General features: G+C 38.8%; 1 protein-coding gene and 1 long non-coding RNA gene across 3 annotated transcripts; both read left to right on the top strand.

Moving 5' to 3' along the window:
• The first annotated feature begins 27,517 nt into the window (after window positions 1–27,517).
• On the top strand, window positions 27,518–55,999 carry LOC109492952. Its single transcript, XR_002146967.3, has 3 exons — window positions 27,518–27,787; window positions 48,451–48,627; window positions 55,860–55,999. It is a non-coding gene; the product is annotated as an uncharacterized LOC109492952 (long non-coding RNA).
• Window positions 56,000–66,310: 10,311 nt separating this feature from the next.
• Window positions 66,311–121,592, top strand: FAM81B (family with sequence similarity 81 member B). 2 transcript variants are annotated; one of them, XM_003981156.6, is made up of 10 exons: window positions 66,311–66,457; window positions 67,122–67,219; window positions 70,552–70,616; window positions 83,707–83,950; window positions 89,864–89,982; window positions 99,631–99,760; window positions 108,886–108,992; window positions 116,947–117,082; window positions 119,391–119,586; window positions 121,293–121,592. In XM_003981156.6, exons 1-10 carry the CDS (start codon window positions 66,448–66,450, stop codon window positions 121,424–121,426), a joined length of 1,239 nt encoding a protein of 412 aa, XP_003981205.3. In that variant the 5' UTR covers window positions 66,311–66,447; the 3' UTR covers window positions 121,427–121,592. The 2 variants fall into 2 exon arrangements, with proteins under 2 accessions (XP_003981205.3, XP_011282961.1); XM_011284659.4 differs by lacking the exon at window positions 67,122–67,219 and having other exon boundaries at window positions 66,339–66,457.
• The last annotated feature ends 3,703 nt before the right edge of the window (window positions 121,593–125,295 follow it).

The raw sequence follows: 125,295 nt of genomic DNA on the forward strand, positions 1-125,295 counted from the left end.
CCTATTAGTCTCCTTTCTTTGGCTCTTCTCTTCTCAAACTTATAATGTCATAGTGCCTTGGGGATCAGTTCTTGGTCCTTTTGTCTTTTCCATCCATGCTCATCCTTGTGGTGATCTCATCCAGCCATGACTTTAAATACCATCTATCTGGCACCAACAGTCACATTCATATTTCCAGCCCAATGTCACTCCAGAATCCCAGAATCCTATAATCCAACATCCTGTCCAACATCTCCACGTGAACGTCAAATGGATGCCTCAAATTTATCATGTCCAAATGTGATCTCCTGATCCTCCCCATCAAACCTGTTTTACCTGCCAACTTTCCAATCTCAATTGATCGCAACTCCATTCTTCTAGTTTTTCAGGCTAAATAAATCTAATACATCAGGAAATTCTAATGGCTCTTAATTCAAAATATATCCACAAGCTTTCCGTCTCCCATCGACTCTACTTCCAATGTGGTACACTATAACACTGTGCCCAGATTAGAAAATAGCGGTATAATTGGTCTCTCAGAGCTACCCTTATTACCCTACACTTTGTTCTAAGCACAGTAGCTAGAATAATCCATTAAACCTGTAAAATACCTCATGTCATTCCTCTGATCAAAACTCTCCAATAGTTTCTCATTTCACAAAGGATAAAAGCCAAATTCCTTACAAGACCTGCCAAGACCCTAAACCTTCTCATTTTCTCTCTGACCTTCCCTCCTACCACCACTATTCTTTGAATATACCAGACACATTTGAGCTTTGCAATGGCTATTCCTTTGCCTAAAATGCATTACCCCTGAATATTTTCAAACTTAACTCCCTCACTTTCTTTGAGACATTTACAAATGTTTTCATCTGAGCCAGGGCAGTGCTGACCACCCTATAGAAGAGCACAACCAATACTCCTATCACCACCCCTGCTAACTACACTCCTGATTCTCTTTATCCTGTTTTTTTTTCTCTTCTTTTTCGTAATGCTTCTCACATACAATCTACTTTTCATATTTTTTATGCTTAAGGTTTCTTGTCTGTCTTCTGCCACTAAAAAGTAAGCACCATGAGGGAGGGTAACTTTGTTTTATTCACTGATATATCCCAAGCATCTAGAATATTACCTGCTACCTAGTAGGCACCAGTAAATGTTTCTTGAATAAATGAGATGGTTAGCAAATGGAAATTTAATTCAAGTACTATTTAGTGAGTCTTTACTGTGTTCAATATTCTGAAACTGATCTGGAGCTCAGGGGAAAAGTTAGAGATACATTTGAGAGACATCAGAACAATTCTAATAACTGAAATTGTGGAAGTGTATATATTTCCAACTAGAAATCCATGAAGCCAAAGGAAAGGCAATTACACACAAATCTTGAGTGTAGAAGGATAAAGAGCCAGTGAAGCATGGATGGAGAGCTCAGAATCACGCACATGCCACTTCATAGAAAGAAATTTTCCAGAAGAAAGGGGATGTTCAACAGTGTGAAGTGTTGTGAAGAGGAGAAGGGGACAAGGATGGGGAAATGGTAACTGGATTTAGTAACTATACTTCAAAAGTTTCTATGAGCTTCAGGGGCGCCTGGGTGGCTCAGCCAGTTGAGTGTCCGACTTTGGCTCAGGTAGTGATCTTGCATTCTGTGAGTTCAAGCCCTGCATCAGGCTCTGTGCTGACAGCTCAGAGCCTGGAGCCTGCTTCGGATTCTGTGTCTCCCTCTCTCTGCCCCTCCACCACTCATGCTCTGTCTCTCTCTCTCTCTGTCAAAAATAAATAAACTTTAAAAGTTACTATGAGCTTCAAAACAACAGTTATTAAAACAATTATTTCACAAGAAGTTTTATAATGCTCAGTTACAAAAATAGGACAATGGAATCAAGAAAAGATTTTGTTACACCAGTGAGAAAGCCAAACATATATAAGAAACATTTTATGATATAAGCATTAATTATTAAATGTTAAGCAATCAAAAACCAAAAATTATTCATACTTCATTGGCACTTCTTCATCTGTTGGTCATTTGAGTAGTAGTAAAACTTAGACAGCTGGCAGCACTTGGACTTGAAAAACCAGAGTTTGAGTCCTGGTTCTGCCACTTTCTAGCTTATGACTTTGGGCAAATTACTTCAACCCTCTGAGTCTCAGTTTGTTCCTCTGCCAAAAAGATTTAATAATATTTGCCTTATCTACCTCACAGGTTGATGGGGAGAATAAATGAAATGATGTAAGAGAAGGAGTAAACTATAAATCTCACCATTCCAAGCCAATATTATTCACAGGCAGCATGCTGTGTTAAGAGTTTTTCAGCTCTGCTATGGTTTGACCAAGACATTGGGCATGACAAATAACCATTGTCCCCACTTGTAAAATTAAAATATCAATACCTGCCTTGTTTATCTCATTTGATTCTTCGAGGGATCTAATGAGTGACTGTATAAAAGTGCTTTGCAAACTTGAATGTACCATATGTTTGAAGAAAATATCTACAGGTTCTCTGTGTTTAAGACTCTTGAAACAGCGGTTCTCATACTTCAGTGTATATAGAATCACTTGGGGAGCTTAGTAAAATTGTAGAATCCAGGGACCCCACCCCAGAAATTCCCAGTCAGTGCTCTTACCGGGACCTGGGATCTACATTTGGTATAAGCCCCCTAGGTAATTCTGTTGTACAGTCTACCTGCAGAAAGTGGCAAGATTGGGAGTACTGAGGAGATATGAAAAGAAGGGTAGAGGGGCGCCTGGGTGGCTCAGTCGGTTAAGTGTCAGACTCAGGTCATGATCTCACGGCTCTTGAGTTCCATCCCCACGTCAGTCTCTGTACTGATAGCTCAGAGCCTGGAGTCTGCTTCAGAGTCTGTGTGTGTCTCTCTCTCTCTGCTCCTACCCTGCTCTCCCTCTGTCTCTCTCTCTCTAAAAAAAAATAAACATTTAAGAAAAAAGAAAAATAAAAAGAAGGGTAGAAAGGGTGGTAGAAAGAAGGTGAGGCCCCTTCTTCATTCCTGCTGACGGAGGCCTGGAGGTATAGGAAGGGGTGAGCTTATTCTGACATCTGGGTCTCACTCTTGATGCCTACTGAGGAGGGATGGTCTTTCCTCCAAACAGTCAAGAAAGTTCTAGAAGCTCTTTATCTAACTGCAAAGAATTTGATCAGAAAGTGAACAAATAACACCACTGATCATTTTATTAGTTTGAAATTGGAATAGATGCTTGAACATTGAGAACACATTAATATAATGGGATATGGAATATTTTTATACCAAAATGTTAGACTTTCTCATCCTTGATACCAAAACCACTAGGCATGAAAACTGATGATCAGTATGGAAACAAGCACATAATTCTCTCCTACTGGCCACAAAGGTAATCCTCCCAAGTCTCCCTGTGATTGCATCTCAGTGTTTTGATTCATAGGATGCCCAATACCTTACTTGAATAGGAGCTTAGCCATCCTGGTCCTTCACTGATTTCACACAGCTGAAACTTGCCCTGGAAATAATTGCTATTTTCCCACAAAAATCCCCTTTCTGCCATTAAGGGTTATCATTTGTTTAAGTGTGGGATAGTACATTTCCCACAATTAACCTGGAATAATGTTATAGTTCTCCATAGCAACACAAAGATACCATAGATGGTTGCTAAAATAAAAACAGTTAATGAAACAAATCCATGTGTAATTTAAAAAGTAAATCCATACTCCCTTGCAATGAAGTATTTCTCAATGATAAAAAGCTTCTGCACAGCAAAAGAAACAATAAAACTAAAAGGCAACCTATGAAATGAGAGAAAATATTTGCAAATAACATATCTAATAAGGGTTAGTATCTAAAACCCATAAAGAACTTGTCAAACTCAACACCTAAAAAATGAATAATCCATTTAATACATGAATAGACACTCAGAATACATGAATAGAGATTTTTCCAAAAAAGACATATAGATGGCCAACAGACACATAAAATGCTCAGGATCACTCACCATCAGAGAAATACAAATCAAAACCATGATAAGATATCATCTCACACCTGTCAGAATGGCTAAAATTAACACAAAAAACAACAGGTGTTGGCAAGGATGAGAAGAAAAGGGAACCTTCTCACTGTTGGTGGAAATGCAAACTGGTGGGGCCACTCTGGAAAACAGTACAGAGGTTCCTCAAAAAGTTTAAAATAAAACTATATTACAATCTAGCAATTGCACGGCTAGGTATTTACCCAAAGGATACAAAAATACTAATTCAAAGAGATACATGCCCCTCAATGTTTATAGCTACATTATAATAGCCAAATTATGGAAGCAGTGCAAGTGTCCATCAATAGAGAAACGGATAAAGAAGAGTTGGTGTGTCTATATGTGTATACACACACACATACACACATATACACGATGTAATATTACTTAGCCATAAAAAAAGATAATGAAATCTTGCCATTTGCAATGATGTGGATGGAGCTAGAGAGTATTATGCTAATCGAAATCAGCCAGTTAGAGAAAGACAAATACCATATGATTTCACTCGTAGAATTTAAGAAACAAAACAAATGAGCAAGAGAGGGAAAAGAGAGAGAAAGGAGGCAAACCAAGTCACAGACTCTTACACAGAACAAAGTCATGGTTACCTGAGGGGAGATGGGTGTGGGGATGGGTTAAATAAGTGGTGGGGATTGTTGCGATGAGCACTGGGTGTTGTATGGAGGTGGTGAGTTGTTATGCTGTACGCTTGAAACTGATATTGCACTGTGTGTTAACTAACTAGAATTTAAATAAAAAGTTAAATTTGTTTTTCAAATAATTTTCATCTCCTTTAAAACATTTCCTGTGTGTATTTACCATAGATCATCAAGACATTTGAAATAAATTCCAGGGAAGTTAAAAACAAAAATCGTCTGTCTCTGAAGGGTGTATACGTTCCACAAACACTAACTCAGAAACGTTCAGGTTCTCTGGTTCAATGTGACAAGTGTCTGTAGTTCCCCTTGGGAAACAGTCCCAAGAGTCTTATTTTACTTTTATCTTTCACTTTTTTCCATGCAATACTATTATGCCACTCTATGTCCAAGTTTTATCATTTGAAACATAGGAGCACATACAAGCATTTTATTTTCCCTTGCTGAAGATCTATACACGGTGACTTTGCTTCTAGGACATCATGAAAAAAGTCTTTTAGCACATGATTCGAGATTAAATGTGCCAGATAATATGTTTAACGGTGATGATCATTCTCTTCATTAAACGTGTGTACTACAGCCATGCTTTACAAGGAGATAAAGAAATATGGTTTAAAAAAATTTTTTTAACGTTTATTTATTTTTGAGACAGAGAGAGACAGAGCATGAACGGGGGAGGGGCAGAGAGAGAGGGAGACACAGAATCGGAAGCAGGCTCCAGGCTCTGAGCCAACAGCCCAGAGCCTGACGCGGGGCTCGAACTCACTGACCGCGAGATCGTGACCTGAGCTGAAGTCGGACGCTTAACCGACTGAGCCACCCAGGCGCCCCGAAATATGGTTTAAACAAATTATGATACATCTACCAGTACAATAGAGTATTTTCATTAAAATTACAAATAGGTAAACTATGTTAATATCACAAATATAAACATGTATGTAAAATGGTGTTCATTTAAATGTATTACAATATTTATAATATTATAAATACAAACATGTATGTAAAATGGTGTTCATTTTAAAAGTAACTACAAAATACAATGTGCATACTGTTTAAAATTATTACAGTTTATTTATTTAAACTGCCTTATTCAAAAAATATTTGGTCACTTTGAAGGCTTATGGCACACAACAAGATGATAAAAATTAGAAGAAAGTTTAAAAAAGTAAAAAGATATAAAGTACAACTATGTGAACATTTATATCAAAACGAATAAAGTCCTGAAGATAATTTAGTGAAATATAAAGTTTTATGTTCCATGAATTGTTTTTTCTGTAGAGTCAAGTGCATAATAAAATATTTTTCAGCCACAGATCATGGAAAATGCCCAAAACAGCTTCATGAAGGAAGTTGTCTCACTGAGACAGAAGACAGGTTCTGAGTTTGTAAGACTCGTGTTCCTAGGGTATATTATCTGAATATTAGAATATTAAGGACCTTGGTCTAATTCTTGGGCTTCTAGTTCCTTCTTTTGGAATGTAAATTCCACTAATCTAAGTCAACAAACATGAGAGCCCATTATATGTAAGACCCTGTTTCAGTCTCCTTCTCTGTAAAAAAAAGTCGTTAGTAATGATTAATGTCTGCTTCACACTTTGAGGGTAATTATTCCCCCTTTGCTGAAACAAGCTTTTCCTGATTCCAACAAAGCACAGCACATTTAGAGGTCAATTACAATCGCCTGAGCAAATCTCATTGTGTGCTACATTTATCTGAATAATCTAAAACAACTAACGGGAAATACACGTTTCTAGCTCTTAAGAACTAGGATTCTCAATACCTCAGAAAAGTATTTTAACACAATGAAAGGGTTCCAGAGAAGGGAGACTAAAACACATCACCACAATCTTGGCATTTATTCTATACTAATTACATTTTCGTCAAATTAAGTATGAGAGGAAAATGACTCAAAGCTTCTAATATATTTAACTGTGTACAAGATCACTAAGTGCCCCTGGGTGTGTTTCTTGCCTTTAATAAATTAGCATCATTTTCCTTTGAAGAAGACAGTTTGGCATGTGGGAAACCTGAGAGGACAAAGTCCTGTGAGAAAGTTCCGCATCTTCCCATATACCTCTGTCTGAATTCTGACGGCAGGGAAGCAACAGAAAAGGAGAGAAAGCAGTGGCTGAGGATCAAAACAAAGACTTCAGACAGGATTCCAGCAGGAGAGACAGGATAGGTTTGGTCCCATTCAGCCAGAGGTCAAGTGGTCTCACTTAAGGTGGTCCAATGTGCCTGATGACACAATCCCCAGGCAGCATCCCTTGTGATTCGTTTCTCGATCACGCACGCGCTGCAGGGGAACTCCAGGTAACTCCCTGAATACACACATGTTCACTAGATATATCTGCTTGAATTCTCTGGCCTTTTTCAATTGCTGAATATTCCTTTTTTATTTTTATTTTTCCTTGAATTTTGAGTGGTTTTGTTGGTCCTTTGACATCAGGGTTAACATACATCCTTCGAAATACAAAATATACAGCTCCACTATACTTAATATGAAAAATGCTTGCAAGAAATTCATGGTTTAATTTCTAGTCTGTCTTAAAGGGGAGGTCACATTCAGTATTATTGCTCTGATTTTTACAGTTTAAAAAACAACAACAACAAAAAAAAACATAAAAAACTGTTAGACTTCAAGCTCTGGGAGAGAAGGGACCATGGTATAGACATCAGCATGGTCATAGAACGGTGGTTCCACATTTAGATTCTTGAGTAAGCCTGCCTGGTTCAAATACTAACTTTATGAGCTATGCAATCTTTGGAGAAGCTAGATCAGGTCTCTTGGGCTTAGCTATCTCATCGATAAATTGGAATAATAATGATAATAATATCTATCTCAAAGATAGGTTGAATATATTGAATGCAATAATCTATACAAAACATTTATCACAATGCCTGTGACAAATACATAAAAAATGTTTAATAAATGTAATAAATACCCATGACATGTTGGCTAGTAACTAAGCATTTTAAAGGATTTGAACAGAGCTACTTGATCTCCTTTGTTGCAAATAAACTAAGTTGATATTGTAGATATACCTCAAATATTTTCAAGTCTGCTTCATATTGGGTTTTGGTACATATAGTTCAATTCTCTTTTCATTTATCTTTATTAAATTGAGGAAGTACAAAACATTGACCTGCGATATTCTTCCCTGGTTACTGTTTCACTATTTTCTTTGGTTGCATAATGCATGATGTGTCAGAAAGATAAAGTTTATACTCAAGACACTGATTCATAAGTTCTTATTTTTACTTTGAGTAATTTTCTATTTCTTTGGGACTATTTTAAGTGTTTCCTCTGTTAAAGTTGAGTTTCTCCTCTTGAGTAAAATTGAATTCACATTTTAGAGTATTTTTACATCTTAAAATATTGCATCTTATGGTTTTCTTTTTCCTTTTTTTTTTTTTAAATTCACTTCTATGACAAATGATCTTATGGGTGATGGTGAGAAAATTCCTCGTTCTTTGGCCTTTTTCTTACTAGATTTGGTCAGGAGGGCTGGTTCCTTTGTCCTGTGCTCACAGTGTCCTGGCCTCTTTCTAGCTATTTTCTGATTTTTTTCCTAATGTTTTCTGAGTCACTTCAACATATGTAGTAATAAGGAATAGTTGTCACTATCTCCTCTACATTTGAAAAATGAAAGTATTTTCATGACAGGAAGAACAAATTTGTTAATATTGTTGCCAGCACACTAGATCACAAGGCATTTGGTTCTCCTGGCTTTTCATGATCTTTCCTGTTGTTGTTAATCTTGTTTTTATATTCTTCTCTATATCATATTTTATGCAGAACTTAGAGAACGTGCGTTACGTTTCAATAAATTCTTACTTTCAATTTTCTGGAGGAAATAATGATAGGATAAAAGGGACTCTAGCAATCGCACCTACACCAAAATCTAAGTATGTCTTATGTCTTATTTGGGTGTCACAGTCCTAGCACGGATCCCCATTCCGTCTCGATCTCTCCAAGGTTGAGCACATAAATCTCAACCTTCCTGGGCCTTGATTTTCTTTACTGCGTTCTGTTTTGTTTCTGTAAGAAGAGGTTGAATAAATGAGTTGTAAGTTTCCCTGCAGATACAAAATTTGTCCTCAGATGAACACATGCTAAAAAAAATACAACCATTGATACTACTGTGGCTCTTAAAAGGAATTAGAAGAAGCAGCACAGAGTAATACAACAAAATACACTTTAGTAAGTTATCATTCTTTTTTCTGGAAAAAAAAAAGCCAAGTGTAAAATGTACTTCCTTAAAAGAAACATTCCTGTCCCTTCAATATTAGATGGTATTTAAATATACTTTTTTCAGGGGCACCTGGGTGACTCAGTTGGTTAAGCATCTGGCTCTTGATTTCAGCTCAGGTCATGATCTCATGGTTTGTGAGCTCGAGCCCCATGTTAGGCTCTGTGTGGACAGCACGAAGCCTGCTTGGGATTCTCTCTCCCTCTCTCACTGCCCCAACCCCACTCGCACTCTAAATCTCTCTCAATATAAATAAATAAACACTTGAAAAAGTAAACTTTTTTTAGACTTGACATTTTAAAACTTAAAGATGTATGAGTGCTTTAATAATAATAACAACACTTCTTGACCATTAATGAGGGTTCAGATGTTATAAAACATTAAACTTCAACCGCATATCTGTATCTGTAACAACTCAGAAAATTTTGCTATATAAAACTGCACCTTGGATATGTGTTTGTCGTCATCCTTGCTCCTGGTTCTCTTTTCCGTGTTAGTGCAGAATGATACCTCGTCCAGTACATCTTATTGGAAAGACAAGCACCCAAAGGGGTTACTGTCTCCAGGAAGAGTTGGCCTTCCCCCTAGCCCTGGGAGGAGGCGGAGGAACTAAAGAATAGAGCCATTTGGTATCACTATCACAAGGACTAAATCATCCTGCTCACAGCAATGACTGTGAAATGGGCAGTCTCCCATTTCACCTGGAGTGGGAGGATGTCACTCATCTGGGGGGAAAAAAAGCATTAGCAAGAATAGAATCTCTGTTATTACAGAGGGAGATGGAAATATGTACGTAAATAAACTGACTTTATTATTTCACTCGAACATGAAGGTCTACTGAACTACAGGGTGTGTTCAGCTGTTTTTTATTTTAATGAGATTCTGTACAATGGTTTCTACTTTTATCATCCCCAGAAGAGGCTTCAGAAAAACATTCTCAAATTTTCACTCTTCAAAGCAGTCCCACAGCTTTTGCTTTCAATATTTTACTCCTTATTTTAAGGTCTAAATCAAAATTGAAGTAACTGTGAAATGATCCCTACCCCCTCTTTGAGGATTCAAGTAAGAGCAAAAAGAGAGGAAATTCTACCAGAAAACCTGGGTCTTCACCTTAATCCTCAAAACAACCAACTGTGTGTTTATGGGCAAGTCGCTTGACTTCTCTGTGCCTCAGTTTCCACCTCTGCAAAATGAGAGCATTGGACTTGATCTTTAAGCGCCTCCCCTGTAGCTATAAAAATCCATAGCTCTGAAACAAAAATAATTTTTGAGAGCCAGTTCAGTGAAAAAAACCCCATTTGCAGATTCAGTCAAGTCATTCTCTGGTTTTGATGTTAGGAAGAATTTACCTGATCAGCGTTGGGGGAGAGAGTATGAGACTGGAGACCTAAGAGAGAAGATTATTTCAGTGCATATGTTGACCCTCAAGCAAGTATGTTAATATTGGGCTCTAGAACTAGTCGAGATGGACAAGATGCACTGATTAGTGGTCCTTCTCTATCACTGATAGTGGGTTTGAATGCTGGGACACTGACCAAGTTTAGATACCATCACTGGCCTCATGATGCTTTAGATGCTTTAGGTTAGAAGGTTAGACATAAAGCTTCAGTCTAGGAGGCCCTAGTCTTGTCCCCTCAGCCACTGCATCATTTCCTGAGTCTTGCCACTGTTACATTCACTGAACAATGGTTGCAGGTTGTTTCAATAACTTAATACAATCTTTCCTGTCCAAACATAAACATCCCAATGTGAGATTATATTCAGTTTTTTCTTCACTGCACATAAATTTTTAGACTCTTTCCCCAGATAAGATTTTGATGAGAAAAGATAAAAAAGGAGAGAGTACTGCACCATCAGGGGTTAAAAAGTGAGTAACCAAGAATGTAGAATGCAAAGGCAAACTGGCTGGGAACACAGACTTTCAGTTTACAACAAATCTGCCAGGGTGCCATGGTGCTCCCTAGGTCCTGTTTAGCAAGGATAAGAACAGCTTAAAACCCAGATTGGAGAATGGTGGGAATCTACATTTAAGCAAAGAAAGTTGGTAATGAGTCTGAGCAAGAAAAGTATTGACAAACGAAAATCTTATTATCTGCCATTATCAACGGATAAGGGGTGGGAGTTTACCAAATAACTCAACTCTCATTTAAATTCCAATACAACTCATGATTTTAACATTTTTTTTAAGTTTATATTATTTATTTTGGGAGAGAGAGAGTGAGACAGAGCGCTTGTGCATGTAAGCAGGGGGAGGGTAAAGAGAGACGGAGAGAATCCCAAACAGGCTCAGCACTGTCAGCACACAACCCAATAAGGGACTCCATCTCATGAACCATGGGATCATGACCTGAGCCGAAGTCAAGAGTCAGACGCTTATCTCACTGAGCCACCCAGGAACCCCTTGATTTTCACAATTTTGGCTGTAATCTTTCCAAGCTATTAATAGAGTACTATATAATTTATCAACCAAATGGGGATACTTTCAAGAATAAAGGAAATACTATTTTTAACTCGATGATATATTTATACCAGGACTGTTCCAGGAAAACCAGATGTATGGTCACCCTTGGTAACTATCATATCTTCTTGGGTAAGGTATTCTGTATAAAAAAACTTTACACTATGATCCAAGTCATGAACACTCATGCAGTGTTCATGCAGTGGTGCCCTCTGGATTTAGAGAGCTCTGTGCAGTGGACTTCACACCGTACTGGACACCAGAATTACTGGAGGATCTGTTAGACTGCTGAGCTCCACTCTCAAAGTTTCTGACTGGGTAGGTCTGGGGTGGGATCGGAGTATTTGCTTTCTAAACTTCCAAGCGATCCTGATGCTGGTCCAGAGACCACACGTTGAGAAATATGTATCGTATACTTAGTGGTGATCTCACGTAGCTGTGCCTTGCTTTGTTCTTGTGTCTTCATTTTGTCGTCCTTCAGTATCGCCGTATCAAACCCACTGTCAGTGACAGAGAAGGACCACTATCAGTATTCAGGGAACTCAGCTGTCATCCCTCCCCCCACCTTTTTTGTTGAGCTCTCCGTACACCTATCCCAAACAATCCTAGTTTTCTAATTCTTTCAGTTCCTTACAAAGTGCTTCTCATTTCCTTCTGACTAGGAAAATCAATATGCAAGCTTATTACAACTCTCTTTAAAATAAGTACACACATATCCTTATTCATGCATTTATTCACTCAGCCAACATGTATTTGTGTTTTCCTTTGGACCATCACTAAGATCTACTTGGAGAATATGTAATTTAAAAGATATCTATTCAATTTTGTTAATTTTGATTTGTTTTGAGAGAGAGTGAACAGAGAGGAAGAGAGAGGGAGAGAGAGAATACCAAGCAGGATCCTCACTGTCAGTGCAGAGCCTGATGGAGGACTCGATCTCACAAACGATGAGATCACAACCTGAGCTAAAACAAGAGTTGGTTGCTTAACCAACTGAGCCACCCAGGTTCCCCAAAATTTATTCGATTTTTGAAAGGACATTGCTATAGAGACATTGCTATATAATACTCCTTTATAGAGAGAATGACTAACATTTTTACCAAGACTTTTTTATAAAATCTTATAAAAATATTCCATTAATTCATAATGTCCATCCCATATTTGTCGTCAATACTGCTCTTGCAAAATTATTTGTTTCCTTACAATACCATCACCAGGTTATCCTTATCCTCTTGGCCCATCCATGCATATTGCCAGTGTCACTTCATATTTAACTGAGATATACAGATTCTGCTAGAAGTATAATGGAACAAACTCAGCTTTGAAGGAGGCCTTTCTGGAGCACTGGGGTGGCTCAGTCAGTGAAGCATCTGACTTCGGCTCAGGTCACGATCTCACGGTTTGTGAGTTCAAGCCCTGTGTTGGGCTCTGTGCTGACAGCTCAGAGCCTGCAGCCTGCTTCAGATTCTGTGTCTCCCTCTCTCTTCCCCTCCCATGCTCATGCTCTGTCTCCTTCTGTCTCTAATAAATAAATGTTATAAATAAATAAGTAAATAAATAAAGGAGGCCTTTCTCACAGACAGTAAATCCTCATTTAGCCAAGAAATCTACTTTAGCTAACCTCAGAACTTTGTGGCTTGTTAAGCTATGACTATTCCTTTGTTTTTCATTGCCATCTAATAGATACTCCTTGACACCAGAAAGTTGTTCTAATTAAAATTGGCATTGGAGTGGTGGGTGAAAAAACAAGAACTCTCATGAGCTGAGAGGAAAAAGAGAAGCCCCGGTAGTAGGTCCAGTCCAGCGTGGACTTCAGGACAACGTACGAGACTGTGCAACTGAATCGCCTGCACTTCATCCTGTGCTGATGCTGTCCACACAGGGCAGGACAGTGATCAACTAGGAAGGAACTGGGCTTTACCCTCAAGATTCTTCTCCATCACCTACTAATATGATTAAAGAGCCCCAAGACTCCTACTGTCTGGGATTCTCCTTCTTTTTATTATCTAAACAAAATGATTCACACTCTGAGACAAGTTCAGCCACCACCACCACCACCCCCCCAATATTTCTGAAGATTTTAGGAGAGACCTTCATGTTTCCATTCCTTCTTGCTCCAAGTTTGACTCTCACCCCCACTCATATCTTCTGTCTTGTAAACTACTTTCCTTTCTCCTCCTTACTTCACCCTACATGTGAGCCACACAACCAAAATGCTATCAAAGCAAGACTCCAACGTGTAACAAAGTTTTACTAAGCTTTGACTAGAACTGAGAGTAATTGCACACAGTGCAGAGGTGGGGGGGGGGGGGAGGGAAGCTTTGAATTCAATGCAGATCTCACTATCCCCCAAAATACATCCACCATTTCCAGTCAGATGGCCTTTTTCTTTCACAGTTATAGGTTGCTACTTACTAGATGACTGGCCATACTAGGTCTCCATGTACTCTCCATTCTGTTCACTCCTCTGTCTTCCAGAAATCCTGCCCTCCTCTCAGAGCACTAGTGTGTAATCTAAAAACTTCTGTTACTTTATTATGCAGAGCCATTTCATTTCTCAAACTCCACTCTAGACTGATTGTTGGTTCCTTCACATAACCCAAACAAGCTCTTCTCCCCTGAAACTAACTTTATTGCTATCTTATAATGGTAATCAGTGTCTCTAGTCATCTTTTTGAATTGCATTTTTTCCTGTCCATGACCATGGCTGCATGAATGTGTGTGAGCCAATTAGTCCTTTATTTAAGCCTCAGTTTACTCATCCACTTCATATGGTTGTTACCAAGATTAAATGTAAAAGCCTAGCATAACACTTTCCAAAAGGTAACTGATAACCATGAGGAATTACCACTGGAAAGGATAATTAATAATGGCATCACTTGGGTAATATTAGCTAATACCCACAGCCAGTAGCTCATGTGCCAGGCTCAAGCTCAAGCTGAGGGTGTCACCCTCTGGCACCAGGGACGACATTTCCTGATGCCTTTCATCCTACATTTTTGGCAAATACATAGTTAGAAATATTAGGCAAATCATCATACCCAAGTGCTAAATATATCACCACTACCCTCCAACAGCAAGGGATGGTGTTCTCTCTTGCTTATGTTGTTTACGTCTTTCTCTCAGAGAGGAGAACAGAGCTGGACAGAGGCCCAGCTATGTGCTACACGCTTCTGCGATCCATTGCCTGCCATCATATATCTGCTCTGAGAATAAACTGCACGCACAGTTTTACAGGGATTTAATTTCCCAATGAGATCAAAGTTGGTCTATAGATAATCTGCAAATCATTTAAACTGACAGATGAGTTAATGTCAGTTAATGTCAATGAAATGAGTTAATGTCAATGAAAAAGGAGCCAAGTTTAAGGTGAATACCAGGGGGGAGACTTGAATCAGGTCCCACCAGCCTGCATCTTGTTCCCAGGTTCCTTCAAATCAAAATGACCCAAGGCTTTCCCTGAGGAAAGAGACCCTCACCCCCTGTCTCTTATCCTTTTTACATTTCCAAGATGATGCTTCCTATTCCTACAGATCTTTCCCAGAGCTGTAACTCAAGCACTCATCTAAAAAGGAGGTGCAACCCGAGTATCTTTGGCTTTTTGTGGTACATGGCCTGTACAGCAGCTGTGTGTCAGGCGTCTGCTATGTGGCTTCCATCAGATGATTTCTACTTAGACTCAAAGAATTCTAGAAGTCTTAGCTCAAAAGAACATTTAGGCTCATAGCCTAAAATATTTCCAAATATGTTTATCTCCACCCAACTGGTGACAGTGAGGCATTCCTGTGGGATTCAGGAATAGTCCACCATTTCTAGCTAATCTCATAAAGTGCCAGGTGCTGTCTCATAATACATGGGTGATTAATATAGTTAGAGTCTTAGAACCACCTTGACAATGGAGTACTCATTCCCAGCCTTTGTTCTTCCCAGTAAAGCCTATGTCATGATACAATCTACTGTTCTGTTTCCCAGCTCCCATTAAGGCATTTCTTTCCTTAAAAACTACCTTTCACCTTCTGATGTGCCTCTATTTAGTGTTCAAGGCCCTGTTCTTCCTGACTCTAATGTAATATTTCAGCTTCATCTTTCATTGGCCCTGACATTTAGATGTCCCTCCTGTCAAGTGAAACCACTCAAGGTCCCACTCATATGCCTTGAACCTTTGTTCTACAGTGCAAAATGCCCTAGTTCAGGGTAGAAGTTGAGAGTAATTTCCTCTGCAATAAGAAATAACAGAAACTTACCACAAAGAGATACCACTTCATACTTACTATGGGATTGGCTATGTAGGACAGCTATAATCAAAAAAGTAGAAAATAGCAAGTATTGATGACGATGTGGAAAAATTGGAACCCTCATGCATTGCTAGGGAATGTAAAATGGTACAGCTACTGTGGAAACAGTTTGGTGGTTTCTGAAACAGTTAAACATAGATCTGCCATATTACCCAGTAATTCCATGCCTAGGTATATATACCAAAAAATGAAAGAAAGGACTTGAACAGGTATGTGTGCATCAATGTTCATGGCAGCATTATTCACAATAGCCAAAAGGTAGAAACAACCTAAATGTTCATCAATAGATGTGTGCATAAGCAAAATGTGGTGTGTGTGTGTATGTGTGTGCGTGCGTGTGTGTTTGTGTGTGTGTATGCAATGGAATATTATTCAGCTTTAACAAGGAATTAAATTTGGAAATATGTTACATCATAGATGGACTTCGAAATCATGTTCAGCGAAGTGGCCAGATATAAAGGCCACATATTGTATGATTTCATCTATATGAAATATCCAGAATAGGGAAATCCATGGAGACAATAGAGAAGTAGAGGTTGCCAAGGGCTGGGATGAGGGGAAATGGAGAGTGACTGCTTAATGGGGATGGAGTTTCTTTTTCGGGTGACAATAATGTTCTGGAACTAGATAGTGCTGATAGTTGCATACTGTAAATGTACTAAATGCCACTGAATTTTAAACTTTAAAATAGTTAAAATAATCAATTTTGTTATGTGCATTTTATCAAAATAAAAAGTACAAAGTCTATAGAATTGGCATAAAAACTGTTCTATCATATTTATTCAATAACTCATACCCAAGGATGCTTGCCTTAAGGAGAAGTGAGATTCCAATTCTAATGCAATAAATGTTTATTTGGAATTGTTAAAAACAAAAATGTACCTTAAATCAGAGGTCAAAGTGAAAGAACTGGGCCCCTTTTTTTTGTTATTAAAGCTCTAGGCATGATGACTGACACAGTATGTGGATATGAACTGGATAGTATTAATATTTTGAGAAGTTTATCAAGTTGGTCAAGGCATACTGGATTCAAGTCAATTCTGAAAATAATCATCCCTGAGAAATAGCAAAAAGGATTTTTAAATTTTTATATCTATATTCCTGAGACGCTCCCTGACAGAGAATCTGGAGCCCAATCTAACCACTAAAACTTGCATTTCAGGCATTCATCCATTGGCACCAATTATCTGTTAACCTATTAATCAGCAGTAAAGACTGAAAAACACTCTGCAATCTATGCAAACCCAAAGGGAAGGACAGCCTTGGTAAATCCTCACCTTTCAGGACTGGTAACCAACTAGAAAAATTGTTCAGTGTATCAAACCTAATACAGCCGTTAGTTTCTATAAAAATGCACCTTCCTTCCAGACAACTTAAATGGACAAATACCATTGAAGGAGAAAATGTGCATTCCTCCTACCATTTGGGGCAATGCTTTACATAAAATTTGCAGTAATTTCAACTTTAGCCATTTATTAGGAAATACGATATTATTCCTGGAGTCATTACAATCAGTTGGAACAGAGTTGCCAGGAAAAAACACTGTACAATTTAATATCTGGCACTCTTCCGTCTTTTCTTCTTACAGCTATTGCTTTTGAATAGCAGTTCTGACTCCAGGACCTTTCAAATTTATTGATTCATATATTATTATCTGACGTCCTGGGGCTAGTGAAGATAGAGCATATATTGCATGGGAGAGATAGCAATGACTTTTGAAGCTAGAAGATTTAAATTGAAACCTCTTCTCTGCTTCTTTCTAGTTGAAGGAGTGAGTCCCTTAAACTTGGTCCCTCTTGATCTCTGTCTGTAAAATGGGAATGATAATCTGTCCTACCTACTTCACCATGTCGCTCTGAAGATTACAAAGGGTTGGTGATTGCGAAAGTCAATTGTAAGGGGCGATGTTGAAAAACAGCGATTAGCAATCATAGCTCTTTATAACCTGGTCATTACTTACAACTAATCAACTGCCTGCGCTCTTCATACTCTCTTCTCTTATAGTTGTTGAACTGACCTGCCTGGAGATTGTGAAAGAAAAACTGCACAAGACGAGCAGGCTTGTTTTTATTTTGATACTACTGCCAGCAATAGGGGAGAAAGCACAGACCAAGTGGAGATACCTAGCCCCACAGAGAAAAGGGCTGGAGAGACTTATTTAAGAGATAGCATGGTAGATCATAGGCCACCTATGTTTGCTAATTGGCCTCATCCATAGGAAAAGTAAACTTTCTCATATCTTCAGGACAAAAGTAGTTTTACAACTTGGAGCGAGGAGGCAGAGGAAGTGAGGCTCCTCCCTTTCCAAGAACTGGAAGACAGGAGCGCTATCTCCTTAAATAATTGTATTTCAAAGGGTGGCTTTCAGGTCCTTGAGAAAGACATTTCTAGGTGGCAAAACGGGCAAGAGGTTGACTGAAAGATTTACATCTCGGAACGCCTGGGTGACTCAATCAGTTAAGTGTCTGACTTTGGCTCAGGTCATGATCTCATGGCTCCTGAGTTCGAGCCCTGTGTTGGGCTCTGTGCTGACAGCTCAGAGCCTGGAGACTGCTTCAGATTCTGTGTCTCCCTCTCATTCTCTCACTTGCTCGCTTTCACTTTCTCAAAAATAAATAAACATTTTAAAAGATGTTTACATCTCAAAGGAGCAGAATAAAGGATATACAATAACAGGTTTTAGTTTCTAAATTTTTTTTTTTACATTTTATTTATTTTTGATAGAGAGAGTCCGAGCACAAGTGAGGGAGGGACAGAAAGAGATGGAGACACAGAATCTGAAGCAGGCTCCAGGCTCTGAGCTGTCAGCACAGAGCCCGATGCAGGGCTTGAACTCACAGACTGTGAGATCATGACCTGAGCCAAAGTCGGACGCTTAACCGACTGAGCCACCCAGGTGCCCCTAACAGTTTCTAAATGTTTTCTAACATTTTCTAAAAAATGCTCTAGGAAAAGGGAGGTCAGGGGCTTAGAGTCAGGAGAACCCTGTCTAAAGTTAGTCAAGCTAAAGGGTACTTTAAAGCCATTTTGGTTGGGGTGCCTGGGTGGCTCAGGTCATGATCTCAGGGCTTGTGAGCTTGTACTGTTTCAGATCCTCTGCCTCCCTCTGTCTCTGTCCCTTCCCCATTCCCTCTCTCTCTCTCTTTCTGTGTGTGTGTGTGTCTCTCTCTCAAAAATACATACACATCAAAAAAAAAAAGCCATCTTGTTCAAGAACTGTGAGATAATGGCAGCAAACTGATTTTTTTTTACAATTCAGAAAACATGTGCCAAAGTGTTCTGTTTTCACCGGATTTCCTCATCAGAGTGGTCACAATTTTATTCATTCAGGAAAAAGATTGTGAATTAATGTCCAGCAGTAAAATTTGGGTTCCCCTGTGTGATGCCCCCTAGTGTTCTCAGGACACAGTGCGGTCAGTACTAGCAGAGCACAAAGTTTTATCCTACAAGATCTGCCACAGAAATTACCCAAGAGTTCACACGCTGGCCACTATAACCTGAATACAATTTTGGGATGTTATCAACAAAGGGGCAAAGAGTCAGTAATGGAAGTCAAAGTCCCTTTACTGCAGCCTTTTAGAAACTTCAAAGGGGAAGCGAATGAAACATAAAAGCCATATCAAAAAGGAAGTAGAGTTAAGTTAAAGAAAAATCTCATTCCTCTCAAGCTACCAAATCCCCTCCGGGTTTCCTTCCCTCCCTCCCAGGCCCCTTGATCAATCAACTCAATAACATCTACCAGCTTCTTTCATTCACTTACCTTCTTGTCCTTATACCTTAATCCTAGTCTACCAATCCCTCAAAGTATCAATTCAACAATTTACTTTCTCTACCACTGCTGCTATGAAGTCGAGTACTATTGGAGAAATCTTGAAATTTATCTATTGGCAGTATTACATATATAAAGTTTCTGTAGACAGAATAATGGCCTCCAGCAAAGATGCTCATGTCCCTTCCCCCAGATCTGGGAATATGTGACCTTAGGTGGAAAAAGGAACTTTGCAGATATGATTAAGGTAAGGCTTGATATTGGGAGATTATCCTGGATTATCCAAGTGAGCCCAAAGGTCGGGATCAAAGGCAAAGATGCGAACAACAGAGGTAGAGAGATGGAGCGATGGATGAGCTTTAAAGATGGAAGAAGGAGCATAAAGTCAAACAATACAGGTGCCTTCTAAAAGCTGGAAATCCTCCCCTGGATCCTCCAGAAGAAGCACAGCTCTGCAGAAACCTTGAATCCCGTCCCACAAGACTCATTTTGGATGTCGGACCCCAAAACTGTAAGACAATAAATATGTGGCTTTCCCAGGGGCTGCCAACAATGATTGGTGGGGGCGGGGGGTGGGGAGGAGAGGTGCAAGGCCTAGTGCTCAGTGGCCAATGACGTCTCCTGGCCACCTGCAGACATCATAACCAAGGAGGCACTGTTGGGCTGGAAGGTGGTATTCCTGCACTAAGAGGGCATCAACATTTCTGGCAATTTCTACAGAAACAAGGGCAGACCATTTGAGGTGTGCTATCCCACAAGACCAATGGAAGCCAAGGCTGCCCTGGACCACCTCTAGGAGTTTGATGAGATCCTATCACCTCATGACAAGTAAAAGTGGACAGTAGGTTCTGCTGCTCTTGAGGTTGTGTCTCTGAAGCCTATGTGAAAGTGTGCCTACCTATATGGGGCCACAAAGTTGGCTGGACATATCAGGTGGTGATAGCCACACTAAAAGAGGAAGGAGAAAGCCAAGATTCATTACTGGGAGGAAAAAACTCAGCTCATGAGCCTAGAGAAACAGGACAAAACACACACACGCACACACACACACACACACACACACACAGGGAGCACCTGGGTGGCTCAGTCAGTTAAGCACCCAACTCTCGATTTCGCCTTGGGTTGTGATCTCACAGTTTATGAGTTTTAGTCCCAAGTCAGGCTGTGTGCTGACAGTGCAGAGCCTGCTTGGGATTCTCTCTCTCTCTCTCTCTCTCTCTCTCTCTCTCTCTCTCTCTCTGTCTCTCTCTCTCTCTCTCTCTCTCTCTCTCTCTCTCTTTTTCTCTCTACTCCTCCCCTGCCCTCACACACTCTATCAAAATAAACAAATAAACTTAAAAAAAAAAACATGAAGAAGAAAATTGATAAATACATGGAGGTATTTATCAAGACTCATGGACTCTTGGCCTGAGCACAATAAAGACTGTTTATTCCCCATGCTTGGCCTGGCTTGCCCTTTCTCCATCACTTCCCTGGATGTGGGTGGATCCAGAGGCAGCCATCCAGGTGCAAGACAGCTTGGGGCCTAGAAAGCTAGAACACAGAAGCCGCTTTGGTCACCACTCCTATTTTAAAAAGAACTGTTTTCTGGGGCACCTGGGTGGCTCAGTCAGTTAAGTGTCTGACTTTGGCTCAGGTCATGATCTCACAGCTCATGCATTCGAGCACCACATCGGGGTCTGTGCTGACAGCTCAGAGTCTGGAGCCAGCTTCTAATTCTGTGTCTCGTTCTCTCTCCTTGCCCCTCCCCGGCTTGCACTCTGTCTCTCTCTCAAAAAACAAAAAGTAAAAAGAATGTCTTCTAAAAATATGTTTTAAACAGCTCTAACAGTTACGTAACAAAATTTGTCTATAATTTACGAGTTCCTAGAGAATTTTAGAAAATTGACAGTAGGGACAACCAGTTACATATTTCTTTCGATATTTGTACAAGTAAGCTGGAAAACTAATCAGAACAAGGCATCATGAATGAGGCATCTGTTTAAATTTGCTGCGTGTCGCGTACTATACCCTGTAGCCATCAGCATCAGAGTGCTAGTGGGGCAGTGTGAGCCTGGGCTTGCACAAAGGCATTCATAGTTGCAGACCTGGAAGATGTGCAACCCACATTACAGGCATTGCCCCTGCCGCTTTTCTGTATTTTGTGATCAGAAATGAATACATTATTTCAAAATAAATATACATTGTGTTATGTTAAGCCACCTAAGTTTGTATTCATAAGTCCCAGTGGCAGTAGAAAACTGCTACAGTTTGCAACCTCCCATGAGTCTTCAAACTCTCAGAAATTCTAGGGGAGAGACTTCAAAGACGACTGTTTTCAGTTCCTCCCTTCCCTGCCTGCGCACGCCGCACGTTACTTCAACAGGTGCCATCTATTTGCCTTCCTCTTAAATCTGGGCTGGCTTCATCACTTGCTTTGACCAATAGAGCCAGATAGAAGTGACTCTGTGCCAGCTGCTTTCAGCAGCTTCTTGCTTCCCCCCTCTGGGTGACCAGCCACCATGGAGGAAGTCTGACCGTCCTGAGACCATTATGCAGTGGGGAAGCCCAAGCTGTTCCAAGCATCCCAGCTGAGACACGACATGTGAGTGCAGAAACCATCCTGGATAGTGCAGCTGACACCACGGGAAGAACTGCCCACCTATGCCTAGCCCAGATTTCAGAATCATAAATAATAAATGGCTGTTTAGTAAGCCACTAAGTTTTGGGTTGTTCGTTACCAAGCAATAACTAACTGAAACAAAAATAATTTCCGCTTGCCATTAGTCAACTTCTTCCCCCTTTCCTTTACCTATCCCTCTCTACAGATGATCTTCCCCTTTATTTCAAAGAAATTCTGGTCCTTCCAGCATATTTTCCCTATTTTCAACCCTAATCTCCCCTACCCTATCTGTAGCCATATCAATCTTCTGGTCTTTCTTAGAATTACCCTTCTGCTTTAAGCCCTTCCTGCATCTCTAAGTTTCAAACTTTCTGCATACTCCGTCACTGTCAGTCTCCACTGGCTCCTTTCTTCAGGTGGTACACACACCCAGGCTGACCCCAATCCCTTTAATTATAGCTTCAAGTGGTTACCCTATCTCCTTTTTCGGTTTGATCTTTCTGAAAAGAGTCTGCACATGTCATGTCCACGTTCAATGTTCAGCCAGCCAGGTAGTGAGCTAAACCAGCTGAAGGACCTAAAAGGGTTTATTGGAAAACAAAATGTACCTGGGAGTGGGGCAGGAGGTCTATTATTTAAACAGAATCTAGATGCCAAGACCACTAAGGGTAGATGGGTTGGTGGCAAGTAGTGGCAGAGTCAGAAAGAGGACAAGTCTGTGGGGTTAAATGCACCGTGCAGGCTGGGTGCAAGTCCCAGGGAAGACGTAGGGAGGGGACTCTGTCCAGCCAAACCAGGAGAAGGCCGAGGGTTGGAGCCTCTATTATCCAGCTGTGCATGGTTGCTCTTGCTGGGGGGGGACAACCAGGCCCCTCCCTTACAGATGAACTTGCCTGCCCAGACTTTTCTGTTCAGTGGTGAGGGCTCCAACCCTATACTTAATGGACGATACTCAGAAAATAATTGGGGTGCCCCAGTAGCTCAGTAGGTTAAGCATCTGACTCTTGATTTTGGTTCAGGTCATGGTCTCACAGTCTGTGAGATCGAGCCCCGTGTTGGGCTCTATGCTGGCAGCACAGAGCCTGCTTAGGATTTTCTCTCCCTCTCCCTCTCTCTCTCTGCCCCTCCCCCACTTGTTTTCTCTCTGTTTCAAAATAAATAAACATTAAATTTTTTTTAAAAAAGAAAACAGTTAACACTTAGATGCCTACAATAAATCAACATTTCTTTTTTTTTTTTTAACAAATCAACATTTCTAAATAAAGTAACATTGAGGTGAAATAACCAAATTAATTCTTTCAAATTATTTTTTCCCTGAAGATATATTCCCTTTGGACTATATATAACTAAAAATCTGCAAACCTACTTTCCAAAAATAATAAATGCCAACACTTTCGCATTCCACTAGGAGGGTGAAACTGTTAAGAGCATGCTCTCGGGAATCAGACTGTGATATACAGAAGAGTACACGCACACCCACAGACATACATCAAAACAAAAGTCTGCATCTTAATGCTGGAAACTGTGACGATCTTATCTTACGTAGCAAGGGGAAATTAAAGTTGCAGATAGAATTGAGATTGCTAATTGGATGGCCTTAAAATGGGGAGAGTATCCTGGTTTATGCAGGGAAGCAATGTTATCAAAGGCTGTTAAAGTATCTGAGAGAAGCAAAGGAGCAGGGGAGAGTGACGCAGTGTGACGACTCAACACCTTTACTGGCTTTGAAGTTGGAGAAAGGTGGCCAGGAGCCAAGGAAGGCAGGAAGCCTCTAGAAGCTGGAGAAGGCACAGGAAACATTCTCCCCTAGATCCTCTAGAAAGGAGCTCAGCCCCACTGACACCTTCATTTTAGTCCAGTGAGACCTTCATCAGACTCGTGACCTATAGAAATGTAAGGTAATAAACTTGTGCCGTTTAAGCTGCTAAATTTGTGACAATTTGTGAATGGCAGCAGTAGAAAATTAATAGTGACTACATGATTCACATCCTGTCATTTACCGCCTGTGGACTTAAGGAACATTACTTAATTTTTCTATTCCTGTTTATCTGAAAATAAGACTAATAATACTATCTGCTTGAGGATGAAATGAGATGAGATAATATATAAACTATTTTGAATAATGACAGACACACAGTAAGTGCTCAATGTTAAATGTGGCTATTGTTATTTCATTGTTGCTTTGAATTTACCCTTCTCTTTGATTTTTATCCCAAGATTTTACCCAAGAACCATACTTCAAATACCTTTATCCTATATCCACTTAAACAGCACAAGACAAATACCTACTAAAAGATTAATACCCTCGAAGTTATGAATTGCCTGAAAACCTTCTTAGAGTGTTTTGTTTCTAGCTTTGAACATGTAACTCATCTTGCTTGTTCCTAACTTGCTGGAACAAGCCGTGGGAACACCATTTTTTAAAAAGAACTTTGCTACTTCTTGAGGACTTAATTACAGAGCTGCTGGTTGATGAGTCTGCATTTTAAACCAAGACCTTGAAATAAACACAGTCATTTCAGCTCTTGATAAAACCCAGTGAAAGTGCATTCACTGATTAGCCTGTCGCCCTAGGACTCCACCATGACAATGGGATAAAATTAGCCACACTTGCCAAAGACCTGATACCCATTACAGATTTCGGCAGTTTCTGAACTCTTAATTCTTTCTGAAGTATACTGCATTTGATATATTTAGTGTGTTTACAGGATATCTAGGCATTTTATTTGAAAAGTGTAATAAGTGTTTGCAATATGTGACTTAAATAATTTATGTTTTCACAAGACAGAAGTTTTTTTACACACCTAAAACATAAAGTCCTTTTATTTTTACTAAGTCCTGGGATCCACTAAGAGGTCACAATCCTATACAACATCCTTCTTCATGCCTACAAATCATGAAAAAGATCTGGCCTTGCATTGGTCTGAAGAGTCCCACGCTCCTACTCTTTATGGTTAACAACAGGAGACCCTTTTATTACGATTGACAAAAATATATATAAAAAATATCAAATAACATTGTTCGGACAAAGATGTGATGTACCATACCTTTGGTAATTTCAATGGCTGGTGAAAGAGAATGGATTGAGCTTCCTTGTTTGCCATTAATTCATTCTTTCAACAAGTGTTTATTATGTTTATACAATGTCTCAGGAATTATGAAACTCTCTCAAAAGCTAAATCATGTATTGTTTAGGAATATACATATACATGTGATTAAATGGATTTTAAAACCCACAAAATTCAGAATAGTACCGCCTCCAGGGGAGATAAAGAGATGGGAAGGGTGAGGAATATACAGGTAGTCCCCAAGGGTATGGGTGTGCTGGAGTTCTGGAATAGGTGGTGGGTCCTCAGGTGTGTGTATATACATATATATATATGTATATATATGTGTATATATATGTGTATATATATATATATACATATGTATATATATATATACATATATATATATATACACACACATACATATATATATATATATGCTTTACTTATGTTCTTTTGCTGTATCAAATACTCATTTTTAAAAAGAATAACCAATTCTTATTTTAAGGAGCTTATAGTCTTGTATAGTCTCCAGAGCTTGACTGTTTCTCATATCTTACACCATAACCATAGCCTCTCTCAACCCCGCCACCCCATATTTAAAAGTCTGTCACCATTTTTTAGGGGGAAAAAAAACTACAAGAACCCACATTTTAAAAACCCTAAATTAAAAAGCATCATAAATTCATATGTGCTTCCCTATCCTGAGTTCAAAGGCCCCAAATCATCACTGTCTAATGAGAAAAGCAATAATGCATTTTTTTGTTTCTTACCTGTTTCCTGCTACTGGAGCTCAAGGCAGGGTCAGCCCCTGACATACCTTGTGTTTAACATAGTGTTAAATAGTTGAAAGACAGGTTTGTACACCAAGTTCTACCCTTAGCTCAGGGTGTGAACTTATGTAAGTAATTAAATATTCTGTGGGTTTTTAAAAAACTTTATCGCTGTCAAAATGCCCATATATATAACCTATCTCCCTGGGTCTATCAAATATAATTACAAATATGAAAGCATTTTGAAAAGTTAAGTGGTTTATTGAAGTTGAATACTATTATAAGTATTCTTATTACAAATATATGAATTTAATAAACATTTATAAAGAAATGTGTTGCCTGTAATTCAACACAAATAAAAAGATAAAAAGAGCATAGTGGGGCCAAAAGAAGGTAGATTTACAATCAGAGAAGCTTTGGTTCAAACCGTGGCTGTGTTTATTATTAGCTGTGTCATCTTTATCAAGTACATTTATTCTTTTGAACCTCTATTTCTCCACCTGTAAAGTGGGATAATAACACTAGCCTTATGGGGGGGGGGGCACCTTGGTGGCTCAGCCAGTTAAGCATCTGAGTCTTGAATTCAGCTCAGGTCATGATCTCATGGTTCCTGAGACCGAGCACCAAGTTCGGCTCTGCATGGACAGCACGAGCCTGCTTGGGATTCTCTGTCTCCCTCTCTCTCTGCCCCTCCCCTTCTTGTGCTCACTCCTCTCTCTCAAAATAAATAAATAAACTTAAAAAAAATAATAGCCTTAAGGGATTGTTGAAAAGATTATCTAAAATATAACAGTAAATCCTACTACTCATCCAGTGGAAACGGAAACTGGTACAGCATCTGAAGAGAGATACATGGCAACATCCACCTCATCAAGTTGACATAGCCTTTGAACAAGCACTCCTAATTCAACAAGCCTATCTCACAGTCTCACACAACTATGAAATGACAATACATGCAGGGGCGCTTATTATAGGATTATAACAGAGGTCTAGGAATCATCTAAATACACAAGAATAAAACCCATCCATACAATAGGAACTTATAAAACTATTAAAAAACCTGAGGAAGTTCTTTGTATATTTATATGGAATGACCGTCAGGAGAACTTGCTCAGGGAAAACCAAGTCACAAAGGGAAAAGTAGGTAATATACCACAATCTGTGCTTTTTTTAAAAAAATAGAAAAAATATAAGCTTAGTATGCATGAAATATTTCTCTGAGGACACACAAGGATGGTATCACTTTGAGGAGGGAGGAGAGAGGTTGGAGGCACCCTGTGTACCCTTCTTGACCTTTCAAATTTGGAACCAACAAGTTTACCACCTATATGATAAAGTTGAATGGATATATGGATGGATGGATGGATGAATCACAATATCTGGCATAAAGTAAGTGCTCAAAAACTCTTAGCTTTCACTCCCCACTCCTCTCCACCTAAATTATTTTAAAACTAAATGTATAAATTTTAACCCTTTACTAATTTTCCCTCCAATAATTGCACATATTCAATTATTTAAATAAAACAGTAAATCTGTCAGTTTAAAAAAATCCATATTTGCCTATGGCATCAGTTGCAGAAAATGAAATAGAACTCTATCTTTCGGCAGATTCTGACTCTTTGGCAAAAAGAAAAAAAGCAAAACAAAAGCCCATTTCAAACCCAACGCAAACTCAAGGACATTGGCAATGAGAGAACAAGCTCAAACATCTCTGTACCTCCCTCCCCAAAGGGAACAAGATGAACTCTCTTCCTGCAGCGCCTGAGCCACGTCATCATGTGAATTCAGCCTCCTTTCCCACCTGACCTTTACAGCCACTTTCCAGCAGCAGAATGAAATTTCCTGATTGAAGCGCCAATGAAGAAGGAAATGTTCCAGGAAAGGGAAGAGGCCAACAGAGCTACAAACTCAATAACGCAAGTAGTTGGGAGGACAGACAAAGTAATTTGACTTTATTAACTTTTCCATTCTTCTATGATTAAAGTGATCTCCCTTTACCTACAACCTACTATCCTTCTGCTCTCTATTTCTAGGACCATTTTTAGAATGCTTTTGGAGTCCTAAGATACTAAAACAGGCTGGAGTTCGGTTGGTATTTCCTATTTCAGTTCTCAGACTCCCTGCCTTTTCAGTACCTTCCCTTTCTTCTGACTTCATTTACTATATCCATCATGCTTTTGCAGCTCATTATGTGTTTAATCTTGAAAACATGCTTAAGGATATAGAACTGTACATGATATAGGACACTGAAAAGGTAAATAATAACCCCAGACAAGAACGTTGAAAGTAAAACAGTGCATCCTGCCATAAAAGTCAAATGCATGAGAACAGTAGATGCTATGGGCCCCTAAAGGAGGAAGTTGCTGTGGTCTTAGGGAACTGGAAAGGTTTTATGAAGGAAGAAATACTATTGGGCACCAGAGAACTTGGATAACGGAATGAAGAGGTGAGGACATCCCAGGTGGGAGAAACAGTGTGAGTGGAGGTATGGAGAATGGAAAACCTGAACCACATTAGGCCAGGAGTTGTCAGTTTGGGGCGGTATTTCCCAAAGTGTGTTTACGAAGAAGCACTTTGAAGATCAAAGGGAAAATGAATAATAATCAAGGAGACACAGATTTCCAAAAAAATGGGTTATTTTCCATATGAAGATAGATGTAGATGCCAAATTCTTAGACTTAGGCAGGCTCATTAATTTAAAATGAGAGTTTTGTTTTTCGTTTGGAGCATAAGAACAAATAAGATAAATTTGGGATAATTAAAAACTTGGTTTTTCCACTATCATAATATTTTTATATGCTATTAGTATCATTCCATCTGTGAGAAAAGACTAAAAATAAAGACATCCAGCAATTAGTATTATCAAGGCCACATAATTTCTTTCCTTCCTCAATCTAGTGCCCTCCCTCCTTAAGTTGGTGATTCTTAGTATCATCAAATGTGCATTTACTTTACCCAGATTAGTACAAAGTTTCAGGCTTTCAGTACAAGTCCTTTCTAATTTAATATCTCTCCAAATCCTTTGAAAGACCTGTGCTGTCATTTTGGTTTTTGTTCTAATTATCCACGAATGCTGGATTTATGTTCCTATTTTTCAACAATCTAGCATAGTCTTATAAAATGTAGCCCAGCATATAGCTCCAGAAATAGTCAGACAATGAAGAATTTTCAAACCTAGGGCAGATAAAAACTACAATATTACTCTCCATTCCATGATTTTTTTTTTCATCTCTGTTGTCATCAATTTGTCAAGAGTCCTTCAGTATGAATTCTCAACATAGCAGTAAATTTGTTTCTGTTCTTTCTATCCATACTCATGTCTCTGGGGCAAATGTGAAGGCCAACTTTTGCCTTTATTACTTCAAGGGTGGTTCTGCCCTGAATCACCATGTACCATTGTACTTTCATTTTTTTCCCTCAACAAGAGGAAAAAAATCTATAGCCTCACATAGTTACTCGCTGTTTCTAAGGTATCATAACATGTGAGGTCAACTTCTGTTTTTGAAATACTGGAAATTTTGGAAACATTCACAATTATTAAGATGAAAAGCAAATGTATGGCTAAAATGTAGAGATTTTTTAAAAAGATATTTAATACTTTTAAAGTTTTGTCAAACATCAAGGGGTATCCAGTCGTTTATTCTTTTAACAAATATTTATTGATTCCTTGAATGTGCCAGTCAATATGGACTAGGAGCTGAGGACACAGCACTGAACCAAATACTAGCACTTGTCCTCATGGAAATTATATTCCAAAGAAGAAGCAGGTAATAAATACAAACAACACATGTCATATTGTAAGAAAAACTGACTCAAAAGGTAGAGAGTGCCTGAGGAGAACACAAGGAAGTTCTCTCTCAGGACATAGCATCTGAGCTGAGACTGGGGGATGAGAAAAAGACATTCATGTTATGGGGTTGGATCAGGACAAACTTCCAGGCAGAAGGAACACAAATGCAAAAGCCTGGAGGCTGGAAAAAGTTCCTCAAAGTCAGGAGTTAGAAAGGAGGCCACTGGGGTTAGATTGCTATTTTCACTCATCTCTATAATCACACATATGCCCAGTTCAGAGACATTATTTCTTTTTTTCACTTAATGCACCATTTTAGTTTCATGTTAAGTAACTGACTTCTTCACTGTAATTATGACTGTGTTTTTCTTATGCATTTGGGTCTTTGGAATTCTCTGAATGAATCTGTCTTTAACAATAGAGAAGCCTTCTGAGAGCCAATATATTAAAAAGCATCAGCTACCATTCCAGTGGTCAGGAAGAGTTAATAGACCTCCCAAAATGTCCAGTTCACTGCCAAGAAATCCTGTATACCCTGAGAGAATCTGGCTGGGTATTTGCAGCCAGCTGGTATTGAAAACTAAAACCCATTGTGTAGAACTGGCCAGTATGTTTTAAATATAATACAACTAATCTAGGTTTTAAACGCATACACACATTGAATTAGACTATGCTAATCTTTGCCTTTGAGTGCCCTGGTTTTAATCACATTTCAAACTAACAAAATGTCATGTAAAAATGGAAGGAGCAGGGCTTGATTGTCCCTTTTGAGCTCAGCAGGATCCTGGTGTCTGCTCCATCTGCTTCCTGTAAGCACTGGGCCAATCAGAAATCAGTCAGTCTGAAGATAACAAAATGCTGACTGCTTCCCCAGCCCTGCTCCAGTTCTCTGGCAAGTGGGAGAAGAGCTTCCTTGGCAAGGAATGGGGTAATCATTGAGAGGATGGACTTTGATGCCTGGAAGACTTACGTACAAATTCTAGGCTACCATTCACTGGCATTAAGACCTCAGTTCCTAGGTAACTGACCTGACCTCTCCAAGCTTCACTTTTAGTAACTGTAAAAGAAGTATGATAACTATGCACTTGATTCATTGTGAGAATTAAGTATGAGACTGTGCCACACATTCTTATGTGGCATAATAAAGTCTATGTAGCACACAAATACGTGGCGTAAACTATGTGGCACACAGTAGGTGTTCAACAGTGGCAGATATCATCTTTATTAGTCTTAATAAATTCCATTCTTCGGGTGAGTAGAGAAACACCTCCTAAGCAATTCCCAATCCATAGAGATGTGGCAGGTACTGAAGGCATATAAGATAAGCAACCTACCAAGGCCATCTTGTACCATCAAGATGGTACAAGATCCAATTTATTCCCCTTATCTATGTAGGGACCTCAGTAAGACCATTGACCTAGGGACCCTCACTCTTTTTTTTTTTTAATTTTTTTTAACGTTTATTTATTTTTGAGACAGAGAGAGACAGAGCATGAACGGGGGACGGTCAGAGAGAGGGAGACACAAAATCTGAAACAGGTTCCAGGCTCTGAGCTGTCAGCACAGAGCCCGACAGGGGGCTCGAACTCACGGACCGCGGGGCCCGAACTCACGGACCGTGGGGCTCGAACTCACGGACTCACGGACTCACGGACCCCGTGGGGCTCGAACTCACGGACCGCGAGATCATGACCTGAGCCGAACTCGGCCCCTTAACCAACTGAGCCACCCAGGCGCCCCCTGGGGACCCTCATTCTTAAGGGAGGTGATTCCAACATGATCTATCTACTGTCCTGTGCTTTCTTTCCAAAGGTATTTTGGTCTTTTTTGGATTCCCATGTGGGAAAAAGAGTAACTGGCAGCAACTTCACTTCCCCTACCAATTCTAAGACAGCTCTGTTAAACCTCTGTCCCCTGGGTACTCGGTGACCTCAAAGTTATAGAGAAAAAAAAAAATACCTGCTTCTAATACAATAAAAAAAGCCTAGAATGTCCTGCCAAGAAAACACTACAAACACTTGAAACTTACAAATGATTTCAGGTACTCATCACCTGATGGCGTTATTTGCTGTTTGTAACTTAGTAACAGTCAGCCAATTTTATAAATGCCTCTTACTCTTCCCATCAAAGTAGATTCTGTTAAAATGCCAGATTTTCTACAACAAAATAATACAGGACTTGAAATATTACTTTAAAGCAAGAACAGAGAGAAAAACATTTCCTAGGCATTTTGAACATCCCTCTACTCGATGTACACACCTTCTTGAAGCCTTGATGATAGGCTTCTGCAGGCTAGATCTCAGCAACGGCAACAGTGGGCTCTACCTCTGGATCCAGCTGCCTTAGGCCTGGACATGAGAACAGCAACGGGAAGCCTCGAATAGTTGGCTGTCTTCCAACACCTTGTAACCCCTTGTTGGCCTCTGTCCCAAGGCTTTAGCCCCAGTTTGGTGATGGGTTATTTGAAAGTCACCCTCCAGGATAACTTCTCAACAGAGTGGTCCCTGGGCCAGTGGAAACACTTGAGTTTATGGCAGTGGTGGAGTCACTGCCAGAGATTCTGCCTCTCCCTGACCTCACTTCCGGCCATTCAGCTCCTTACTCCTTCTTGGCTTTCTTTCAGTTCTTCTCATACAACTTGCTCTTCCCTGACTTAATTCTTAGCACATGCAGTCTTTTCTAATTTGAATGCTTTTCCCCAGATCAGCTACACTCTTTGCAGGGCCCACAGCTAAGTTAAAAAAAACAGGCATTCTTATTCAAATTTCATTAAGAATTTCAAGATGGTGACAGCAGAGCTTTACATTAAGTATGGGACCCTTCTAAGCATGGGGACCTAAGCAAATGCATAGGACTTACACTCACAAAAACTGGTCCCGTGTTTCTTCTGCTCTTTACATAGTTGGCTCATCATCACTGATGTCATTATTTCTAGTTATTCTTTCTCAGTTTTTTTTTTTTTCTTTAGAGCATTTGTCACAATTTTAGATGTTAAATAATTAGCTTACTTTTTTTGGGTTTAGCTCCTGCCCACCCAACCCATTTTAGGCTGTAAGCTGCATAAGGGCAGAGGTGCTATTCAGTCTTAGTCACATGGATCTCCAGTGCCTGGAATATGTCTGGCATAGTAGACACTTAATGAATATATCCTGCATAGATGGATTAATTTATGCGTTGTTGGGTTTTTGTTGTTGTTGTTTTGCTTTAAGCTTCAAATTCTTTTAATAATTGAAATCTTCAGTGCATGAAATAGCTTTCGACTTGTCAGAGAGAAAGCAAGAACCTGTAAGAGTAATTGTGCCTGAGTTGAGTTAGTGTCATAGAGTTCTCTTCTCATCTGAGAAATGGTCTCTTATTTCCCCAGAGATAGCTTGCTTTCTAGTATGACGTCATTGCTTTTATGATTTCTGATCTACCCAAATTTCCAGATTTTTCTTGTATAAAGAAAACATCCCAGTCATTCTATGAGGTGTATTTAGAAAAGTAAGAGATGGATATTATGATGTCTCTGTGGGAGAAGTGAATGAGGAATTATTCTGACACCAACTGGTGTGCTGTGGACTGGGGTACAATTCTGACAGTAACCACCCAGAATTAGCACAGATCCCACAGATTAAAGAGCCCAGTACCCAAAAAGACACTTCAAATACCAGCTGTAAGTGGAGTCCCCAGGCCACCCACACTTTTGACCAAGTGAGATGGTCGTGAGTTCTCTGTGGGAGAGAAGGACAGGCCTCTCAAGCAGTGGCTTGAGAGAGTAAAGAAAGAAAACTGGCATGGGTTTTTATTGCAGTTAGGGGATTGAATCTCCTGTAAATGTCAAAGGAGGAAACACAGGACTTTCTTCTCAACTAGTGCAGATGTAGGGCGCAATGGGAAGGGGGAAGGTGACACTTAAAAGTGGTTGGCAGTCAAACATCAAAATATGGAGTCAGATTTGTCATTACACACACTAAAGTAGACAGAATGTTCTCTGCGTCCCCATTGACACATCACATAGTTTCAAAATTTGTCATGCAATTTCTTGTTTCTTCTAAACTTCTTCCCACTTCCCCACCCCCATCAGATTATTTTGAGGTAAATCCTAAGAATCAGACCATTTTACTTATAAATATTTCACTATGAAGTAAAAAATACAGACTTTCCTTTAAAATTATACCTAGAATTCCATCATTAAACCCAAACAAATTGACAATAATTCCTTAACATTATCAAATATTCATTCTGTGTTCATATTTCCACAACTAGCCTATATTTTTTTAAGTTTATTTTATCAGAATTTGAATCCAAAGAACATAATTACGTTTAGTTAATATGACTCTTAAGTCTTTAATTTAGGTTCCTACTATATCTAATTATTTTTTTCCTTGCAAATTTGTTGCTAAAGAAACTAGGTTGTCTTATGGTCTTCTGTCTCTTTTAAACTGATAGTAATATCTAGAAGCTTGATCACATTCAAGTTTAATTTTTTTTTTCCTTTTTTGCAAGCCACTTTTCTGAGGTTGCTATAAACTTCTACAAGGAAGTACATGATATCCAAATGCCTTTTTTAAGTGATGCTAAGAACCACTGATGGTTGGTTCACAGATCCATTAATTCATTAAGGGCTGTAAAATGATGAATTCTTAATTCTATCATTTATTTTGCTTACTTAAAATACTTATGTAAGAAGGAACTTCTCTTTGCCAACCACTTGGTTACTTGTGGTATGGTTCTATAGGAAAATTAGAAGAACTGCTTGAGTTTTTCCCTATATTTATCATTATTTATAATGAGTTGGTGACCTTGTGTCCTCAAAAGGCAATCTCTGAGTCTGTTGGAAGATTCATTAATTAATGGTTTTGAATATATGGGTTTGAATATGTTTGCTTTTATTATTCTCATTATCAAATTTTACAACCTTAAACTAGTGAGAATCAGTTCAAGTTGGTTTTTGAGTTCATTTGACATGATCCCAGTGGTCTTTGATAACTCTCTTATTTGTTGTGACAAAGCAAATCTTCAATGTTTCCTTGGACTGGACATTTCTGTAAGACATTCTCGTGCCTTTAGTTGGAAATGGTATTTAGAGATCAGTATCTGAAAGCTAAAATTACTTGTAGCTATTGGGTTGATATTATAGAATTGTTTACGTTTCTATTTTTGTATTTCCATTCTTATTTCAGATTGATTTTTTAAATTCTGCTCCCACTCACTAATTTGGTAGTTTTACAGTATTTTAATGTTCTTAAGGTGGTTATACCAGAGGTTGCAACAATCATCTTTAACTTACGTAAGTTTAACTTAAAAGAATATTTTATCTCCTTTCAGATAATGAAAGGTTTTGATCCCATTCACTTCTTCTGTAAAAATATATACTATTGTTGTCTTATATAACTTTAAAGTATATGTATTTTGTTTATATGTTTATATAGTATTATTGTTTCATACTATCAATACTCATTTAGATTTACCTTTTTCAGTGCTTGTCATTTCTGCCTGCACCTTTAAGCTTTCATCTGGGATGTTTTTCTACCTGAAAACCTAGTATTTCCTTTAGTGCAGATCTTCTGGTTATGAATTCTGCCAGTTTTTATTTGTCTGAAAAAGCATTTATTTTATCTTCATTTTCTTTAGGCTGGAAATTATTTTATTTCAGTAATTTGGAAAATACTGCCCAACTGTGTTCTAGAGTCAATTGTTTTTCTAAACTTTGTCTTTTTACTCTGCTTACTTTTTTTTGTTTTGTTTGCAGTTTCAAGTTTTTATTTAAATTCCAATTACTTAATATATAGTACAATATTAATTTCAGGAGTAGAATTTAGTGATTCATTACTTACATATAACACCCAGTGCTCATCACAAGTGCCCTCCTTAATCCCCGTCACCTATTTAACCCATCGCCCCAAGAACCACCACCCCCTTAGCAACTCTCAGTTTGTTCTCAGCTAAGGGTCTGTTTTATGGTTTGCCTCTTTTTCCCCCATGTTCATCTGTTTTGTTTCTTAAATTCCAAATATGGATGAATATGCCATCATCTGTTGTTTCCTGTGTTGTTAATTTTAACTATTCTGACAGATGTGAGGTGATATCTTATTGTAGTTTTGATTTGTATTTCCCTCCTGATGAGTGATGTTAAGCATATTCTCATGTACCTGTTAGCCATCTGTATGTCTTCTTTGAAAAAATGTCTATTCATGTCTTCTGCCATTTCTTGACTGGATTATTTGTTTTTTGGGTGTTGAGTTTGGCAAGATCTTTATAGATTTTGGATACTAACCCTTTCTCTGATATGTCATTTGCAAGTATCTTCTCCCATTCCATAAGTTGCCTTTTAGTTTTGCTAATTGTTTCCTTTGCTGTGCAGGAGGTTTTTATCTTGATGAGGTCGCAGTAGTTCATTTTTGCTTTTGTTTCCCTTGCCTCTAGAGAGGTGTCTGGTAAGAAGTTGCTACAGCCAAAGTCAAAGAGGTTGCTGCCTGTGATCTCCTACAGAATTTTGATGGTTTCCTGTCTCACAGTTAGGTCTCTCATCCATTTTGAGTTTATTTTTGTGTATGGTGTAGGAAAGTGATCCAGTTTCATTCTTCTGCATGTCACCATCCAGTTTTCCCAATACCATTTGTTGAAAAGACCATCTTTTTTCAATTGGATTTTCTATACTGCTTTGTAAAACATTAGTTGGCCATATACTTGTGGGTCCATTTCTGGGTTTTGCATTCTGTTACATTGATCTATGTGTCCATTTTTGTGCTAGTACCATACTGTCTTGACGACTACAGCTTTGCAACATAGCTTGAAGTCTGAAGTCTGGAATTACAATGTCTTCAGCCTTGCTTTTCTTTTCCAAGATTGCTTTGGCTATTCAGGGACTTCTGTGGAACCATACAAATTTTAGGATTTTTGGTTCTAGTTCTGTGAAAACTGCTGGTGGTATTTTGATAGGGATTGTATTAAATCTGCAGATTGCTTTGGGTAGCACAAACATTTTAACAATATTTGTTCTTCCAATCCATGAGCATGGAAGATTTTTCCATTTCTTAGCATCATCTTCAATTTCTTCCATAAGTGTTCTATAGTTTTTCAGAGTACAGATTTTTACCTCTTTGGTTAGGTTTGTTCCTAGCTTTCTTATGGATTTTGATGCAATTGTAAATGGGATCGACTCCCTGATTTCTCTTTCTGCTGCTTCATTATTAATGTATAGAAATGCAACAGACTTCTGCATGTTGATTTTTTATCCTGTGATTTTACTGAATTCATGTATCAGTTCCAGCAATTTTTTGGTGGAATCGTTCTGGTTCTCTAGAGTATCATGTCCTCTGTGAATAGTGAAAGTGACTTCTTTCTTGCCAATTTGGATGCCTTTTATTTCATTTTGTTATCCAATTACTGAGGCTAGGACTTCCAGTACTATGTTAAATAACAATGGTGAAATTGGACACCCTTTCTTGTTCCTGACTGTAAAGGAAAATCTCTCAGTTTTCCCCCATTAAGAATATTAGCAATGGGTCTTTCATATATGGCCTTTATGTAGTTGAGGTATGTTCCTTCTATCCCTACTTTGTTGAGAGTTTTTATCAAGAATGGGTGCTGTGCTTTGTAAAATGCTTTTTGTGCATCTATTGCAAGGATCATACAGTTCTAATCCTTTCTTTTTATTAATGTGGTGTATCATGTTGATTTGTAAATATTTAACCCCCCATGCAGCCCAAAAATAAATCCTACTTAATGGTGGTGAATGACTCTTTTAATGGACTGTTGGATTCAATCGGCTAGTATTTTGTTGAGAATTTTTGCATCCATGTTCATCAGGGATATTAGTCTATAATTCTCTTTTTTAGTCAGGTCTTTGTCTGGTTTTGGAATCAAGGTAATGCTGGTCTTGTAGAATGAGTTTGGAAGTTTTCCTTTCATTTCTGTTTTCTGGAACAGTTTGAGAAGAATAGGTATTAATTCTTTAAATGGCTGGTAGAATTCCTTTGGGAAGCCATCCGTTCCTGGAATTTTGCTTGTTGGGATATTTTTGATTAATGGTTCAATTTCTTTGCTGGTTAAGGGTCTGTTCAAATTTTTGATTTCTTCCAATTTCCATTTTGATAGTTTCTGTTTCTAGAAATTAATCAATTTCTTCCATATACATGGAGGTTAAACAATATCCTATTAAAGAATGAATGGTCAACTAACCATGAAATTAAAGAAGAAATTTTAAAAATACATAGAAACAAATGAAAATGAAAACATGATGGTCCAAAAACCTTTGGAATGCAGCAAAAGTGATCATAAGAGGGAAGTATATAGTAATACAGGACTACCTCAAGAAGAAAGACAAATTTAAAAAACACAACCTAACCTTACACTGAAAGGAGCTAGAAAAGGAACAACAAATGAAACCTAAATGCGCAGCAGAAGAAGGGAAATAATAAGGATTAGAGCAGAAATAAATGATACAGAAACAAACAAAAACAGTAGAACATAGCAATAAAACCAGGAGCTGGTTTAATAAAATTTATAAACCCCTAGCCAGACCTATCAAAAAAAGAGAGAGAGAGAAAGAACCCAAATAAATAAAATCATGAATGAGAGAGATTACAACCAACATCTGAGAAATACAAAAAATTGTAAGAGAATATTATGAAAAATTATATGCCAACAAATTAGGCAATACTCTGCTTTGTAAGAGATTTTTATCTTTGACATTTCTTTTCAGCAGTTTTAGTATCATGTGTCTAGCTGTGATTTTCTTTGAATTTACTTTGCCTGAGGCTTGTATTGCTTGTCAAATCTATGGCTTGATGTCTTTCATCAGTTTGGGAAATTTTTTCAGCCATTATCTCTTGAAATATTTCTTCTGCCCCTTTCAATTTTTCTCCTTCTTCTGAGATTTCAATGAAACATATGTGACTTTTTTCTATATCTTTTTTTACATCTTTCTCTTGTTTTAGAATTCCCAACCTCTTGTCCCTTCATTCTAGATGTTTTCTCTTACCTGCTGCTCTGTTTATTAATTCTCTCCTGGGTAGCACATGATCTTCTAAGTCAAACCCTTGTGTCATTAATTTTAGATACCATATTTCTCATTTCTTTTCATTGAACTTCCCATTCTTTGCAAAAGTTATTGATCTTGTCTTTTATCTCTTTAATCAAATTATACACATAGTTTTGAATTCTATTATCTAGATTCTCTGTGAATCTGTTTCTGTTTGTAGTTTTTAATTATACTGTCTAGTTTCCTGATACACCTTTTATTTTTTATTGAGTGCCGGATATTGCACATTAAAAATAATAGATGCAACTTGAGCCCTATAAGAATACAATCTTTTTTCCCCCAAGAGAATTCACTTTTACTTCTGGTAGGGACCATGAAAACTGCAATTTTGGATTTGCTTAACACACAAAGGGATTAAAATTATTTGAATCACCTGGGCTTTAGTACCTGAGAACATTGGTCTAACGTCTATACACTCTTACTTGGGTAATGGATGCATCTACGGGGTGCCAACCCAGTGCCTAGGAGTTTGTCAGGGACCTTCTTGTTTTCATTCTCCTCGCCACCCAGTCACATGATTTTGTTAAAATATTGCTCAGCTTTTCAGGTCCTCAACCCATGTTTCTGAACATGGCAGGCAAAGCTGTGGCAAAAACAGCTCAAAAATTCTGAGCTCATCCCTCTGGATTTACTATCCTGGATCTTAGTCCCATAATTCTTTGCAGCCTTGGTGGTTCTCTGATACTTTCAAAAAGGTTATTTTCATATTTTTGCACCCATTTTAGTTGTTCTTAATGGCAATATTAGTCCAAATTATCCTTTCAGTCTCTATTGGAAGCCAAAGGCTGATGTCTATGCTTTTAGATTGCTAGTACAGCTATGGTAAAAGTTAATTAAAGCTGTTCTGTAAACTAAAACAGTACTCAAAAATCTTAAATCTGAAAAACTGATGGCACATTAAATGATTTGAGGTGATGGACTTTCATATTTTCACAATTATATATTAAGTGCTAAAAATTTCTTTGTGATAAGTTAAAAATGAGTTGATTTGAAGAAAAACATTAATGAGAGAGAAGTCAGTGCCTTAATGTGGCAAAAATCATTGATATCTTTCACATATAACTGCAGTTTGACAGTCTGAATTTTAAAAATTGATCATTGGCAAATAAAGAAACGGGAGAGAGACTCCTTTCCTGGCTTTATTCAAAATATAAATTAATTATTCATTTTAGTTCCTAGCTTCAAGCCAGCTACATTTTCAAACTACCTTAAATAAACGTTCCAAGACATACAAACAGCAAAAACTTTGCATAGGAAATGAATACTTTAGGAATAGCTAAATCTATAAGTTTATAGATATTTGCCTTAGAAGTATAGTATAACTGATACTTTCTTGCAAGGGTATGTATTACTGATTCCTCCAAGAAGTCCACTAAAATAATGCAGCCCATTCCAGAAGATCCTCCTTCCCAGAGGAAGACAGGAGAAAAATATGGACAAAGACTAGACAGAACAAGCTCTGCAGGAGCTTTAGAAATGCTTTCTATTAATTTTATTTGAAAAGGTCCCAGCTCCTTTTTTCTTCTACCAACTACACTTCTGGAATTCTTTCTCCAACTTCCAGATTGCTCAGCATCAAATTTCGCTTGACTAATGTGATATACATGTTGTTTTTGCCCTCCAGTATCCCTCTGGAAAAGTCACCTCTCCCCCACCCTTCATGTGCTCCTAGTTGGGCTATCAATCATTGTGTTCCTGTAACCCTAGTGGGTTGGGCACACACTGGGTATATTAGTTTCCTACTGCTGCTATAACAAATGATTACAAATTTACTGGCTCAAACAATACACATTTATTCTCTTACAGTTCTAGAGAGCAGAAGATCTAAAGTCAAGGTGTCACCAGGCTGCATTCCTTCCAGAGGCTTCGGGGAGAAAATCCATTTCCCTGCTTTTTCTAACTTCTAGAGGCAGCCTGAACTCGTTGCCCCATGGCCACATCCTCCACCTTCAAAGCCAGAAGCATAGCCTCTTCCAATCAGGCTCTCTCTGACCTTGGATTCCACTCTGCCATTTCCTTCTCTATGATTCTGCCCCTCTTACCTCCCCTTTATAAGGAACCCTGTGACTACACTGAGCCTATCAAAATAACACAGGGTAATTTCCCCAGCTCAAAATCCTTAATCACATCTGCAACGTCCCTTTTGCTTAATATGGTAACACATTCATAAATTCCAGGAATTCAGCCTGCCACATTGGGTCAGTTTGGGTCAGTTTGAATACCAATAGCTCAGGCCACAGAGATTTTTGAAGAATGAACTCACAGCCCAATCAGAGACAATTGAGAGAATTTTCAAAGGTTGATATGTGGATGTTGAGAAATTCATCTCTTCCTACCACTGTTGTTTATCAAAACTGCTGTGAATGTCCATCTTGCCTGACACACGGAAAGAGATTAAAGCAGACTCCAGTCAGTCTGGAACAATCAGAAGCAAGGAATGGACAGGTGCAGGGGAGAGACTGGGGAAGGCCACACCCCTAGAAATGTCCTTAAACTTCCCTTACCAAGTAGATTCTGAAATAGTGTCTCCACCCACAAACATCTCAGTACCATGGTTCAATTCATTCTCTTATTGGTTAGGCAAGTTTGAATGTTTTTTTTTCCCCCTTACTCATTTAATTGCTTATCTACAAACTGATCTCTAAATTCTAGGTCAAAAACCCCTGGTCAGTATATTACTCTGGCTTAAAAGATCAAACTAATCATAGGGAAGACCTTATTTTGTACTCAGGCTTTTTGTGGTTAGAATTTCTGCTGCTTTTCTCCACATGAGAAAGAAAGGAAAAGAAAAGGATACATGCAGCATCTTTCCAATGGAAATATAACAGTAACTTTCCTCCTATGCTAAAGTTCTCCTCAGTAGCAGACTTCTTTACCAATTACCTTTGTTTTTTTAGCTTTAATTTTCTTTGCAGAAGGACTCATTTGTTTAATTATCCACTAACACTCATTTCTGCATGAGTGGAGATACTGGCTATAAGGAGTCCTAAGTCATTTCCTAAAAGAGATGTATTCTTTGTAGAAATTCTAAACATTCTAAACAATTCTAAACAACATTTAAGTATGGTTTTTTGGTGGGTTTTTTTTTTTTTGTAGAAACATTAAAATTGCTTTCATCATAAGATGCAATACTATTTTTCGCCATGTAGGGATCTTCTTCATAGACTAGCTTACTCCATGGAGAAATAAATGTATTAAGTTTGGATCAATTATCAGCTACACAGATCTATGCGCCTCTCCCCACTCCAACACACACACACACACACACACACACACACACACACACACACACACGACTGTAAATTTTCAGCCTTCCATATTCTTAGTAACATTTCTAAGTCAAGATTACTTTCCACTTGTGATTTATAAGGTTTTTTACATAACCAGCTTCATATATCTACTTCAAAATTTAAACAACCTGGGACTGCCGAGAGGTCTAGTCTGCTTTCCGTGGTGACCCTGGAAACCACTCAGACCAGACAACCAGTCACTGCCACCAATGAATCTGGCTCCATTGCCAGCATGTTTGCTGTTAGTTGACAACATTTTTATCTGACTTCTGCTAAAATTAACCTCACTTGGAATACAGTCTTTCTGTTTCATCAGTATAATTACTGGCCCTCGAGTGCCTTCCCAAAGCTGTTGTTTATAATGAATCATGTAGCAGAAAATATACAACTTTGTTCTTGAGAGCCAAGCAATGACAATTCAATCCTATGGCAGAGAAAAATGCAAAAGCAATCAGTATAAAAACCCAATGGTAAAGGCAATTTCTTCCTCTTTAAATGAATCATTTTTTGGTGAAGGAAACACACGCACAATACACACACACAAGCCTGCACTTTAAAACATCTCTCATTCTAAAAATCAGTGACCAACATCTATTTGGTAGCTCATCTCATCCAGGTTAGTTATAAACTGGGTATATGTCATGGCACCATGACCATGACCATGAAACCATATGTCAGGACAAAATGAGGAACTAGAGCTAATACTGTACCAGGAGTCATGAGGAGGGCTGATGTTTCTCCAAATGCTTTCTTTGTACTGGTAAATGACTGACATGTCACCATTAGTGCTTCATTCTTTCAATATAACAGCTGGATGTGGCTAAAGTGCAACACCCTTGGGGCAGGTTAGCATTCAAACTTCTTCTTCTTCTGTGTGGAGGATGGACAGGTTCTTCCCAGCATCAAGTTTAGTTTGGAGCAGCAGCCCTCAACCCTGCCTGCACATTAAAATCACCTAGGAAGCTTTTACAAAACATGATTGAAAGGGTTCTACTTTAGACAAAGTGGATCAAAATCTCTGGGGGTGGGGCTTGGGCACCAGTACTTTTTAAAGTTAAAGTGTTCCATGTAACTTCCAATGTGGGGCTACGATTGTGAAGCTAGAGGGTTTTGATGAGAAAGGAATGGAGAAGATAGAGCTAAGCATACAGTGTGAAGGCACAATGTGTGCACACTGACAAACCTCACCCAGGAAGAAAGGAATAAAAGAGGGAAAGACCTGAGAAGGCTGTCCACATGTGAAGGAGGGCTTGTCTGTACTCCAAACACGCCCTCCACCCCCAAATCTGCCCATTTGCACTTTAGGTCTATCTGTTGGTGGGGAAGGGAGATGTGACCCAGGCCTTACCAGCTGTAGCCGTGAAACCCTCTGAAAAAGTGATTGCTTTGAGGAACCCAAACTGGACCAATCTAAACCCAAAATACTTTAGATACAGAACTTTTACTGGAACTGTTGGGAAAGAAGCTCTTTTTCCAGTGAGAATGCTAAACTGCCAAGTCTAGATCTGCTAAGGCTTGCTACTATACTGAGGGGAGAAGCTGCCTGAGAAGGAAGCCAATGTGGAAGGCTTTCCAGAAGGAAGAGAACCAATCCTAATGGCATTCTGTGAACACTGGATCTTACCTCACATATTATATAGACCACAGTGGTGGGAACCAATGAACTCTTAATGCTTGAGTCATTTTGAGTTGAATTATCTATAAATTACAACAAAAAGAATTCTGAGTAACAGACAAGTGGCAAAGCCCAAATGAGTCAATGAAATTGTCTAGGTTGCACTGTCAGATCTGTTACTGTCCCTACTCTTGGGGGAGACCTGGTTTAGTCAAAAGCGGTAAAGGTTACCCTAAGCTATAGAAAAGAAATTGAGATTTTCAGTGTTTCAAAGTAACTATGTTAGACTTTTCCTTTTATTTGAAAACAAATGTCAAAAAGAAGAATTGGTGCCTTTAACTAGGTCCCTAATTTTAAGAAAATCTAAACTTTTTTTGCTAATTGAGTTAAACTGAGCGAGATTAATTATAGCATCAGTTAATTTCTAGCAACACTTAACCTTCTATGGTGAATCAATCTCTGATAAAAACTTAGTTTACAACTTTAAGTGGAAAAAAACCCATAGTTTTCTGCAACAAACATTACAATAAATTGGGTTTCTACGTACATTAGTAGTCTAGTCTGGAATTTACGAGTTAACAATCCTTGAACTACTCAAATCAGCATTACAATATTTTAGTAAAGCTGAATGTCCTTCATAGCAAACAGAGACAAATATACAATTTTATGGTAAGATATGGAATAAATTTATATGTAACTTACATTTTACAGTCACTGTTTTGAAAATATTTGTCACCTTCACCTTATCCATTTACCATGTAATGAATGGATGATTCAAGTCTGGTCATCTCAGATCTCATGGGTCAACAGACTCCCTTCTTTCCCAGCTCTTTATAAACAATTTCTAGTTGGAACTAGAAATCCATAACATTCAGTTACACTTTTTAACCAAAACTGATTTAAGTAAGGAATTATAATCATCTAATTTTACAGGTCTGTACTTGAAATGCCCCAATCTTGTGTTTCCCCGTGAAGCAAGTAGATGTTAGTAGACTTTGATAAAGTTTTAGGGACAAGACTCCACAAGGGTGAAGGAATACACTTAGGAACAAACCATATGAGTCAACAGGTCTCAGGAACAAGGCTAAGCCACCACAGGTAGATGTGGGTGTGACAGGCCAAACCAATCATCTGCCCCCCCTCCTAATTGACACTCCTTACATTTGTTCAACATTTAATGATGTGTGATCTGGCAGCAGGCAGTTTTTGTTTATGTGTTGTTTGGTTCCATGTTGTGAATGCTGCTGTTTTAATTTCCACTTGAGGTCATTGCTTTCTGTAGCAGGAATGGGACTAATTAACGTGTCTGTCAGTAGGTAAGACGTTGCATATGGAAACCCGAAGTAACTGGTGCCATAATTCTGACTTATCCCAACTGTATCTTAACATGCCTTAAAAACTAGTGACCTGACTAACCTGCTCTCTGATCCTGCCTTTGGCCCATCATTCCCGGTTTGGAGCAGGCCACCGCTTAGACTAAATCCTAATACTGGGGTAACTGTTGTCCTTGAGCCTCGAAATGTTTTCTCTGGCATTTCACTTCCTGAGGTATGTGCATTCAGCCACTAATCCAAAGGGAGCTCGCAGAGCTGTACCTCCAGTTCATCTTCACTGCCTCTCATCCTGGCCTGTGCCTTTTATCCCATCCCATAGGCTCAGTAGGACCACAGCACATAGTCAGCCCATCTCTCACTCTGAACATTTCCCAGGTAGGAGTCACACACCTGTCCACTGTGTGCTTCTCACTTAAGGGGAAACATATCAAATTCTCCAAGTGAAACCCCTTTCTCCCTCTTTTCTTAAGAGTGAAGCAGTCTAGTTTATTGTTTTTTTCATGTTTATTTTCTCAGAGAGACAGAGTGCAAGAGGGGGAGGGGCAGAGACAGAAGGGGACAGAGGATCCAAAGCAGGCTCTGCAATGATAGCAGAGAGCCTGATGCGGGGCTCGAACCCACCAATGGTGAGATCATGACCTGAGCCGAAGGCAGAAGCTTAACTGACTGAGCCACCCAGGTGCCCCGAAGCCCCTTTCTTTTGAACCTAAGCACATATAACTTTTCTCCCCTTGGGGGGTAGGTCTCTAAGGATATTCTCACACATTCTCCTTGATCCCCAAAAAACTCTTTTTTATCCTAGAGGTGGATGAGGTATAGAATCCTGTAACTGATGTATGTGTAACTACATTTCAGACACTTAACTTGGAAATCTGTCTCACAGATCATATTGTTATCTATCACCTGAGGGTTCCTCCAAAACTTCCCTTTTAATCTCCTGTTTTGGCAAGGACTGCTCTAGCTGGCCTACAGCACCTTTAGAAAACCTCGTAAAATCATCCAGATAAAAAATGAAGATTCTTTGCCGAGAATATTTAGAACACCTACCCTTCATCATGTCTCACGTGGAGAACAATTGGATGACGACCACCTTGTGCTCTATTTCTCATCTCTGAGGTTCCACGCCATTTTTAAAAAAACTTGGCAAACAGTGTTGCTTTAACTTGTAGCAAAGGCAGAACCACCTTGACTGCCTGAAATAACACCCTCCTTGATCTACCTGTAACAGTGTCCGATTCATTCCCTGAAGAGTGTTCGGTGTACTGCAGACTGAAAAGACACACAATTCAGCTCAGCAAGATTTCAAGAGTCAAAACTGCTATAAATAAATACAAATCACCTATCTACTCTGGGGTGTGATAACTTGAGTCAACGAACCTTTACAATTGTGTCTTCTAAGTAACAAGACAGATAAATCCATGGTTGACATTAGAAGAGGCATAGGATCTTCTCAATACTTAGAGAGGCAGAACTTTTTGGGATAGCAATTGTAAAAGTAATACATCCTGATAGTTTTTTGTTTTTTTCTTTATTTTTTTAATGTGTATTTATTATTGAGAGACACAGAGACACAGAGCATGAGCAGGGAAGGGGTAGAGAAAGAGAGGAAGACACAGAATCTGAAGCAGGTTCCAGGCCCTTAGCTGTTAGCACAGAGCCTGACAAGGGGCTCGAACTCACGAACTGTGACATCATGACCTGAGCTGAAGTCGGTCACCCAACCAACTGAGCCACCCAGGTGCCCCAACACATCCTCATAGTTTTAAGAATCAGTACTGACCATCAGAGAAAAACAAATATCATGTGATTTCATTCACATGTGGAATTTAAGAAACAAAACACATGAACATAGGGGAAGGGAAAGAAAAATAAGATAAAAGCAGAGAGGGAGGTAAACCCTGAGAGACTCTTGAATACAGAGAACAAACTGAGGGTTGCTGGAGGGGTGGTGGGTGGGGGTATGGGCTAAATGGGTAATGGGCATTAGGGAGGGCACTTACTGGGACAAGCACTGGGTGTTATATGTAAGTGATGAATCACTGGGTTCTACTCCTGAAACCAATACTACACTGTATGTAACTAAACTGAATTTAAGTAAATAATGTACTCCCTCCCCCCCAAAAAAAGATTTAGTAATGACTAGATCTTCTATCTAAACTATCCGTGATTAACAACACGTAAATACCATGTAAATACTTTTTAAAATAGTTTTCCATACATATATAGAAATATAAGGATAGCTTGCTAGCTTAAATAGCTAGATAGGTAAATGGAGAGTAAGACCTTTTCTTTTAAAAGGAAGCATAACATCTAACATAGCATCAAATGCCTCCACATTTCTTTCAAATCACCGAGTATTTTATCTTCCATTTTATTTGTTTGTGAAAATACTGGGGCTCTGTTTTATCGCTAAGAAGGGAGAAAAAAACAAACCAAAACAGAAACCCCCTTCAGAGATTGCCAGAGAGAAAGCAGGACGTAAATGTGGAATCCAAGGTGGATTCCTGGAGCAGACAGAGGCTATGACAGGCTGGGAGCTGAGAGTGCGTGGAGAGCAAAGGAAGTGTGCTGGTTTGTTATGTTGAACATGAAGAAAATTCAAAGATATTTGATCTTTCACACTTTGTTTGCCTTCTTTTGAGTTTTATTTTATTGATCCTTTTACTTATATTAAAGATAAAAATTTATCTGGGAATATCCATGGATCTGTTTTCAACACGAAACATTTGGCAAATGATCTGATCGGTGCTGGAGATACAGAGACGAACCCAAGGTCAACTGTGTACCCAAGATATTTCCAGTTCCATGGAGAAAGCAGCATTAATGCACGATGACAGTAAGATGTGGTAAATCCGAGAGTGGAGTCACTTACAGAGGGCCATTGGAACAACAACCCCCCCCCCCCTAAGAAGTAGCTTAGTCTAAAGCACTCTAGGCATAGAGAGTGGTGTGTGCAAAAGATACAAGAAGTGACAATACAGGATTTATTTCTGGAATGCAGACTAGTTCCACAGGCAGGGCAGCCTGCCCGGTCAGCGCCTCTGTCTGGTTTGCTGCAGTCTGATGTACACACCTACTGGCTCCCATGGATTTGATAAGCTAAGTAACAAGAAAGGGAAAATGTCTGTGAGGGCTTACCCATGTACCAAGCCAGTAACAGACATCCTGAGATCACCTTGGTATTTAAGTTAAATGTACTCCACAGAGAAGCCATCTCACTACGTTGTCTAATTTAGGAATGAAAATGCATGTGTGCTACGTGCAGTAGACTCTGGTCAACCGAAATAATACACTTTCTCTTCCCTGTCCCACCCTTAGACCCAAGCCTCCCGTTAATCTCCTCATTTGTTCCTACTTGGAGCATCTGGTGGAATAATGTTTTCATTGTTTTTAAATAAATGTATTTTAAAATTAAAAGTGACTTGAAGGTATCCTTCAGTGACCTTCAGGACACTTTTCTAAGAATTTTGGAAAGGGGGGAAAAAAGTAATTCAAAACACTTACAGGTATTGGAAATGCCTTCTCCTAACTGGGATATTTTCTTTAGGTAGGTTTCTTCCAGATGACCAGCAGCACCTGCAACTTGTTAGAAATGCAATTTCTCCAGCCCCAGCCCAGACATACCCAATCGGAAACTCATGCTGGGGCCCAGCCGCCTATATTCTAACAAGGCTCCAGGTGATTCTGATGCAGGCTCAAGTTTGAGAACCGTCGTTCTAAAGTAGTAAGTAAGGGCCTGGAAAACCCCACAAATATTCCTATACAAGACTGCCAGTTATGTTATAAAAGTGTTTATCATTAAAATGTATTTCTTGCGATTAATGCACAAACCCCTTAAAGTGATCATATCTTACTTGGGGAAGTCACAGCCACAAACTCACCAGAGGTACTTGAGGCATCTTTCTCCTCCAAACCCCTTCTTTTGTTGATGAAAACACTGAGGCTCAGAAAGGCCAAGGAACTTGTCCAAGATCACAGAGCTGATCAGCGGAGGGCAAGAGCTAGTCTTTAGACTTCTTAACACAAATTCAAGATCTGGGCAACAAATACAAACCAACTACACAAATAAATTCAGTTCCTCTAGCGAAAAACAGGGATTCAAAAACATGGACTATAGTGAAAATAGTTGTGTTTCTAAGCAGGTTTTTTTGTATTAGGAAACTAATATACATTCATGTAGGGAAACTGGAATTAATAAAACTCCTAAAAAAGACAAAAAATACCAAGAAAAGTGTTTTTAAGCTTTAGTGTGTGCACATATATGTGCAAATATGTGCACAAAAATATTTTGTAGAATAATATATACATATACATATATATGTACATATACATATATGTATATTCCACTACATATATATGTATATATAGCAGAATAATGTTTTCATATACACATATATATGTACATACACATATACATATATACATATACTCAACTATATATATATATTATGTGTGTGTATATAGATAGATAGATAGATAGATAGATAGATAGATAGATATAGCAGAATAATGTTTTCATTGTTTTCAATGAAAGGGAAGGGAAACAAAAAAAGGTAAGGGAGACAAGGGAAACAAAAGCAAAAATGAACTATTGGGACTTCATCAAGATAAAAAGCTTCTGCACAGCAAAGGAAACAACCAACAGAACTAAAAAGCAACTTACAGAAAGGGAGAAGATATTTGCAAATGATATATCCAACAAAGGGTTAGTATCCAAAATCTATAAAGAACTTATCAAACTCAACACCCAAAAAACAAATAACCCTGTTAAGAAATGGGCAGAAGACATGAATAGACATTTTTTTCAAAGAAAACATACAATACAAATGGGTAACAGACACATAAAAAGATGCTTAACATCACTCATCAGCAGGGAAATACAAACCAAAGCCATGATAAGATACCACCTCACACCTGTCAGAATGGGTAAAATTAACACAAGAAGCAACAGATGTTGGTGAGAATGAGGAGAAAGGGAAACCTTCTTGCACTGTTGGTGGGAATGCAAACTGGTGCAGCCACTCTGGAGAACACTATGGAGGTTCCTCAAAAAATTGAAAATAGATCTACCCTACAACCCCCCAATTACACTAATAGGTATTTACCTAAAGGATACAAAAGTACAGATTCAAAGGGGTACATGTACCTGATGTTTATAGCAGTATTATCAACAATAGCCTAACTATGGAAGGACCCCAAATGTCCATTAACTGATGAATGGATAAAGAAGATGTGCTGTGTGATGTGGTGTGTGTGTGTGTGTGTGTGTGTGTGTGTGTAATATTACTCAGCCATCAAAAGGAATGAAATCTTGCCATTTGCAATGACATGGATGGAGATAGAGTGTATTATGCTAAGCAAAGTAGGTCAGGCAGAGAAAGACATATCGTATGATGTCACCCATGTCTGGAATTTAAGAAACAAAACAGATGAACATAAGGGATTGGGGGTGAAAAAGAGAGAGAGGGAAACAAACCATTTTAATGATTGATTTGTATTTCATTAGAATCTATTTTTTACATTTTCTTATTTTTTTACATTTACATTGTTTCCAACATTTTGCTCTAGGAATAGGAAAGAGAGTAAGATATGAAATGTCAGTAACATGCAGGAAAGGTGCATTACATAAGCAGGCCACAATTCAGTACCAAAGAAGGGACCCTTGCGAGCTGGAGAATTGAAAGACCAGGCCCCCATGGAGATATTAAAATGGGGAGGAGGAATATTTCAGGAAATGTGGAAATCCCCAAGTAAAAATGACCAGTCACAATGTTCCCAGACATGGTACGTGTACAGATGTGGCAACCCCAGAAAGCGCACAAAGGTTCACCCGAGGCTAATACATCCACTCACCTCTGTGTCCCATAACTCTTAGAAGTTACTTTTCTAGAAAGACTTCAGTCAAGTAATAATAAACCTCTTCAGTGTTTCATTTATCATAGAAAGGACAATTCATCAAAACAAATCTTCAGAAGAATTCTTGAAAGCTAATATAATACACGCTTTTTCTTTCTTAATCAATGCCTGTTGTTTCCTCCCATCAGAATAAAATTCCATCTTTTTTTTTAAACTCAGTGCAAAAACAATGTTCTCTAATAATGATGGATGACCTATTTATATCATATGAAAGTGAGAGTATATTGCTTCTAACCTAAAAGGCTATGTTTAGGTTGCTCAGCTAAAATGTTCTCTAGTTATAAAATATTTATAAAGTAATTTTCCTATGTTTTGTCCTTTCAACAGGTTTGAGATTATAAGCATAGTGTTTGGGTAGGAATTACATTCATATCTTACCAGTTCAACAATTTTTCCAAACAAATAACATTCTTTTCCCAATTGGGTCCTTACTCAACACAGTCATAGTCTTTATTTTTAATTCTATCTAAATTTTAGAAAGAATTTCAACACCTGTGTTGAGTGATAAATTTTTTAATTGAAATATTCTGATCTTCAAATGGCCACTTACATTTTCACACTTTCCTTTTTAACTCTTTGGCAGCATTTCTAAAGGGCTGGTCTTTTTTGGATTTTAAATGTCTGTTCAAAGAGAAGATTCACAGAGATTTAATCATGCAGAGCTCCAAATGAAATAAAACAAAACTTCTTTTCTGAAAGGCCAAGTATTCCAATGTTGACCTTGAGTTTTAGTGGAAGAACCCATCTCCTGAGCAGTTGGTAGTGACGCTGACTCTGTACCATTGTTGGGGGAGGGGACTCCACTATGGAAGTCCACCAAGGAAGATACCATTCACCTCTAAAAGAATTTCAAGGAAATTCCTTCCTGAGCTTTTTATGGGGACTAGTCTCAAAAACAAACTTTCTGAGGCAGTATTTCTGAAAGTGTGTTCTGTGATTCACAATTACCCTAGGATGATAATAACTGTTTCTCAGTTTAAAATAAAACAAGATTACCTAATTATACAGCTTTTGGAAATGGTTAAGCAAATGTGAGCCGTTCAACATGCTAAATTACCTGCTGAAGAAGGGAAGGGGTAGAGAGGCAAATGGTGGTTCCCAAAGCTTATCTGACCATGAACTCTTCCAAAAAAAAAAAAATAAATAAATAAAATAATAATAAAATAAAAACTATTAAATGTCCCAGTGAAGAATTTGAAGCCACCAAGGCAGCATCAAAGGTCAATTGTCTCTTCTTTTATGTCCTGCCCTAACATTACCTCCACAGTTTTACTGACAATTCTGTAGATACTTCTACCCTTTCAGCTCTGTTCTTTATGAATTTACATCAGCCTATATTTACCCCATGTGTTGGAAAGGCTTTTCTGTCATGAAAGCGTGTAATTGCCTTATTTTCTAATTCCTGCAAAGGGACAGGTAGCTGTTCCTAACGTGTGCCATGGCACTACTTTATCTCTTTAGACTTTTCCCCTGGTGTCTTTCCCTCGTGTACACATATTTTGAATTGAAATCAGTGGAATTTTTTTAAACATAATTCAATTGCCTCTCCCATATTTGTTTTCAAAAAGTGATGGCTTCTTCCATCAGGAAATAAGGAATGTGCTTTGCTTCCTGTCAGAATAAAGTAAATAGCCAGCTTCCTACTGTGGCAGAGGTGGGGGGTAGAAGAAACCTACTCCATAGCCAGGCCTCTATTGCCAACCCCCTGCACCTCATATTTCTAATCCCTTTATCCCTGTCCCCTGAACAAGAATTCAGGTCTGTTGGCCTCCTGATATCTAAGTGGCCCTCCTGATTGGGAACCTTAGTAGTAACAGCTCTGTCCTTTCTCTGGATCAAGGAATCCTGGAATCCAAATTGAAATGAGAAAAAAGTAAATCTCTTATATGAAACATGCTTTCCAAACTGGCTTCCACTGCTCTGACTTTGTCCTGCCCTGGTACTAATATTGAGTCCAAGAGAGCACCACTTCCTGCAAGGTCCCTAACCTCTAGCCCCACCTCAAATTCCACAGGATTCTAGGGTGACCAACCACTGAGGGGTTTTCCAAAATTTGGGACTTTCAGGATAAAAGCTGGGAAAGTCCTGGACAAATTGGGATTGGTCACTCTGTTCTTAAAGCACCTTTGACAGCAGTCCTTCCTGATAGGAGCACAGAGTCAGGGTAGCAGAACCTCCTCTCTAGTGATTCCCACTCTTGTCTCTAGGAAGCTAGTAAGCAGCTGAAGCCAGGATAAAGACCCAGTGAGGAGTCTGGCTCCTCTCCTCTCCCTGTCCTCCCTTTTAGCACCTCCCAGCAGTTCCCAGAGCCTCCTCTTTCTATCCTTTTGTCCTTCAAGTCTTGGTCACAGAATGTCCTACTTTATTATTTCCTTACTAATAATATGACTTATTAGTAAGTCATTCTAATAAGGGGAATCACCTGGAGACTTTATCTCCCTTGAGTCTGGGCATAAAGTCAGCACAATCAAATGGCCCCTGGGATGGATGGCAAGTTCATTAAAGGAATACTTATGTTCTTTCTACCTAGTTGTTATTTGTGACCAGTGGGGTTGATAAACTCTTCTGGTCTGATACGGTTCCTTCTAGAACTATTTGGCTGAGTCACAGTTTCCTGACCTAAGACCTAAAGAGTATGATCTACACATAAGGTAGTAATACTCTTTTTATTACTTATATTAGTTAGGATGTATCTACTTTAAGTAACAGAAAACCCTATTCCAGCTGATTTATAAAATAAAGGGATTGTATTGTTTCAAAAAACTTGAAAGTTTAAAATAGGGAAGTTTTCAAAAGAGGCTTGACAGCACTCTATGAAGTCATCCAGGATCTAATGTTTGCATTGTCTGCCCTACTTTTCATGGTTTTGCTTCATCGTAAGACTGGATTCATTACCCACAACAAAGGTTTGTTTTTTGTCACAAATTGGATCAAGTGAAATCTGCAGGTCTTATTTCTCACTTCCAGCTCCAGTGTCAGTGCTTGGATTTCTGTTACACTAGTGTAAACCAGTCACAAATCCCTGACTGATCACTGGCTTCCAAAAACAAACAACCAAAAACACCATTCTCACCCAGCATTTAAAGAATCAGAAAGGGCTAAAGATTTGCAGACAAAGGAGAGGTCACCCCAAGCCCAAAATGGTCCACACCTGGATACTCTCTCAATCTCCCACACATCCCAGCGATTCTCCTCCCTCAGGAGCAAACCAGTCCTCACTGGCTTTTCCTCTCCTGTCCAAAGCCAGGGCACTGGTAGGCATGCTCCCCAGGAGATGATGGAGGCATTTCCCTTTAAAAACTGGTTTGCTCTACCTAGAGGCATACTCACCACACTCAGCTAATAGGGGAAGGGCCTGTGCAGGGACTGAAACATAGTCTGGGGCCATATTGTCCCCTATTCCTCCCACCAAGTGTGGGATCAGACTCCGGGTCCTTCCACTTGTGTGTGCCACCTCGAGAGATGTTAAGGACAAACTCCTATTGGGTATTTGGATGACTTTCTGCAGTTTTCATCATTTATTCAGTTCCATTATTACATATTTATTTATTTATTTATTTATTTATATTTTGAAAGAGAGCGTGCGTGTGCACACAAGTGGGGGAGGGGCAGAGAGAGAGAGAGAAAGAGAGAGAGTGAATCCCAAGGGGGCTTCATGCTGTCAGCACAGAGCCTGACACAGAGCTCTAACTCACCAACCATGAGATCCTGACCAGAGGATCCTGACCAAAACCAAGAGTTGGATGCTTAACCACCCGAGCCACCCAGGCACTCCATTATTACACGTGTTAATGTTATAATGTGAACATCTTTTGTTCTCCTTCTTTCAATTCGAATACATTCAAACTACCTTATTGAATTTGTAGGTTTATTCGTAATTCAATACACTTGTATTTATGTATTATTTATTTATTACTTAAACAAACTAGGCTAACAAAGAATTATCCAGTAGAATTCCCAAGGGCTTTTTGAAGAGATTTTAAAATAAATAAGCAAATAAGTACATGTACATACATACACACATACCAGACATACTTATGTAAATCCATTCTTCTGACTTTCTTCAAAGTAGTGAGGTTTTCCCTCATAAGTATCTTCAATTTCCCTCTTCAACTTTATTTATACCATTAGCATTTAGACTCTTGAGCTTTTTAAAAGGAGTTTACTAAAAAAAGTTATCAAAAACTTCAACCCTCATAAGATATCCCAGATTCTATACAATAAATTTGAATTTAGTCCAGTTATACTCAGTGTTATTTGCATAAGTTTACTTATTCAATGTCAGAAACCTAATATTAGATTACATTTGTATTGTTTCTTAAAAGTTGCATTTTTAAACTGAATTTGCAAATACAAAAAGTAAGTACGAAACATGGTTTAAAGGTAGAGACAGAGGTGACTGGAGACATTTTGGTAGAGAGCGTGCTTTCGCATACAGGTCACAGGTTCACCCAGACACTTCCGTCCCACTGACTTACCCAGCTGGCTCCCCATCAGACCCTCTCGCTGCCACACTTCCACTACCTTCTGCCTTTTCCAGCCCCATATGATCTCCCCGGTGAACACTACTCTGCGCCCGCCTCAGCTGTGGGTGAAGCCAGAATGAATAGACCCTCTGTGGGATTTAGTAATACAAATGAAGAGTGCACATGAACACCAGCTCTGTAGCGTATAATATGAAGCAAGATGCAGATGGAAGGCTGGGTCTCCCCAGCAACAGACAACTTCAAGAGCAGTGTCCATTATAAGGCCAAATGTTGCTGGGGGGGTGGTGGTGGTAAGGAAATAATCTGCTTTGCCCATTTCATAATCTAAATTTTACTCTTTCTAACCAAGGGTATTTTAGCCATTTCTTATAGTCGAGTTTAGTCATCACCATGATTAAAGTAAACAATAGAATAAAAAGCATAATTAAGTTTAGCCCAAAACTGCCTTAAGAGATACTCCAACAAGCAGTTGGAGAGACGCTTGGCTCAGAAATAATACTGTTTGTCTTATTAACGTGTACCTATCACTCTTCCTGAACTGTGTTTGATGCAGTAATGAAAGAGAAAGAAGTACTGACACAGAGAGTTGGACTCTGTCTCCATGACACCAAATCAAGAACTGCCTCCTTCTCCATCTTTCGCCACCACCTGGGAGACTCTGTTGGCAGAAGACAGAGCAGAGCAGTTTCTGTGGCAGACTGAGGTTGTGACGCAAACAGCTCTGATGACATTTCCTTGAGTGGTGCCCTGTCACCTGAAAAGCCACTTCTGCTTCTCGATCACGCCCCAGTCCTAAAATGGTCACAGAGAATTAATCATCTGAAACCCACAAGTCATCACAGAGGGGGGAGGGAGGAGGCCTGTAGCGATAAATGACAATGTCTTCAAAGCAAGTTCTAAAACCACAGCTTCAGTGAATAGAAATGCTTTTGTCTAATAAACTTTATTTATGTGGAGTTTACCCATAACGGACATATTTTAAACATATAGCTCAATAGAGTTTGACAAATGCTACACACTTCTGTAATCACCACCACAGTCAAGATTATAGAACATTTCTATCACTCCAGAAAGTTCCCTTGTGCCCTTCCCCAGAAATGGCCACAGGAAATATTTTTTATTTTATAAGCCATAGAACATTTATTTGAACATTTTTAAAATTGGAGTAGCATAAAGAAGAATCTGTTCACTTGCCAGAAAAAAACATTTAGATCTTAAATCCTTAACATAAAATCAGATAACACTTCCCTCAGCATAGTTTTAGCATGAACTAACTACTAATGAGAAGACATTGCCATAGTACTTTCAAACATGGCTAACATTTGAAGTGTAACATTCACCCAAAAATCTGAGTGGGAAAGGAATGTTTTAGCTTACCTGATATATCCTGAAGTTGTAAAGGTCGTGCTAAGGCTACATGGTAGGTAGCTCACATTGGCAAGAAGACTGGAAGAGGGAGGAAGCAAAAATGGAAAGAAAAAAGACCACGTAAAATACATATCATTCATGTACTTATGTAAAATTATACATATGTATGTACATATGTGGAAGTTGAATTTAAAATACAAAAAAAAAGTTACAGAGACCTCAATTCTTGCAAAATTTTAAAAGTCTCCTAGTGAACTCCCTTCAAAACATTTCCAGTTTTATGTCACATCAAATAACTTTCTCGTCCATCTTAAAAAATAAAAACAAACTACAATCTAGAAGAGATTATTGACTGATGGAAATAGAGTCTGAGATTTGGAGTGAAAAGTGCTTTCTCAGCCTGCAGCTGAACATTCTGCTCCGAAAGTGCTTCCCTGCCTGCTTCTCCACAAATCAATAATAGATCAGACAAGAACTTTTGTTGTTGCTACTTTCTAAGAGATGCAGAAAACTGGGCAAGTCGGGAACCCAACGAGAATTCTTGACTGTAAACCCCATATCCATCTCTGTCAAGTGCAGTCGGTGGAAGCATTTCGGAAGGAGAGCCACTTTCAGCCTGCTCTCTTCAAAGCAGTCTGCAGCTAGGAAGCTCCAGTGATTTCTAGTGTGACTTCTTAAGCAAACCTTAAAATTGGTTTATGCCATTAGAAAATGAAATTATAGCTGAAATTTTATCCAAAAACTGACATTGGTAAGGAAATCTAGGAGGGAAAAAACCCACAATTGCACAACAAAAGATTTACCTTACTTTTTAAAATATAAAAACAATTCACTAATAAAAATATGGTAAGGAAACAAAACAGATGAATGTTGGGGGGAAGGGAAGGAAACATAAGATAAAAACAGAGAGGGAGGCAATGCATAAGGGACTCTTAAATACAGAGAATAAGCTGAGGGTTGCTGGAGGGGAGGTGGGAGGGGAATGGCCTAATGGGTGATTGGTATTAAGGAGGACACTTGGGATGAGCCCTGGGTGTTATATGCAAGTGATGAATTACTAAGTTCTACTCCTGAAACCAATACTATACACTCTCTGTTAAGTAACTTGAATTTAAATAAATAAGTTTAAAGCTATGCCTGGGTGACTCAGTCAGTTGAACATCCGACTCCTGATTTCAGCTCAGGTCATAATCTCACTGTGAGTTCAAGCCCCACGTTGGGCTCCACGCTGACAGTGCAGAACCTGCTTGGGATTCTCACTCTCTCAAAATAAATAAATAAACTAAAAAAAAAAGTTTAAATAAATAAATTTAAAAACAAAATAAAAATATGGTAAACTAGAAAAAAATTATCCATAATTCTTCCTCCCAAAAAGCTTTGATAAAATTTAGTCTCGAATATTTCTTAACATCGTGGAAATCAAACCATATATAACATTTTGCATCTCAGTTTTCCACTTAACTATTGTAATGTATATGTTTTACAAATCATAAATAATTGTTAATAAACGTTTTTATGGTTGTCATAATTAAATCCAACAAAAGTAATACTCTTGCATCCCCAGAGCTGGACAATTCAGCTGGTTCCAATATTTTGTTATCACTGTGGCTAATGTATTTATGTGTGAGTCTTCTTCTGTATTTTGGAATATTTCCCTAGAATATATTTTAAGATGGGCAGTCTCTGCATTTGGGTGTAAAAACTTTACATCTCTTGTGACATATTTCCAGTTTGCTTTACAAAGCATAATAGTCTCTTTTTAGGGCAATTTGGCAGTGTGTATCAAGATCCTCACAAATATTCCATTATTTTCCTAGAGAACAATCAGGGATGCATAAAATGGTTTTGTTTACAGTATTATTGCAGTACTACTTCCATTAAAAAAAGTTAGCCACAATCTAAATGTCAAAACTAAAAAAGCAGTTAGAAGAAAATTATGGTAGCCATAGAATATACTTATACACCCTTAAAATCCTTTTTTCAAAAAATATGTAAAAACATGCAACATGTCAAAATATACATATAATTAAGACTGAATGAAAAAACTAGAATATAAAATTATACATATATGCCAATTATATACCTAATTATATACATATACACATATAATTATACATATGTGTTCACAGAAAAATGTCCACAAAGAAACACATCAAAATGTATACAAGATTGTTTTCAATGATTATTTCATAAAGGATGATTATAAGTGTTCCTTGTTGTATACCTTAATATGTATATTTTACATATTCAGACTATTAATCCTTTATTGCATTTCCATGTTCTATCACATTTATGTAAAAGTATATACGTGTATATTAAAGAACAGATTGAATAGACTGTTTAAAACAAAAAAATAGAGACACTCCAATTCTTACAAAATAAATTTTTAAGGTTTATTTTTGGTCTATTTTGTTTGAATAGAAAAACTGATTAATTTTTCAGGCTGAGTTCTTATATTTAAACACATCCAAAGTCCTCAAGTAAATACTATGTGACCACTCAGCTCTCTGTCTACAGGGTACATTCCAAACTCCTCAAATGCCCACACAGATCCAAGATCCCTCAGAATCTGGCTTCTACTCACCTACACAGCCTCCTGATTATCAACCCTCCCAGTTCACAACACTCTGCCCTCCTGGCCATGGGAATGGACATTCGCCAAGCAGAAACATACTTCATCCATTCAATAGAGGCAACTCCTACAGGGCCACAAGACTCTCCTGAGATGTCACTTCTGAGAAGTCTTCTGTTCCCTCCTTCCCCGCAGGCTGCTGCGTGTCCTTCCTTTGAACTGTCAGCATGCCTTCACTTTTGCAATTCTTGATAATTGTACTCATCACACTTCATCTTGAATGCCTGTGTACTTACTATACCCTCCCTTTTAAAAAGTCAGCAAGGGCAGATTTTTTTTTCTTGTTTTGCTCACTGCTACATGCCCAGTGTCCAGAAAAGTACTTAGAGGTACCCAATCAATGTTTGAATGTTTCTATGACTGACTTACAGAATCAACGAGTCAATGAATGATTGAATGGATTCAGCAGAAAACTTCAGTGTCTAAAATACAAGGTATCCAGCAAGGGGCAGAAGTAATGCCAAAAAGGAGGCAGAAAAGGAAGAAGATATAGAGAGACTTCAAAGATAAGTAGATTGGCAATGTGGAAAAAGCATAGACTCTCACCAGAAACACTGCTATATGACTTTGAGAAAGTTCCTCAATTTGCACTTGTAAAATGGGATATAATACTCATTTGGTTGAGAATTAACTGAACCATATTTATAAATGCACACACAGTGCCTTGCATGTAGTAAGCATTCAGTGATTTTTTTAAAAATTTTCTTGGGGCGCCTGGGTGGCGCAGTCGGTTGGGCGTCCGACTTCAGCCAGGTCACGATCTCGCGGTCCGTGAGTTCGAGCCCCGCGTCAGGCTCTGGGCTGATGGCTCAGAGCCTGGAGCCTGTTTCCCATTCTGTGTCTCCCTCTCTCTCTGCCCCTCCCCCGTTCATGCTCTGTCTCTCTCTGTCCCAAAAATAAATAAATGTTGAAAAAAAATTTTTTTTTTAATTTTCTTAATGTTTCTTTTATTTTTGAGAGAGAAAAAGTATGAGCAGGGGAGAGGCAGAGAGAAAGGGAGGTACCAAATCCATGAAGCAAGTTCCAGGCTGTGGGCTGTCGGCACAGAGCCCACAGCAGCACTCAAACTCATGAACCATGAGATCATGACCTGAGCTAAACTGGAAGCTTAACCTACTGAGCCACCCAGATGCTCCAGCATTCAGTGAATGTTTGACCTTTTCCCTATCCCCTTCCAGTTTGATCTAGTTGTTTAGATACCTATGAAAAACTGGTCACAAATTCATAAGAAAAAATGCACTGGATAAAATTATGTTTACTATAATTTTTTCAAGATAAGTCATTCTTACAAGGTTAGGCATCACAACCACAAGGAGATGCTTTTAATGTGACCCATACTGAAGGAGGGGGCCCCAGAGGTCGCTCAGGGGTGAGTCTTGTACAGAACTCACCTTATATACTTTAATGACGGGGCAAAGAAGTATTCCCAGAACACAGGAAAACTACTCTCTTATGGGTTTCGTTACCCTTTCTGTTGATGAGACAAACACATGCAATATTAAATTCTGTCCTAGAGCCATTTGGCTAAATGTGTGGATGTCTAGAACCAAAAATACATTCATCGATTTGGGGATTAGACTCTATTAATATGCTTTTCAAACAGATATTTCTGTTCACCTTGAAGCACTGGTGCTCATGTTAGGCTGGATGGTTGGGAACACTGGTCTTACTAGACAATAAAAATCAGCTCTTTGAGGTCATTAGAGTCACACATGGGAGGGCGGCCCACCACAGCCTGTTCCTGGTGAGCTGGCACCATCAGGGACGTCAAGGTGAGTTTTCTAGAGCAGAATGCTGCATCCACAAGCCTCACTCGGGGCCTCCCTGGCAGAGCAAGAAAATTTGCCACAGCAAAAGAGTTTTTTGCTGAGAAAAAAGGAAAATAAGCCATGGGATTAGAGCAGCAAGAATAAACATTCCTGCTGCCAGTATCATAAAGATTCTTTAATTTAACAATGAGCACAAGCCTTTATTGCTTCCACCAAAATTTATGGCTCCCATATCTGGCAGCAACACAATGTTCACTCACATTGTCATAGCCTTTTTTATTTAGAACTTTTCATGCTTTTATTTTATTGTTTTAGTTTACAGGGAGAGAGTGCAAGAGAGAGAGCAGGGGTGGAGCAGAGGAAGAGAGAGAGAATCTTAAGCAGGCTCCATGCTCAGCACAGAGCCCAGCACAGCGCTTGATCCCACAAACTGTGAGATCATGATGTGAGCCGAAATCAAGAGTCAGAAGCTTAACCAACTGAGCCGCCCAGGTGCCCTCACTTGTCATTGCCTTTGAAGTATTAGTTTACCTACCTTGGTTCTGCATTATGAGCCACGTGGGATTTTGTCAGTATTCTTAGGTGTTGTGTTTTGCTTCTTTGTTAGTTTGAAACTCTATTTATACGTATGAATATGTGTGCTAGACTGATACAAAGATGAGTCCCCTTCTCCTGAGTATATATTTTCCCTTGCCATTTTATGTCATTGTAATCCTCAAACTTCCTACATTTGAATGTCGAGCACTTCTTAATTTGACTAGTCAACTCATTTGGCTGATATCAGCCAAAGTCAGACAAAGGGCAGAGGGAATTGTAGGCAGGAAACATAGTTAAGCAAGGTGGGAATTCACCATAGAGCTTGGCTACAATTAGGTGTCTGGGGAGAAGCTGTTTGTTCAAAGGTAGGGGAGACAGAAGGGGTAACGAGAAACCGAAGAAGGAAGAACGGCGCCTTGCCGGCAAGTGGAAGGAGGAGGAGCAGACGGATAAAAATGGCAAGGTAGGAATGATAGCAAATTCATGGGTGGCACCTGAGGACAGACTTCCTAGTAGGATGTGGTGTGGCCTTGGGGGAGGTGCCGATGGTAATTAGGAGCTGAGGCAGTTGTCTCCAGAGAAGAAAGCTCCCCTAGCACTGCTACAGTGCAGGAAAATTCATGTAGACACAAGATCTAAACACAGGTTTCATCCGTTATGAGATGGAAAACTATTGAAGGACTCTGAGCAGATGAATTCCATGATTGGTCTTAACTTTGAAAACATCACTGGCTATTTCATTGAGAATAATTAACGGGTGGCAAGTTTGATTGACAGAAGGGAGATTGGTTTTAGAAAGCCATTGGCATAGTCCAAAGGAGAAACAATAATAACTTGGACCAGTGTGGCAGCAGAGGAGGCAGCGAGAAGTGACCCATTCCGGATATATTTTTAAGGTGCAACAAACATAGGGGATGAAAGAAAAGGAGAAGTAAAGGAGAATTCAAAGGTTTGAGGCCTGAGCAATTAGAAAAAGCCTGGTGCCATTTTACTGCAATAGGGACGGCTGTATGGGGAGCAACTTTGGGAGGGGGAAGAGATTTGAGGAATCACCAGCTTACAGCCATGAGACTGGCTGAGCTCATTAAGGTGGTGAGTGTGGGAGTGCAAGGACTGAACTCTGTGGCACAACACTCACAGGAAGGGTGACCAGCTATTCTGGTTTTCCCAAGGCTGAGGATTCCCAGAACATGGGACCTTCAGGAAGCCTCTGAGAAAACTGAAATTATTGATCACCTGTTCAGAGGTCAGGGAGATGAATGAGAAACCCATGGGAAGGAATAGCAGGGCAAAGAGAGACATGTTGCCCGGGGAGCCAAGTAAGGAACACACAGCCCTCAACTCTGTTAAATGCTGCCGATGGGACAAATGACAGGAAGACTGACAGCTGACCACTGGACAGACAACAGAGAATCACAGGGGACCCTGACAAGGGCAGTTTTAGTGGAAGTCGCCTGGGACAGAAAGCCTGATTCTGGTTATATGAGAGGATCTTAATCTGTTTAGGCTGCTATAGAAAAATATCATAATCTGTGTGGCATAAATGACAGAAATTAATTTCTCATAGTTCTGGAAGCTGGGAAGTCCGAGATCAAGGTGTTAACAGATTCAGTTCCTGGTGGGGACCCCCTCTACCTAGCTTGCAGACAGCTACCTTCTCATTGGGTTCTCACTTTCCTGTGTGTGTATGTGTGTGTGTTTACACCCGCAAAGACAGATAGAGACAGAGAAGTTGAGATTCCTTTCTATTCCTATAAGGCCATCAATCCTATTAGGTTAGGACCTTACCCTTATGACTTCATTTAACCTTAAAGTCCTTATCTCCACATAGGGTCACATTTGAGGTTAGGGCATCAACATATGAAGGGGATGGAAGAAGTAGGGGACACACAATTTAGACCACATCAAAGAGAGAAATTAGAATGAGAAAAATAAAAACACTTTCAGGGAGTTTTCCTGTCCACAAAAGGTAGGGGGAGTGGTAGTTGATATATAGGATTGAAAGAAGGTTGTTTGTTTGTTTTAAGGTAGATAGAAGGGGGGAAATGTGTTTGTATCCTGATGGAAATGATCTAGCAAAATGGGAAGCCGGTCCTTGAATAGTTGAGAGGGAATAGGACCTAAGGACAACTGGGGGATAGGCCTGAACAAGGAACACAGATGGCTCATTTGCTGGAAGAGGAGCGAGGGCAAAATTTTTGGACACAGATGCACGTGGGTCTGTAGATGTAGCATGTGGGCTCATCAAAATTCTGTTCCGATAACTTCTGTTTTCTTGATTACATATAAAGGAAAGGTCATGAGCCGAGAGTGAGGATGGCAGCAGCCGATGGCAGTTTGAGCACAGAGGGAAGTTAAGAGAGTCATCTAGGAGAGTAGGAGAGTCCTGTGGAGAGGAAATCCAATATAATTGTGAAAGAGCATTAAGGACTCCCTTTGCATTGAGCACCCTTTACAATGGAAGTCCAACACTTACAGCTTAGCAGAATCCAGTATGATCATCGCAGGGGTCTGTACACAAGGCTAAGGGTTAGCCGCCCTGGTCAGTCAGGGTTTCACCATCCACTTATGTGAGTCAATCTCTCTGAACCTCCTTGTGTTTTAATCTGTAAAACTGGGATATTCATGTCTGCACTGCCTTCCTCAGAGGATTCAAGAGATGGCACCTGAGGAACATCTTCTAAACTGTGAAATGTTCAACACAACAGAGATTACTAGAAAATGGTCCTGATATACTGAGCTTGTTAGAATAAGATATTTTCTTTAAATTTTTTTAATGTTTATTTTTTGAGAAGGAGACAAAGCGTGAGTGGGGGAGGGGCAGAGAGAGAGGGAGACACAGAATCCGAAGCAGGCTCCAGGCTCTGAGCTGTCAGCACAGAACCGAACGCGGACATTGAACTCACAAACCGCGAGACCATGACCTCAGCCAAAATCGGACACTTAACTGACTGAGCACCCAGGTACCCTGAGAAGAAGACATTTTCTTTACATATGTGTGAAAACTTGTAAAAAATAGGAAATCTAGTTTTATCGCGTGAAAGATGCCCCTAGGGTTGTGTCGTGCACAGCACACAGTGGTTGTCTCCACTGACCCTCAACACTCACCAACCCCTTTAACTGCCCACCACATCACAATTATTTCTTTATGCCTATATTTAGAGTTATATCAGAATATAATGTCATTTTTAAGTTTTAAGATCTAAACTGAACGTTACTGGTTTTTGTGCTTTTGGGCTCTACTCTCGGCAGGCCTGGATTAGAATAGATCTTAGAAGATTACTGCCTTCTAGGAAGGATTTTACGTACACATTGGTCAGGTGGGAATCCAGTGGTACAAATACCCTATTGCACTGCTATGTTAATAACCAAGCAACCATTTAGAGAACAAACAAATTAGATTCTTATTTCATTGGAGTCCATTTTTCTAGCCAAGTGCTATCGACTAAAAGCTGAATTTAAGGAGGGAGAGAACCACAAAAAGTTTCTTAGCAAGGTCAAATCCAGTTTTCCTTTCTCACACAGAGCCTGTATCTATTTCTTGGATAATTGCCAACTTGAGAGATAATCACTAATAATAGCTACCTTTTAGTGAATTCCCAGTCTGGCACTCAGCTGAGTACTTTAAGTGTATCATTGCGTTTAATCCTCAACCACCTTATGAGATCAATGTTATTAACTCACTTCACAGATGAGAAAACTGAGTCTTGAAAAAGCGAAGTCATTTTGCCCAAGAAGCCAGTTGGTTGAGGAGTCAGGGTTCTAACCCACTCTCTTGGTATCCATAGCCATTGGCTCTCACTCATGGTGTGCCATTTCCCTTGGTGCTTGATAAAATGGTGATTAGGATGGTGTAATGAGCTGTTTGGACAGCTTACAAACCATGAAATACTGTATTTCTAAGTGTTAAGGGCTAAGCACTAGAAGACATACCCCTGAAGCAAAAAATCATAGGCAGTATTTATCTGTGGGATCTAAGTTTGTCATTTGGCATCCTGAACATTATGTGTCCTCAGAACAAGGCAAATCTGCCACCATAATTTGAAAAGTAACTCAACCAATAATATAATTTCTGTTTATGAGGGCCAAGTAGTATTACCAAAATGTACACATTCCAATTTTAGAACTCAGGAGAATATTTCAGAGCTGAAACAATCAACATCTTGTTGACCAAGTACCCAAGCAAGATTTTCTCTACAGACCCAAAGTTCAAGATTTTATTTATTAAAAAAACAAAAACAAAAAAAACAAAAAGCAAAAAACAAAAAAACTCAAGATTTTAATTTGTTTAAAGCCAGGACCTACCACTCCCGTCATTATTGCTGCATTTTTTGTGAGACTCCCCCTAGTGGCCTACAAGAGTTAGCTTCCTGAATGAGTACACTTGGAAGAAGACTGGGGAGTATGGCAGCAGTTCATTCTCTTTGTCTATCTAATTTGATGGAAACTGGTCTTCCATCAAATGGGAAGGTGAAATCAGGGGAAGGTGTGAATGTCAGCCTAAAAATAACCACTTCCCATCCAATGAGACCAAGAGGTGAAGGACCTAGTGATTTTATGACAATGAGCACTAACTGAAAACCCTTGAAGCTCTGAATCCCTGGGGGCTTGACTTAAAGTGTGGGGGTCAACCCCATTGACATCACAGATCCTTCCTGCAGTCACAATGCTACTGAGCCACACCGGGAAGATGCCCTGGAAACATAAAGACATTAGTCAGATTGTAATCCAGTTTCCTTAGTGCTCTGGCTTTCTGAAAGACAAAACAAAAAGTTCTGCTCCCTTTAAAAAAAAAAATCAAATCAGCAAAAAATAAAGCCAGGAAATCAAGCATCATGAGTGCAGGTATTTAACCCATGATTACCCAAGGTCTCTAAATTCTCATTCTTTACTACCTTACTTGTATTTCTTATTACATATAAGCAAGGTAATAAATCCCAAGGAAGATCCTTGGGTGGCTTGGGCACAATAGTGTGAGAAATCTTTTCCCATTATTTCATAACAGTTTGATCTAAATGAGTGTGTCTCAACAAAATTTCCTAAATGTCTAATGGAAGTACCTGGGATGATAAATTTTTGTAGCTGACTATGGGTGTGATGGGGGCCTGGTGAAGAAATGATGTAGGGGAGGACAGAAGAGGAGGGTGTAAAACCAATAAGAAGAGTCCCTTGGGGCACCAGGGTGGCTCAGTTGGTTAAGCTGCCGACTTCAGTTCAGGTCACGATCTCACCGTTAGTGGGTTTAAGCCCTGCGTCAGGCTGTGTGCTGACAGCTCAGAGCCTAAGCCTATTTCAAATTCTGTGTCTCCCCCTCTCTCTCTGCTCCTCCCTGGCTAGAGCTCTGTCTCTTTGTGTCTCAAAAATAAATAAACATTAAAAAAAAAAGAAGCCTCCCTGAACTTTTGCCATAGGTACAGAAACTGCCCTTAATTGTAAAGAGAAGATTAATACCACTGCAAAGATTCACTTGCCTTAGTTCCTGATCTAATTCAGCATTCTGGTTGCCTAGATACAGATGTAAACAAAAATGCCTCTCCGACTGCAGAGGAACAGCGGAATGAACCTGATGGCCACCTTCCTGGCTCAGTCAGTGACCAAGAAAAGAAAGCAAGTACTTTTAGACATTCATAGTAAAAATAGAATATTTTGTTCAGCTTCTTTAAAGCTTAGCGTTATTCAGAGAGTTCTAAGGGGTCCTAGAAGAGTTGTTTTTCTTTTCACTCTACCTATATTTCTTATTTGTTCTGCTTTTACAAAGTGACTGATGACAGCACAAGCTGAAAAGAAAAGGGGCCTCAATTTGTGGATACATTCATTGGACTGACTTTTAACAGGCAGGGCTAGGTGTTAACAAAATTGACAATTATTTTTTTATAAAGATTCAAAAGAAACTATGATAAATTCGAGATACAGACTTTATCTCTAGCATGAAAAAGAGAAGAGCTAAATAGGTTTCTTTTATTGGTACTTGTCATTAATGAAAAAGAACATTCAAAGAAGCAGTAGTTTTAGCCCTCATCAGTGGATGAAGCCTCTTGTGATAGAAAGAGCACTGGAAAGCTAGCACAATATCAATATCAAGCATTGATTTTTGGTATCTGATGGCTGTACCATACCCAGGCTGTGTGACTTTTAGCAGTTACTTAACTTCTCTGTTTCCTCTTCTACAAAATGGGCTAATTAGGCCTAACATACAAAGATGTGAGATTTGAATGAGCCCTAAGAAAAAGGGCTTAGCAAGTAAAAGGGACTCCATCAATAGCTGTAATATAATTATTATCATCATCTATAGGATCTTGAGCAAGTCCACTATTTCTCTAATCCTCACATTCCTCACCTATAAAAATAATCATCTTAGAGGTGCCTGGGTAGCTCAGTTGTTCAAGGGTCCGACTCTTGGTTTGGGCTCAGGTCATGATCTCATGGGTTTGTGAGTTTGAGACCTATGTGGGGCTCCTTGTGGAGCCTGCTTGAGATTATCAGTCTCTCCTTCCTTCTCTCCCTGCCCCTCCCCCACTCACACTCTCACACTGTCTCTCTCTCTCTCTCAAAATAAATAAACTTAAAAAAACAATAATCATCTTAAATTTTTCTGTGATGAAGTAGGATCTCAATAACTACGATTCCCACCTTATAGGACATCATATATGTGAAAGGTTTTTTTTTTTAATTTTTTAATCTTTATTTATTTTTGAGAGAGAGACAGAGTGTGAGCAGGGGAGTAGCAGAGAGAGAGGGAGACACAGAATCCGAAGCAGGCTCCAGGCCCTGAGCTGTCGGCACAGAGCCTGACGTGGGGCCTGAACCCACGAACCGTGAGATCATGACCTGAGCCGAAGTCGGATGCTCAGCCCACTGAACCACCCAGGCACCCCTATGTGAAAATATTTTATAGGCCATTAAGCCATAAAGGATCATAGCATTTTAAGGTATTCTTATAAAGCCGATGAAAACTGACACACATAAAAAATCCCATGTTGTTCCTGAGAATTGTTAATATAATTACATTCTTGCTTGTAGAAATAGGGATGAAACAGAGCTGACTCTTATATTCAATTACCAAAGATACAGAAATTTACATATTACCTTAGATACATCAAAAATTGCAGAGAAGAAAGAGGAAACAGATATGTCACAATGTTAATGACTTTTGCTCTATGTAAGTAGTACAATTACAATAAGATTTCTTTTTTCTGTAACTTTTACTTTTCTATATTTTCCCAAATTCTCCTCCATTATCAGGTTTAACATTTATTACTTTAAAAGTATGTGAGTTGTGTTTTTAAGAGGATGCTATTTACAGTTTTCAAAATAAGACTTAAAAATTAATAATATAAAAGTAAAAGATATATATCCAATTGTTTCACTTGAGAAGGGGGAAGGAAACAATAGACCAGTAATTTAGTGTCCTTGGACACAATAGTCACAGACTCTTTCATCCCACAAAAGGGAATGAAAGAACTCCTAGGTGCCAAACATGTAAGGCCCAGGACCAGCCAGTTGCTGAGGAAATACCACAGACTCCCTCACACAGGCCAGGACAGCCATGGCAAGGTGAGAAAGGAAGAGCTGGCACAGGTCGGGAGCCCAGGACCCAGCGCTGTTCCAGCTCAAAACTGGAGTCAAAACACAAACCAGGGCAGAAGGCCAGTCATGTTCTCTAGGGAGTTAGGATGGTTTCCATAACATGGATACCTGAGTGCCCTGTGGATCAGTGTATATACATCCTCTAGGGGAAGACTCAGCTTCAGGCCATCAGACCCATTGCAGACTCCATTCAGCAAAGGGGAGGCAGGGCCTACAGCACTATCATGGCTATCACTGGCTCCATTCTGAGCATCCTCGAGCCTGTGCTGGTTGACCAATATCAAGTCAGCAGGGTCAGGAGAGCCTATCGTCAGGATTCTTTATTAGCTTCCTTGATAATACATTTCTTTCTTTTTTTTTTTTTTTTAAGTTTTATTGGAGGGGAGAGCTTTCCAATTAAGTCTCTTAGGCCCTACATCAAGAAGTAAGACGTGGTAATTCCTTAGGCATTTGCAAAACGAATGATTCCTGTGTGTAGGTCTTAAATTTTACTCTGCTCACCATTACAGTATACAATAATATAAACCAAGACAAAATATCCCAGGAAAATATTTTGTTTAAGTTTTAAGCAGAGGTGGAATACTACTCATACTCTCCCTATTGAATTCAGTTCAGTGACGGGCTATCAAAATGAACATAAATCTGTGTCCTGTTTTTAATCTTAAAAATAAAGAACATTAGAGTTTAAAACAGTTTTAGCATATTCCAAACAATGAGTACATTTGATGAACTCTTTCCTCCCAGAAATGCTGCAATATTATGAACTTTGATGCAGTGGAACTTTCTTTCTAGTAGCACCGTGTTATTGAATTAGGTCAGTGTTCATACAGTCAGCTCTACTTAATACTAGTAAGTAATGTACATAACTGTGCTCTACTTTTATTTCTCATTGACTATAATAATCTGACATCCAGGTTTCCTAGAAAACAAAGTTATCTGGATAGACCAGATTTCTAGTTTGGGAGTTTGTTTTTGAAAATTAGCTGATTCCCCGCAGAAATTAGTATGATGGAATAATTCACTCCGTGAGAACTTCTTTAGTAACTCAGCCAATAATCACTGGATATTTCACTTTAAAAATTTTCTAAGAATAATCCATGGTTTGACTTGTCTAAAAAGTTTTTCTGACTGTGATACCAATCTATGAAATGCAGCTCTCTAGTATCTTTCCAGAACTTGACTTTGGTTTTAGTCTCCAGAAACACAGATGGGGCATGTGCAAGTTTAACTGGGCTGATAGTCTATGGTATATATTTTGTTTAAAACTAAAATATTTATATAAAAATAATATGGATAAGACTTCCATATAAAGTAGATGATGATACATTTTAAACCCGTGACCTTTATTTTAGGTAAGATTATCTCCAGCCACAATGTCAGCTAAGAATTCTACGGATCTAGTTGAATATGTTGACAGGTAAGTTGGTAAATTACAACGTGTTTTAACTCCTTACTCTATTTAATGATTCAGCTAGAGATTCAAGTGCCTGAATGAGATGTTTGAGTTCATCTAAACTAGTTCTCTGCTTTCAGAAGAGACGCATTAAATCATGTCAGAAGATGAACCTCTCTATGCTATTCCTTTCTGATTCAGAAAACAAGCCAGTTTTATTTTATTAATTTATTTAAAGCCTCCTCTTTAAATAACTTCCATAGGTTCCTATAGATTATGAATAATGCCACACGAGTGACATGAAAAGATTGATACAGGTACCTATGACTTTCAAAGTAAACCAATAAATCTATTAACAATTTCATGATTAAAACTCAGAGAATTTGTAAGTATGTTAAATTAATCATCAGAAAATTTTGTTTCTGCTGTCCAGTGCCACACCTGGAGCTCATCCAGGGAAGGACTGCAGAAGAGGGTCTACTCTGGGGACTTGGAAATAGGACATATTATTAATGAAAGTGCAATGTCCAAAAGATCCTAGAACTCTAGTTTGTAAAGGTGGGATCACAGAGGCAACGCATATTTGTTTGAATTGTTTTCTATTTTGTATGTCAGGAGATTTGGTCTGATGCAACAATTAATGCTTTTAGGACACTTGGGATTTAGTTTCGGGACTTGCACTAATTGTCTGTATGACCTCAGTCAGGCCCATCACGTGTCTTGGCTTTGGTTCTTTCATTTGCCAAATGAAGAGGTTTGATTAGAAGTTCTTAGGACCCACTATAGTGTTTAAAAAATTCTGGTCATAAAATATACATTATGACAAACAAGAAAAATTATCAAACAAAAGAAATGATCAAACAACATGAGAAAAGTCTAAATACTGAATTTTCATTTTTTAAAATTACCTTTAACAATGAAGATGATAAACAATTTTTGAAGATGACAAACATTTTAAATTCACTGACTTTTTATCACAGTCTGTTCACATGAAGGATTTCCCTGATCCTTTGCCGATCGAATGAACACACCACACAGAGTTCAACCACAATATTTCAGCCCCTTTTTTCATGCTGCCCATAACTTGTACTTGTTTATGTGACAATAAGGTCATAATCAAGGGAAAATGAAACCAAACAAGGGAAAAGGATTTTTTTAATGTTTAAAAATACAGTATTTGGAAAGGTGACATTTTTTCTGAGCTAAGGACAAAGATTGTGGTGTGCATAAAAATAATTATTTTACAGGGACATATTAGCTACACTTGCCATCCAAGGAAGAATGGGAGACTTATTCTTACTTGAATCTACACATGACAAATAGAAAATAGAAATCATTCTTCTGATCTGTCAAATTCCAGTATGAACCCAAGTGGATTTCTTTAGCCCAGGCTGCTGACCTACATACCAGGAGATGACAGAACGAATTCCTGGAAGACCATGACAAACCTACAAAGAAATTCAAGGAAATTTTTGCCCTTTCTTGGATTCCAGAGAAACTAAAATTAAGACAAAAGGGGAGAAATATTATGTAATTCAAAGCAAAAGTATAATGAAGATTATCTGGTACCAACATTCATTTCTCCCTTGATCTCCTTCAAAACCCCTCTCTTGCGGTCTAAGCCATATATCTATAACTCCTAGGTACCACCTAAGATGGTTGGGGTTTTTTGTTTTGTTTTGTTTTGTTTTGATCTTTCCGCTCTAATCTCCCAGAGCAGGCTGCAAACTCCCGAAACGCAGGGACTATAGGATATTATGCTTTCTGATCTCCCCCACCTACATTCGTAGCCTATCACGGAGTATTGAATATTGATTCCTGCAGAACCATAGTGGACAGACTGAATGGAGAGTCTAGTGGAACAGCTGAGTCTTTAAGACTCTGCCTCATGCAGTAGACTCCTGGGTAGCTGATTAACTGGAAAAGCAAGGTGGCACACAGGCATTTCAATAATCAGTGAAGGTACTTCGAACTGACATGCTAACTCCAAAAACATAAACATAAAAAACAATTTAAAAAATAGCTTCATCCATCAAGTCATAGTATTCATTGAGTGACAACAGATTTATTGATATGCAGAGAGGGCAATAACAGAAGCAAAAGTCATTATGAACTTAAGCTACCAGAATCTATATTACATATTCTCAGAGGTTCTGCCTTATAAATCTATATGGGAATATTTATAGGAAATACTGAAAAAAAAAAAAAAACAAAACCAATAATAACAGCTCCAAAAAAGTGAGAATGAGCAATAAAATGGGTAATACATACCCTAAGAAAAAGGTTTGTCTAGAGACATGCACATTAAAAGACCTGGCAGACCAAGCACTGACAAGGCTCTTCCCAGCCTCAAGCAGTTGGAACAACACCCACACATTATAGTACTTGTTAAATATTAGGTCATATTAATAATCCATGGAACAGGGGGAGGCAGAATGCTTGCAATCATTTATAGGACAAGTACGGTGACATTATATTAAAGGCAGTAAATAATTCTGATTTCCACAATGTGTTCGTGGATTCACAGTGGCAGTGTGGCCAATGCTCATTTAAGCTTCACTGAACAGAAAAGCACCAAAGCCTTTTTTTTCTTTTTCTTATTTTTGTCCCTGTTGGTGGAAGGATCACCGCATTGAGGCCAGGCGCCTCAGGTCCGCTCTTGAATCTGCCTCTAATTAATTAGCTATGGGACCTTGAGAAAAAGGAAATGCCTTTTCTTTGTGGGCAATCTCTGCCTCTTCTCTAAAATGGGGTGGAGTTTTAAGTGATGATGAGCAGCCTGAGTCCCAAGGGCTCTCTGTGTTCAAAATCAAATCCAGATTTCACTTCCGGGATGCAGCTCAGAAAGCTGCCTCTATGTGCTACTTTCTCAACTCTGGCCATAATTTCTCATAAGCATTCTTTTATGTAATAAGGCAAATGGCTAAGATTTAAGAACATGGACTATTACCCCTTGGGATTTAATTTTGAATAAAAAACAAATTCTGCCTATAAATCTCTTTTTATTTTTCTTCAACTGACTGCTGGAAAAAAATTCTTAACACTGAACCAACAATTTCTAAGGTCTCTTCCATCCCTCAAATTCTTTGGTCTTCTAAAACTGGTTATTACCTTTTATTCACTTAACAAATACTTACTGAGCATTTATTATGTGCTGGGCATTATGTTAGGCACTTAGACAGTCATTAGCAAAAAAACAGACAAAGATCCCTGCCCTCACGGGGATTCCATTCTAGCAGGAGGAAGGGACACACATTGTTAGATAGCCTGTCAGGGCAGGCCTCACTGAGACATCAGATGTGAGCAAAAACTAGGAGATGAGGGAGTTGGCCACGTGGAAATGTGTGGGAAGAGTAACGTTTCCAAGGCAGGAACCTTCCCGAGGTGCGGCTGAAAAGGCAAGGGGGCAAAGACGGCTGGAATAAAAAAAAGAGGGAAGTATAAACTTGAACCACCATGCCCCCTGGGCCAGGGAAATGAAGTTGTTTGTTATGGAGGAGTTGTCCAGTACATATCTCAGAAATTCTCTCAGGAGTACAGTTTGGGAAGATGAGGGGTCTGGCTGACAACCAAAGAATGGTATTTAAAATTGGGATACATAAAACTCTAAGTGAAATAGGCAAAAGCATACATGATTGATGATTTCTCCTTGTGAGTAGGATATGGCATTCAGGGCCTGTGAAGTATTTATTTTCAAGGTTTTCTCTTACTACCATGGCAGACATTTCATTGTATTGTGATGCATTGCTTTTCTTGGTACAAGATGATGATAGATATTTCACATTACAGTACATAAGAAAGGAAGACAAAACACTGTTGGTTGAGCTTTCTATGGGATAGGTCATGTTAGGTTGGAGGACTTTCTGGTTTTGTTTTGCAACATCATATCCATCATTGAGGGCAACCAGCTCCCAGGTGAGAAAGCTCAAAACAGTCTGGGCAGCTTGGGAAGGAAGGGATACATGGGGCACTCTGGGTTCATTAGCAAGGTTTTTTATGATCTGGCAAACCCTCCTGCACCATGCACAACTCCCTGGTCTCACTGACCATATTTGTTGTTAAAGAGTCCAGTTCTTAGTCCATGTTAATCTTCTCATTTAATCCTCTCAATAACCCTAACAGCGGCATAGTGTCACTATTTTAAATATGAAGACCCTGGGGTTCAAAGGAGTCAAATATTTGTCCAAGTGCACATAATACTATGACAGAACCAAGATTCTAATCCAGAAATCTATGTCTAAGTTATTCCAAAGCCTATTTTCTTAACCACCCCTCTATCCACATTCCCTGCCAGCTATCCTCTCAAGACACACACACACACACACACACACACACACACACACACAGACGTTTCACCTCCAGCCCATCCCTGGACCATAGATGTGATTCAACCATAGATTTCTGATCTTCCTCCACTAGGGCCCCTCTGGGAGGAGTGGCCAACCTGGACTCACAGCATCCTATCTGTGCCTGGGAGGTGCTGCTATCAGCCACAGTGCAGTCTTTTATTCCTCTCTAGCATCTTCTCACTGCCTGCCCCGCAACCTGTGATGGGCAAGACTCTGGCTGTGGGTGGACACAGCTACAGGAATTAGGCACAACCCACAACACCCACATATTGCTCAAGGCAGGGCCTGCCCAGATGAAGTTCAGTGCCTCCCACCCCAGGAGGCCCCCTGGATTCCCGCCACACCTATGAGCTTCTGCTCAAGTCTGAAAAATGCACTGAGGTCAGGTTGAGCCAGACTCAGTTCTCTGGAGCAGAGAGGGAGCCCCTCCAGCCTCTGGGCTTCAGTGAGGATCCTTAGGATTCCACAGTGAGATGTGAGCCAAGCAGAGGAAAGGTAACTGGTAATTACATAATGTATTCTGAGGTAACACAATATAACAGGAAGAGCTACTAAGTAGTCTAAGCAAAGCTGCTGTGATGTAAGAAAGAGTCAAAGAAGCAAATTAAAATATTTCCCAGCTGAGTGACTGACAATCTCCAAGTCTCAGTTTCCATCTGAATTGAGAAAAATTTTACCTATGCCATGGGGGTAGTTGTGGGGATGAAATGAAATGATGTATATAACAATGACACGTCAGGGGCACCTGAGTGGCACAGTCTGTTAAGCATCCAACTCTTGATCTCAGCTCAGGTCATGATCTCACAGTTCGTGAGAGCAAGCCCCCCATCGGGCTCTGTGCTGATGGTGCGGAAACTGCTTGGGATTGTGTCTCTCCTTCTCTCTGCCCCTCCCCAACTTGTCCTCTCTATCTCTCTCTCAAAAATAAATAAATAAACTTTAAAAAAATTTTTTTTTCACCGTTTATTTATTTTTGGGACAGAGAGAGACAGAGCATGAACGGGGGAGGGGCAGGGAGAGAGGGAGACACAGAATCGTAAGCAGGCTCCAGGCTCTGAGCCATCAGCCCAGAGCCTGACGCGGGGCTCGAACTCCCGGACCGCGAGATCGTGACCTGGCTGAAGTCAGACGCTTAACCGACTGCGCCACCCAGGCGCCCCAAAAATAAATAAATAAACTTAAAAAAATTGTTTAAATGACATGTAAACTATGAGCATTATATAAAAATAAGACTGTGTAATAATAAATTCCTTACATTTCTCCATGGCTAGGAACTCCCCTTAAATAACTTACCATCTGTATTAGTTTCCTAGGGCTTCCATAACACAGTATCATAAACTGGGAAGGTTAAAACAACAGATATTTATTGCCTCACATTGCTAGAGGTTAGAAGTCTAAAACCAAGGTGTTATCAGGGTTGGTTTTTTTTTTCTGAGGACTCTGAGGAAGAATCTTTTTCATTCCTCTCTCTTAGCTTCTGGTGACAGCTGGTGATTGCTGGTGTTCCTTGACTTCTAGATACATCACTTCAATTTCTACCACCATTTTTACATGGTATTCTCCATATGTCTCCATTTTTACATAGCCATTTTCTTATAAGGGCATCAGTCATATTGGATTATGGCCCCACGCTCCCCCCTATGGCCTCATCTTAACTAATTACATCTGCAATGACCTTACTTCCAAATAAGATCACATTTTGAGGTACTAAAAATTAGGACTTCAACATATCTCCTTGTGGGGATACAATTCAGCCCATGATTCCATCTAATAATTACTAATAATTATAGTAAGAACATTTGTATGTGACACTTATAGACGTTGCAAAACACTTCAAGTACATTAAGTAAATTGATATCCTTCAGTCAATTGGTAGGGCAGGAGTCATGATCTCCACAGGACACAAAGATCTCTCCTCTGAACAACCTAAGAAAGGTTAAAGATAATAAGTGGCAGAGACAGCCCTTGAACCCTGGTCTTCTGACTCCAAATACGGTATTCTTTACCCGGGAGACTGACATAAATAACACGTACATCCCCAAAATAGCAAGGCAATATGGAAAAGTGTCACAAAATAACTACAAAATGCTGTAAGAACTCCAAATATCATCAAAACTACTTGCTAGAGCAGTTTACATACACTTTGCCTATAAGTATAACTCATCATGCCCTCATTCACACAGAGACTCTGGAACACTTGCCAACTGAATGTCTCCCACAAGGAAGCCAATCACAACAGGTGCATCATTAATTCTGTAACTTTAATGAAAATTTTACTAACAAAGTGTTTGCCTCATATAGCATATAACTATTTTGCTAGAAATTATCTACAACCAGTCTCCTTCTCCAGTCTCTCTTGGCCATGTCCTTATTTAGAGTCCTCTCCTCCAGGCTCCTTTAGGCAGACCTCATGCTGGCACAACCCTCTTGGCTTTGGTCTGCCTCTTCCCCACCTGTACCCACGAACCTGGAGTTGCCTCCCTCTCAATCCTAAAGCATTCAGTCTTGTGTAAAACCCAGCAATGGAGGCTTGTCTAGATGCCAAAATCCATTCGCCAGGGTGGTTAGAAATAAGCAACAGAGAAACTACGGAAAATATTTTTTTCAATTTCATTGTTCCATAAACTTACAGGTTATTTTTGTGAGGCATCAAAATGTTCTCTAAAATTTCACTTCACGTGTGTGTGTGTTGTGTGTGTTGCAGGACTGTATGCACTGAGAATGGAACTAGGCATAGAAGATCTCCCAAAAATGAAAATTTTTTTCAGTTATACTCTTCATTGTTCTAGAAAAGAACTCAAATTTTCAAATTTCTGCATCTTGAGTATTACAGGCTGACAAAATAGTTATCAGAATCTCCTAAGTAAATTTAGTGCTCGATTCACAAGAACAGAACAGGCAGAGAAGTGAGAGGCTCTAGGTACGGATGCCTCTGCCAGCAACAGCACAGCTGGTACAAGTCACACCGAATCACAGAGAAACAGAACTCAGAGTTTGTGGAAAATCTGTTCAGATTCAGTTGTCAGCTACATAATCAATGATTTATGTAAAGCCCAAATATCTCTCTGAAAAGGCCCCCTGGGAATTCTTTCTCCTGTGCTTAGTAACTCCATCTGGACTAGCCTGGAATATTCAGTCATTTCTTTCCCTTCACAGTTAAATTTAGATGTAAGTCCCACTGATACAATACACTAATAAAACAGTGCTTTCTTTTTTTTTTTAAATTTACTGAAAATTAGAGTGACCACATCTTGTTACTCAGTTTTTAACCATTTGGATGATCTTTGAAAAATGGTATCAGGAAACTCTCTTAGAAGACTGAGACTGTTCATACGTGTGTCTTTCCAGTTGTTGATTTAGAAAGTCAATTGCAAAATAACATTCTCTTTTTTTAAGTTATTTTTGAGAGAGAGAGTGCACACACACACACACACACACACACACACACATGCGCATGGGAGAGGGGCAGAGAGAGAGAGAGAGAGAGAGAGAGAGAGACAAAGAGAGAATCCCAAGCAGGCTCCACACCGTGGAGCCCAATGTGGGGCTCAAACTCACAAACTGAGAGATCATGACCTGAGCCAAAATCAAGAGTTGGACACTTAACCGACTGATTCACCCAGGCACCCCCATGATATTCTCTTTTGTTATGGTAATGGAATGGAAAAATATATAAGCTCTGTGTTTATCTTGCAGGAATCGTGTAAATAGAATGAAACAGCATTATTTTGTGCTTCCTTAAGCATCATTAAGCTTCATCTTTAATGCTTCATTAAGCATTTTTTATTAATAAAAAATAATAAAACTCCCAATTTATAGTAAACCTTAGGCACAAAAAGGAATGCTTTCCACTTAAATATAAAATCACTTCTAAAAATAAATTTTACAAACTAAAGGAAACTATAGATCTATCACTTATATAGGTCACTTAATGTCCCTATTGTTGCAGGAAAATACATTTGCATAACACTAGGTGCTGCCCTCCTTACTGGGTTCCTTCCATGAGCCAAATAGCAACATCATTGAGGCCAATCATGGCAAATGGGACCACAGACTGGCATCTGAGCAGAGGTGGCAGCTTTGTTCCACTGGTCTCTCTGCCACCTTAGGTCTGATTCCTCAAGTTCTTTCTGGACACAATCTTGACACCAGCCAATAAATAGCACACCCAAAGAGTGAGTGAACGGGGGCTCCCCATAACCCTGGGCTGCATTGGTTTTGCCGCCCCTACCACATGCTTCTCACATGTTATCTCTGTATTTACAACCACACAGTGAAGTAGGCCTGTTAGCCCCATTCAAGGATGAATTAATTGAAACACTTGGTTGGTCAGTGGTGGAACCTGTGTTCTGCCATCAGTCTATCTTGCCTACCACCTTGCTAAATTGCTTCTGACTCTCCATATAACTTGAGAGCTCATATTCTCTATTTCACACCTCAGCACTTTATATATTCTGCCTTATCACTCACTGATCACAAACTGAGAATCACTCACTGATTCACATGACCAGTTTTAAATAAATAAATGGGTTTCAATATCTAGAAGACATAGAATCATCTAAGTGCTTACTTAAAATGTTTATTCTTGCTCTGTCCCCCTCAACACCCAAGATTGTGATCTAACAAATCTATGACAGAGCTAAGGAATCTGCATTGTAACAACTTCCCTCCCTTCTCCACCCCCCATGATATTAATTCAATTTTCTTTATGAGAAACCCTGAATTAAACTAAGTTCCTTGAGGGACAGACCATTATCTATTATGCATGGACTAGAGTAGACATTTAGTAAATACTAATATAGTTTTATTTTAACTGACATTTTTATCGGTAGATTGTTAGATATAGATACAGTGCTTTCAGCTACACAGAACAAAGACTACAACCAAAATGATTAGTTCACATTTTTAAAAATCTAGAGTTTAGTTAATTTAGAGGCTTAGCATCATCAAGCAAGTGTTTTCTATCCTTTTTTTTCCGCTATCTTCTTTTCCCTCATGGTCACAAGATGGCTTCAGAAGTTCCAGACATCACACACAGGCATGACAACATCCAGCAAACAAGAGAGAAGTTTCTTCTTAGGTGTTTTTTCTTGAAAGCAAAGAAACATTATCCAGAAACCCCACAATAGGTTTTTCCTTTCACCTGACTGGCCAGGTCAGTCCTACCTAAACCAGCTTCATCTCAACCCAGAAGAATTAGACCACCATGATTGATTTGCCCCCCTCCCAAATGACATGGGGGGTGGGAGGATGAACCAAATCAGGCAGTGGTGGTGTGGGTTGGGGGGTTAACTATTAGGAAGTTAACCAACAATGCCTGACACACTGGGAACACCTAAGAGAACACAAATACTAAATTTTGAGAAGAATGTAGCATAATTTATAAGTATCTGTACAGGACTGATGACTAAGGACCAACTTCTCTTTCCCTGGCACATCCAGACTGCAGACTGTGGAGAGGTCAGAAAGCAGCACTAGCTCAAGGAAGGTAACAAGTAAATCTGCCGTCTGCCACTAGGCTATGTGTCACCATCAGCAGGGCCTGACATCCTCTTCCCTTCTGCCTGTGACTCATACATCCAATCGACAGAGCACTGTCAGCATGCTGGGGTTTTAGAGAAATGGAATATATATATATATATATATATATATATATATATATATATATATATATCTCCCCATATCCATTTGGTAATATTCCAGAAGAACATTTTTAAGCCAAATGAGTGGTAGAGGGAATCTAATGAAACCCTTAACAAAGCCTTCTTTGTTCCTAAAATGTGCAGGTGACAAGAAAGGGGAACTTCACCCAGACTGAGGCTATTTTGTACTGCTCAAGAGAAGAAACTGTAAACCTTGAAGCTCAAACAGTAGTCTTCATTGTACCTTCCTCCACCCCCAATTTCGAACAACAGAGCCTTAAGGGAACAAACAGTACAGCCAGAAAAATCAGTCAGTCAATAAACATTTACTGATGACCTACTATGTGTCAGGCACTCTTCTCAGTGTTGGAGGCATTGTGAAGAACAACTTAGATAAAGCACCTGTCCACGGGGAGCTTCCATTCTAGTGATGGAGGGCAGAAAATAAACACAATTAAGATCATTTTAGATAATGACAAATGCTGGGGAGAAGAAGAAATGGGGTATTATGATAGAAAGTGACCTAGGGGAAGACTTGTCTGAGGAGGGGATACTGGATTTGAGACAAAATCAATGAGAAGGAGGCAGCCATGAAGTGACTTCAGGGAAGAGCAGTCTAAGCAGAAAGAACAGCAAGCACCAAGGCTCTGAACAATGTCCTAGTTTTGCATGGGTGAGGGATGGAAAGAAGATGCATGTGGTTGAATGAGAGTAAATGGATGGAAGAGCAGGAGGAGATGAGGTTGGAAAGGGGAACAAGGATTTTATTCTCAGAAAATGGATAAGCCATTGGAGGGTCTCAGACTTTGAGAAAGACCACTCTAGCTTCCATGTGGAGGATGCACTTTTTGTTCAGATGCAGAAGTAGAGGAGATAATGGCGGCCAGGACCAAGAAAGGAAGAGACAACTAAGGAAAGAGTGTATATGAAGCCTGGGGACACTTCTGTGTGTCCTTACTGCTGCCACTCTATTAGGTCACATGAGTAGCATCAAAGTGAGTCCCCTGCTTCTGCTTATTATCTCTTGGAATTCTAGGAATATAGGAGAGTTAAGCTTAACATTGGATTTTGGAGTCACACAGATGAGTTTCAAAGTTTGACCCTGACACAACTAAGTTGTGTGACCCTTCCTTCTGTCTGATTAATTTTTTTCATTCTGGTATTCTAAATCACTAGTTCATTCTTCAGCTATTTCCTCCTTCATATTATCCCATCTTTTTCCTTATTTCAACCATTATATTTTCACTTGTTTACTTTTTTAACATTTTCTAGTTTTTTGTTTTCATTTTGCTAACATCTTCCCTTCTTTTAATGTTAATTAGCCTTTTAAAAAATGTCTTACTGCATATATCTTAGTGTTTATCTTCTGTAGAAATCTATAATCCAGTAGGTTATTTGTTGGCTAGTTGGTTTTGGAAGAGACCATGCTCCTCAAATGTCTTGCTATCTTGGCCTGTGAGTTAATTTTCCCCTGGGGGTTTTGGCCAGACCCAGTTCTCCACTGGAGTCCTGTCAGCTCCAATAAACTCAGGGGGCTGGCATGGATGAGCCCCAGGCCCAGTAAAACCTCCCCATCCTACGAAATAACTTGTCCTGTCAGGTTTTCACCTTTGCTCCTCAGAAAGAAGTAGCATTAGGAGACCAGTGACTTTCCCACCCCTGGAGCCTGTGGAGGTAGGAAGGTATAAAAGCAAATGCTCAAGGTCTGTTTTTACCCCAAGCTTTTTGTTACTGTTGTTTGAAGTTCTTACAGGTCTTCTGCCTTGCCTGATCTGACTCTTGAGGACACTTAAACAAGAATCTGAATTTCACACAACTAGAGCAGTTTACTATCTAGAAGTAGCAAGAGTAGAACTACAACAGTCCTTCTTCCCCATTTTACCCTCCCACAGCCTTGCTGAATTCTCTCTTGCCCCAGGCCAAAGTGGCCACCTGACTGTGGTTGGGTTGCCCAGGAAACAGGCTCTGAGACAGAGATTGGTGAACAGAAGGCTCATTAAGGAGTGCTCTGGGGTCACTTCCAGGAATGGAAGGAAAAAAAGTATTGTGATACAATTCCACAGGGAGCCCTGAAGCTGAGATGGTCCTTCCAACTTGTTCTGAGATAGAGCAAGTGTGCCAGGCCTTTATAGCCATACATTGACCCATCATTGATTTCAAGCTGCCCCAGGAAATGGGCATGGCCTTGAGCAAAGTGACTGTCTTCACCAAGGCGGTTCCCAGAGAAGCTCAGCTGAGGGCTGTCAGCCAGCAGCACACCCAACACTTAGGAAAATAAGTCCCACCTTCCTGAAAAGGGAGCTGGGGGGCACATCAGGGCACCCCCTGCACCACCCCACACCCTCACCAGTTTAAAATAGCCCCTGCTGCTCAAGGAGGGCAGTTTTCTAATTTTTCTTTCTAGTCACTCCAAGGTTTTAGGAGGGAGAGAGGATAGAAAACCAGCAGTCATGCTAGCTGAGCATTTTGGTCAAGACCATAGGACACCTAGGAAATTTTACTCCTGAGAAACTGTGTAACTCATTTCTTTCTTCAGAGTCTGGGTCACAGAACCAAGCAAAGTGAATTCAGTGAAGAAAAAGACACAACAAAGTAGCTTGTCCTTCAAGAGGCTTATCAGTGAAGGGAAAGAGTAATATACTAATGCCAATAGGGGCTATCAGGATTTTACATGCTACTTTACCCTAATTCTTAAGAGCTCTAGCCTATTTCTTTTTTTCTCATTTATTGTGTTTACTTTTTCACTGAACTTCTGACTCTTTCATGAATCTCTGCCTTTGAACTATCATTTCTTCCAAGTTAGTAGGCAGCACTCTCCTCAATGTAGAATTCTCAAGTATTAAATGTATGTGGATCCAAGTTGGCTTGTTAGAATAGTGGGTAAAATATAAAATGATTCCTGCTTAGAAACATGAAAAATGCATAATGTAAGACCAAGGCAGAAGTCAGATCTTGTGAGATGAGAGACAAACCAGGAATCCAACCAGGCCAATTCCTTTAAGGTCCTCCCAAACCTCTCACAGGGGAGATGGTACAGAAGTTAAGTGAAGAGACAAGTTCTGGTTCTGGCTCCTCCAACTCATTCTTGTAACATCCCTGGTGTTGTTTCCTGTTCCTGACTAGGGGTCATTCTTTTCTTCCTGTGATTCCAAACACCCAGAGAAGGCAGCTAGAAGACAGATTGAACACCCAGGAGCGTACCATCGCTTTCCTCCTTGAACAAGCCTTCCGCATCAAGGAGGAAATCTCTGCTTGTCTTCAAGGGGCCCATGGCTTTCAAAAAGAGGAGTTGCTTGCCAGGAAGCTACTGGAAAGCCACATCCAGACCATCACGAGCATTGTCAAAAAACTGAGCCAAAATATTGAGGTAATTCTTCATTTCCCATACGTTGGCATCATTGCTTGACAATGATGATCAACCACCAATATCATTTTCAACTACAGAAATGACTCACTAGAGCTTAAGTTTAAATGACTACAACATGTAGCCCCAGAGGAAAACAGTTCAACTTTTCAACTGCTCATGTATGCTAAAAAGTAGAAGGAAATTCTATTCAAAAAGCATTTAATATCTATTTTGTGACAGCAGAGAGAATTGTTTAACAGTATGTCAGACATTGTGCTAAGGTGATTATTTTAATCTCAATTTCTGAGATTCTTTTTGTGTAATTGTTTCAAATAGAGCTTTTCATGATGCACTGGCAATGACGGTTCACAGGCCCATCACAGTCTGACCCAAGCCATCTCTCTCCCCATCTCCCACCCCCTCACTTCTTTCATTGTGACCACACTGACTCCCAGCTCTTCCTAGAACACACCAAGCATGTTCTGGCTTCAGGGCCTTGGCACTTAATATTCACTCTGGCTGAATCATCTTCCCCTAGACATTCCTGTGAAATGTTCTCCATTGCCTTGAAGTCTGTGCTCAGTTATCACCCTATCAGAGAGGAGTTCCTCAGCATTCTGTAAAAAAGCACCCTTCCCTACCCAGCAGTCACAATCTTCGTTAAATCTTACATTATAGATATTCATAGCATGTAGCCATGTGATAAGCAAACTCATAGTCTATATTTGTTAATTGCTTGTTTTCCCCTTCTAATATATGAATATATATATACATGTGTGTGTATACCTATATATGTATGTGTGTGTATATATATATATATATATATATTCTAATATATAATGGTGAAGATTCTGTTTTCTTCATTATTAAATAACACAACAGATGACAACAGCACATGGTAGGTAGTCAGCACTCTACATATTTCCCGAATGAATGATGTTTAAGATGTTAAAGGGAAAATAGAATTTCTGATCACAAAAGAAAATATCTACCTTGGTTAAACCAAAATAAACGGATTTTCACTACAAGTCTTTCAGCATTTTTAAGGTGCCAATAGGCATGATGAATCTGGGGTAGAAACTTTCAAGCAAGAGTCTCAGAGAATATACTTTGGGAAACTGACTAAAAATTTGCAGAATTATCATTAAAATTCCCACAACAAATGTCCTCTTTTACTGTCAGAGAATATAATATAGTGGATCTGACAAACGGACAAACAAAACGCATGCAATTAACTCAGCAAAGACTTCCTTAGGACTTTGTTTATAAAGCTAAGGATATTTAGTAATTTATTTTCCATCTGTAGGGTCTGGCAAACCCTAGGATGCATTAGAGGGAGTATAGAAGTTAAAAAAAAAAATCTTAGTGAACTTTTAAAAGGTACTTCATTGGTATTTAGCACATACTGAATTGACCCCAGTGCCTAAAAGTCAGTACCACTTCTCAAAGTGGTCAAAGGTGTTTCCAGCATAACAGTGGTAAGAAAATGATGAGGTTAGCGGCTCAGCACCTTTGACATGATGACCAAACCAAGTATAGCACTCGCACTAAACAAGATACCATTTGAAAGTCAAAACTTGCTGGTAATTGAAAAGAGAGTAGCATTCTCAGAAATGAGAAATGGTTGTTACATGTTGATTATATTTGTCAAAATCCATTCAGATATATACTTTGATTGGTACCTTTTAATACTATTAATTATACCTCAGTAAAATAATCTTAATTTTAAGAGGGAAATTATTTCCAGAAGTCTAGAAATCTGTTTTTTTAATTTTTTTTTAACATTTATTCATTTTTGAGACAGAGAGAGGAGAGAGAGAGAGAGAAAGAGAGAGCTGCCAGCACAAAGCCTGATGGGGCTCAAACTCACTGAGGGCAAGATCATGACCCGAGCTGAAGTTGGATGCTTAACTGACTGAGCCACCCAGGCACCCCATTAGAAATCTTGTTAAGGGCTTCTTTTCCTATAATAATTGGTTGTCTTAGATTAGCTCTGAAAAAAAGACAAAATATTTTCCCAAAACTATAAAATCTCAAAATATATGCCATCCTGTTAAGGGGATGAGGTGGACTGGTCTATGAGGAAAATGAATTAGAAAATATTTTAAAATCTGTAGACAACATAGTTAAACATCATAAAGAAGAAACTATTAAGCTACCTTTAGTAAATAACTAATACTATAACGTGCTCTTTATAGTGAAAGAGGTGCTATTCAAGTATTTTTTAAAAGCCTAAACTCAACGAGGTCAGTCCATTGCAAACTGACCGGCAAGACAGGTTCAAGTGTGAGCTGAAGCTTGACTTGGGCCTATGAAAGGAATTAAAAAAAAAAAATGTTTTTAATCAACCATAATTGCAGCAGTTGCTTGTTCCTTTTTATATTCAAACTATTTGTTTTTCAAGCTGGCAGCTAATTACAAATTTTAAAATTAATTTATATTAAACTCAAGGAAAGAGAATTTTATGTATCACATTTATTTTGTTTATTTATTTTGTTTCTTTTTCCCACCAACTTGTAAGAGCAATACTTGTTCATTGTAATTATTTTGAAAGCTTAAGAAAAAAATGTTTAAACCTGGGGGAAAAAATTCTCAATTCCACTACCAAATGTCAATTTCTACAAACACCCAGATTCATTACCTTCAAGTCCTTCCACATATTCCATTAGGAGGCTGGGACTACATTTGTAAGCATAATCTTTAATATAAAATTATATCATACACTCTCATGTCATTAAAGGTTCTTTGTACAGTGCACACACCATGATTTGCTAAGTCATTCTGTTAATATTAAAATACCCTTGCTCATAAGTATAGGTCTGTATTTGGATTATTTTCCATAGTATAAATTCTTAGAAGTAGAACTCCAGGGTGTGGACACTGTAAAGGCTCTTGATACATGTTGCCAAATTGGTTTCCGGAAAGTTTATACTTATACTTCCATTAGCATTACACAAGAGTGCTTTTTCATGGGCCTACACCAGCATTGAGATGTATTGTTTTAACTTCACTAATTTAATGGGATAGAGATGAGATCTTTCTCTCGTTTTCACTTTTTAATTTTTTTTTTTTAACGTTTATTTATTTTTGAGACAGAGAGAGACAGAACATGAACGGGGGAGGGTCAGAGAGAGGGAGACACAATCTGAAACAGGCTCCAGGCTCTGAGCTGTCAGCACAGAGCCCGACGCGGGGCTCGAACTCACGGACCGTGAGATCATGACCTGAGCCGAAGTCGGCCGCTTAACTGACTGAGCCACCCAGGCGCCCCTCGTTTTCACTTTTTAAAAGTGACTATAACGCTTTTCATTTTCTCTCTCCATCATCTATTAATGTCGTTTGCCAATTTATCTTTTGGAGTTTTAGTGCTTTTTAATTCTTATTGATTTGATGAGCTTTTTTATTAATTGAGGATAATAGCTGCTGGTAGCTTGGCAAATGGTTAGCGACCAGTAAGCAAATATTTTCTGGAGAATAAAAACTTGGTTGGAGTGTTCGCCTATTTCCATGGTGTTAATAGTCTCACTGTGATTGATTTCAAACATCAAAACACCAAACACAAAGATGGGAAAAGATACGCACAACTGGCTTTCGCCAACAAATGCATGCTGATTGCAGCACTAGGCTGAAATCTGTGGCAGTAACATTTGTTATAAATGTTTTTTCAGTTCATTGTTTATATCTCAGTTATATTTACAAGGTTTCTGTCAAGTTTTATATAAGGTTGTTAAACTTTCCATTATTTTGCTCTCGTTACGCATTCCAATATTTTGCTCTGTGATTCCTCTCATTATTTTTAAGAATAGAAATGTCTTCATTTAGAATTGAAATAATCACCTTTATTATCTGTTATTTTTATGGCTTAACTATTTATATTTTTAAACTACTTTTCTAAAATCTATACTGATGTGTGTCATGAGGTAAGGATCTAAACTGATTGTTTTCTGAATAAACAACCAGAGATCCCAACACCATTCGTGAAATTCCTCCCCCACTAATTTGTGAGCCTCAAGTATAGTACATTCCTTTTTTAAAAAATATTTTAATGCTTATTTATTTTTGAAAGAGAGAGACAGAGTGTGAGGGAGGGAGGGGCAGAGAGAGAGGGAGACACAGAATCCGAAGTAGGCTCCAGGCTCTGAGCTGTCAGCGCAAAGACCTATGCAGGCCTCAAACTCATAAACAGAGAGATAATGACCTGAGCCAAAGTTGGACACTCAACCAATTGAGCCACACAGACGCCCCAGCACATTTCTTTCTTATGCTTACTGAGGTCTTCATTACATTACATTGATTTATTTACATATGCCTACCTATTTTGCTACACTTTTATTTATTATCATCTCATATGTTTTAGTGTTTAGTAGGGCAAATTCCTTTTCATCACTATACTTTACCAAAGCAAAGCAAAGTAACATCTTTTGCTATGGTCTGAATATTGGGTCTCTCCCCGCTCCTCCAAAATTCATATGTTGAAATCTAATGTCCCATGTGATGGTGTTAGGAGGTGGGGTCTCGTGATTAGGACCAGTGCCCTCCCACAAGATACCCGTGACTCCTACCACCACCTGAGGACGCAGTAGGGAGTAGACAGTCTGCAGCCCAGCAGAGGGCTCTCACCAGAACTGGACCAAGCGGGCACCCTGACCTTGGACTTCCAGCCTACAGAACTGTGAGAAACATATGTCTGTTGTTGATTAGCTACCCAGTCTGTGGTATTTTGTTAGAGCAACGTGAATGGACTGAGACACTTAGAGTCAGGCAAAAACAAATGAAAACAAAAAAACTCCAGCTAGCATTCTTGACACTTCTAAGTTTTCAATTAAAGGTTTTTTTGTTTGTTTTTGTTCTTGGGTTGTTTCAATCTGCCAGTTTACAAATGAGAAAGATCCTGTATATGGTATTTAAAATTTCTATGATTCATTTGCTACAAAAATCCTTCTTTCCTCAAAAAATTGATAAACATAAATTTAGACATAGTTCAGGCCTTGATCAAATATAGTAACTAAACTTTAATGCTTCCCCAAATCCTGAACTTGTCATATACTCTCACTTATTTTACAAATAAATATTTTTTTTTTAAATATATGTCTTCACTTTACTTTGGAGTTTGCTTGAGTGTCAACTAAGATAGAAATTTTTGCTATGGACAAGCAGATTTTTTTTTTTTTTTTAGTTTTAAATTAATGCTTACATGTTAAGTGTGAAAAAATTTTAAGCCACTGTTCTTGAGACCACCAACCTGGTAGTATAAGATAGTCAGCTCTATTTCAGAATACCAAGACCTACCTAAGACATGACTAAGAATACCCAAGGACAAAATCTGAATATACTTCAAGCCATAAATCTCTCATGTTCTCTAAAAATCTAGAATAAACCTTCTTCACTCCTTTCGAGTAGAACAGTTTGATTCACATTTACTCATGTTAGTTGTATTACCTTCACTGTGGTTCTGATTCAATCTGCAAAGGGCCTTGCCTGATGCCGTAGTAAAGATCCCTTTCTAAACTCTGCCACCAATTCTGAAATAGGTTTTCGTGAAAAGCTTTTGTATCAATGATGGCCAAATGGCAACTCGTGGCCATAACAGCACAATAAGTATATTTTATTTGGCCCGTAGTGTGTTTATGTAAGATTTTGACTAAGATGTCAATATTTAAAAATTGAAAGATTTAACATAAAATCTAGATTTCTGGCTTGTGTTGAAATACTGTTGAGCCATCATTCCTACCTGGCAATAATCAGCTGGAATCAGGCCATCACTACCTTCCTCAGATAAAGTAGGGACTGCCTCTCTCTGACATAGGACTCTCTCACTCATTTACACTGTCAGCCTAATTAGGAAAGGCTTTTGATTTTGCAACCTCTGCTTTAAATTATACTTTCTTATCATGTGGGGTAGGAAATTAATGGGAATTTTACTTAAAATTACAGATTTTAGAACACCAAATAAGAGCGCGAGACCAGGCGGCCACAGGAACTAATTTTGCAGTACAGGAGCTAAACACCAGACACCTTCAAGGAGTTGGAGATCTTCGAGGAAGAGTAGCCAGGTGAGAAGAAGCATATCAATGAATGGCAGTCAGTTCTTGCCCATTGAATTCTCATTCCCAACTAAGTTCTTTATTGTAAAAAAGTAGATATTGTCTTTACGCTAAACTGATGAGGTGGAGGTTGAGAAAGTCTATGATACACCTTGAAAGCTTCATGCTACCTTGAGAATCAAGGGTTCTCTAAAAGGCCCCTTTTACAGAATGTCCAGTTTGGTTCCGTCTGCTAGTGACGAGAATCATATTATATTTGCAGCCCTCAACTGTCTAAATGCCAATATCTATACAAAGACACACCCTCAAGAACACCTACAAATACTTAAAATACTTGAATTTAATTTAAAAATTTAATTTAATAATTAATTAAAATATTTAAAATATATAAGAATTACATATAAAAGTCTAACAAAAGGAATTTACTTCCAAATCGATACAATTTTGAAAAATATGGTTCATATGATATTTCTAAATCAAAAGAATTAATGCTATACAGTTTAACAAAAACCTGTGGGTATTGACAATGGCAGGACCACTCTAGTAGACATATCAAAGATCACCTGTGAATGGCTGACTGTAGTCACCTTTGCAACTCAGCATCTTCTGCCAGCACATCTTTACTCTCTCCTGGAATACTCAATCTATATCTTGTTAATCTGCTCTGCAATGTTAATGACCAAATAACAATTAGGTGATTAACACCTAAGACGAACTCCTTTTAGAGCATCTATCCATTCAATTCAACAACAACAAAAAGGTATTAAGCTTCATGCCACATAAGCACATGCCAGGCAGTGTACTGGGATTTGGGGATTCAGCAACATGGTCCACTTCCAATTCCTCATGACCCCAGATTTGTGGTCTACCTGGGAAAACAAGCTCCAAATGTAAGTGATTAGATAAACAATGTAATGAAAGCTTGAGGTGCTATGGGAATATCCAAATCAGACTGAGGCATAGGGAAGTCTTCCTGGAGGAGGTGACACTGAAATTAGTTTTGAAGGATCCATAGCAGATATCTAGACAAGGAAGGACAACAGGAAATGCACTTTACATAGGAGGGATAATAAGTGCAAACGAACTGAGGGATGAATTACTGAGACATGTTCAAAGGGCTACCTGTAAGAAGAGTGTTTTAGTTTTGGTATTTGGGGGTTTGCTTTTAGGGAGAGATGGGAGATTGGGAGATGAAGCTTACAAGTGGTCCAAATTGGATGCTGAGAGATCTTGTGGGTCAAGGTAAGAAGTTTGAACTTTATATAGAAAGTTGTAAGTAAGCATGGGAAGATTGATTATAAGTAAGAGGGATGACATATTTAGGAACATTCTAGTTAGTATTAGCTAAGTTGGTGGGGTACAGAAAGGAAAAATGAAAATGGAAGGAAGCCTACTGTAGCAGTCAAGGTGGGAAATGTCAAGGGCCTAAACTAACACACTAGCCATGAAAGTCCAGACCAGGTAGCAAACATTAGGAAAACAGAATCTTCAGGAATAGTACCTATGTGTACACACACACACACACACACACACACACACACACAGATAGATATGTAACTATGCTATGTATAAATACATGTTTAGTCATCTAAAATACACAAAATTATATATTTCCTTGTATAATATCTGATACACACAAAAGAAAGTTTATAGTATTTGGGTAAGTTTGAAGCAAGGTAATAAAACAAACACGAACAGACCCACCATCCTATTTAGATGTGCCATGATTTCTCAAAGACAAATACCAAACATCTGTCTTGAATAAAACTTGGAATTTGGTTCCACTTGGTGGTGTGCTGATGACACGTGAACTATTTATTTTTTCTGCAAACCATTACAAACCCAGTATTCTATTTTTCTAAATCCTGCCTTACATATAAGACACAATAACAGATTTCAATGAAACCAAGATATGAAAGGAATAATATCTAGAACAAGATAGATCAGCTTCAATTTCTTTTTTTCTTTTTTGTTTCCTTTTTTAAAAATAAAAATTGTTTCTGTTTAAAGTCTACAACCGATTTGATGTATACAAGCATAGTAAAATGATTACTACAGTCAAGCTAATTAACATATCTTCTCACATGGTTACCATTTTATGTGTGTGATAAGAGCAACTTAAATCTACTTTCTTAGCATATTTCCATTCTTCAGTACATTATTAACTATGGTCATCACACTGTATATTAGGTCTCTAGGCATATTCTTCCCATTTAACTGCGACTTTGTACTCTTTGACCAACATTTCCCCATCTCCCCTACCTCTGCACCCTGGGTAACCACCATTCTACTCTCTGCTTCTGCGTATTTGACTTTTTCAGGTTCCATATGAGATCATGCAGGGTTTTTTTTCTGTGTCTACCTTAATTAACTTAGCATAATGTCCTCCAATTTTATCTGTGTATTCACAAATGGCAATATCTCTTTTTTTGAGTCTGGATAATACTCGGAATGTGTGTGTGTGTGTGTGTGTGTGTGTGTGTGTGTGTCACAATTTATTTTTCCATTCATCTGTCAACAGATGCTTAGGTTGTTTCCATATCTTGGCTATTGTGAATATTGCTACAGTGAACATGGGAGTGTGGGAGTGCAGATATTCCTTCCAAGTACTGATTTCATTTCCTTTGGATATACATCCAGAACAGGGGTTGCTGAATGATGTAATAGTTCTATTTTTAGTTTTTTGAAGAACCTTCATACTGTTTTCTATAATTGCTGCACCAATTTACATTCTTACCAATAATATACAAGGGTTTTCTTTTCTCTACCTACTAGTCGACATTTGTTATATTTTTATTATTTTGATAATAGCCACTCTAACAGGTGAAGGGTAATATCTCATTGTGCTTTTGATTTGCAGTTTCCTGATGATCAGTGACACTGAGCACCTCTTCATGTACTTGCTGGTCACTTGTATGTCATCTGTGGATAAATATCTATTCAGATGCTTTGCCTGTTTTTTAAAAATATTTATTTATTTTTGAGAGAGAGAGAGAGAAAGAGAAAGAGAAAGAGAAAGAGAAAGAGAAAGAGAAAAAGAAAGAGAAAGAGAAAGAGAGAGAGATTGAGATGGGAGAAGGGCAGAGAGAGACGGGGACAGATTATCCGAAGCAGGCTCTGCACCAACAGCAGACAGCCGATGTGGGGCTCCAAGTCACGAACTGTGAGATCATCACCTGAGCCAAAGTCAGGGGCTGCTTAACCGACTAAGCCACCCAGGCACCCCCACATTTGTCCATTTTTTAATCTGTGGTCATTTACAGCTACTTCTTTTTTCTGTGGTCCTAGGGGACTTGCCAATGAGTCCCATCAGCTCTCAGAGCTAGGTGATTTGGAAGCCAGTCTCTCAGGTGGCAGCTGTAAAAGTTGAAGTGCTCGATGTATGTCCAAACCTTTCACTCCTCAGGAAGAAGCTAAGATTTGGGGGTCCCCTCCCAACTGTAAGGAAGGCACTGTGCCAAGAATGGGGTTTACAGCATGAATGTGTCTCAGTTTTCCTGCCCATTTCAATGTGGGTATATTCTTAGATGCCTGATAAGCATGAGTCTTTAAATTAGTTTCTGGGTTTTTCTAAGAGGAAACTGATCTGTGTGTAGCTGTTTATTTGGTACATCCAGAGAAGGGGAAACCAAGAGCCTCCTATCCCTCCATTTTATTCTTCAATTGCTTACCTTCCCCTTGAATCTTAGGTAGTGATTTTAGGACGAGGTCTTATTTTTCCTTGAAATATCTCCTTATTATGAAAATTTCTTTATTGTATTTGTTAATCTGAGACAGAATCTGGCTAAAAGCCATGAGACTTAAATTCACCCTTCCTCTCCCGTTCTGTGTATTTTTGCCAGGCAAGGGACTAATAGACAAGCTGAGACAGATTAATTACTGTCTTTCCACATATTGACCTTAATTCTAATGAGTATTTTGGCATAACTGAGATTAAGTTGATTATTTTAACATAATTCCTAGGAAACATTTTACTGCTGCATAAATCAAACTCAATATTTAATAATGGCAACGTGCTTTGAATTTTACACCGTATTTCCTACTCCAAAACAGGGGCAGTATAAAAGCAAGTAACTCCAATGAGACAAAGTTCTCAAAGGTGTCTGGTCTGCTTTTGATACCCTCTCCTCTATTCAGTAGATGATAATCTCAGGTGCAAATGAGGAAAAGCAAGTATGTAAATAACATCCATAGGGATGGCCATGATTTACAGTCTGCAGCAGCAGTCAGAGGACGCAGGACTTCCAGCTACATTTGGCTATTTGGGACCCAAAGGCAGATTTTTCTTATTAAAAAAATTAAAAATTGTGTTGATATGAAATTAAAAGCAAAAATCATATTCTTTGGAAGAATGATATCATGGATATTGTCAACTTTTGAAAAGTTAAGAGTAGAAACTTCGGGCTAAAGATAATTGAATGAAGATATTTTTACGCCACTCCTCTCACTTGCCACGTCTTAAAGCCAGTTAAAAATAGAAGGGAAGCAAAAATTCCATCTTTTTTAAAAAGTGTTTATTTATTTTTGACAAAGAGAGATAGAGCATGAGCGGGGGAGGGGCAGAGGGAGAGGGAGACACAGAAACCGAAGCAGGCTCCAGGCTCTGTCAACACAGAGTCCCAAGCGGGGCTGAACTCAGACTGCGAGATCATGACCTGAGCGGAAGCCGGATGCTCAACTGACTCAGCCACCCAGGCGCCCCTAAAAATTCCATCTTTTTTTTTTTCAACGTTTTTATTTATTTTTGGGCAGAGAGAGACAGAGCATGAACGGGGGAGGGGCAGAGAGAGAGGGAGACACAGAATCAGAAACAGGCTCCCGGCTCCGAGCCATCAGCCCAGAGCCTGACGCAGGGCTCGAACTCCCGGACCGCGAGATCGTGACCTGGCTGAAGTCGGACGCTCAACCGACTGCGCCACCCAGGCGCCCCTAAAAATTCCATCTTTAATAGAACTTGGAAGTTGCCACAACTGCTAACCACAACCACAAACAGAGTACACTTACAAATACTGTCATGTCTGTCTTCCTCGGACTTTAGATATAATGACTTGCGCCAAAACAAGAGTCGTAATCCTAAATAATTTGAATGGAGTAATATTACTCCATTACTCGGGACTCAGGCGGGTCACAGGACACACAGGAAATGTCCCTTCAGGGAATCAGGTCAGTAACACAGAGCAGCTGAGGAGTGTAGCTGAGGATGCATTTGTGTTATTTATCATTTGGAAGCTGTGTGCTTGCAAATTCATACCCGAGAGAAATGCTGACATGCTACAGGCAGAGGAAGTAGAGCGGGCCTATAGCATCACTACAGAAAATCTAGGATTCAGTGATTGGCTGTAAAATACACCAATCCCGTTTTTGAGGAGGAAAGGGGGAGGTGTGCCCTCCTACAGCCTGTAGGGCTTAAGAAAAGAATAGATTTGATACTGCAAGCCTGAGTGGAGGATGTGGTCTACTCCTCCCCCACACACACACTTGGTGATCTTCTGTAGGTAGTCAGAATCAGCCAAAGATGTAAGCATGATAGGTAGAATCTAGCCTGTGCATAAAAATCGGCACCACCAATATCGATAGACAGAGAAAACTATGAGGCTGATGTGCAAACCTCAATGAGAGAAATTACCCAGAAACACACACGAGGGGTTCAAATCAGAGGTTCTCTTGGTTTCAAAGAAGTAAGAACAAAGGAAAAAGATTAAAGCAGATTGCTGATTGAACAGCAATCAGCTGTAATTTTGCTCCTTCCCAAAGTCCCACTAAATCTACTGCAAAAAAAAAAAAAAAAAAAGTTTCTCTTTAAAACAGACCCACCAAAACAGAGGATATCAGCATAGAAATGTTGGGACGAAGAAAACAGACATGTGGAAAACTGACTTATCAGATGTAATAAAACCAGTTTTAAACCTGTGGGATAAACTGAGAATGATCTGGTTTTACACCACACAATTCTCAAAAGGCTTAGGTGCTGGCAGCACTAGGAAACTCTGAAACTAGGTAAAGACAGGCTCTTGTCTCTAGGGAGAACTGGGAAAAGCAGGAAGAGGGAGAGCAAAGAACCACTGTAGTTTGTTGTCGTAGACCCTGGGTCTGGAGTTCTCTTGTCCAGCAAGAGAGCAGACACAGGATTAATATGCAAGTCACAGGATTAATATTCCAAGTCCGAGAGGAGACAAGAGCTCCCAGTAAGTGTCCTTGCTCCGTTTTTATTAGGATCAGAAGGTTTATCAGCATGATGGACATGCACAAAGAGACAATGAAATTGTGAACATTAACTCACGGGCGTGATGGAAAGGGGGTTTTGAAGATATGTGGTGTTAGGGGGTTGGGTCAATACAAAACAAAATCCAGGTGCTGAGCAGATGGTTGTTTACAGCAGACATGAGGCGCCTTGTCTGTTTACCTAAACTTGCCTAGGGGGACAAGAAAGACAGAACATGCTACCTCAGGGTCAACAAGGCACCTTTCTTTTGCTAATTAGCTCCACTCCCGGCAACTTTGCCTGGGGTGGTCTCTAGCCCCTTTTACCTGTTTACCTATTTTGATCCTTCCTTCCCGTGAAAGCAGTTTTCTGCTATTGTACTAAATTGGGGGGCACTGCTGCCCTGAATACCTAATCTCTACCTATTCTTGGATACTTTCATCCTGTGGCTATTTCTTCATGCCTTGTTAACCCTTCAGCGCAAGCTCAGGGAATTCTTAAGCTTAATTCCCACAGTTTATTATTAGCCTTTTAGTTTTTATTGACTTCTAAACTATAGGCATGTTTTACTTTGATACAATAAAAATATTGAATAAATACGAAATAAAAGGCCTTCCCCAAAACAGAGATCATCACCTAACAGAACGAGATGGATATACTGGAATTGCTCAGGGATAAGGTGGGAAAAAAAAAAAATTAAAATATCACAGAGATCAAATCTGTTTTGGAAGGCGCCCCCCCCCCCCATGGAATAAATACAACTAAAAATAATTATTTATTTATTTATTTATTTATTTATTTATTTATTTATTTTTAATATTTATTTATTTTTGAGACAGGGAGAGACAGAGCATGAATGGGGGAGGGTCAGAGAGAGAGGGAGATACAGAATCCGAAACAGGCTCCAGGCTCCGAGCTGTCAGCACAGAGCCTGATGCGGGGCTTGAACTCACGGACCATGAGATCATGACCTGAGCCGAAGTCGGATGCTTAACCGACTGAGCCACCCAGGTGCCCCCAAAATAATTATTTTTTAAATGCTAACATGAGAAAACCACAAAAAATGAAAAGAAAATGTTTTTTTTAACATAAAAATTGTTGTAGAAAAATGATGTATATAGCAGACAAGTAAAACTCATTCAACATAGACTCTGTAGGACCGCCTGAAGAAGAAAGAGAACAAATTCTTTAGGAAAAAAGAATGGGTATAAGAAAAGAGAACTTCCTTGAAACGGAGATTTGAATCCATAAATCAAAACTAGAATTCAAGAAAAATTGCTATAAGAACAACTGAATCAAAATATACCAGTTGAGGGGCCCCTGGGCAGATCAGTTGGCTAATCATCCTGTCCAACTCTTGATTTTGCCTCAGGTAATGATCTCACTGTTCATGAGATCAAGCTGGTGTGCTGTCAGCGTGGAACTTGCTCGGGATTCTCTCTCCCTCTCTCTCTGCCCTTCCTCCACTCGTGCTCAAGGGTGTGCTCTCTCTCTCTCTCTCTCAAAACAAACAGACAAACAAAAAATCCTGGTTGAAGTTACTGAACATCAGGAATAAAGAATCATTAGACAACCAGGTGGACAAAACAAACCAGCATGTGGTGTTAGGCTGGCAGTCTGTGTTTTTGCATGGGGAGATAGGAATTAATAAATAATAGCTACTGATCTTGTAGGGGTGCTTCCTCAGTGCTAGGTGCTGGCTAAATCATTTGATTCATTACCTCCTTTCATCTTAAAATAACCCTATCAAGTGACATTTTTTTCAGGATAGCCACTTACGGTTTTGAAGGTTGAGCATAAAGCATTCCAGGAGATACTATCTATGGCTCCTGTGTTCATGCTGCGCATGTTGCTGGCAAGTCTGGTGTTGTGTGGTAGACAAATCGTGCAGCTATGTTCAGTGGCCTTGGGGTCATTACTCCCTTTTCTCAGTTAAGGAGAACTGAAGCTCATAGACCGTTAAGAAATTTTTCCCAGATCACAAAGCTAGGAAACGGCAGAAGCCAGATTCAAAGCCTGGTCAATGTGACATCAGAGACAAATTCTTAACCGTTAGCCTACAATGTACAGGCCAGCTGTCTCTGAAGGTCGAACAAGGAGGGAGTTTGGTGACAAGTGGCTGGGAGCAGTGATAGCAGCAACTGTTTCTATGTAATCTTTGGGGATCTTGATGTGGATTCACATAGTAGCCTAACTAACTGACAACAGAGCTTGTTTTGACAACAGGTTTTATGTACAAATGTGTGAAATGGCTTTTGCCTGTGACTTTGCTGCATTACAAGCCAGCTCCCATTTTTGATCAGATTAATTCCTAATTTTTCCTCCCAGCAGTATCCCCTCCCCTACCACAGTCCCCTGGTTTCTCTTCTAAGGATTTCTCAGGCAAAATTAGCACCATACTCATTTTGGGCTCAACTTTGGTACTAAAAATCTTAAGAAAAAAAATTCATTTCTAGATCCTAAAAAAATATTGACAGCCATAAAATAAACTATATTTATAGCACTTTGCATAATAGCATGAAAATGTAGTTCCCAACAAATATTATTTGAGGACAAAGAATTGTTTTATAAAATTACAAACTTAACAGTGACCTCTGATAACTTTACACAAAAAAACACAGTCCTTCAGCATTCTCCATATCTTCCATGCATTTATGAGTGCATATATTTCATGCATATATGAGTGTATTGCAACTGATAACACAGTACGTAACCTGCCGTCTCCCAAGAGAAGCCTTGAGTAGTGATATGGGGTGGGCTTCCCTGACATGCTGGAAAGATGGTTAATCTTCAACTCCAACCCCATTTCACCAGAATTACTTCTTAAAATACCATGTGCAACTTTATGAGCCAAAACTTCATTCACATGTTACTGTGAATTGTTTTTGTCCTAATATGACACTTGACTGAGCCCACTCCAGGAGCAGGAGTTGTGACTGGGGCTAAGAGGAGGGAAATTGGTTTTTGAAGATGGGTTGGAAGATGATGGTGAGCTAAGACTCTTTGTAGCCAGAGGAGAATTGACAATCTTGGATCCAACAAAGAGACTAGAGAAAAGTGGATTCAGAATGCAGTATAGAACAGGATAAAGTTTCAATTTTACCTAACCACAGGCAGTAGGGAGTACTCCCCCAATATCAAAACCTGTTGGAACTCCTATGACCGTATTAATATATCAGACTGAAAATCAAAAATTCCCCCCATTTTCTCCCAATATCTTCATCTACCCCAACCCAGTTCTTTGATTTTGACTGATGTAACATTATCCAACCTGGTTTCTCTCTCATCAGAAAAAAGAGAGAAAAGTGAAGATTTCTGTTTATGTTCCTACGTCTACTAACTCGTTATTCAAAGAACTTTAGAACTTTTGCCATGAATGAATGCACACATCCTACTGTAGTATTAAAAATGTTTGAGCCTATTGATCTCACAACCAATTTTCGTCTTGCCACTAGATGTGACTCCAGCATTGTGAAGCTTTCTGGAGACATTCAGTTCATCAGGCATGAGCACCGGAAAATTGAGAAAACAATTCAAAATTTCATGTCTGCCCTAGAAACTGTTTCTAAGAACTTGGATATGAAGGTAACCGAAAATATTTGGAACTCTTACATTATGTGTTATTGCCAGAAGATCATTATAGCTTATCAAAATGCCTAGTCGGGTGGAAATTTTTCAAAAGAACTCTTTACTTCCAAAGCGTTTAAATATGACAGGCATGCATATATACCATGAGCACTGTCAGTTGAATTAACAAAACTTTAATGAGTACCTCCTATGTTCCAATGTAGCCACCCATTATAAGCCTGTGCTACTTGATTCCACTGTTGCTATTCTTTTACTCTCTGGGATTTCCTCAAAGACTGTAGAACCAAAGATTATAAGCAAAACATTTTTTCATGGACTATTATTATTAAATATCCAACCTAAATGTGAGTTGATTATGTTACATCCCTACAATAGGTTACGTCTCTCACAAAATAATGTTCAAATCCATTGCCCTGGTTTTAAAGGCCATCTCTACACTGGCCTCCTGCTTATCTTTTCAGCTCACCCCATTTTTCCTGGCTTACCCCTCATACCCAGTGGTACTGAACAACCTGGAGGTAGGTCTGTACTCACTCTAAGACATTACACAGCCTCCATATTGTTTGTGCTTTTTTTCTGCCTGAAATGCCTTTCGTTTTTCACCCTCCCAATGGCTTAACTAAAGGAGCCAATGCAAAGTATTCTGTGCCTTACTTTGTCATGTACCTTATGTGACAATAAGCACTTCTCTGAAGTCATTTAGGCAGAACAAAGTGGAAATTCTTTGAGAATAGGGGGACATGTAAGTTTGGTGTATGATTATTTGTTTATAGGACCAAATAATCAAGAGCAGAAGGTTCAAAGGGGCACATAGATTACTCCAATCCCATTGGGCTCACCTTGCCCACACCTACGCACCCATCTAATTAAGTCCTAATAGTTTTTTGGTTGAGTCTCTTTGTTTTCCAAAATACCTAGTCATATCAAAAACAAATCATAACCATGTTACCTCTGGTTTTCTGATGTAACACCTCAGTACTTTTTTTTTTTTTTAAGTACTTTAAAGCCATGACCAGATCTCCAGATGATTGTTAAATAAAAGTGGTCATAGAAGGCAATTTATCTAGTTTCTTATTATACTGGAGATGTCTTTGTTGTTTTCTGTTGGATGTTGGTGTGATATATTTTTAACCATGTTAAAGTAACCTTCAATTCCTACTTACTTCCAGTAGTTTTTATTAGTGCTCAGTTTTTATTAGGACTGAACATTTCACCTTAAAAAATGCCTTGTAGACATCAACAAAGGCCTATATCATCATATTAGGGTTTTTTTAATTTGGGTTTTTATTTGTTCACTCGTTTATTTCTTTGGACTTCTAATGTGCTATGTCAATACATTTCCCAATACTGAAACATTCCTGCATTTCTGCCATACAGTCATTGTGTAATCATTCAGCATTTGACTTTGCATCTAGGTTCAAAATTTGATTTGGGGTGCCTGGGTGGCTCAGTCAGTTAAGCCTCCAACTCTTGATTTCAGCTCAGGTCATATCTCATGGTTCATGAGTTCGAGCTCTGAATTGGGGTTCGCGCTGAGAGTGGGGAGCCTGCTTGGGATTCTCTGTCTCCCTGTCTCCCTTCCCTTCCCCCCCACTCTCTCTCTAAATAAATAAACTTAAAACACTTTTTCAAAAAAGTGACACTGACTGAAGTTTATTCTTAGTTTTTTTAAGGTAATACAGATGATGGGGCGCCTGGGTGGCGCAGTCGGTTAAGCGTCCGACTTCAGCCAGGTCACGATCTCGCGGTCCGGGAGTTCGAGCCCCGCGTCGGGCTCTGGGCTGATGGCTCAGAGCCTGGAGTCTGTTTCCGATTCTGTGTCTCCCTCTCTCTCTGCCCCTCCCCCGTTCATGCTCTGTCTCTCTCTGTCCCAAAAATAAATAAACGTTGAAAAAAAAATTAAAAAAAAAAAAAAGGTAATACAGATGATATGTATGGTTCACAAATCAAAACTACATAAGAAAATATACACTGAGAATTTTTGTGCCCACCTCTGTCACCATTATCACATTCTTTCATTTCCTCACTGAAAACCATTTTTATTATTCTGTTGTGGATTCTTCAGTATGCCTTTATGCAGATACAAACAAATGCAAATATATTCCTATTTTCTCCTTTTTACAAATAAGGTAGCATATTACACACACACACACACACACACACACACACACTAATATGTATCTTTTTTTTTTTTTTTTAAACTAAACAAACACATCCTGGAGATCAGTCATACTAATACATGGAAAGCTTCCTCATTCTTTTTTTTACAGCTGCATATTCTCTGTGTTCAATAGCTCACTCATTTAGCCTATCTCTCACAGACGGACATTTGGACATTTTTAGTATTTTTCTCTTTCAAACAATGCTGCAAGGTGTAACTTGCACCTATATATTGTGTGTATGTCCATAGGTATGTTTGTAGGATCAATTACCAGAAGTGTGATTGCTGGGTCAAAATACATGTTTGTTATTTTGAGGTATCTTGCTGTCTGTAGGGTTTTGATCATATTACACAGCCATCGGCGATATGTAAAATGTAAAAATGAGGACATTTTACATATTGCCTCACCAATGGTGTTGACTTTTGAATTTTGCCATTCTTACAGGAAAAAGAAAGCTAAAATCTCTGTGTTTCACTTAGCCTTTCCTTTCTGTTTTTTTAATTTTATTTATTTATTTATTTATTTATTTATTTATTTATTTATTTATTTATTTTTGAGAGCATGTACACAGCAGAAGAGGGAGGGAGAGAGCAGATCCTCAGTAGGATCCGAGCTGTCAGTGCAGAGGTCAACATGGGGCTCAAACTGATAAACAACCATGAGATTATGACCTTAGCTGAAATCAAGAATCGGATACTTAACCAACTGAGCCACACAGGCACCCCTTCACTTAGCCTTTCTCATTGTGAATGAGATTCACATCTTCAAGAGCTATTTTCATTTCTTTTTCAGCGAGTTATCTGTTCATCTCTTTTATCCATTTCCTTATTGGTCTGTTTTTCTTTTTCTTCTCAATTTTTAGGAGCTCTTTATATGTTCTTTTGACTTTTGTCATGCTTATGTTCTATATTTATAGCTAAATTTATCAGCTTTTTTTTTTTTTTGTAGCTTCTTTTAAGTCACACTTAAAAAGAAATTCCCTAGGGGTGCTGGGTGGCTAAGTTGATTTTGGCTCAAGTCATGATCTCAGTCATGAGATTGAGCCCCATGTTGGGCTGCATACTAACAGCATGGAGCTGCTTGGGATTCTCTCCCTCTCTCTCTGCCTTTCTCCCACTTGCACTGTCTGTCTCCCCCTCTCAAAATAATTACTCATGTTTTCTTCTAGCACTTTCATGGCTTTACTGTTTATATTTAGATTCTTGATCCATTTGGAGTTTTTCTAATGTAGAATGTGCCTCAATTATTATTTTAATCATTGAGACCTTATAGTACTTTTAGTATCTGGTACAGCAAGTACCTTTCATTGCTTTCTTTTCTCCCTTTCCCTGGTGATAATTGTTTGTTTTTTGCATATGATTTTAAAATCAGTCTGTCTATTCCCAGCAAATAATAACTCATTTTTAATTTTTATTGAAATCACATTAAATCATAAATTAACTTTTGAATTTACTGAATCATAATGCTGAGTGTTTTATCCAAGAACATAGTGTGCTTCTTATTTGTCAGGTTTGCTTTTCTATCATTCAAGAATAGTTTGAAATTTTCCTCATGTTCACATCATCTTCAATATATTTTGGGATTTTGTTATCTTTTTTCTTTTTAGTTTATTGCAGTGGGGTCTCATTATATCTTCTGATGAGTTGTTGCATACAATGAAAGCAATATTAATTTCATCTTCTATTAGTGAATTCTCCTCTTGATTATAGAAATTTTGCAGTTTGTTGTTGTTTTTCCAGGCACACAATCATGTGATTTTTAAATAATAATCTTACTCATTTTTTTCACTTTCTTTTTTTTTTAATTTTTTAATTTATATATATTTTTAAAAATTTTTAACATTTATTTATTTTTGAGACAGAGAGAGACAGAGCATGAATGGGGGAGGGTCAGAGAGAGAGGGAGGCACAGAATCCGAAACAGGCTCCAGGCTCCGAGCTGTCAGCACAGAGCCCGACGCGGGACTCGCATTCACGGACCTCGACATCATGACCTGAGCTGAAGTCGGACGCCCAACCGACTGAACCACCCAGGCGCCCCTATTTTTTTTCACTTTCATACACACAATTCCTTTCCCTGCTATAATTGCCTTAATAACTCCAGTATAGTATTAAATAGTAGTGTGGGAATAGTGGTCATCCTGCTCTTGTTCCTGACGTTAATGGAAATTCCCCCAGGATTTCCCTTATGATGAGGGAAGTTAGTTTTCTCAGTGAACATTTTTGATGCACTATTCCTATTATATTGAGTTTTTGTCTGTAATCCAGAATGATTGAGAATTTGTCAAATGCCTTTCAACATTATTTGTGGAGATAATCATGTGAGTTTTCTCCTCAACTATGCTGGCATAATTATTTGTATTAACATATTTCTTATTAAACGATTCTTGTTTTAAAAAATAAATTGTGCTTGATTATGATGTTTTTAAAATTGTGCTGATACTGTTTGCTGATATTTTATTTAAGAAGTTTGCATCAATATTTATAAACAAGATTAGTCTTTTTGTGCAACCTTTTTCAGATTTTAGAATCGATGTTTTGCTGACTTCATGAAAATAATTTGGAAGTTTCCCTTCTTTTTCTATGCTCTGAAACAGTTTAAAAAACATTGCAATGACCTATTCTTTAAAGATTCAGTAGTTTGCCTCTGAAGCCATTTAGGCCTAATGATTTAGTGGAAAGAAGAGTTCTTTGATATCTTTGCTCAGTTTTTTCCATGGAAAATCTTTTCAAGGGTCAGCTTTAGTAAATTACTTCTGCTTGGAAAAAAGTACCTTTTTCATCCAGATTTTGAAATTAATTTGCATAAAATTGTGCAAAATACTATGAAGATTATTTTCATTCCTTCTGCTTTTATATTTTTCCCCTCACCATTTTATTTGTGCTTTTTTGGCCCTTTGATTAGTTAGGCTATTTGTGCTTTAATAATTATATTGATTCCTCTCCATTGAGCCACTCTTTTTATGTATTTTTAAGTTCTTCTATTTTGTTCTCCATGTGTTCTCAGCAATTCAAGTTTTTGTCTTTTTTTCCCTTTTCCTGTGATTTGTTTTGCTGTTAATTTTCTAACTTTTTGAACCAAAAATATTTCTAATCTTTTGCTGACAGAAGCATTTTTGACTATGAATTTTCCCTGAGCATTTATTTGCTTCCCTGTATCCCCTAGGGTTGATATAGTGTTCTCATGGCTTCCTAGAAATTCTGCAGTTGTATATTGTATTTTTCCCTTTGATTGAACAGATTAAGAGGGGTTGTTGTTTTTCCTGAGTTAAGGATTTTTTGTTATCCTAGTATTCATTTGTAGTTTTATCTCCCTGTAATTGAAAATTTTATGTATATACCAGTTTGAGTTTTTGGAATACTTTGAGGGATTTATTTTGGCATCTGGATAGAAAAATTTTCTACACGTTCTAAAAGAATATATTCTGTATTTTTAGGCACAAAGTTCAGTTGCTATCTAAAACATTGCTTATTGTTTAGGTCTATTGTATCCTTACGTATTTTTTTGTTTTTTTCTTCAGTCTTGGATTGACAAAAGTGAATTAAAATCTATAATTATTTGGCTTCCATTTCGTCTATCACTTCAGCTTTGTGAATATTCTCACTACATTATTTGGATCATATTTATAACTACTCTATCTTTCCTTATTCTTAATTTTAGTATTTATTTGTTTTCTTTACGTTTAGACCAAGAAAAATGTTGTCTACTACCTTTTCAAAGAAACAACCCTGGGATTTACCTATCAATCCTATAATTTTTTTACTTCTCAATTTTTTTAATGTTTGTATATTAGTTTGCTATTGCTGCCATAACAAATGACCACACACTCAGTAGTTTATAGCAACATAAATATATTATCTCATAGTTGCTGCAAGTCAAAAGCCTGGTGGGCTAGAGTAAATCCCCTGCTTAGGGTCTCACAAGACAGAAATCAAGATATCAGCAGGGCTATGTTTCTTTGAGGTAGCTCTGGGAATTAGTTCTCTTCCAGACTCATTCAAGTTTTGGCCAAATTCAGTTTCTTGAAGTTGTGTGACTGAGGTTCTTGCTGGAGTTGGAGACATGTTCCCCCAGCTGCCAGCCTTCTTTCTCATGTTTTCCATGTGGCCTCTCCCCAGGAACAGGCCAAGTCCTTGTCATGCTTCAAATCTGTCTGACTCTGGCTGGAGAAAGTTCTCTGCTTTTAAAGGCTCATGTGATTTAATTGGACCCACTTGGATAAGACAGGATAATCTCTCTATTTCAAGGTCTGTAACCTCAATTACAGCTACAAATGCCATTGGCCATCTAACATATCATATACACAGGTTCTAGGAATTAGAGAATGGACATCTTAAAGGAGCCAGTCCACCTATCACAATTTGTCAGTTTCTTCATTCTGCTTTCCCTTGGTTAGGTTTGTTATTCTTTTTAATGGTTGGTTTACATAGCTTTATTCTCTTTAGTTGTTGGTTTACATAGCTTTATTCTGCCTTTTATGTAATTATGGAAACATTTAATGCCACAAATTTACCACTGATTATAGATGTAGCTGTGTCCTGTTGATATATAATGTCTTATTATCCTTTCCTAAGTAAATTGTAATTGCAGAGTTGAGTTATTCTTTGACACTTGTGTTAGTCCTTTGAGAAGCAAATGCCATAAAAGAGCTGATGAGCAAGAGATTTACTAAGAAAAAAAAAAACTGTGAAGGAAAATGGGGAGAGAGCTGGAAGAGATGGAAAGAGCCATCAGACTACAAAATAGTTCTGACTCCAGTGAAAAAGAGAGAAGGTCTTAGACAGCCATTCTACTAATAGTTTCATTAAGTTCTTTGAACCAAAGTCCCTCATCATAGGAATACTATTCAGACACTCACTGGAAGCAGCCAATGGGAAGTATGATATCCACACATGGTAATATGTATGAAACATAGCAGTCGGGCCCTTGGCCAATTATGCTCCTCCTAGAAGGGGATCTGAGAGGTACATTTCCATGTGAAACACTGGAATTAAACAATAGAATTAAAAGAGGTTTGTTTTTTTTAATACAAATTGTCAGATTTTTGTTTCTTTATACTTTTCTTATTAATTTCTACTTTCTGGGCAGTATAGAGTCATGATCTGTACTTTTCCTACTTTGTGGAATAATGTGAGTTCTTTATAGTCACATATCTACTTAGTTGTTGCAAAGGCTGACTGGGCACTGGGAAAGAATGAGTGTTTCTTGCTGTTTGCAAGTTGGATTGCTTGGTATATAAATTGACTAAATAAGCTATACTTTTCATATTTTCCTATATGTTTATTTATATTTTACTTATTTGGCCTTGTTGGTGACAGAGAAATCATTTAAAATCATTAATATATATCATCTCCATTTATCTTTGTAATTCTATAGCTGTTACTTTTTAGTCAATATATAATGTAAATAAAGGTTCAAACTTCTTCACTGTGCAGTCTACTCTTCATCTGTAAAAATGACCACCTTTGTCCCATTTAACATATTTTGCCTCAAATAACATTTTATCTAACAATATTGTTCTGCTAGTTTTCCTTTTTAAGACTCTTTTACATTTATTTATTTATTCATTTATTTTGAAAGAGAGAGTGAAAGAGAGAGCAAAGGAGGGGCAGAGAGAGAGGGAGGGAGGGAGGGAGGGAGAGGGAGAGAGAGAGAGAGAGAGACAGAGAGAGACAGAGAGAGACCCAAGCAGGTTCCATGCTGACAGCACAGACATGGGGCTTGAACTCAAAATGTGAGATCGTGACCTGAGCCAAAATCAAGAATCAGATGCTTAACCAACTGAGCCACCCAGGCGCCCCTGGCTTTCTTTTCCTTTGCTTTTGCCAGTGATATATTTGCCTGATATTTTATTGTTAAGAATTCTGCCTTTAAGTATACCTCCTATAAGGAGCCTGTTTTAAGTGAATCTCCTATAAATAGCCATTCATGTGCTATTGGTTGCCCACCCAACATTTATCTATTCAAACCCTTCTGTTATTCATCTCTTTCTTTTCTAAGAGAACTTAGATTTTGGTGGGTTGGGGGTTTGACTCAATGGGTAATAGGCATTAAAGAGGGCACTTGTTGGGATGAGCATCGGGTGTTATATCTAACTGATGAATCACTACATTCTACTCCTGAAACCAGTACTACACTGTATGTTAAGTAACTTGAACTTAAATTAAAAAAACAAAAACAAAAAAACAAAACTTAGATTTTGTTAACTGCCCATTTTCCTCCATGCGACTGTTTCAGGAGCTGAATTCTGTTTGGCCAAAGCCCATCATGTAGTTTCATTCCCCTGGATGGTGATTTGTTTACATGTGATTATGTGCTACAATTCTGTGTCTATTTTCCAAACCAGTCCTTTCACCTAAAGGAACTTCCTCAATGTTTCTGGTTGTGTAGAAGTCCCTCTTATCCTAACTTCCAGACCTAGAACTTGTTGTTTCCTATCTTTCTATGCTCTAAAGTCATTTCACCTAAGGAAATTCCTAAGGCCTAATCTTAGGCCATTCATGTGTTTTCCTCAGAGCCCAATTAATTGTACATTTAAACATGTATTCAATAAGTATTTGGTGGATATTTATCATTGGTCAACTGATGTGCACTAAGGTTGTGGTGGTGATAGAGGATACATACCAGCTTACACAGTAATTGGGGGAAAATTAAAGAGGCAATAAAATTAACAATTGATAAACCAATATCAATAGCAGGCTTTTGTTATATCATTAGGTAGCCTATTATCAAGATGAATATTATAGACAGCAGAATGGAACACTTCCCTATAAATCTTTCCTTGAAGATAGTTCTGTAACTATTGAATCATTCCTTTAGAAAAGATCATTTTCAAATGCAAATATGCTTTAATTTAGGCTCAAGTCTGTTTCTTGGCTCTTTCAGGAATAAAGTATAATTAATTTAAGTGCTAGTGATTTTGTTCACACACACACAAGCTCCCTTTTGTACTTTCATTAGGTAATGCAGCTCTTAGGAAAGATTGAGGCTTCCGGTTCTGAGCAAACCTCAAATTTAAAGATGGTCCAGGGGGATTATCGCCATGAAATGAACCTTTTGGAGTTCAAGTAAGTGAATGGAAGATTTTTAATTCTGTTAAGTACATTCCAAAAGGTTTTGCCTAATGAAAGCATTGGCTTTAAATGAACATCTATCCCAGGAATTTGAAACTGGCCAAGACATAAAGCAACAAACTGTTAGAGAGAATACTCTACACTAAAGTAATTCATACAATATTCATAATAAAGGAAATATGAGGGGAGGTGGGTGGGGGGATGTGTGAAAGAGGTGACGGGGATTAAGAAGGGCACTTGTAATGAGCACTGGGCATTATATGTAAGCATTGAATCACTAATTTGTACACCTGAAACTAATTACACTGTATGTTAGCTAATTGGAATTTAAATAAAAAATTTTTAAAGAATGGATATTGTAATTCTCTTTGTTTATGTATTGCAACTGAATTGATATACATCCTGACCTTTTCCAAAGAGTAATTTGAACTTATCATCAACTATATGTCTCAATGTAACACACTTCATTGAATATACATCAATTCCCCAAGACTACCAAATAATTATTAAAACAACTTTGATTTACAAGCTTTCTTTTTAAAATTTCTTCTAAGATTCTCTACCTTCTTTACATTATCCTTTTTTTAAGACCAGTCTCTGTCCTATCTTCACTGAGTTCTCTCCTACGCACAGTAAAAGAGACAAGACTCCACAAACATTCAAATTATTGGCCTCCTTATTCCCCAATCCTCCTTTCTTGTATAAAAGACCACCATTTCCTGGAATCCTGGCACAGGCAAAGGAAAATTCTAGTCTCTTGGATGATACTACCTTACTGCCTCTTCTCTCCTTGTTCTTTTTCCTCTTGGATTTTCCACTTGGGTTTAGTGACTTGGTCAAATCCAGTGTTCTGAATATACTCTGCTTGCTCCATTTTCCCCCATCCTTACAGTATTTCATCAAATCTAATTTTTAAGATACCTCCTGATTTCAGAGATGTTAAATTGGGAAATACGTGTGTCCTAGACACTGATGAAAAACTATACTCATCTCTAAAATTCAAAGAAGTAAATGTCTTGTGTAAAGAGAACATAGCCACTTACTTCATACAATAAAAAAGCATGTCTAGGTACTTAAATTCCAGTACAATGAGGATGCCCAGTAAATAATCTGTGTGGTGCTTGGTCTAATCCCATTAGCTTAGAATTAAATAAAGTGTCCAAAGTAGAAGAGTAAACTGTTTCTAGAGGTACACTTTAAGAAATGATTTTCCTGGGGGAGAAAAGGGACTTATAATCTGGAATGGAATACTGGCTTAAATGGATGAAGTATGTTAACAAATAGAAAATCAGGGCACCTAAGTGGCTCAGTTGGTTAAGCATCCAACTTTGGCTCAGGTCATGATCTCACGGATTCGTGAGTTCGAGCCCCGCGTGGGGCTCTATGCTGACAGCTCAGAGCCTGAAGCTTGCTTCAGATTCTGTGTCTCCCTCTCTTTCTGCCCTCCCCCACTTGCACCCTCTCTCTCTCTCTTTCTGTCTCAAGAATAAACATTAAAAATAAATTTAGAAAAAGGGGCGCCTGGGTGGCTCAGTTGGTTAAGCGTCCAACTCTTGGTTTCAGCTCAGGTCACGATCTCATGGTTCATGAGTCTGAGCTCCGCATCGGGTTCTGCACTTACAGCTCAGAGCCTGCTTGGGATTCTCTCTCTCTCTCCCTCTCTCTCTGCCCCTCCCTTGTTCACGCTCTCTCTCGCTCAAAATAAATAAACTTAAAAAAAATTTTTTAATAAAATAAAAAGTAACAAAATAAAACAAAGATGAAAAAAAGTTCTCCATCTCAGCTTCCTTAAAGTAACCAATGCTAACACCAGAGATATGTCCTCCAACACTGTCCTCCTTGTTAATATAAATATCTAACAGAAAAAGGATGTTTATATGTTTTATGTATCATACACTATTTGTATAGAAAGAACATGGCTTTTTAAAATACACCCTATACACATTACTCAATAATTTGTTTTTTTATAGTGCATTGTAATCATCTCTCTAGATCAGTGAGTATTATTCTAACATTAGTTTAATAGTTGTGTAATATTTTAACTTACAGATGTGCTATAGCTAATTCAATCACTTATTATATTGATTCTTTCCAGTTTACAGCTACCCCAAACAAACCCCAAAATTATTGTGTGTATATATCTTTAAATATCCTTGAATTTAGATGTTTTTATTTCTACCGGCAAGATTCCTAGGTCAAAGAGTTCATTTATTAATTTTTATAAATTTATTATTATTTTTTTTAATGTAGCAACGCACACTCCCACCAGCAATATATGAGAAGACTTTCTCTACATTCTTATCAACACTGGATGTTCTTTTTAATATGTGCCAATTCAAGGATGAAGATTGAATGTTTTGTTTCTATTTGCTTTCCCTTCACCATTTGAATTTCCTTTTCTGTGAATTACCCATTCTTATCATTTGTCAAAGTTTATATCATGACTTTCCTCATATTCTTATCAATTTGTAGGATTCCTTCACATTAGAGATATTAACCCTTTGACTGAGATATTTATTACAAATATATTTTCTTCAAAGAGAAAGTAAGGCAAGTAGGGCTCTCTTTTTTTTCTTTTCCATTCAGAGCATTTCTCCAATTAAAGTAGATGGGGTATAGTATTTGCTTTTCCTTTTTTAAGAAACTACTGTCTCTGAGAAAAGGGATTTAAAAAAAAATTTAATAGCATTCAAAAATGTGTTTAATTGGACAGTTTTACCATTTAGAAACTTTAACAATTTCAAGTTTAATGGCCAATTAAATTTATGTTTTATATACAACTTAAAAGCCCCAATACTGTCTGTGGTTTTCTAGTGAATTCCTAGGACTTTGGCATTCAACCCTAGACCTAACAAAGGAGATGTACAGGCTCTTCATCTGAACACCAATATGGAGACTCCTTTTTCCAGAAAGGTCTTAGTCACATGTTCAGCTAAATAACTTCCTAAGCTAACAACTTAGTGCTTATAGAGCAAGAGTCTTAGTCATCATAAAATATGGCTGTCTTTTTAGGAAGGGTTTAGCAGGGGAAGTACCTATTAGTCACTCCCTAGATAGTTCTTGCTGCTGACAATGTTTAATTGATAGTGATTTATTAGAAAAGAAAAAGTATATGGTCAATGAAGCAAATGCATAGACTCAAATCTTCCCATGCAGCTTTGAAAATGCTACCACAGTATTATGTTACAAACTATTCAAGTCGAGGATATGTCTCATCCATCTTTGTATTCTCAGCACCCAGCACATTCAGATGCAAATAGCCAATGAATATTTTGAAAATCAATAATGTGTAAGTTGTGTTTTGGAATACTCAAAGACAACATCATAGCCATATACAGTTGGGGGGAAATATACAAATAAGTGAAAAGCTAAACACGAAGTAAAAGTTAAGACAGTGTTAGAGGAAATAGATCAGTAGACAGAAATAAGAAATGTACTAATTGTTATTTCTGAATGTCTACCAATCCCTAAGTGACCAAGATATTCAGGTGCGTCCATCTCTGCAGTGTAAGTCTTCTCCCCATTTTAATGATGAGGAAACACAATCATAGAAATTAAATACTTTGCCCAAAGTCACATCGCTAGAAAATATCTGACTCCAAACCTCAGGTTGTTTTGTCAATCTATGACACCTCCATCTCACAACTCCAGCCATTAGTAAGCTAATTGTACTACAGAAATTTAGGGAATGGGAAGATCACATCTGCTTGAAACTATGAAGGTAAGAAGCTATGAAGGTATTGGGATTTAAGCTCAAGTACAATATGGAACAACAAGCAAAAAGCTTCCTATCAGAATGGAGTCGGAGTTGCTCTTTACTTGCGTCATTAGGACATAAAGAAGAAGTTGAAGTAGATAGGCACAAACTTAGTGGAAATAATTTTCTTAGAATTAATTTCTTTCTTCTGACATGAAATTTAAAATCTTAGGTTCAGTCTCCAAAACTGACTTGGTTAAAGCCACTCTCTGAGTTTTTGAGAGCCTATTAAGAGTAACATTTTTCAAGAAATCAAACTTTTCATGTCTTCTGGAAAAGTTCAATCGATTATTAAATGCAAGACAATGAGTTTGAGACTTAAGAGAACTGGTTTAAAAAAAAGCCCCAGATTGGAGCTATGTCCTCATTTACATATGTCAACCATAACCACAGCTTAGGATTTAAAATGTTTTAAATATATTTTATTTATTTTTGACAGACAGAGACAGAGCACAAGTGGGAGAGGGGCAGAGAGAGACGGAGACAGAATCTGAAGCAGGCTCCAAGCTGTCAGCACAGAGCCTAATGTGGGGCTGGAACCCACGAACTGTGAGATCAGGAGCTGAGTCGAAGTTGGACGCTTAACTGACTGAGCCACCCAGGCACCCTATATCTATCTACATCTGATAGAAATACTACCATAATTATTGGAATAGAGGATTTGGGAACTAAAATGTGAATGTCATATTTCATCCTGTTGAAATTTTAATTATAAATACTGTAATTCACAGAAAAGTCATTCTTTCATGGAAAGCCATGCCCATTATGTTAGGAGAAAGTCTAAGTAAAGGAGACGTATATAAACCTTTATTTTAGCTTCTCTTTTTTTATCTTTCAAGGAGAATGCTTTTTAAAAAATGCTTTCATATTTTCATAAACTACCAGTTCTGACTTTTCATGGTAACCAGTAAAGTCAGTCTCTAATTGCAGGCAAAACCTTATAATAAAATGATCACAGGTAATAACTCATTCTTTATGACTATTTTAATTTCAGAATTCTAATTACTGATATGCACTTCTGGAGATATTACTTGGTCACATTTAATGGTTCCCTGGTTTTCAGAGGGATGTTAATATCACATCAGTAGTAAATGTTCTTACTTACATACACAGTAAAATTGCACACTGAAGGCTGGATTTCCAATTGCAAAGCTACCTCTTGATTATCTGGGGATTTACTGTCCCTCTTAACAATCACTATTAATTAATATTTCCACCACAGATAGGAAAGACAAGATGAAAATTGAAGATTAGATATCTAAATATCTAAGCAAATGTACAATTTGTTATTTGTGAACAGCTCTAGTAAAGGGTATTAAATGAGAAACAATGAATCATTTATTCAACAACTATTCAGCTCTAGTAAAGGGTATTAAATGAGAAACAATGAATCATTTATTCAACAACTATTCATCGAGCGCTTTCTAAATTCCAACCACTGTTCACAGCCATGAACAAAGCAAATTCCTTGCTTTCATGGAGCTTAGATTCTAGTGAAGTAGACAGCACACAAATTGTATATATCACATGGTGATCAGCATTTTGGAAAAAATAAAGTAGGGTAAAGGAATAAGGGAGGGTCAGATGGGGAAAAAGAATTTTTTTTTAAAGTGTGGTTTTAAAAAAGTCCTGGGGCGCCTGGGCGGCTCAGTCAGTTAAACATCAGACTCTTGATTTCTGCTCAGGTCACGATTTCACAGTCGTGAGATCAAGCCCTGAGTAGGGCTCCTTGCTGGGTATGGAGCCTGCTTAAGAGTCTCCCTTTGCCCCTCCCCCACTTGTGTGCTTGCATGCTCTCAAATAAAAATAAAAACAAACCAACAAACACAGTCCTATGTTAAGGAGGGAAATGGTGCTTGAAAAGATATCTGAATGAAATGAGGGCAGGAGCCACTGGGTATTCTAAGGAAGAGTGTTCCAGACATAGAAAACAGTTGGCTGAAATGAGGCTGTCCATGTGTCAGTTGGGAACTTATTTGAGATCCATCAGCTGTTAGTCAGTAGCACAGGTGTTTGGAAACCATGATTAGATTAGCAGGAACTGTGGCCGATGGTATCTTCTCAATGTGGAAATACTCACCTGAATCAAGATACGCTTTCTATGTGAAAAGTATCTCTCTCCGTATCAAAACATGTGATAGTTCAAAGCGATGAAGATTAGAATTCAGGTTTATACCACAGCTAATACAGCTACTGGCAAATTAACTTTTCCCATTCCTTGATTTCATCATCTAAATTCTGGTTTCTCAACGTGGGTACTATTGGCGTTTGGTATGGGTAATTCTTTTCTGTGAGGCTGTTCTGTGCATTGTAGGATGTTTAGCAATATTTTTGGCGTCTACACACTCCACATGTCAGTAGCACCTCCAAGTTGTGACAACCAAAAATGTCTCGGGGCGCCTGGGTGGCTCAGTCGGTTGAGCGTCCGACTTCGGCTCAGGTCACGATCTCACGGTTCGTGAGTTCGAGCCCCGCGTGGGGCTCTGGGCTGATGGCTCAGCCTGCTTCCGATTCTGTGTCTCCCTCTCTCTCTGCCCCTCCCCCGTTCATGCTCTGTCTCTCTCTGTCCCAAAAATAAATAAACGTTAAAAAAAAAATTTTAAAAAAAATGTCTCCGTACATTGTTAGAGGGCCACTGCTCTAAATAAAAACTGGAAATGGTCTCATATAATTTGTCTTTTCCAAATACTAGTCCAAACACTTTTTCAAGGAAGCTAGAGACACATACATGCAATATATGTCCAGCATGTCTTAAGCAATTTCCGGTGATAAATACCACAAAATTTTCGAAATATATTTTTTCCTGAAAAATTACAGCATTATAGCAATGATTACTTCAAGCCATCCACATGTTGTAAGTTAGTCTGAATATTTTCAATAATAAACAACATGCATTACTCCTGCCTGTCTAATATAGTGCCTATTCTAGAAGGGAATTTGAAGCTGACATTTTACTACAAGCTAGTCACATGCAGAAAACATACAGAGGCTGCTTGCCAGTCCCCATCCTCATCCTTCCTCTTCTCAGACCATATTTCTCAGTCATTCCAGGTATGGATTCTCCTTTTTACTCAAACCTCAGCCATTCTAGAGTGACTTTTCATGTTGAAGCTATATGATTGCAATCTTTTCAATCTCTGTAATAACATCCACTTCCATTTTAAAAAATCATTCATTCTCTGTTATTTAATATTCCTATGGTGCATCATTTTTATGCCAGCGGTCGTTTCCTGCATCTTAGCGTATTATATATCTGTTTTTGCCCCACATGAGTAACTCAGTACCTCTTTAAGCCCTCCCCGAACCCTACTCCCTAAAGAATCCACAGAGACCCACTGGAGGCAAAGGGGACTTTACTGAGGATCTCACCTGAGACAGAAAAGACAACCAAGGACTGTCTCCCATGGGCATTGTGCTTTCCCAAAGTCCTTCTGGGTCTTTCTACATCCTACCTATGATTTTCTCTGGCTCAGCTCCTCCCCCAGCCGGGTAGTGACCTTTGCAGGACAGAGATTCCACCAACTGCCACCCTTAGCCAAATCTGCCCACTGCTAAGAATGATTTGCACACTTTCTACTAATTTTTTAAATTAGAAAATGTATTTCATGATGTGATTATATGTTGCTTAAATTTCAGTGTATGTAAAGTTAGATTAGACAACCAAGTTCTTTTTTCATTTGTTTGTGTTGTATGTGGCTGCTTTCCCACTGCAATGGCAGCACTGAGTGGTTAAAGAATTGACTGGTTGCAATGGAGACCATATGGCGCACAAAGCCTAAAATATTTACTATCGACCTTTCATAGAAGAAGTTTGCTGACCCCTACGTACCCCGGAGTGATATCACCATCCAAGTGGCTTGTCAAGGTGTTTCTTCCACATATACAATGTACCCCAGGCCCTAAGAGGAAACCTGCATGGATGGATGATACATGTGTTTCTGTGTGTCCATGTGTCTGTCTTTGTGTCTATGTGTATTTTAATGTATGCAGAGGGGTGTTGTCAGCAGCCGGGTTGAATGCAAGCTTGGGGCAGGGACCCAAAATGTGCTCCCTTGTTCCCTACCTCCCACATCAACCCATAAGTACTGTTAGACATCTTGAACCTCATCATCTGAAAAAACTGCAGTTTGTCAATACTAAATTTTGGTTTTATGTTTAAATTTATTAAAATATAACTATTTCCCCCCTTAGATTTAATTCAGTTTCAAACAACCTATATGAGGCAGTTGAGAACCATCAAAAATGGACAGAGAAACAGTTCCTCAACTATGAAAAAGACCACCTTGGCCATTTAAATCAATGTCTGAAGCTCCTACAGGAGAAGCTGGTAAGTAAACATCTGCATAGTCATTGTCTGGATGTTGAAAGTTTCACTGGGACATTCACAGTAACCTTCACTGTGTCAGTAATTAACCTTTTCTGGCACCAGAATGGGAATCCAGAGGCCTGCCTTTTGGTTCTGTGTGCTACTCTCCAACTCCGGGAACCCACACTTCTGAGTGTGCTCTACCCATAATAACCTAAAGAGAGGTGTTTTTTTTTTTTTTTTTTTTTTTTTTTTAATACATATTCTCGGTTCCAACCCAGAGCTGAGGTCCCTGGGGCCTCCCTTGGAGATCTGTGCACCTAGGCAAGCCTCCTGGAGGACACTTAGACACAGTAAAACCTGAAAACTTCTGCCATAGACAAGTCAGTTTACCTCTCTGAAGATCCATCCGTCGATCAAAGGTTTTCAAAACTTCTTTTCCAGAGGCAACCTCATAGAGAAACTCCCAGCTTTGGGGCAAGACTACCAGGATGGAGGGGAAATCTGTTGATTGCAGGTACCCCTCACTCCAAGCAGCGCATCCAACCAGCTGCTAGCCCCAATGGGAGAGCAACACAGGGCCATCCGTGTCATCAGTGACTGCCAGCCTTGCTGGTGATTCAAATAAGATGTTTCTGGAATTTCGGTAGAGGGGCTTTGGGCAGCTGAGTTTGTAGACAGCTGACAGAGGCAGGAATCCAAGAGATGTAGATAACCGTTCCAGCTTTATCACTGATAAGGCTATTGAAGTCTGTGTGGTCCAACATGCAGCCAACAGGGCCTGCTAGTTCTCTAGGATTTAGACAGACTCGTCCACCAGTTATAGGCAGCACTAGGTGACCACAGGGTCACCTGCAGGCAAAAGCTTTCCACCACAAGTAAGAGGCTGGAATCCACTTCCCCGATGCAGGCAGGGCCAAAAATAGGAGGGGGGCGCCTGGGTGGATCGGTCGGTTGGGCGTCCGACTTTGGCCTAGGTCATGGTCTGGTGATTCATGAGTTCCAGCCCCATGTGGGGCTCGGCGCTGACAGCTCAGAACCAGGAGCCTGCTTCTAGATTCTGTGTGTCCTCCTCTCTCTGCCCCTCCCCTGCTCATGCTCTGTCTCTCAAAAATAAATAAATGTTAAAAAAATAATAATAAAAAATAGGAGGAACAATGGGGCCAAGTCACTGTCACCCAGTTCCTGCTGGCAAGTTCCCTGTGAGAGGGTGAGGAGGAGCAGAGAAGCTCCTGAGCCTGGGGCATCCATGAAGTCCCAACCTAGCTGCAATTAGAATCACCTGGAGAGTTTTTCAACTAGATAAATTCCTGAGTTCCACTGTGGACCAATTAAATCAGTTTCATGAGGGGCGGGGTGGTGGTAGTGGCTGTGTGATGGTCCAGGTGATATCAATAGACAACAGAGGTCAAGAATCACTATTCTAGCTGAACTCTGTCCACGTGGAGATACGAAGCTCGAGGGAATAGGAATGTGTAACAGGAACATGACCCAGGAGCTTAAAGTGTCTAAAATGCCTCGCTTCAGGCGCCTGGGTGGCTCAGTCAGTTGAGAGTCTGACTTCGGCTCACATCATGATCTCACAGTTCGTGAGTTCAAGCCCCGCATAGGGCTCTGTGCTGACAGCTTAGGGCCTGGAGCCTGCTTCGGATTCTGTGTCTCCCTCTCTCTCTGCTCCTCCCCCGCTTCCACTCTGTCTCTCTCTCTCTCTCTCTCTCAAAAATAAATAAAGATTAAAAAAATTAAAAAAATAAATAAAATGCCTTCCTTGACCACACTTCTTTAAACACTAGACTGTAATTCCAACTCCTCAAGGCATTTCAGCAAAACCACAGTCCTTTCTTTTCTTTCTCCTATCACATGCAGAATTCTAGAAACTGCAAACAAAGCCAAGGAAAGGGATGAACTCTCACACGTGTGAACACAGTTTTAGATACAAAGGAACCTGGTTGGAATTTTCATGTTTAATATGGAAAAATGAACATGTTGGGGCGCCTGGGTGGCTCAGTCGGTTAAGTGGCTGACTTTGGCTCAGGTCATGATCTCACGGGTGATGAGTTCGAGCCCTGAGTCAGGCTGTGTGCTGACAGCTCAGAACCTGGAGCCTGTTTCAGGTTCTGTGTCTCCTTTTCTCTCTGCCCCTTCGCTGCTTTTGCTCTCTCTCTCACTCTCAAATAATAATAATAATAATAATAATAATAATAATAATAAATATTTAAAAAAATAAAATAAATAAAAGTGAACTTGTTAAAAACATTCCTTAAGCTGAAGTACATATCCACCTAAGTTTTCTTTTCTGCAGAGTTTTATTTCATGATATCTTTTATAGGAAAAGTCTGAAAATAAAATGGAAGAGAAATTACTGAAGCTTTCAAGCAAATTAGAGAATTTCGTTAACACAGAGAAACAGGAAGCAGAACTAAGTACAGTAAAGCATATAGAAAATAAACTGTCCAAAAAGATGAACCAACTGGAAAAGCACATCTGGGGTGAATTAGAGAAAATTCAGACTGAATATCAATCAGGTGAGCAGACACCTTTGATTAAGAACACTAGCTCTTGCTTATCCAATTCCTCAGAGTTGTCTACTTGGAGCTCATGGCCATGGATCAGTCTTGTCAGTATTGATATCCTTCCGTATTTAATCTCACTTTTCTCAATATCCCATAGAATGTCAGCATGCCATTGGAAGGTTGATAAACAAGTTCACATTCTTCATTCAGACTGGGCAGTGTCACAAGCTTGCCAACACTGTGAGGTTGTTTTTGTTTGTTTTGTTTTTTGTTTTTTTACGGAGATCATAGAATCATAGAATTGTTAGACTTGGAACGTCCTTGAGATCAAGACCTGACTTGTGGTATGTCATGAAATCAGGACTTGAAATCAAATGCCCCTCATTGAACTGCAGGTAATGAGCCTGGACGGATGTCAGACTAGAGACCTGACCTTTACAAGTGAGAGAGAGAGATGAATTAACAGAGTCCGGTATAATGACTGCTTTTCTTCTTAAGGAGGCTAATGGCAGCAGTGTCAAGCTGAGCTAACATCAAAGAGGATTAATTTGAAAGGCTCATCTAATTTGTCAAAGGGAAGGACATGGGATAGGAGCTGGGGAGCAGCCATCTGCCTCCAGTCACAATTCTGAGCAAATTACCAGAACCAGAGGTTCCTTTATTAAAGGAAGTCCCAACTCATTTTCCGTCTTCTAGTTCTCAGAAAAATGCCTGCAAATTCTCTCAAATGTTGATCCTGTACAGAGATGCCTTGAAGGTGTCTTGGGAAGATATTATGGTCTCATTCTCCCCGATGCTCGATGCTCGTAGCATATAAGTAAAATTTGCTGCCTGGAAATCTGACCCACACTGCCCCTATCCCCATCTCCCATTGTCAAACCAAAATAATGAATTATCTGGTCAGGAATCACATTCCAAACTTAACTGGCCCTTGTTTTAGGTCCCTGCTTTCTACTTAAATACCAGAGGTTTCATTATATTCATCCCATTAGTATAACCCCAGGATGAGCCAAAGAGGAATTTGCATTCTGCTTTTTTTCTGCATTTTACTAACTGGAAGTTCTAGCAAAGGGGAATTTCAAATTAATGGTGTGCTCTTTTATGCCTTTCATAAAAATGTGTTGAGAAATGACTATTTGAAAGGCCCAGTGAATAAGAAATGGGCTGTACCCTAAGAAGCTTGCAGTCTGGTGGGTCTGTGGTCATGAGTGACTAGACCTGCATAAAAGAGAAGGTGCTGGTGGTGGGGGGTGCAGGGGGAACAGCTGGTGGCCACTCCTTAGGTCCCTCAACAGGTCACTTTCTGAGAAGTTTTTAAATCTCACCTGTGTTCTTTGTCTTCAATTTGGTAACAAGGATTAAAAAAGAGATCATCCAAATCTCTTATTAAAGCATACAGAGAGCAGAAAATATTTTAAATTTGTCTCTTGAAATATAGAATTATTTAGTTATGCAATATATTTGGGTAAGGAGAAGGAGAGGAATTGAATTAAATTTTCCCGATGAAGCCAGATACAAGCGGAAACACTATCGCTAATATATCTTCATGACATAGAAGAAATGGGTTATTGTACATTTTTACACTGGTCTTAATGGAATTTAATATGCTTTAAATGATGATCAATTATGGCAGAAGCGCTCATTAGCAACTTTTGTTTAAAAAAAAATTCCAATGCATTGTTTAATTTCAGTATACCTTTTCTCATATCCTCTTCCAGGATTTAAATCAATTCATGACTCTCTCAGCTCCCTCCAACAAATACAGAAAACAAAGATGGATTTAGAGAAATATAAAGTACGGAAAGACCTAAAGAAATTACAGCGTAAGATAGTGGAACTCCAGGAAGTATAAAACTTTTCTGTCCTCTTTTTCACCAGCCAATATAGTGATTTGCTGGCAAAAGTTGGGAAGAAGTTAGTATCTCTGGGATGTTGACTGCTTCTTATACCTCTGTATTTCTTATCACCTTTTTCAGGAAATGAATGTGCCAGAAAACCCAATAAAGCAGAGAAGTTTATGATGTCTTCACTAATTTAATAATGAAAAAGTTAAGGAATTTTTTACATACATGCCTTTTCATATTTTTATTTGCCTATAGAAAAGAGCATTCAACAAAATGTACATATACAAGTGAAATGGGACTGGTGTAAACATAAAACGAGGGCAGGAACTGTGGCAAATTGGACCACTTACCCTGTCTACAAAGGAATAGCCACCATGCAGTCCTGGTTCATCATTAATATGCATATAATCCATTGGTGCCAAGATTTCATTTTTCAAGAGAAACTAGAAATCTGGTTTTATTTATTTATTTTTTTTAACATTTTATTTATTTTTGAGACAGGGAGAGACAGAGCATGAACGGGGAAGGGTCAGAGAGAGGGAGACACAGAATCCGAACAGGCTCCAGGCTCTGAGCTGTCAGCACAGAGCCCGACGCGGGGCTCAAACTCACGGACCGTGAGATCATGACCTGAGATGAAGTCGGCCGCTTAACCAACTGAGCCACCCAGGCGCCCCTAGAAATCTGGTTTTATATGAAGCCATTTATAAGCATTAGCAACTAGTTCAAATGGTTCTTACACTAGGAGGGAATATCTGCGGGATAGATACAACTAGCAGGCTATCAAATTACAACTTCGAATCCAGAGATTCTTGTCTTCTAACAATCCCAATATTTATAGCAAGTCTAACTTATTCATATTTAAATGATTGATTCATTGTACTCAAGATGTATCAGAAATATGAGCAAGTAAGACCTAACTATGCAAAATAAGAAAATACACCAGTTTCCATGAAAAATCATCCAACATAATTTGATCTAGGTGCTAAATTCGGGAGTACTTCAAAAACACAAATTAGTTTCCTATAAAATTAAAATATTTCTAATTTTTCTAGACATACATGTTAAATGTAGAGTCTAGTATTAGGCAATAAAATCATTAAAGGTAAAAATAAGCTATTCATGTCATATACTGTCTGCTGGAAACAAAGACTATTTCCTTTTTTTAAAAGTTTATTTATTTATTTTGAGAGAAAGAGCGCATGTACAAGCAGGGAGGGGCAGAGAGAGAGAGGGAAAGAGAGAACCCCAAGCAGACTCCACACTGTCAACACGGAGCCTAATGAGGGGCTCTAGCTCATAAAATCATGAGCTGAGCCGAAATCCAGTCAGATACTTAACCGACTGAGCGCCCAGATACCCCCAAAGACTAATTCTTAATCACAGAGCTTTCTGTAAATCTGGTAAGAGGACCCTTGCTTCAGACTTAGTCTCCTGCCTTGATTTAGGGAGAAGTGATAACTTTTCCCCTAAGAAAGTACAAACATACCTTCCAAATAAAATTTTGACCAGTGCCCACCTAATTTTTTAGTTACATGAAACATCTCCATTTATTTTTATTAATTTACACAAAGCATCGTGGACTATATTTCACGGGATTTTCATAGCAGAATTTAAGAGTTTAAAATGCAATAGCAAGTATTCTTTGCAAACAAGTGTCATGCTAAGACATAGGGTCAATACCTCAAGTAATACTAATTAATTCTTATAAATTGATAAGAAAATAATAATAGTGAACAGGCAAGTCACAGAAGAATACAATACTAAATGAAGATACGAAAAGACATTCAACCTATTAAATACAAGTTAAAGGAACCATTTTCATATTGTCATAAATTAAAACACTTGATAATATTGGTTGGCAAGGCTATTGAGAAATGTGCACTCCTATATTATGGGTTAGTCTGTAAATTGGTAGAGTGACTAACAGGGCAATTTGGAAACATCTATTAACATTTTAAAATGTATTTATCTTTTGACCCTGAAACTTTAGTATTAGAAATTTATTTTGGAATAAAAAACCTTCCAAAATATGCAAAGATGTATGACCAAGGATGCTCATTACAGCACCATTTGTTATAGTAAAACAAAGTGAAAACAACACAAATATTAGGAATTGCCTGACTAAATTAATGATATCACCGATAAAAATGTTATCCAACCCTTAAAAAGAACACAAAAAGAGGGGTGCCTAGATGGCTCAGTTGGTTAATTGTCTGACTTTGGATCAGGTCGTGATCTCGCAGTTCATGGTTTGAGTCCCACTTGGGGCTCGGTGCTGACAGCTCAGAGCCTGGAGCCTGCTTAGGATTCTGTGTGTGTCTCTCTCTCTGCCCCTCCCCCACTTGTGTTCTGTCTCTGTGTCTCTTTCTCTCAAGGATAAATAAACATTAAAAAAAAAAAAAGAACACAAAAAGATATCCAAGATTCACTGTTAGGCAAAAAAGTAACTTGAAAAGCAATATGGGTATGATCCCACTTATGTCAAAAAATATTTTTAGGGACACCTGGGTCACTCGGTTGGATGTCCAACTTCAGTTCGGGTCATGGTCTTGCAGTTTTTGGGTTCGGCCTGCATCAGGCTCTCTGCTATCAGCACAGAGCCTGCTTGGGATCCTCTGTTCTCTTCTCTCTCTGCCCCTACCCTGCTTGGCTCTCTCTCTCTCTCTCTCTCTTTCTCAAAAATAAATAAGCATTTAAAAATATATATGTTTTTAAATATGTTAAACAGAATATGCATACTCTCTATGATGCAAAAATGTAGGAATTTACAACAAACTTAGCCATGAATGAATTATGAAGAACTTTGCTTTCTACATAAGAATTTATTAATGTTTTACATTAATGTTTCCAGTAAAAATATATTTTAAAAACATTCACCACAACAAATACACTACTAGATTGAAAGAGTAATTCTTTCTAGTGAACAAAATAAGTGATTGTAGGAAGGGTTAAATTAGGAATCCAGACAGCCAAGTCATCTCACTCATACCCATTTTTACTCTACAGTTTTTTTTTCCTTGTGAGCAAAAATGCTCTAAATTGAAGTTGAAATCATAGCTACACTATTATTGTAACGATCCTATAATCAAGCCAAAGGGTTTTCAGAATGGATCTCTCTCACTGGTGGCGACAGGGTAGTACCATGTAGAAATGAATGCAATGCAAGAGGATAGGAGGGGAATCAAGAGGTCTTCTGCAGTATTCTTGCTTGGAATCCCAAGCTGAGGTGTTCACAGGTGTACATAGATGCTAGATAACCTGAGAGCTATGCCTAGTGAGAAGGTGGATCCAGGTTTTGTAGGGCTTAAAGCTTATACAGTTTTGATTTACTATTAATGCCCCATCCTGATGAATTGGCACACAAGTCTGTAGGAATATTCCTGAAAGCCATGGCTACCTCAGAGCAGCCGCAACTTACCTCCCTACAGAAGTGACTATGGGGGCGCCTGGGTGGCGCAGTCGGTTAAGCGTCCGACTTCAGCAAGGTCACGATCTCGCGGTGCGTGGTTCGAGCCCCGCGTCCGGCTCTGGGCTGATGGCTCAGAGCCTGGAGCCTGTTTCCGATTCTATGTCTCCCTCTCTCTCTGCCCCTCGCCCGTTCATGCTCTGTCTCTCTGTCCCAAAAATAAACGTTGAAAAAAAAAATTAAAAAAAAAAAAAAAAGAAGTGACCATGAACAACAGAAACATATCCCTCTAATCCAATGTTTCCCCAACTCAACTTCTCTTTTGCTGGATCCAGACATGCCCATAGCCCCTCCCGGGGTACCTGACGTCAAGGGAAGGGGGAGTTGAGATGATGATCTTAATCACCGGCCTTATCGTAGTTACAGTGTCTCATTTCTTCGTATTTTACACCAACCTCGTAAACACAT

The sequence above is a fragment of the Felis catus genome, chromosome A1, assembly GCF_018350175.1.
Source record: "Felis catus isolate Fca126 chromosome A1, F.catus_Fca126_mat1.0, whole genome shotgun sequence".
Lineage (NCBI taxonomy): Eukaryota > Metazoa > Chordata > Mammalia > Carnivora > Felidae > Felis > Felis catus.

Coding starts and splice junctions, on each gene's coding strand:
- FAM81B (XM_003981156.6), top strand. Junction 67,220..70,551: donor TCAGTGACCAAGAAAAGAAA/GCAAGTACTTTT, acceptor CCTTTATTTTAG/GTAAGATTATCTCCAGCCAC. Junction 108,993..116,946: donor ATGAACCTTTTGGAGTTCAA/GTAAGTGAATGG, acceptor TTCCCCCCTTAG/ATTTAATTCAGTTTCAAACA.